This window comes from Centroberyx gerrardi, chromosome 9 (genome assembly GCF_048128805.1).
Source record: "Centroberyx gerrardi isolate f3 chromosome 9, fCenGer3.hap1.cur.20231027, whole genome shotgun sequence".
NCBI classification, from domain to species: domain Eukaryota; kingdom Metazoa; phylum Chordata; class Actinopteri; order Beryciformes; family Berycidae; genus Centroberyx; species Centroberyx gerrardi.
This window is the reverse complement of record NC_136005.1, coordinates 3140996-3269505: the sequence shown is the minus strand read 5'-3', so window position 1 is coordinate 3269505 and position 128510 is coordinate 3140996. Positions and strand designations below refer to the sequence as shown.

General features: G+C 41.7%; 6 protein-coding genes across 6 annotated transcripts; 4 read left to right on the top strand and 2 right to left on the bottom strand.

The window, feature by feature from the left end:
• Positions 1-925: 925 nt before the first annotated feature.
• ndufa7 (NADH:ubiquinone oxidoreductase subunit A7) lies at positions 926-3480 on the bottom strand. The gene is made up of 4 exons (XM_071911768.2): positions 3410-3480; positions 3094-3143; positions 2177-2314; positions 926-1128 (listed from the first exon to the last, which is right to left on the bottom strand). Exons 1-4 carry the CDS (start codon positions 3458-3460, stop codon positions 1038-1040), a joined length of 330 nt encoding a protein of 109 aa, XP_071767869.1. The 5' UTR covers positions 3461-3480; the 3' UTR covers positions 926-1037.
• A 4276-nt stretch (positions 3481-7756) lies between these two features.
• mast3b (microtubule associated serine/threonine kinase 3b) lies at positions 7757-54568 on the bottom strand. Its single transcript, XM_071911736.2, has 28 exons — positions 54522-54568; positions 51305-51394; positions 42955-43043; positions 41472-41544; positions 39374-39394; positions 38623-38701; positions 35679-35836; positions 32182-32257; positions 30925-31134; positions 24165-24266; positions 23259-23391; positions 22027-22094; positions 21269-21360; positions 20729-20937; positions 19843-19981; positions 18657-18789; positions 17949-18114; positions 17372-17473; positions 16635-16757; positions 15820-15932; positions 15558-15724; positions 14868-14989; positions 13695-13895; positions 12442-12668; positions 11617-11739; positions 10611-10747; positions 9712-9896; positions 7757-8829 (listed from the first exon to the last, which is right to left on the bottom strand). Exons 1-28 carry the CDS (start codon positions 54566-54568, stop codon positions 7757-7759), a joined length of 4458 nt encoding a protein of 1485 aa, XP_071767837.2.
• An 11339-nt stretch (positions 54569-65907) lies between these two features.
• On the top strand, positions 65908-71318 carry LOC144539799 (uncharacterized). The gene is made up of 5 exons (XM_078285759.1): positions 65908-66197; positions 67171-67497; positions 68467-68625; positions 70517-70551; positions 70664-71318. Exons 1-5 carry the CDS (start codon positions 66128-66130, stop codon positions 70850-70852), a joined length of 780 nt encoding a protein of 259 aa, XP_078141885.1. The 5' UTR covers positions 65908-66127; the 3' UTR covers positions 70853-71318.
• Positions 71319-85932: 14614 nt separating this feature from the next.
• Positions 85933-100322, top strand: il12rb1 (interleukin 12 receptor subunit beta 1). The gene is made up of 15 exons (XM_071911737.2): positions 85933-86056; positions 86980-87103; positions 88791-88966; positions 89380-89519; positions 89708-89711; positions 90707-90829; positions 91640-91719; positions 92421-92661; positions 92824-92949; positions 94209-94319; positions 95729-95884; positions 96912-97067; positions 97540-97609; positions 97918-97990; positions 98268-100322. The coding sequence occupies exons 1-15, from the start codon at positions 85948-85950 to the stop codon at positions 98601-98603; spliced, it is 2025 nt and encodes a 674-aa protein (XP_071767838.2). The 5' UTR covers positions 85933-85947; the 3' UTR covers positions 98604-100322.
• A 4967-nt stretch (positions 100323-105289) lies between these two features.
• On the top strand, positions 105290-107445 carry klhl26 (kelch-like family member 26). The gene has a single exon (XM_071911761.2). The coding sequence runs from the start codon at positions 105447-105449 to the stop codon at positions 107022-107024; it is 1578 nt and encodes a 525-aa protein (XP_071767862.1). The 5' UTR covers positions 105290-105446; the 3' UTR covers positions 107025-107445.
• A 2820-nt stretch (positions 107446-110265) lies between these two features.
• crtc1b (CREB regulated transcription coactivator 1b) lies at positions 110266-122488 on the top strand. The gene is made up of 14 exons (XM_078285667.1): positions 110266-110391; positions 111827-111943; positions 112473-112598; positions 113080-113141; positions 113426-113520; positions 114060-114145; positions 114243-114286; positions 115206-115429; positions 116559-116710; positions 117456-117695; positions 119047-119133; positions 120932-121018; positions 121121-121295; positions 121902-122488. The coding sequence occupies exons 1-14, from the start codon at positions 110266-110268 to the stop codon at positions 122111-122113; spliced, it is 1833 nt and encodes a 610-aa protein (XP_078141793.1). The 3' UTR covers positions 122114-122488.
• Positions 122489-128510: the final 6022 nt, after the last annotated feature.

Genomic DNA, 128510 nt, shown 5'->3' with positions numbered 1-128510 from the left:
CCAAAAAATAAATCAATAAAATAAAACATACCTCCCTGTTTAACCTAAAGTATAGGAGAGGTCCATGAAAATGGTTTCTGGTTAAAATGCAAAGGTGGAACTTACACTCACTGACAAAGACCTAAGTTAACACTGAATAACCAAAAGATACTTGTGGTTATTTAATTTTTGAGGATCAGTAATTTTTTTGACTTGGCCACAGAGGAGAGAAATCAGGCTCTATATACAATTTACCTACAGTATATACATTGCTAGTTTTGCTTATGCACTTATTGCATTTATTATACAGTATGAGGATGAGGATGAGGATGATTATGTATTATTTGTTGTGACTTGATGTGTCCCTATGCTAAATGTTGCTCAATGTCTTTAATATTTTGAATGTTGCTCATTCGCGTGCAAGACAAATTCCCTCTGGGGCAACAAAGGTTTCATCCATTCATTCAACAGGAGCAGAGGTGCAACTACACACCACTCTCCTAACCTCCACTCTGTAATGTTTTTCTTCACTAGAGAATATTAAAAGCATGATGTTTAAGGCAGGAAGACCTTCAGACCGTCTTCTAAAAAGCTGAAAAGATTATTATAAACCCAACTCTGCTTTATCCCCAACCTCACTGAACAAGTCCTGACTTAACCACGGACTGACAAAAAACACTTCTGGTCATTGATTCTTGAAGAAATAATAATTTTTAACTTTGCAGCTTGGCCAGAAGGTGAAAATGCCCCTTGTACTGATGTCATTCAGTCTTCCCAGCTATCCCACAATGCACCTTGCACCCAGTATTTCCAAACTACAATCTGTTCTTTCATGTACAAATCCATCAGTACAGGTGACACCTAACATTCAAAATCCATTTCACAACTGTTTTACATGGTACAAAACACGACCGGGGAATAAGAAAACCATGAGTAGAAGAAGAAATTCATACATAAGACATTTTATTAACACTTTTATACAGGATTTAACCCAGACGCCCTGCAGCCTGGCGGTCAGACCTCTGCTGCAGCTTTGGGGAGGAAGTGAAGCGGTTTGTTCAGAGGTACGGCTGGTCGGTGGACAGCGGCAGCTCCTGATACGCGGCTCCGGGAGTCACCGCAAGCTTCGCCGGGACTTCAGGAGCTTGGCTGGGAGAGAGCAGAGAAATAAGATACTCCAATACTCAAGTGAAACACACACACACATAAAATTGCTGTTAACCATTATACTCAAAAACAAGGGCAGGAGCAGCACTCCCATTCAAAATATTCCCATCACATCACATGCATTTCCTACCAGTAACATTTACTATATACACAGCTCATTGGCTGTAACCGTCATTTGATAATAATCACCTGTTAAATTTAGGGCTGCAACTAACGGTTATTTTCATTATCGATTATTCTAGCGATTATTTTTTTTGATGAATCGATTCCCCATTTTGTCTATAAAATATCAAAAATAATGACAAACACCCATCACAAGTTCCCAGAGACCAAAGTGATTCTTAAAATTGTTTATTTATTTGTTGACCAGCAGCCAAAAAACCCAAAGTATTCATTTTATGGTGGAGAAAAGCAGCGAATCTTAGACTTTGTGAAGCTGTAACCAGCAAATGTTTGGTATTTTTACTTGATAAATGACTAAAATTATTGTTTATTAAAATTATAATCGATTAATTTTCTGTCAATCAACTAATAAACTAATCGAATAATCATTTCAACACTAGTTAAATCATTACAGTCACCTGTTATTTTCCCACCAAGATAGCTGAGTGGTGATGGAACAGAATACTATGAATAGTTAAACATTTTTTTACTGGTTTCTTTCATTTCTTTTTTGGTTTTTGTGGAATAAGACCCAGTCTGGAGAGCATGCTGATGTGTTTCAGCTTAGCAAGGAGCCTTTATCAGAGTTCATCAGTATTTATTATGAAATGTTTGAGCTACATGGTTTGTAGTCATTGGCATCGATGCCTTTTTCATCTCCCTCTAGTGACTGAAAAGTTAGTTCAGTCTTTGCACAGATGTTGATGATCACCACTGACTGCACTCTTTGATAAAGGACTGACTCTACTCTTGAGACACATGGGGTGCGTTCCATTTGACCAAACTGCGTCTCATCCCTCATCCCCCGTCCTCCCGGCTTCGACTCTGCATCTAAAAAGTTGGATGTTGCTGTTGAGTGTTTTTTTACCTGCCAGCAGTGAGCGCCTTCTGTGAAGACATGATGACTGTGGCTGGGACTGACTCTCTGCGTCCGTCTCTAGTGTGGTAGTAGTTGTCGGCGTACTTGTGGCTCGGGCCCACGGCCAGTTTGGGTGCTGGCTGGGTCCTGCAGAAAAAAACAAAACCAGAAAAATCTGAATTAGTCTATATGATATGTCTTATCTTGCAGCAAAACTTCAGTGGTAATCTTCTTTGTTTTTGTTTTTTTGACATCTTTGGTGCTAAGCGCTCATTGCAGATGAAAATGCTGCTGCTTTGAGTGATTCTGCAAAGATGATCCCCATCAGCCAACAGTAAGCTTACAAATGAGGCACATCAAAGAAAAGCAGACTTGCCACAGCAAATTCATTGTGCTTTGCAAGCAAGCTACAACGTCAACTAAATTTTCAATGGAACTCATAAAAAGTAATGTCTAATGCTAAAACACATTTCCCAACTAAACCTGATTCAGACTGGTGTGTTAAAGCCAAGTCTAGCTTTAGGGTAGGTACTACAGAAATCATACGTCAAACCAACTGTGGACAGCAGCACACATATTTTCTGCAACATCATGACCAGTGAAAACAAAATATACCTTCTAACCAACTGTTGTTGTTCAGCTGCCATTCAACTATCCTGGAAACTCCTGTTAAGTTGCAAAGTGATGCAAATTCAAGCTACCTCAAAACAGGTGTGCTAAAACCTCGTCTGGACTGTGTGAACTAGGAATAAGACACATCTGAATGAGGTAAATATCACTCGGGACGCCACCAGGTATTTAAACACAACATTAACTGAGCTGTATGTGCTACCAACAAGATGATTCTAACTACATTAGCATGTACAATAACGTTTTGGGAAAGCTAAGTTTACAGTTTAATAACCAGGCAGTGGATAACGTCTTACCTCTTTGCTATCTCGTCATAACGCAGCTGAAGCTTGGCTTGCAGGTCGTGCTGAAAAGAAACACCAATTAATTAATTAATTACCCAATTTCTATGTTACTGTAATCTTGTCCAAACACTTGACTGACACAGCTCTCTCGTTTCACATGACAGTTAACTAACAGCTAGCATAACTGGCTAGCTTTAATAGGCTAATGTTAGCTAAGTTAGCTCGTTTACACTAGCGCCATTCGACCGTTTATCACCAGCAGATAAACTCATAACATTCACAGTTTCATGCCTCCAGTTTAAAGTTTGTCCATGGTTGCATGGCTTACCCCTGATAAAAAATTCCGGAGCCTCTGGATGATTCTGGTAGCAGTAGCCATGTTTGCTGTTGTGAAGGACACGGCGCTTCTCCCGTGACGGAAAACCCGTTTCTGTCCGCACGGTGCTGCCACCTGGCGGCCTGGAGGCAAGCCGCCGCTCCTTAACTTCTGCATTACAAAGCCAGTAACCTGCAGGTTTTTGACTGCTGTTTTGAAACTCTTCACGTATATATGCTGAAAGCTGAGCTGGCTTCCAGTTTGTCAAATAATTTACTTTGAAATCCTGTTGGTCGTTGGACTAAAATACATCTCTGACTCTGACTCTTCCCATATGAACCTCTGGACCCCTCAGGTCATCTGGGACCGGTCTGCTAACTGGGACCAGTCTGCTAACTATTCCCAGAGTCAAAACTAAGCCTGGTGAGGCAGCGATTAGTTATTCTGCTACACAGAGCTGGAACAAACTTCCAGAAGATCTCAGAAGAACTCAGAAAACTAGACTCAAAAGTCAATCTACACTGCTTATGCAACTTGATCTTTATTCACTTTTTATGCATTTACTTTTTATTTGTCTTATCCTGTATTTCTTATCTAATGTCTTGTATACATTTATCTTAAAGCACTTTGAATTGCCTTTGTGTACAAAATGTGGTATATAAGTAAACTTGCCTTACCTATATAACAGCCCACAGCTCTTTGATAGTCTCTGTTTTTATATAGTGTAGTCTAAAATCCTTTTAAAATGACAATACCTTCATAGTATCATTGAATCTGATCAAAATGTTGCATTACAATCAATTCAGTTTGATAGCTGCCATAGACAACCAACTACTCTGTATGTAGTATTTTTATGTGCATTTATTTTTAGCCTGTCTCAGGCAAAAAAGTGGTCCTCAACCCCTTTATTCCTGTCATTACTGGGGTAATGTGTTTACTGTAAATGCATTTTACTCTGTATGATCTGTACGTTGAGGAGTGACACACACATAAAAATTATCTATCTGCCTACCACTGTAGTATTCTACAGGCAACTGCCTCAAACACACTGTTGCTCTGTATGTGACCCACTGAATATGATTTGTGAATAAATATAAATATATTACTAACTCTGCAATATCACTCTATAGATGTAGATTATTCTTTACAGTGACAAATATCAGAATATGTAAGATGACATGGGTCTAAAAACAAAAGGAAATGTGTAGTTATATGTATGTTAGGACAGCACAAACACATTTTTCCTTTCTTTTCTAAACTTTTTGTGTGATTTCCCAACTAAATCAAGATCTGGAAATGACCCAATTCTTTTTCCGTACATTTCCAGACACCACACACACGACAGGCCTGTAAAACTCAATAAACACCAGCGCAGTCCGAGTTCAGATGAGTCAAAGAGAAAATACAAATTTTACTTGGTGCACAAGAAAACACAGTACAGGGCGACAGCGCCAGTATACCATGCGATCAAGTATTACAGCTGTGTGCTTGTGTCATGCAGCATGCACTGAACAGGAAGTGGACAGGAGAACACGTGCACAGGTACAACAGTTCAGTCTGCCAGGCTGCTCTGAGGGACAAGTCCCCCAAAAAACTAAACAAAAAACCCTCAAAAAAAAAAAAGATATGTAATTTCTACGAGTGTAGCTTTCTTCCATGGTATCAAAGAGTAGTTTCATCATATAGAGACACAGGATATAAAAAGGGTTTGTACATAGCATGTTTGTTCATTGTAAACAATTCTGACAGACTGCAAAGATAAAACAGCCATTCAGTGATTCCACCTTTTTCTCGTGCCGTTTCAGTGATTCTGGCTTTCCACTATCAGCAGCTCATCGTCGTGAGATTTGAAGACATTTTTTTTTTTTTGGGAGGGATTGCAATGACAAAATCAGAACATGTCAAATACCATATGAAGAAAAAGGCTCAGAGGAAGCCGGTGCGACAGCCACGGGCGATCAGGACGGACGATCGGCCTCAAAATCGATCTGCAGCGGGGAAAAATCTGAAGCGCGTCCCGATCCGTACTGGAGCCTGAAACACTGTTCTGAATCCCCCCCAAAAAAAGATGTTTTGTGTAATATTCTTCAAATCACACTTCCCGCAATCTTGGCACCACACATTTCTCTGTGCGTATAATGTCCTTCAATAATATTAATAATAATGCATTTGGAATTATGAATACAGCCTCGTTATCAAAATATACATCAATATTTGTACGATACAAAGACATAAAACTAACATTTGTTCAAATAAGCCCTGGGTTTGGATTGAATGTAAGGGGCGTCCCTCCGCTGTTTTACCTTTCCACCTTTAGTCATGTTAAAAAAATCCATGTCAAAATACATTAGTGCACTTTTACCCCCCGATGTAAACATCACTACACAGTAAATTTAAGTAGGAATAGGTATTTTTAGGCATGGTGTCTCTCACATGCTCATATGAATGAACAAAGACAAAAAGCTACAGTTTCAGGAAAAAAAACACTCCAGAATATGCGAGAGGATCCAACACACGAGCTGTAACTGTGTTCCTGCTGTAAGGAAGGGAAGCATAAAAACATAAATAACCAAACGTTATAAACAAAACAAAAAGCTATTCCTATGCGACTCCCTCCTGTATCCGAAGAAGACTTTGACCTCGATTTGGCTGCGCAGCGATTATCCTGTAAGATCCATGCTTTGAAAACAGAACGAGTTACAGCAAGTCACACCGCCATGCTGCATCCGTGTTTAAAGATGCTGTAAAGTGAGCAGGAAAAAACAAAAAAAAGTAGAACACAGTCGATGACCAGAGCTTCACAAATTACAAGCTCTGGAGCCCCGAATAACACGAGAGTCACGTCAAGTCGAGCATCGAGCGCTTCGTGTTCTGCAGCGTCCGGAGCTCAAAACCCGACTTCAATACAACCGGTTTCATTTTGAGATGACGTCAAGTTGTGGAGTGATAACATTTATCGATATACTGTAAACAAGAGTTGAGATTACAAACGATACAAAAGCTTTCAACTGACGATATCTTAAAAGATATGGCTTAGAGGACGATATCATGGCACATACAGAACACCGTCAGGTTGTACTCTGAAGTCAAACCCTGGTAGTGCATCAGCGTGGTTTGAGATGTGTCACCCTGCACGGACTGGTTCCACATGGAGGAAATAACAAAGCTTTTACTGTGTGTTCACACTGCGAGCAACACAACCAACAAGTCACAGCAAGTCTGTTCATTTCCTACACAGCTGCCAGCGACCAGGGGAACTGTGCAGATGTTTGCCGGCCTAGAAAAGCTGGCCATGACTGAACTTTTCAGCATCATCAGCCATCTACAGCCAATCAGATCTCCGTGCTTTCTTGTTTCCCCGACTGATGCGATTTAATTTCATGAACAGTAAGCTCTGCCTGGCGAGTGCAAAATGGACGAGAAGCTGATTCCTGCCATTCAAAACTTCTCAGTCCTCTACAACTTTTATCTGAAAGACCTGAGTCTCAAAAACGATGCTTGGAGAACAGTTGCATCCATCGCTGGGATCGACCGTAAACTCTTGAGTTCTCAGTTTATTTCTGATTAATGCTACCTAATTAGCGCTTGTTAGCTATGGTAACTCATCAGAACGATGTAACGTTATGCCAGGTAAAAACAAAGCAGCAATAAATACATGATTTGTCTGTTCAAAACGTTGTAGCTGCAGATCATTACATCGATGCGATCAGAGCCTCTGGCCCCGCCCACAATCTGTCAGAATAGAGCAACACATCAACCAAGCTGCTCACAGTGTGAACAAGTAGTCATTCCTATCTTTCTGAAGATCAAGCTCGTAGCACTTTTACACTGTTGGAAGCTGCACTGTTCAGTTCTAAATTGACACTGAGAAAAATAAAATAAAAATAAAACAAAAATCAACTAACACCTCAGTCTCCAAAAACGACTTTTGTGCCTTTTGGTCCTGCGACAATTACGCCCATCATTATCAAACTAGTCTGTACCCTGACAATATATTTAAAAAATAGACATTTATAGAAAAATCCAGTCAAAAGACGTAAAACCACATTTTATGAATACAAAACATGTTTTAGCCTTGGCTAGTCGACCAATGAGAACTTCCCTCTTTGTACCGTTACTGATTCATCATAGCTTGCAAATGTAATAAATAAGACCCGAGAAAGTCTGCAACGCCTGGAGTCAAACACTCACAATAAAAAAAAAAGTTTCAAGTAAAATCTCCCAACACCCAGTCAAGTCTGATGATGAGTTTCGGCCTCCGGTTCCTCTGGCTCAGACTGAAACACTTTTGGCCGCCGAGTTTTCCTTCAGCAGTAAAGTTTGTTTCCGTTGAAAGACACGAAAGAAAGAAATGAGCTGTCACTTTCTCGGCTGGCCTTTCTGTGGGCTTTCCCCTCTCCGCCCGGCCTCGTCCTGAGGAGCGGCGGAAGTGGTTTCTGTCTTGCTGGAGGGGTTTTCGGCGAGAGGACGTCCCGCCTGTAGCTGCTGAGACAAAGTGGCGTCGGTCCCGGGTTCGGGCTTCTCGCTGGTGTCCTCCTCTCCGTCCGAACACGGCTCCCACTCGTCCTGCTCCTCGCTCTCCGTCGAGCCCTGCACGGCGATCTGGGGCACGAGGGTGAACCTCCGCACCGCCGGCACCTCCGGCTCCACCTCCTCGCTCGACCGCAGCTGGGTGACGATCCAGGCCGCCCGGTGCTGCTGCTGCTGGGGTTTGGCTCCGGCGGCCGGGCCGGTCACCGTCACCGTGGGACCGGTTTTCTCCTCCGGCTCGTCGAAGCTCACCTCCTGCACCGCCTCCTGCTTCTTGAAGGAATCGCGGCGCTCCGACAGGTTGAGCTTCCGCATCACGACCAGCTGCTCCGACCGCTCCATCCCGGAGTCCCTCAGCCTCTGGCCGCCGATGTAGCCGCCCAGCCTGCCGTGGTCGACCCCGATGTAGGAGCCTCCGCAGGCGCCCTCCGCCTCGCCGTCGCCCAGCAGCTCCGCCTCGCCGTAAAACGGCACTTCCAGCGTGTGCCTGCGGGGGGCGTAGGGCTTCTTGTCGGCGTGATACCCGCCGGACAGCTTCTCGGCCGACTGCACCCTCTTGAGCAGCGGGGACCGGGGCGGCTCGGCGCTGCGGGGGCGGACCATGTGCCTGACGATGGTGGGCGGCGACAGGGTCTTGCCGTGGTAGGCGTGAAGGGTTTTGGCGATGCCCGGGAGCGGGGAGGGCGAGCGCTGCGGGGACAGGGGCTGGGCGGAGGAGGAGGAGGAGGTGCAGGCCAGAGGCGAGGGGGGGATGCTGCTGGTGGACTTGCGGCGGCCCACCTTGGTGTAGCGCTGGGTGCTGAGCTTGGAGCCCAGGCCGTGCAGCGAGCTGGGCCGGATGTGGGCCGCCGGGGAGCTGGGGGAGCTGGAGCAAGGAGACGTGCTCTGAGGGGAGTTGGTGTCTGGGAGGCAGAGATCAAACAGTTTTGAAAATCACATATCAAAAGAAAGAAAAATGACAGAACCCAAATCAAACAATGCAGACACTGTTTCATGCTCGCCCTCCCCGCTCCCTGTACCTTTGCTTGTCATACTGACTTTTTTTTTTTTTTTTTTTTTTGTGGTGAGATGATTTTATACACCTCTTGAGGTTTTTTGTTATTTAACCTGCACAAAAGTTGTACATTTCTTCTTCTTTCTGTGTTGTATTATTTATGTATGCAAATAAATAGACTTAATTTTTAAGTTAGATATTAACCTCCACTTCAACCAAGTCAGATATAGAGGGCTTTCAGGTGACGTAACACACCCTCTGGCGGCCATATTGGAGGTCTCCAGCTGTTGAGCAACAGGTGATTTTGTTGCTAAACGTATCACTTCGTTGTCTCAACAGATTTGAACAGATGGTTCATTTCTGTCTGTTTTTGACTGGGAACTGATCATTTCATCACTGATCCATCTGATTGATTTTGTGTTTAGATAATGTCAGCTTGTTAGCTAGTTAACCATAGTATCTGGTCAGCTAATCATATTAAACTTATACATAAACTTATTGTTAATACATCTGTTTTGCACACTAGCTAACATATCTAGTAGAAGCTAGCATTAGCAGTGGCTAATAGTCACGTGTCGAATTAACAGCAGTTACTTTGCTAAATGGCTGAATATGGAGGGCTTTCAGGTGACGTAACGCATCCTCTGGCGGCCATATTGGAGGTCCTCAATCTCTTGGGCAACTGTCAACAGCCAATTGCATTTCTAAAAGTGCGTCTTTGTTGTAGAATTGAACAGACATGGTTAATCATTTCATCGGCGACACATCTGCTGCGTCACGCCCAGCTCACCGGCGGCCTGGTGGTCGGGCGCGGGGCTGCGGCAGGGCGTGGACGGGCCGGGGGACAGGCTGTGTGTCGGCGAGCCCGGGAGACTCTCGCTGGAGGAGACGGAGTGGTGCAGCCCGGAGGAGAAGCTCCGGCTGCTGTGCATCACGGTGCTCTGCTTGGACAGCTTCTTCAGGATGCTGCGCCGCCTGGAGGAGGAGGAGGAGCAGAAGAAGAAGAAGAGCACCATGTGTGATGCTGTGTGGGTCAGTGGGTAGAGCAACGGCACCAACAACTCCAGTGTTAGGGGTTTATTCATCAGGATGTTTTTTATTTTCATTAACATAACACAGAATACATATTTCAATCATACATATATCCCCCCTCACCCTGTGTGTGTAGCCTCTGTTCATCAGTATTATGTGTAGGTAATTAGTAATATACAGACAAATGGATAACTAACATAACTAACATTACTATTCGGTTCAATGGGATGAGCCATATTGTGATATATATCGATATTGAAAAAAATCCTTATGATTTGAACCTTATCGGCCAGCCCTAGTGTCTGCTAAATCACATTTGTTATGTTATGATTTGGAATAGGTAAGTAGTCAGATAACAAAGAGTGGATTGCTGGGTCAAAATCATTAATGCATCCTGCCTGACGTACATTTTGAGGAAAATATTCACCAGTATAATATGAAAAATGTCCATACTTGACTCTGACTGCTTTAATCAGTGTGCAGCGATACCTCACCGACACCAGGGGGAGACGGAGGACTGAGTTTTGCCGGTTGGTATTTCTGACAACATCCATCGGTTACCAGCCTCACCGAGTAAACACAAGATGACTAACACAGAGATGACTAACGGAGCGAGATGACTAACGCTGCAGCGATGAGAACAAACTAAACTCTCACCTGTCGTAAGTGTCTCTCCTCTTGCTCTTCTTGCTGCGGCGAGCCATCTTGCCTTTGTGTTTGGTCTTTCGAGCCGGACCGACTTTGATCGACGTGTTCTCAAGCGCCGTGGTCTGCAGCGCCACCTTGTTGCCGCTCTACGCAGTTCAGAAAAATCAAAGAGCGATTAGTTCCTTCAAAAGACACTCTCTGTTGTGACACTGAGCTTGAATAAGGCTCTGAAGGCAGAGATACACTGGGCAACTTTTAGGGTCAATGTTTCACATTTCCAACATAAGATCCAGGGTCAAGAATCAATTTCTGTTTCCTTACAGCAACAGGTTTCTGTGTAATCAGTACAAAAACAGTGAAGTACGTTCCTAGGTGATGTTGCCCATCAGCATATAGAGGTTATAGTTTATTTATCTGCATATAAAGCATGATAAAAATACAGATTGAGGTAAAACACCTCAACAAAACACCTCACCTCAACAGAAAAAAACAACAAAAATGCTCTAAGAAACTAAATGACAACTAAACCCAATAGTACTGAAACAAAAAACGAATCAATTATAATTTTGATAATCGATTAAAAGCTTCAGTCATTTATCAAGTAAAAATATCAAACATTTGCTGGTTGCAGCTTCACAAGATTTGCTGCTTTTCTCTGTTTGATATCATAACATGAATACTTTATGGTTTTTTGGCTGCTGGTCAGACTAAGTAAGCAAAGTTGCAGCATTTGTCATTATTTTTTGACATTTTATAGACTAAATGATTAATCGATGATTTAAAAAAAGAATCAATAGATTAATCGATAATGAAAATAATCGTTAGTTGCAGCCCTAAAACCCAATAAGCTGTCCATAAAGTTGCCCTGGGCATCACTGCTATAACACAGGACAGCAGTAGGAGTCACAGCAGGTTTTTTGATGTTATTTATGTAATGCTGAGGTAACTGTTGCCCGTCAGCTGCTCTGTGCCTCGCTGCCTTAATAAGGAACAGCAGGAGTGAGGTGAGTCGTACCTTCAGCAGCAGCTCTATCATCTCGGGGTGAACCAGGCCTTGGACCGACTCCCCGTTCACGTGGGTGATGAGGTCACCGGCCCGGAGCCCCGCCTCCTGGGCCGGGCTGCCCTCCTCCACGCTCTGTCACAGCAGGGACATGATAAGGGTTTCATTTGAAAATTACATATCCAGCTTTTAATAAAACTGACACCTCCTTGCTGTTTGATGTCAAAGTAAAGCTCATTATGGGTGAGTCATCTCAAGACCTTTGCTCACAAAAAAGTGTTTTTAAAGGTGTAATCTGTGACATCTTTAGTGCTAAGTGCTTATTGCTATGGGGTTTCTGTTATATCAATCAGTGAGTAGCAAAATGGACATTAATTTTCATGAAAATGTTGCAGACTGTCACTTTAAGCATAGAGGCATTTTTGTTTTGTTGTTCTGAAATACTGACTGATGAATTTCAAAACTTTTCCAAAATGAATGAAGCCCTGTAATATCAGCCCCCAAAAACATATCAAAGCTGGAAACTTTGCTTTATACAAATATCAACTTGTCCAAAATGATACAGGAATTTCAGATCAACTGACAAATTACCTCACAAAACACTGACCCACAAAACCAAAGAGCAGTAACTGCGTAAATAATACAAATGAGAAAAATGACCTCAAATTTACATCTACAAAACGCCCTGCTGGATGCTGCATCATTTATTTCCTAGCAGGTTACTTTCAGTTGATATGAAATCCAAACTTGTCGTGACCTTTGACATTTGAAACACCCAAACAGTAGTTTCTGCCGTTTGTCTTAGCGGGGCAGATCGGAGCGTCGGACGGCACTCACCGACACCATGTGATGCACGGTGTAGACGTCGCTGTCGCCCATGTAGACCCGGATGGCCTGCAGCGTGAAGCCGAACTTCTTCCCGGAGGTGTGGACGACGATGGGCGGCCTGAGGCTGCCGAGGCTGAGCGACAGGTCCCGGCTGGGGGAGGAGTCCCGGGACGAGGGGTTAGAGGACAGCGAGCGGGGGGAGATGGGACTGGGCTGCAGGCCGCCGGGCGCGTCGTCTGAAACAAACACACAAACACATCCGTCTGAATATGTCGTTTGTGGTATTGATACCAGAGCACAAACAGACAGGAGTCGATCTGATCAATTAGTAGTAATCAGTCTCTCTGTGGCAGCCCTGTGACCTAAATAGTGTCCAGTTACAGAAATAACAGAGCAAACAGACATGAGCCTGAGACGGGACATCTTGTGAACAGTTATCTGTCACTAAGGCTTAGCCCAGGTCAGCCAACACATATTCACTGTTTCTTACAACTTATTCTAACAACTCAGTGATTTAGTGCTAAATAAAAAGATGAGTAACCTCTGAGATTCGGATGGTGATCAGCGTAAAAGAAAAAAAACACCAATATAAACAAAATCAATAACATTTTTCATGAAAGTATTTATTTGTTTTTTCCCTTAAAAGAGCCAATCTTCATGTAACATATCTGTTTGATGCTACTTATGTGCTATGAATTTATTTAATGAAGATTTATGGCAGCCCAAAAATGACGGTAAACTCTGTTCCATGAATAAAAAAAAAGGTAAATTGAGTTAAGGTGAGTTGACCTCCTCTACATCCCTGCTTATGTCTCATTTACCCATTTTTATTGTTTTTATTTTCTTAGTGTTTTCTATCATTTGCTACCAAAATCATGGGCGGCCAATACTCAAATATTACAGTTAAGAAATCAAAGCAAAGCGACATAAAAAGATGTTTGAACTTTCTAATAAGAATGATATATTCCAATTGTTTTATGCCCAATGTAAAAATGGTTCAGTAAAAATTATAGATGGGTAGATGTTATCGGCTCATAATACAAGTTTAAAGAGCAACTGAACCCCAAACCCAAATTTGTGGCGAAGCCTGACACCTAATGGTGAAAAGTAGGGTACTGAACTGGCCATCTGCTATTGGCTGGTCTTTGTGCCAGGTGATGTCACCGCCTGTTGTACTGTATAGAAGGTAATAAGTAATAAATAATAAATGCAGTGTAAGCCTCCTGCTGAGCGGTGAGGCGGTGATGATGATGACGACCTACCGGTGGTGATGATGAGGGACAGCGCTGAGACGGAGGCGGACTTGGGAACCTTCCCCCCGCAGGGAAGCCTCTGCCTGTCCGGAGTCTCCAGCTGGTTGCCGAAGCGCCGCGGCCCGCCGGGGTCTTTGGGGGACGAGTGTTTGGCTCCGGTGCTGTTGCTGCGAATCCTGATCCTCCGCAGGTTGGACACAACCACCTCAGCTGAACACAGGGTACAGGTGAACAAAAAGTCAATAAAGTGTGGTAGACAAAACATTTTTCAAGTATTCATTAAGACTAGACAGATCAGAAAAAGGGCTCTTCAAGGGTTTGTTAGTTAGGTAAGTGGTTTTATATAGAACCGAAATGACTCAAAGTCCCTCTGCTGTGTTAAAATATTTAAAAAAAATATTAAAAACTGGCAAACCAGTGGGAGGAACGGGAATTGGGGGATTATATATTGATCTCTATCATGTCCGATGTTAAAAAATGCCTGATTTGATTTGAATGAGATTAATAAATACAACTGATCACAAAAAAACATGAATAAAGAACCCAGAGTGGTTCTTATTAAGTCTTTTTTAATTCTTTTAATACTGCTGAATTGGAATTTCATCCAATTTCATCCATTCTTAAAGGTTCTTCAAAGCAATCGTTCTGCAATCGTACAAGCCTGCTAAAACTAGAGCTGCAACGATTAATCAATTAGTTGTCAACTATTAAATTAATCGCCAACTATTTTGATAATCGATTAATCGGTTTGAGTAATTTTTTAAGAAAAATAAGTCAAAATTCTCTGATTCCAGCTTCTTAAATGTGAATATTTTCTGGTTTCTTTACTCCTCTATGACAGTAAAGTGAATATCTTTGGGTTGTGGACAAAACAAGACATTTGAGGACGTCATCTTGGGCTTTGGGAAACACTGATCGACATTTTTCACCATTTTCTGACATTTTATAGACCAAACAACTAATCGAGAAAATAATCGACAGATTAATCGACAATGAAAATAATCGTTAGTTGCAGCCCTAACTAAAACCATTTTGATACTATATAGAACCCTGTTTGTTAGGAGTGTAGGGATGCATAACATGAGATTACTCCCAGCATGTGCATGTAAACACACTCATGGTGAACCGCTCTGGACAGGAGCATCAGCTAAGTGTTAACAGGAAGAGTCCGTGTGGCTTCACCTTCGTCGTCGGTGGAGAAGGCGAAGCGGGGCATGGTCTCCAGGCTGTGGGTGCTGCTCATCACCAGCGGACTGGTGCTGCGCTCCGACTGGGAGGAGCTGGACGACGCCCGCGGGCGAAGGCTGCAGGCGGAGAGACACCGGTCAGAACGGCACAGCGACAGGCAAGACTGTCCAAACTGTCACACCAACACACCCAAACAACGCTTACATGTGTTCTGCTTCTACACAGCTACATGAGCATGCTGTGGTTGGAGCCACTATTATTATCCCAGTTTTCAATGGAGAGTTTTAGTGTCCGATAGTCTAGATTTGTTTTTGTTTTTATGAAAATGGTCAAATTTTAAGATAGTGAATATTGGCAAAAAACATTGTTTATATTAGCAGTTTCAATGCAAAATATCTACCATGGCCTTCAAAACCCATACTGCTTGAACCCTAATGCATAACATCATAATTATCAACATCATCACTATTATAGACATCAGACAGATTGACAACAGATCAATAATAATGTAACAGTTTCTATGCAAAAAAGTATTAGAAGAAGAAGCATTATTAACATAGCTACAAAGTGCTTCACAAGCAAGAAAACAACAGTAAAACCAGGAACTCCACAATCAAAACAAGTTTAAAGAAGAATAAAACAAGCTAATAAAACAATAAAGACATGTCTTCTTCCTGCGTCTACCTGGCCATGCGTCCCGGGTGCCTGCGCTCCACGCTGCCCTCTGCTGGGCCGGGGGAGGGGCTGAGCCGCCCCCCCTCCCACCGCTCCTCCTTGTCCTCGCTGTGGCTGCGGTCGGAGGAGAAGCTGAGGTTGGACGGCGTGGCCAGATGCTCCGTGCTGCTGTACACCTGAAGGGCCAGAGGAACACCAGAGGAGTGTTACAGAGGGTCTGGGTCTCCCGGCTCTCCCCAGGCCCCGGTCCCTCAGCAGATGTGGTTCTCACCTTGCTGAAGCGATGCGACCAGGAAGAAAACTGACGGATTTCCAGGGAAGACTCTTCGTCGTTGGTTTCCTCGTCCTCGTCGGACGCCAGGTGGTGGTAACGCTCCGAACGAGCTGGAGACAGAGACAAGAGACGACACTCAGGATATCAGAGAAAGGTTTAATCCCAAACGCTATCCATTATCCAAAAAACATTACCTGAAGTTGATCTTTTATACAAAATATAGAAAACCCAGTCTGTAAAGATGTTATCCATTTATCAATCAAGGACTTAACCTACTATCCTTCCATTTGTTTGAATCTGTTAATAATCTTTTTGCAAATTGTGGCTATCATGCGTTAGGAGAAAATTCTTCATAATGTTATCCTGGGCACCAAAACTTAAGTAGAATACCCAAATATATATGTCTATAACAAGGACACACTCTTCAATTTATATTATTACCTGGCCTTCTAAGCTTCCTTTTTTCATTTCTCAGAATTTATATACATTTCAAGCTTAAGGACCTTGTTATTCTTAGTTTAAAGCAGTTGCAAGTTAACTGTGAAATCTACTGGAAACCCTCCTTTTTTGATTTCTCTGACCAAGTTGAATGCCACTGTTTGTCCTCTTTCTCTCATCCTCCAATCCCTCTCTTCCTCTCACCTTTTCTGGGTTTATCTGACAGTATGAAATGTTTATGTCGTCTCTCTGTGTAACTAAATGTGCTGCCGCCATCTTGGCCCAAACTCCCTTGTTAAACTAAATATCCTGACCTGGAGGAATAAAGGTTAGACGGAAATAAAAATGAAAACATCATCCAGACTGTGACGTACTGTCGAAGTAGCTGGTGTCGTCCTCCGCCTCCAGCTGGGGGATGAACTCAGCTTTCTGCCGCAGGAGTCCGTTCCAGTCCAGCCCCAGGAAGAAGGGGTGCAGTTTGACCTCCGAGGCTCCGCCTACAGAGAGAGAGGTTTCACATCCGGTCAAATACTGGATCAAGATTTAAAACAGTCACCTAAAAAGTTCAGTAAAAGTCAAGAGGCAGAACCCATACCATTACTGTTCTCTCACAGCCTGTACTAATTCAGAGTTAAAAATATAAGCAAGATAGTTTCATGAAATCATTTTGGATCACTGAACAAGAATGAGATGTGAGACATTTTTTCTCCATTACAGAAATCTAGAAATCCTTCTATGTCGGCCCTCAACTGTGAGGGTCTTAATCTTGTGCTGTTTTTTTCTCATTTTGTTTTATGTATTAATTTGTTTCTTTTTAACCCATTTCCTCTTGAACGCATTTCCAATTTTTATTTCCTACTTAGTTATTTCTCAAATTTATTTTATTTCTAGACTCTGCTTTTAGGTAAGCGCTTTAGAAATACAGTTTATTAATATTATTATTATGTGAGGATAAAGTCGCTGTTTTGATTTCTGTCATGCTACCAGTGGCTTGTGGTTTTAAATTTTAGGATTGGGGAAAATGTTTTCTACTGACACCCTACTTCAGTCTGGTATCAAGCCGATATCAGACAGCATTATTGACACATCCCCATGTTTTTATCATCAGTACCGGTTCCCAGCCGGTCCAGAGGGCTCTGCCTCAGCAGGCGGGTGATCATGTCCTGGGCGTCGGCAGGTAGGGCATCGTCTCCGTCTGGCCAAATGATGTCATCTGCAAATCACAGAAAGTCAGAGGATCATGAACACAAACACCAAATAATGAAAAACTAGCTTCTTGTCCACAATCACACTCGAGGCAAATCAGAATTTATTTTTTTCCAGTGCTTCAGTGGAGTTTACTTTGGACTTTTAACTTTGACTTGTCAGTTCACACCTTCCTCTCTACCTGCTGACCCCAAACCAAAATCTGCGTAACTCTAACATCCAAATGTGAAAAGCATGTTACTGAAAATGCCATCTGCTGTTGGCTGATCTTTTGTACCAGGTGATGTCACCTTCTATACAGTACAGCAGGTGGTGACATCACCTGGCACCAAAGACCAGCCAATAGCAGATGGCAATTAGCAGCAAAGATGAAGAAAAAATTTGAAAAAAGAAAAACATGAATCTCATTTTAATAATTTGTAATTTTTAGCAATCACTTTCTAAGAAAAAGGTATCGTTTTATATTTTTTTTTGGTACTTACCACTGACAACTTGCCCAAAAAGCTCTTCGGGTGTGTCTCCAAAGAACGGCACACAGCCGACCAGGAACTCGTACAGGATGACCCCCATGGCCCACCAGTCCACCGGCTTGCCGTAGCCCTGCCGCAGGATCACCTCCGGGGCGATGTACTCCGGGGTGCCGCACACCTAACAACCAACCAGGACAGATTCATTTGGATTACACCAGCGGCTGCTTTCATGATCGCTGCTGTCACACACACACACACACACACACACACACACACACACACACACACAATAAAAGCTATAACGTTCTTTGTCTTTCTTTGGTTCAAGATCCTTGAAATGAAACCCCATGTATAATTTAAAAAATACATGCGTGTGAATAAGAGAGTAAGCATTCTCCATTATTACTATATTCCATATTCAATATTGATATACAGTATATTACAATAGGACTCACTTATGCAAAATCTTTAATTAAATGTTAAATGATCAAATGAATGTTCATCCTGCTGAACCGAATGGTAACGTTAGGTGTGATGTCAAATAAAACTGACATTTTTAAACAGCAGCACTGTGTGTCACGATCACCACATCATCATAATATGATTCTAGGTGATAAACAATAATATTAAATTATCACCCATTCATTTAGTGGTTTATTCATTCATTCATTTGATTGGTTTATTCATTTGCTGGTCGCTCACATCAGAGCCGAGTCTCACCTGCTTGTCGATGAACTCCCTGGTGTCTTTCTCCATGTGGCCCTCGTACAGGTTGGTGGTCATGTTCATCAGGCCGATCTTAGACAGGCCGAAGTCGGTCAGCTTGATGTGGCCCATGGACGTAATCAACAAACTGTTGGGTGGAAGGAGACCATCGTGAGACTGAAACTCCATCATCAACAGAATATTTTTTCCCCTCATTGCATAAGTGTACCATGCTGAGCACATTACTGGTACAGTGGTTTTCTATTATGTTTTGTTCACAGTAAGGCCCAAAATATATGTGATACTGGCCCAGTTTCAAAGGCTGCTGGTAGGGTTACATGTTGGTTTCTAACAGCGTTGTCATGATAACCAAAATTTCAGTACTTCTTCAATACCGTGGCAAAAGATTGAATTCAATTTTTTGTTTAATAAATGTTTGATACTTTCACCAAATTCTGCAAGCAAAAATTCCATTTCATCATCACCTCCAGAGGATGTAAACGTGTGGATAGGAGTAATTAAAAGAAGAAGAAGAAGAAGAAGAAGGAGGACTGGAATAGACAGAGCGTCAGAAACCATTCAACAGCGTCCAACTTGTCATGAACTGGATCCCAGTTCACCTGGACTGGTTGACAAACTGGTGCCAGGAACAAAACACAGACCTATTTCTCTTACAAAGCCGACAAAGACAAACATCCAACCAACATCAAAACCCTGTGAAAAAGTTTGTATAAAGCTGTTCAAGTGGCTTAGCAAAGCATCTCTTGGCATCACATGGTATCACAGCAGTATCGATTGTTTTAGATATTAAAGGTCCTTCCATATGAAAGCATTTCGTCATTATATCTAACAGTTGAGAAATTGAGAAATCTGAAACTCCTCCTGTTTTGCTGCAGTTTCCTTATTTAAAAACCATGTGACTCTACAAGCTGTTTAGTAAAATATGGAACCTTTAAACCTAGTATTGTTATTAAAAACGTGCGTATCGTGACAACACTAGCTTCTACATGCTGCTCTCCTACACAAACCGCACCACGACTTCTCAGTTTTCCAACGATAAACCAAAGGATGCTGGGCCAGGACTCGCTGGCACTGAACCAGCACCGTTCCCACAGAGAGACCAGTATCGGTACAGAATGGTACCAGTCCAGCGGGAAAACCCTAGAAGAGGAGCGAAGTGGGCGTCGGTTTGTGTACTCACTTGTCGGGTTTGAGATCCCTGTGCACGATGCCGTAGTTGTGAAGATACTCGAGGGCCAGGACCGTTTCTGCAAAGTACAGCCTGGTCATCTCCACAGGCAGCGGACCCATGTTCTTCAGCAGGTTGGCGCAGTCTCCACCTGGAAAAAACACCAAACCATAAAACTACAGGCTGATGCTGATTTTTATTAACCGTTTCCCTTAATGGCTTTCATTGCCTCCTTGTGGCCAACTGACTTTCCAAGCAACAGGAATATTTGTTATCAATTGTCAAGGCTTTGACCCTTGCACTCCTCGTTACTGGTTGCTTGTAAAGGCCAATTTATAGTTGAGAGACTTGTTTCTTATATATCGGCAGAATCTGCTTTGTCAAAGTCCTGTCTCCCACCTTTTTTCGCCTATTTACAATTATTAGTAAACGTATTATTTTCTTCGTTCCATCAGTTTCCTCCGATTGGATTTCAGTGTTACACTTGTTCAAACTTAAAAGGTTTAATAAACATAAAGAAAGTGATTCATTTAACCACAATTCAGCAGCATGACTAGTTTTTTTTATATATTGTCAGAATCTGCTTTGTCGGCGTTCCTTTATGTGCTAGAAGTGATTTTCAGACTGTTCCTCCATACAATGGCAGTGAGTGGAGAGAGAAAAAAAACACAATTCTCCAGTCTGCTCTACCGGAGCAACAGATCACAGAATCACTGATTTTGGGGGTTTTATCATGGAGGAAGAGACACAACTCAAGATACTACCAAAGTTCAACATCACCTTAATGTTGATGATCTAGGAATTTAAACTTATTCTCCTGCTGCACTCACCGTAAGCTGCTCTGGATAAGACTGTCAGCTAAATGCCTAAAGTGTAAACGTCCATCAGTCTCGGTTACCTTCCACATACTCCATCACCATGCAGAGGTGACGCCGCGTCTCGAAGGAGCAGAACATGGAGACGACGAAGGGGTTCTCGGCGAAGGTGAGGATGTCTCGCTCCACGAACGCCTGCTGGATCTGGTTCCTCAGGACCAGGTTCTGCCGGTTGATCTTCTTCATGGCGAAGCGCTGGCGAGTCTCCTTGTGGCGGACCAGGTAGACGGCACTGACAGAAACCACAGGAGCCACGTTAAGACCTTTGAACCCTGACGGTGCCTCCATTAAACCTCTAGCATTATGGGAGTTCTTCGAGGAACCCTTGAGTGATTTTTTTTTTCTGGTGAGGAACCCTAAGGTTGGCTCCCTTTCAATTTTGGAGGAACTTTTTAAGGATTTTTTCTGACAGTCGGTAAAAGACAAAGAATAACGGAATGATGGCAGATGGCAAAGAGTAATTTGGAGAATGAATAAATAATATTCTACATCAAAAACAGTTTGAATTGACTACAAAATGCTTTCAAGCAAAAAAAAAAAAAAAAAAAGACTTGTCTCCTTACCCATAAGCCCCATTGCTGATGAGCTTGATGGTTTCGAAGTCACTCTCGAGAGGTTTCCTTCGAGTCGGGGTCAGCGTCTGAGGACACTTACTCTATTCAGTGGAAAATAGTAGAAATAGTAGAAGTGTTAGAGGCTGAAACACACGGGGAGCAGTAAGCGATGATCATTTGATGCTCCGAACTCGATGCTTCTGGCAAAAAAGTGCAGGTGGCAGATTTGAAGTGTCAGCAGCACCAGTGCCAGCATCCCCACACTGTGATAAGCAACGTTATCATATTTTCTGTTCTGCAGTCTGCTTCATACATTTGGAGACCAGATGCACTATATTATACGGTTCATATTTCTCCCATATATCTGAGCATTTGTGTGTTACTAGACATATTACACGCTTAGTTTGCAGTCGTGGATTACAGGGCAATTACATTTTCCTCATCCATGTCTTGGCTTCCTGTAGCCTACTTCACAAAAAGAACACGGCGATTTAAAATATTCATGATATCCTTTTTTGCGTTAAAATAGGTCACTGTGGTTCCAGAAACCACACAGAACAACCGTCCTGATCCTCTGTTGACACGCTCAGCACCGACGCTTCGAGACGCTTCAACACCGATTTAAAACAACTGACACATTTGAAAATATGTGTGATGTTTGTAGTACATCTCTTCCTTTAATCCTGTGTAAAAACCATCACCACTCCTGATATCAGTGACTGTGTGGATCCACAGGTACAGGTCAGTAATAACAGCGAATGTTTTACCTCCACTGTGGCATCCGGTTCCACAGACACCGAGGGACTGGGGTCGTACTGTTCAAGATGAACCATGTCTAAGAAAAACCAGGGACAGAGAGAATATTAGACATTATGGCAAGGAACCCTGAAGTCTCGTCCATGTTTAGGCATTTTGTCCTGCGACCTTTAATGTATTTTACAAGCAGGGCTGGGCGATACTGCCAAAATCAAATATCACAATATTTTAGAATTTTTGAATACCTTGATATCGATAATGAGAGAATATTTTGGGGATGAGTATTCAATATTTAGACACAAGAACATTTTGAAACTTAGTAATGATCATTAGTAATAAGTAATGTGTGATCAGTAATAAGTAATGTGGATATGATGAGCAGGTAAAGCCAATTATTGTTGCCAGAACAGGCTGATAAGTTCAGAAAGTTGTGTCACTTTACTGTAACGCAGCCTTTACGACTAGGAAGAAGTGACATTTAAGTTATTTCACGATATTAAGAAAACAAAATCCCAGATGATATCTAGTCTCATATCACTTTCCTGCTCATATCTGATTTTTTGGGATGACTGTTCATTTCTGTTCTAGGATGTAACCCCAAATCTACGGTGGCCCTGAAGTACAAGCGACAACTGCATTTCACAAAACAAATTAACAAATCACAAAACAAATGTATTTTTCATGTATTTTGAGATTTGTTAATTTCTTTTGTGAAATGTCGTTGTTTTGCACATCAGGGCCACCGTACATATCCCATACCAATATGAACTGACAGCAAAGTCGATAAGTCACGCACGCAGAGTAACAATAACAGAGGTATTTTTGGTTATGGTATGAGCCTCTTTCTATGCAAATCAATCTGTTCCATCAAAGTGAAAACAGATGTGTAGAAATGGGATTTTTTTTAGGGTGTCGGATGGACTGTCCACCAGAATACTTCAACACAGAGTCTAGTTCTTGACGTTTCAAGAGAAAACATAAATCATCACCCTCCCATCAGAGTTCGGAAAAAGACAGAATTTGAAATAATTTAGAGTTTTCCCTGTCCGATTTCTCTGGAAACCCCCACTGAAACTGCACCTTCTGGATTTTCAATTATAGTGACTGGAAAGGGATGCTTTATATTTTCACACCGATTAGAAAACATCAGATCTGAGTCACATGAGAAATCAGAACTGGGACACTTTCTGCTGCAGTGTGAACGGAGCCCTGAGTTTCTAGTTCAGACGAATCAGGCCTTTACCTTCCAGAGGGTCCCGGGTCAGACCCAGCTGGTTGATGATGTAGCGCGGGATGTCCGTCTTGATTCCCTGGCCGACTTTGGCGTGGCCCTCCGCCGCCTCCAGCAAGTGGTAAAACTCCTCCGGGTCAAACTCCTGTCAACGGCAGCCGGGTCTCATTAGTGTCGAACCGGCTGAGACTAATCTGATCATGACAGATTTTCACTTTGTGCCCAGTTTCAAATCTCCCTCCTAATCTTCTGCCAGACTGACTTCAAAACAGGAAAATATTATTATTCAAAAAGGAAACCAACAATTTCACTATAAGTATATAAGTTACATTTTCAGATTCATCTATGAACTGTCACTCAATATTTGAAAAGTGCAACCCCTTTCTATAGGCAAGGGAAGTTTATTTATATAGCATATTTCATATTCAAAGTGTTTCATATAAGACATTACATAAGAAATACAGGATAAGATAAATAAAACTAATGAAAAGAGATAATAAAGTGTATAAGAAGAGAGAATAAATAATATAATGTGAGGAGCAAGTGTATAATCTCTATCCTCCTGTCATTGATTTAACATTACGCCACATCAATTAAATTAAAGTGTTAATCATTACTTTTAAAGTGCTAAGCAAATCGAATCACTGTTAAGACTTCTTGTCATGAATATATCTGTAAGAAGAGATCACTCCCTTCCAAACTAAAGAGGCAGAGTGTGAAGGGAAAACAAAAGCATCTATATATATAATCTCTTCAAAAATGATTCATATTCTAGTGACAAATATCTACGCTCGAAGCGAGAATAAAGGTCATCAGAATCTCATTTCAGTCCTACTTTAACGTGAAGCGACATCTGTCCGTTTCCATCGAACTAATCTCATTTTCAATCAGGGAGAGATTTGCCGCTCCTGGACTCACCAGGCACTCGAGGAGGCGAGCCGGCCGGGAGATGATGATGAGGATCTTCTTCACCAGCTGGGTGATGACGGTCACCTCCTCGCTCTCTGAGCGCTCGTACGCCTGCAACACAGAGGAAAAACAAGTCAAATTTATTTATAATATGCTTTTAACCGGCAGCTTCATCACAAACCATTTATCAGAGAGCAAAGGACATCGATACAGATACAGAAACAAGAGATGAAAACAAGAAAGAACAAGTCTTCACAGATGTCGACAGTATGGGTCCAGAGCTTGTGTTTCAATGTGTGTATAGACGTCAGTGTCAAGTCAACTTTATTTATATAACACAAAACACTACCAGAGAAAGCACTTCATAAGGTTAAAATATAAGATACCATAACAGGAAACAATATAAACAGACAAAAAGCACATTTCAGAGTAGCAGGCGCTCGGTTCAGTACAAACCTCGCCAACGCTGAACGATTCTCAAATTTGCAGAGCTGCAGCCTCCGTAACAGCTTTATGTTTGTTTACTGTTTGTCTTCTGGGTTTGATTTTCTGACAAAACAGCACATGAATGCGACGCTGTTCAGCAGCCAACTTGGAAATCCCAGATGTCGGATTTTCCCATCAGCACATCAACGCAACGTAATAGTTTTGGCTAAAATACGCTAAATCGCCAAATGGCGGAAATCCCAGATCTCAATCGTCACCAAAATCTAATCAACTGATCCTTGGGCCAAAGTCCAACTGTCCACCAAACTTCAGTCAAATCTGTTCATCATGTCTTGAGATATCTTGCTAACAAACAGACGGACAGACAGAGCTCAAAACAAACCTCCTTCCAACCTCCTCGGCGAAGGTAAAAAAGCAAGTAAAACACTGAAAGGCCTTAGAGTGAAAGTGGATAATACAAAACAGTTGATAGTGCTGGGCGATACGGTTGAAATCAGTATCCCAATATCAATATATATCATGATATGGCTCACATATGCAAAATCACATATTAAATGATCAAATTAATGTTCATCCCCATTGAACCGAATGGTAATGTTAGGTGTGATGTCAAACAAAACTGAAATTTGCAAATAATATTCCTTAAAATGTTTCATACCGAATTTCTTAAATACAATTTGTTGTCATCAGTTTAGACATCAGAATTGTGAGTCAGGATATCACAAAATCATCATGATACGATTCCACTGAAAGACGATAAGCAATATTGAAATATCGCCCAGCCCTAGCGATCGATAACATAAAATGAATAAATGAAAAACTAAAGAAAAAGCCAAGGCAAGAGGTTTTTCAGACGGACTTCCTGCACAGCAGCAGAGAGCGCTCCAGGTCTGACGGACGTCTCCGGTCTGCATCTACCTACAGGAACTCTGTGCATTTGCCTTGGTAATTTCAGCGAGGACAGCTACACCGCCGACTCAGTCTGCGCCGACGGAGCCGACGCTCGCATAATGAGATGAGGACTTAACGGCAGAGAGCTGCGGGGGGAGCTGTGCCCCGGAGGCAGACCGGAGAGACCGGAGAGGAGGGAACATCCCTGCAGACCGGAGAGACCGGAGAGGAGGGAACATCCCTGCAGACCGGAGAGACCGGAGAGGAGGGAACATCCCTGCAGACCGGAGAGACCGGAGAGGAGGGAACATCACTGCTGGGCCGCCCGGCTTTAAACTTTACATTCCAGGTTTTCAGCTGACACCTTTTCCACGGTGACTGAGAGTTAGTGAGGAGGCGGGGGTTCGGCGTCCTGCTCAAGGACACTTCAACAGGACATACTGGCATTCTGCGGGACAGAGCCGGTGAGTTTCCAGTTACAGGACAATCTCTCTAACCACTAAACCCCCCCCACTAAATTTTTTTGAATATCTGTATTTTTCCATAGCAGTGTTTTCCAAACCTCTCTTCCTGACCAGGGGCCAGGAGGGATGCCATTTCATTCCTCTATTTACTCTCCTTTGTATACTGATGGGATGACAATAAAGTTTATCTTATCTTATCTTAACTTATCTTATCTTCTTAAACCAGGAGTGGGACACAAACTCAGCCAGAAAGAGTGTGAGGGACTGAAGAGACGCATCAAAGCTGTGATAAAGAATCAATTACTCTACAATCTTTATTATTATTATTAGTATTGTTTATTAGTATTATTATTAGTAAGTTGCATTTTAAACAGACACATACCCATAAACTGTGAAATTGAAAATTGTGATGTGGTCTCTTGCTGCGTCTGTCTCTCATCCTGAGTGTAAATGCTAAATCTCCCATTTGGCTGAAACTGGCTTTTCAATTATGTTGGGGATCTTTTTTTTCGGGGCGTAAACCATTTCCTGTGGGCGTGTCTTGTGGGCGGGGCCAGCGGTGAGCCGGGGTGTGTCCATCAAGGTGAGGCTGGCGGCCGCAGAGCAGGAAGTCACAGCAACAACAACAACAGAGGAAAGCAGGAAGAAGAGAAAGAAGAGCCAAGCTAAACGTTCAGATGGTCTGTGAAGACTTTACACTTTAAATCAAGAAAACAGGCTTAAAAAATAACATACGAGATTCAGTCCTGCAGTGACGTCTGAGGAGGAAACGCTGACTCATCAAACATAAGCCGAGATAAAAAGAATTAAAAAGACTTTGTACTGAAAAATGGAAAATAAATATATAAGAAGACAATGTGTTCCCAGCAGATGGGCTCGGCGCGAAGAGAAATATGATGCAGCCGTCGCCCAACTAGTGCGTCAGAGAACGCATGACATCAAACCAGCAGCAATTATTAGAATTATCTTTGAGTGTATCCGGGATTGTGTGTGTGTGTGTGTGTGTGTGTGTGCGTGTGTGTGTGTGTGTGTGTGGGGGGGGGTCCAACTGGTCTGCTCACACAGCCTGGCCCGCTAGCAGGAGCACCCAAACACACCGACCTCCCCGTCGACGTCTTAAAGGAAGCTCATTTTAAGAGCCGGTGATGACGACAACAACCAAAAGATCTCAAAGACTGCTGATGCCAGGTGGGGAAAACTCTTATCATGGACTTTCAAAAAAAAAAAGTCCACCTTAACAAGTCACTTATTCTTGTATTCAGTCTTGAAGCAAATATGAAAAGTCTGTAAATGGGGAGAAGTAATTTCACTTCAAATGCAGTTTCACGTATTTTGAGAATTTTCTTTAACCACTTCTACCCCTTTCTATCGTTATAAAAACATGTTTCGCAGCCAAGCTTTGTTCAAACTCACAGAACTGTTTAAATTCTTAAGTTTTAAATTCTAGTCAAGATCCCAAGGTTTCCACAGATACCAAACATGTCAGGCTGAATTACAGGGAAATGTAGATGGGGCAGCCATAAAAAATGGTGCCTTGGGTTTGAATACTTCACTCAGTATAAGAGTGATGTAGCTTCAATGAAGCGTTGGAATGAGCAGATACAGAATATGGATGACACATTTTCGTACAGTATGTAAAAAAAGTTTTTCTAACTTTGAAGCTACTAAAGGGGTTAAACATATGACAATATTGTGAAAAAAGCAGGAAAAAAACACATTGAGTTGCACTGGAAAAAGGGGAAATTATCTCAGTTAACCGAGTACAAATCACACGTGTTCAGATGGACATTTCCACAACGCAAAGATTTAAAATGATCTCATTAAAACAGAAGGATTTTACTGACTGTGCATCTTGAATTTCAGCGGCGTGGCAGTCATGGTGAATTACCATTCTGCCTGGGTTAATTTTCTATTCCGTTTCCACTGATGTCAAGTACTGAACAAACTGAATCCACCCAGAGACTCGTAACTTCTCTAACCTCCAACACTAAGACTGAATCAGGCTGAATAAATCCCAAGATCTGCTCGACCCACGTGGGTTTAAGCAGGTTTTCATAATCCGGCCGTCTACCCAGATCACCAAATTCCATTTTGAAAGGGGCAGAGGTGAAAAGTGAGGCTGGCAGAGTGACCTAGTGGTTTGAAAGACTATCCCGTAACTGAAAAGTCACAGGTTTGATTCCTGCAACAACAGCCGTGTTGTCTTGAGGTCCATTCAAAGCTGTGTGTGTGGTGTCATGCACCAAAAACACTCTCAATCCATTTCTCCACGTTCATTTTCCAGCATCTCTCTGAGCCTTACCAAGAACAGGCTGTTTCTGTCGCCGTGTCTTTAAGGCTCATTAATATTAACGACCCCTCTGTTCCGATTGGCTAACCGTTTCGAGAGTGAAACGTGAGACGCCGCGGCCCGGCGGCTACAGGTAGGGAAAACTCTCCGGTAATAAACGATGACGACCGCTCGACCGCTTTGAAAAAAACACTTTGTTAGTCTATTATTTCTTACAGAAATGATAATGAGCGAACCTTTGTGACGCCACAAAGTTACGGAAGTCCAAACGGCTCGTTTAGAGGCTCGCTTTTCTAATATGGATTGTGTGGATTTAGTTGGCGACCGTGCGTTTTGATACTTTCACCATGTTTAGATAGACCATCCAACTCCTTTATCATCACAGAGGCAAGGGGAGTCCTGCTTTACATGATATGGGACCTTTAAATGCCTGAAATGTTTAATGTAACACACACAGCAACTTTAGCAATCCATGAAAGTCCAAAACGAGTATCTTTGGGTGAACAGTGTGTGTTTGGGTGATCAGTGAGTGTGTGGGTGAACAGTGTGTGTGTGGGTAAAGAGAGTGTGTGTGTGTGTGTGTGTGTGTGTGTTCACTCGTTCCCCTGTATGGGAACAGACTTATCAGTTCAGCTGGAGGCTCGGCGAGTCGGCCATGCCTTCTGCCTGACAGCATGCAGAGGAGAAGGGGAAGAGGTTGCCATAGAAACTAACATTTTATCATAACAGAGATAAGACCTGTGACAAAAAAAAAAGAAAAGAAAAAAAAAAAAAAAAGCACGTTGTCTGTGATCAGTGCCTCTCACCATCACTGATGAATTCCACTACCAAACCCGTGGTGTGCCTCTGGGTGTCAGGCGGGTTATTGATCGGTGAGGCTGTGGCTGATTGCGAGCTTCACCCGGCTCGATCAATTCTCTTGATTTAACTCATCTGAGCGTCCGCTGATGAGCACACATGTAGGCGTTCACCAGCTGGTGCTTAAAGCTGCAGTACGCAACTTTTTCCACATTAAAATTACAATAAATGAACACATTACAGACATATTTTACATGATCAGTCTGTCTGTGACTGTGTGTTCAGGTCTAAATCCCCCATTCGTCTGTCATTTGCTTTTCAATAATTTTGGGGACGTAAACAATTTCCTGTGGGCGTGTCTTGTGGGCGGGGCCAGCGGTGAGCCGGGTGTGTCTGTCAAGGTGAGGCGAGAGGCCGCAGAGCAGGAAGTCACAACAACAACAACAACGGAGGAAAGCAGGAAGAAAAGAAAGAAGAGCGAAGGGAAAAACGTTCAGAAACACGGTGAACATCAGCGTCAGATCGGCTGTGGAGGCTTTACGCTGCCGGCGACCTCAGCCTCAGGAGAGATGACATCATCAAGATGACTGACAGGTGTCGGGGCGGGAACCTGACCGACTGAGGGGGAGGAGGGCGGGGCTAACAATACACTTCCTGCCTCAAGGAGCAAAGCTGCAGATTGTCGTTTTAAATGTTAGGGGTCGTGCATAAAGCAATGTGTGGGATCATAATGAAAAATCTACATTTGTATAGGTGTTTTCGTGAAGTTTCCGAATATTATATGTGAATATTAACAAACAATCAGGATTTATACAGCGAAGACGTGTGCTGCTGACTCCATTAAGGCTCAAAGCTCATTAAGTCACACTCAGAAACCAGGCTGGTCAACCGATAAATATTCCCAACCAATAAATTAACAACACGAGCAACAGATGAAGCTCGCACCAAGCGGAAACTAAATCTGATTCGATCAGTGAGGTTATAGAGCGGTCTGTAATCAATACCACTGCAAAGCACCGTCTGCCATTACCCATGATGCCATGACTTCATTTAGAATCGCTTTCTGCAACCATCACAGCTGCTCTGACAGCTAATACTCAGTCTGATAATCCAGATCCATGTACCCAGATCAATACATTATAAAGCATCAGCATGTTTATTTGCAGGACAGTGTAGATGTTTGACCCACAGGACAGCTTCATAACAAAACACAAAAAGAAAAAGATGGGTTTTGTTTTTCTGTGAGGCCAGAGAATAAATGAAGAACTGAAGGAGATATTCACCATTTGAAAAACACCTTTTTTCAAATGACTGACTGTACAAAATGATGCTACTGTTTAAAGGACAGTAGTTAACTGAAGTCCTTGGTTGACAAAATACCGTTTAAAGTCTGGATCTTCTACATTTTAGAAATTCTGAAAGATGATTTAATGATTTTTTTTTCTTCCAAAATAGATCATTATTATCAGAAAAGTGAAGGTTCTTCAGGCATTCTGTTGTTATGGCGGCACTTCAATATACATAGAACCATAATGACTCAAAGAACACTCTTTATTTGTTAAGATAAAAAAACTTGCAAATCAGAAAAAAAAACCAAGTGTGGTTTTTTAAATACTGTTGATTTGGAACATTTCACATATTCTTAAAGGGTTGTTTGCCGCACCATTAAGGTTGTATGCAGAACCAGTGGAGCACGGTGCAATAGAGAACCGTTCTAGCTCTTTGTACTGCAGCAACAAAAAGGGTTCTGCTCTGGTACAAGCCCAGAGAACCATTTTCTGGTACTACACAGAACCCCTTTAGTTAAGCAGTGCAGTTCTGCCTGTCGGACCAAACCGGTCAGCTGAACCAGACTCTGGGGGTCTGTCGGCCTCCTCACCTCGTGCAGCAGCTTCTCCAGTTTCTCCTGCAGCTCTGCGAAGTAGCGGGAGGTGACCAGGCCTTTCTGGGACTTGTCCAGGCAGTCCCGGCCCAGCTCCGCCAGCTGGTGCTGGATGAAGCCCAGGACGCCGTCCGCCAGCGGGAGGGAGCGGTCCGGAGAGCAGTGGGTGACGATGTCCAACAAGCGCTCCTCCATCTGGGCTGTGGCCTGCAGGGAGGCAGGCGCACACACACACACACACACACACACACACACACACGCACACACACACACACACACACACAGACACAGTTAACACATTTAAAAGAGCAATAACTAAGATTTTTGCTGCTCTGTAGCACCTGTAGAAAGATCGCCGCACACTCCACTACTATACTACTATATACTATAAATACATCAAAGTGGAGGAAATTTATCTAACTCAGCTGTCAGTCTAGCTGACCTTGCTTGGTTAAATAGAAACTTGCATGGACCTGGAAGTGTGCAGAAGTTTTGTTCCTCCACTGCTCCGTAGCACAAAATGACCACAACATACAGTATCTGCGGGGGGTTGATAGTGTTGCTGATCAGTACCAATCACTCAGTGATTACTTGGCCAGCTGCTGATTTCTGTCTTTCAAAACTCACTTTCTATCCTTTACTCTGTTGTGGAACAAAAACATTTTTAACTGCTCAACAGTGGAGGATACAAGACATTTCAGCTGATAGATTACTTAATGCCCTGTTAGGCTGACACCTTCATCCATAGTGACATACAATAAGTGCAACTGTAGATTAAGAAGGACTGCAACTAACAACTATTTTCATTATTGATTAATGTATCGATAATTTCTTGGATTAATCGTTTAGTCGTGATCATTTAGTCTATAAAATGTAAAAAATAAATGCCCAGAGCCCAAAGTCATTCTTCAAATTGCTGACTCTGACCAGCAGCCAAAAAAACCCCAAAGTATTGATTTTATAATGATATGAAACAGAGAAAAGCAGCAAATCTTAGCATTTGTGAAGTTGCAAATGTTTGGTATTTTTACTTGATAAAAAAACAATTAATCCATAATGCAAATTGTAATCAATTTCATTTTCTATATACATGTAAATGTGCCCATGCTGCACATTTGTATAATAAGGAAAGGCTCACTAGGCTCGCTTATGCTTAAGTATACTAAGGCTGTGTGTTTCAGATGGATTATCAATTTAAGGAAAACCATATTGGTGTACAAATTCTCAAAGTGAGTCTAAGTGGCCGGTACGTACCTTGGGGAAGCGTTCCCGGTAAACGTGGTTCATCATGACTATCTCGTTATCAAAGGAGGTGCTGGCTCGCCCGGGGCTGCGGCGGAGACGAAGAACCGGTTAGTATGTTCTGATTGACAATCATTTGACATTTATCAAAACACAGGGTCTGATGCAACTCTTGTGCTATTAATCTAAAGTCTAAAGTAATCTAAAGTCATCATGTTATCAAGTGTTTTCCTCCCACCACAGATGTTTGGCCACAACACCTCCGGTCTCTACAGCCGCTCTAATCACCTGCTCTACACTTACAATCAAGGCTTGACTGATATGGGTTTTTGAAGGTAGATATAGCAATACTGATATTTTTGGTTGGAACCTGCCAATGGCCAATATTTTGTGTCAATATTCAATATCTTTAAATTTGACCATTGTCATGAGTTTCAGCTCACGGTGAATATTTATGCAAAGTTATCTCCTGTAACTTAAACTGTTCTGGATTTAAGAAAATTCTAATATTGGCCGCTCGGTGCCGTTTAGGAGACAGTTTTTTTCTCTTTGATTTTTCTGTTAAGTTTTGATTCATATCTTCCTGTAACGGAGAAGTGACCGTACGCGACACTCAATTAGTGGGGATGGGACGGGATGGGAGATTCTCTACTGTGGCCCCACTTCCTGATTTACTTTATTGTCCCCATGGGCTACAAAAGTGCTGTTTCTCAGCCAAGTCTAACAGATTAAAAATAAAAATAAAAACAAAAAACTCACAGCATAAACACACACACAACTATACCACTGATCATACAACCATCATACACACCTTGTGTCACATACAGCTTACTATTACACATCTAGTGAAGGTGACAAAACAACTCATAACACCACAGCATGCCGGGCAGCTGAGAACAAGTAAACACATCTGATAAAAGTGAGTATGGAGGTAAACACCTACTGCACATAATTTATGGCTTTCTGGCTCTGTCTGTTTCTCTGAGTGTTAAGTAATCCTTACAGATTCAAGCACAAATGAATGTTTATATCGGCTCAGCCTCTCTAAGGGAAACCCTGAACCGTCTGCCAGACAGAAGAATCTGGACCTCGCAGAGCAGAATGTGAGATGGATCAGACAATATTTTTTGAGCCTGTCTAAACACAGACTGCTCATAGATTTTCTGGACAGACGGATAGTTTTAAACACCCATGGCTGTCTGCACTAGACAATCAATCTTTGCTTTTAGCTGTATGGACAGTAGCAGGTTTTTGCTCAACTCAACAATTCATCAATTCATTTTCAATGGGAGCTGTCTGCTGTCGGGACTGGTGACGCTGCGTCTGTCAGATTTCCCTCCGTTCTGACGGACAGAAAGTTCAAACCAATTTAACTTTTTCCGGACGAACAGATGTGTCAGCGTCCGTTCAGCCAATCAGAGGCGTTCCTACGTTCGTTTTGGGGAAAACTAGCAAACACAGAGACAACAGTCCGACCAAAACAAAGATAAAACAGAGAAAGCCTGGGGTAATGTTGGGATGACTGCAGGTTTTCCAGCTCAGTTTCTTATTGAATTTATATTGACGCTCCAAAACAAACCAACAGACAGAAATGTATCCATCAGTAATTCTGTCTGTTTTCTGATGGACCAGTGTGGCCGCTGCCTAAGTCTATGTAAAAGATACATCCAGAACTTGTGTATTATCAATATAAAGCCCTATAGGTATTTATACGAGCTCAGGAGCTGTAATCTTGCTTTCGGAGCTGAGCGAAGTTCATGCTGTTGTTTCATCACGCAGGCCCGGAGAGCATCATAAGACATGGACTTCAGGGCGAGAAGAAGACGGGTGTATTTTTACATAGAAATCTTGCCTGGTGCAGCTTCAAGCAGAACGGATGGAGGGGAAACCTATCATAATGCACACAGCCTCCCTCGGCCATTTTTTGTCATGAAAGACGCCTCTGTTGGAGCGGATGGCAGGCTGCCCAGCACACACTGCTGCAGCTCCTCGTGGCTCTCTGCACCCCCGATCCACCCCCCTCCCTCCACCCCCCACCCTCGTCTCCAGCTCAGTAGCTAGATCCCCGAGGCGCTCCGCTAGCTACAACGCCCACGCGCGGCACGCCGTGGCGGCAGAACAGAGAGCGCTCAGGCTTCGCTCTAACGGAGCAGAGCCAACAGAAAGAAACAAAGTTGTCAAAACCACACAGATCCCCGCTGCCTGCCAGCCGGCCCGGGTGTGTAATCAATCAGAATCGCTTTGGCCGCCAACTGCTATGGATGCACATGAATTTGTCTCGGTCACACTGATGCAGAGACATCTTGACATCTCACAGAGTCTCACAGTACATACTGACACCCAGGGAACGAGGACAACAGGACCTCATGCACGCTGAAAAACAGGCCGACTCTGCCCAAATGTCAAGCCTCCAAAATGGTACTTTTGAGGATGATAATTTACGAGGATAAATAAAAGACTTCCCACTGAAATGAAGATTATCATTTCACTGCAAAATCAAGGGAGGGACTACGGATCTTCCCCACTGTCCGTCACGCACAGTCTCTCGGACGCCACTGACTGAATTTTGACTAAACTTTGGGGAATGATGCGTCTCATTGCTCCGTTACGGCATTTTCAAAATTACCTGACTGGCCTTAGGGGGGCGCTACAACGTTTGTTTACTTGTTGCTGATACATGCATCATTCATGGGGGATGACATGTTTACTTGTTACATGTATATTGTTAAATGCAATTTTGTTCTGCTCAGTCTCACCTGTCTGAGTGATAGGCAGGTGAAATTCAGTGCCATTTTTCTTTTACAGTTAAGAGGGCTAGTTAAATACGAACAGAGACTTTTGAATCCAAAGAAAGCAGGTCTGTCGAAGGTTAAGGACGATAATAAAATACACGGCCTTCCTCGCCAGCTGCTGTGCAAACTCTCCACTGACTCCTGTCTGATTCATCTTCCTATCTCCAAAACAGGTGGAGAGAAAGATTTACCGTGGACGATCTGGTATAGACTGTTTTCATGTGTTTTTTTTCTTTCACCCATTGCACACTGACTATTTCAAAGCGGGGTATCTTTGTAAATTGATAATTTAACGTTTTTCCATGGGTTTCCAAAAAAGTGAAAACCGTTCTAAAGTTGCCTGAGGCTGGCCAATCAGAACATAGTCGTTTTGTGACTTTAATTGAGTTGAGAAATCATCTTACGTTTGAGACAGGGAAAGGGGGCGGACCCTCTAGTAATACCAGCCAATCAATCTTTCTGGCTGCTTGTAACGCCCCCAAAACAGTAAAACCTACTCTGACAAAATAATTACTGACTACAAAATATGGAAAATCATTTCATTTATTAGCTATTTTAAGTCCCTTGCTTAGGAAACACTGACATTTGAGAGGATGTAATCATCTGCATCTTTCATATATTGAGTAATAGCTGGATATTTAGCATTGTGGAATGAAAACAATCCTGATTTTGCCTAAAAGACTCATTCTAAAGCGAGTCAGAGTCAGGAATATCTACCTGAGGCTCCGGGAGCGGGGCCGTATGAAGGTGGAGGGCCGCCCATCCTCGTCCGTCACGCTCTCCGAGCTGCGGAAGTGTTTGAAGAGGAAGTGCAGCTCGTCCTGAGTGGGCTGGTAGGGAAGCTGGTGAAGACGCTCCTGGGAGGACGAGGACGACTGCAGGCGAGACGGATTCATCAGTAGAGACAGGATTTAGTTTACATTCACCAATTTGTCTACAGGAAACAATTCACCAGCCACTTTCACCATCTTACCAGCCAACTTGGTTTCTGAAAGAGAACTGGACCTCCAAATGATGGTTGGATACCAAAGTGGCTGATAGAGCGGATTACTTAGCAGCCGGAGTCAAATTTAAAATGGTGCAAGGTTCAGCATTTTGTGTTTCTCAAGACCACATTTCAAATAAACCCTGTTGCTTCATGTTGCAAAGAGGATGTTGCTTCTTCTTTCCACCTTTCCATGCATCACTCTGTTTGTTTTGAATTGCAAGATGAAGGATAAGAGCTCAAACCAGCCTTGACAACAGCCGATATGCATCGTGATCAGATAGGCTAATGTGAGGTTGAAACTATGCAGTTCGAATAGTGCAACTGGAATTAAGTTGTGTATTACTTGAGAGAAAGTAAAACTTCCTGTTCTGTGCCGTAAAGCAATCCAGCAGATTTACCACCAAATCCAAATATACTAATGTCTCAAAATGTATGTGGTAATGATTTATTGATGTTAAAATGCTACATGTTGCACCTTTAACCAGCACTTGGCTGGTGGCAATATCCCACCCTGATATTTATGTTCACATTTTGGCCCTTGTCATCGGCCGCACAGCGCAGCACGTGCCAACCATCAGAGGCCAACACTAAAGCTCAAACTACTGACACTACACCTGATGACGGTTTAAATGGAGCACACACACCTAGCTAGTAGGGATGGGACAATATATGGAAATTCAATATATCGCAATGCAAAAATGTGGCAAAACGTATCATGGGGCAGAAAAATGACTCACGATATTAGCTCCATTTTATTCTGCTGTAGTAATCACAAATGAGACGCTTGACCATCACAGTTTCACAAGCTCTCCATCCAAATTATATTATTTGCACTTTGTAATGACATTTTTAAATTGTTGTTTACATTCTAGCAGCCAATGCCATCGCTAGAAAGATTTGTGTCTCAGAAATAAACAGAATTCTGCACAGTCAGACTTTGTCGTCACTGACCTTTTATTTATTACATCGTACTGTGGTTGTATTGGATCATGAACCCCATATCTCTCTATACTGAATCACTACTAGCTAGCGGATTAATTTAGAATAGTGGTCAAGGAGTTCAGTCAGAGCTGCTACATGAACTTAACGGACATCTCTCCAGCCAATCAGAGTCGTGCGTTTCGCCAGGCGATGGTGTAATCAACAATCTGGGTAAGGGAGGACGTCATGATTCACACAAATAACTTATTTTTCCTGTCTACTGAGGCAGCGAGTGCACTCTCGTCTAGCTGAGCGGGACAGCGTGTACGATGCCGGCAGTCTGTTCCATTTTTTTTCCAACAGAAGTGAGGGCCGGCATCTGTGAAGTCCTGTTTAATGCCTCGGTATAAAGAGGCACTGAGGGCCAATAAAAGGGCCTATTGTCCCCGCTGACCTCCCAGCCCGGCTTTCATCACAGACTCCCAGCATCCGACGCCCCCCCCCCCATCCCCTCCCCACCTCCCCTCACTGGGAACTTTCACTTTATCGCTTTGTTTCCCCTAGATCTTTCTAGAAACATTCATCCTCTGAACCGCCTGTATGAGAGTTTGCCATCATTTCAAAACCAGGAGAGTGCTTGAGAGTTTTATGCCAACATCTGTTTAGTCGCTGTCAGGTGAAAACCCCCCCATCTCCAAAATGTCAGCTTTTCAGAAACTAAGAAAAACAGCCGGGTTTTAGCTTGACCACAATGCATTTTTGACTTTATCCTGTGGATTTTATTTTGGTTTCAGAGGGTTGAGCATGTCATCCTTCATCTGAAGTGAAAACATGAAAACAACATTTTTCTATAGGCTTTATTCGGATGGTATATTGTTTAATTTATTGTCTGTTACTATTGTCATTATTGATACATTTTATGTTTAACTGTTTTTTGTGTTTTGTTTTAACTTGTGTTTTTTCTTTCTCACCATCTATGTCATTCAACTGCTGTCTACTGCAACTGAAGTTCCCTTCTATTCTATTCTATTCTATTCTAATCTACTCTATTCTAATACTACTGAAGGTGGAATACATTAAAGAGTTTTGTTCCAAAGTGAGATTGTCAATATTTGAAAAATATCATACCCTTCTCTTATAAAATGATTAATAAAAAAAAAAAAAACACAAAAATTAAAACCAATTCTGGTCTTTCTGAAAGGATTGTAGAAAACCCAAGTTCTGATTAATATAATATATATATATATAACTTTTGAAACAAACTCCTCAAATAATCAACAATGAGCATCAGAAGTTAAACAGAATCAGCACATCCAATGTCAGTAACAGAAAACGAGGCCAAAGTACATCATTAGTGAGAAAAATATGTCGCTGAGGTTTTGTTGAAAAGCTGGCCGGAGAATAACGTCATATGGAGCATTTAATCGAGTCATCACCCCAACACACACTCCTCCTTTCATCCTTACATGGAACACACACACACACACTCACACACACACACATAGACTGTGTGTATTACCCCAGACATCCAGTTCCACAGACTGAGAGAATGACTCATTCAAGCAGATGATGGAGGAAAACAATTAGCGGTTTGTCATCTCGGTCTTGGCATTCACTGCCCCTTATTGCATAAACGAATGTCCCGTTTGGGCTGAGTGAGGTGTTATAATTGCCTCGCCGCTATGTGTGGACCAGGGAGGATGGGTGCCATGTTGGTGGGGGGAGGGGGGGTGGGGGGGGGACTCGACTCACCGAGACTGTGGAGCTCGGCGGATTGGTGCCATAGCCAGACGAAGGGAGAGACGCCAGGGACCATCTTCGGCCCTCCGCTCTGAGAAAAAAAGGACGCGCTCGTTACATAAGCTTCAGTATTGAGCATTTCATATGAAAAAGCCCCTTACATAACAGACGAGAGAGTCGCCCCACGACAAGGAGAGCATGAAATTCAATTACTCCTCATATCCCCAAATCATACAAATATGGGTTCTCTGTGTTATCACTTGACTCACAGTAGTTCAGTAGCCTTCAGGGCAGTGATTCTCAACCTTTTACGCATCAAGAACCCCTAATTTAGTCCACATTAGAGCCACAAACCCCCGTTTGATGAGATTTTGCCTCTCGGACCCAAATCTGAGAGTATTTTTATTGTTAGATATGATTTTGTCCAGATTTCCATGACTGTAGGTAGAGAGATAACAGAGAAACTATGATAAAAACAGTCATTCTTCTACATTCTCTAATTGTGTTAACTTCTTTTAAATGGAAAAAATGGTAAAGATTAACAATTCATCAATTTGCTGGGGACCCCCTGGAACCCTCTCAAGGACCCCTGGTGGTCCCCGGACCCCATGTTGAGAACCACTGCTTTAGACATATCAAGATGCAATATCTTCATGACAAGGGGGTGATGATGCATTTTTGTTTGTGAAAATCAAACATGAAACACAAGCTTTTAATAAAAGGAAGGACATGATGATGGAAGAGAAGAAAAAGCAGCAGCTACCTGTCGGCGCGGGCCAAGTGGCTGAGGTCAGACAGCAGGGAGAGGAAGAGGAAGAGGAAGAGAAAAAGAGTTTCGGTGAGTTTTTCGGGGGGAATCTCAGTTTGTGTTACGCACTACGTGGGTGCGCATGTGATCCTGTGACCCGTGGCATTCAGCTGAGCGATTAATCCTGACACTGTTGCCTTCCCTGTCAGTCTCCATTTATCCAGACACAAGTAGCCGCACACGCAAAATTAATTTGAGGATACTTCCCCTTACATAACAGAGACGATTCTTCACTTTGAGCAACAGCCAGTGAAAGGATCTCGCTACTGCGCCGGCCGCAGACGGTTCGGGGTTTTGCAAAAGCAGAAAATATCTCAGACGGACGCATCAAAACTCGTGTGAATAAATCGCAGGTGTTGTTGCGGAGTTAGAGCGTGGCATGTTGTGTATTCACATGACGAAAATCAACGAGAAACTCTCAGGACGAGTCCGACGCCGACGCGGTCCGACAGCTGCGGAGCTCAGAATGAAGCTCCTGTCAGACAGACCGGATCAGCAGGGTCTTGAAACGGGGATGTGGGGCTGATCAGCAAATTGGTTTTAAAGCAGATCAAAAATTAAAGTCCACTTAAAATAAATGACATGGGATTTATTAAAGTCTGAACTGCTGCGATTATATAACAAACTCTTTTATAATGAGCAACGGAAGAATAGCAGGATTCAATTCAATTAACCTGGTCTAGTCTATTTCTATTTGTGTTCATATGAGTTCGGCTGATCGCGAGTTTCAATTGAAGAGTTTCATTTAAATATTAACTGCCATATACACAACCAGTCAAAAGTCTGGACACACCTGATTTGAATGTACTTTGTTCTTCATTCTCTTAAAGCCAATTTGATCTAAAGGCTTCTGCTTAAACGCTTGAAATATGTTTCTTAGACAAATATAAATAGTGAAGTTGTGTGTATGAATTTCTTTCCAAAGCCTTTGTCTTTCCATCAAGGCAAAGGGCGGCTACTTTAAAGAATCTAAAATATAAGATAGTTTGGATTTGTTTAACACTATATTGGTCGTTACTATTATTCTAAAATGTGAAAAAAAAAAAAAAAATACAGATTCTTGCCTCAAAAAAGAAGTAGAAACTTGTAAGCAAAGGTCTACAGATGACTTTTAACTCCAACAGTGAACCATCTTTACTTTGATGCCAGCAAGCATTTTCTCGGAGTAACTGTCAGTTTTTCTTCCTCGTTCTCCCATCTCGTTTTAGAATGAAACTCTCAAACCGCTCCCGGGTTCATGACTGCTGCCGCCTCGCCTCGTAGGCTAGCCGAGCCTGGAGCGAGACCGCCGTATTGCCATGGGAACGGGGATGAGTGATGTGCGAGCGGGGCTTCGGGGGTCCCCCTCCACCTCGCTCCGCTCATCCTGACGAAGAGGAGTCCGCCGCACGAAGACCCGAGCTCCTCCGTCCCAATACACACCCAACTTCATAGGAAGCTCTTAATCATTCACAGCTGAAGATTTAGGCTGCGATTATGCTTGTTCTTTTTGTCTTTTTTTTGTATTTGCTTCGTTTAGTTTCACACTGCCCGGTTCCCCACAAGGGAACCAGGGCTTTTAAACAAAAGTCACACGACTCACAAGCAGCTTGTTTATTGGACAGTTTTGGTAACGTGTCATCCTGCCAGGTTAGAGATGTCAGTGGCGGGGAATGTAAAGATCGTTCTCAAAATGCATTCTTGTCTGTTTCTGCGTCCTCCATGATGCGTTAGATGTCATATTTAATTGGCTACGTACGATTCCAAAACAAAAGAACGGTGGGAACGGAGGATGGATAAAGATCATATCACAAGCAGACAAATTAGTAACTGAAAGTCATTAAATCTAAATACTATTAATTAGCACATCTTTTCAAATTGTTCAAATGGAATAAAAGACCAGTTTGGCTCAGAATAACAGCTCATGTTACTGAACTGTAGACACACTTGCAGTTTTCAAGTCAGGAATACCTGTCAGGTGGTAATAAATGGCATTTTGATGAAATTCTATTGAGACACAGTGAAACAAATAAACCTCAGGATCATTACAGGAGATAAAGGAGTGTTGGCGTACCTTCGGGCGAACGGGAAGTTGAGCGAGGCGCTGGTCGACACATTTCGGGGGCTGTCCAGAGGGCTGCTGGCAGCTGGAGGAGGAAACACACCATGACTACCGTTACTATTCACAACTGCAGTACTCAACTCATGAAAATAGAAAGCAGACAATCACACCGTCAAGTCTATGTTGGAACCATTATCACTTACTGCAAAACCCAGCGGGATTACCCAGCGCACCAAAAAGGTCCCACATATTATCTTGGACTTCACACGATTCCCTTCTACAAACAGTCTTAATTGGGAGGAAGCCTCGCTCGGCCCGGCCCGCCGCTGTCTGGAGGTTTGTGTACACTAGAGATTGCGGTTCGTTTACATGCGAGTGGTTGAGTAGCAATTACGACGCAACCGAGAGACCCAATTAGAGCGTGATTGCGCTCCGTGATTAGATAATCCTCAGCATGATTGAGCTCAAAAGAGAGTGTGTCTACACGCTGCTGGCATGAGGGGCTCTTGAGCAAAACTCTATTCATAGAGCGCACCTGCTTGACAACATTAAGAGACGAGCTGTACACACTGCGGCTGACTCAGAAAGCAGAAGGAGCGCCAAACACTTTCAATTTCCTGCTCCTTGCTCCCTTTTCACCTTCTGCGGTTTTCCCTCCATCTGCAATAGATGACTTCTGAACTGGACCAAGTCAAAATTAATAGTTTTAAACACTATTTCTTATAGTAAAGTGAGGCGAGGACCCACGTTTGATCCAGACACCCAGCACAGGCTGAAGTAAGGCTGCATCTTTATGCCAAAAGTAATCTTGATTATATTCATAGTATTCCCATGATGCCACATGCATTTCCTACCAATATGGTGCTTTATCATACACACAGCTCATTGGCTGTGGCTGTCATCTGTGATTGTAATTACCTGTTAATTTATTACAGTCACCTGTTATTCTCCTACCAAGATGGCCGTGTGGTGATGGAAGAGAATACTATGAATTAGAAATTGTGTGCTTAATATTTTGATCACAATTATTAGTCTAAATAATTTGGGAAACTATTTTATTACATTTTTTGCACCATAATTCACCATGACTGTTTTCAACTGCATCGGGTGTTCTAAATCGAACACGATGAAATTAAAAGTTTCAATATTCTTTGGTCAGTTTGTTTGCCCAGGTGAGAACGATGACCTTTGAACTCTGGTGGCACCAAATAACGGCACCGAGAGTCCCAGTTCTCTAACAACAGAACTGCGGTGCGGTTCGTTAATCCAATCAACTACAGGAAAACCACAAGGGATTATGGGTAGGAGGAGACAGATGTGGTTCCTCATGCTTGGAAAGCCTAGCAGAACAAAATGAAGTCTGGACTGATGCTCATACTCTACGCTATTTCTTCATGTGTTTTTCAACTGGTATGAACACCACAGAAGAAGTGAACCAACTGCAGGTGTGGTCGCACCCTGCACCGTATCAAAGGTGTCCGGCGGAGCGTCTTACCAGTGTGGGCGGAGAGGGGCGAGAGCGGCCGGGACAGCGTGGGCGACGGCGTCCCGATTCCGAGGCTCTTCCTGTTGCTGCTGCGACAACTGGGACACAAACAGGAAGAGAGAGAAGTCAACGGGCTGCCGGCTTTTGGTGTTTTTCTTACTTCAATGTTTCCATGGTGATTTATCTGCCGTCATTCCCTTTGAGCAACACAGGACTCATCACTGGCCTCTCAAACACTTTGAAAGAATATAAATTTTTGGACATAAACACCAAAATCATCAGCTGCAACATGCTTACAGGTTTCAACCCACAGAGAGCAGTGCAGCAACAATTTTCTGCTTAACGTAATTTAGTGTAGATTTAATTTAATATAGCTGATGTAGTCAGGTCATTTTTGGAACTATTTCCGGTGAGTGATCACATATTCATCCACTGCGCAGTGATTTTTAGCTGCACACAGTCTCCAATCTCCCACGACATTCACTTCCGAAGGAAACGGGGAAAATAGTCCCTAGGTAGTTCAAAACAGTACGTTGTTTTTATATCATATTTTGTGTAAATTTTAACAATCTCCTCCACAAACTACCAGACTACCAAACTACCATTTAAAATGACTTACCATTTAGTTTTTGAGCTGCTACAAGTTCTCATTTTCTCACTTTTGAGTTAATGCTAATGTCGTCTACTGTCACTCAACATAGTTACAAGTGTTAGCATGGGGCCTACTATCACTCAACATAGTTACAAGTGTTAGCATGGGGCCTACTATCACTCAACATAGTTACAAGTGTTAGCATGGGGCCTACTATCACTCAACATAGTTACAAGTGTTAGCATGGGGCCTACTATCACTCAACATAGTTACAAGTGTTAGCATGGGGCCTGCCATCGCTCAACATAGTTACAAGTGTTAGCATGGGGCCTACTATCACTCAACATAGTTTATGTTAAAGTGTTAGCGTGGAGCACCAGAGGAAACAATTTCCTGGGGACGCGTGGATGATTTTGGTGTCTGTGTTCTTACAGATACGTTGACCAACAGGCCAAACTACAAAAAAAACATACTTTTTAAACTTTTGGCCAAGTCACATTGCCGGCCAAAATATTTGATATATGATAATATTTGAAGGGATTACTAATTCTATTGATACATGCCAAATATTCTAGCGACAATCTTGGGCCTTATCCATCCATCATTACACATTTGAGTCACGCAATGCTGTGTGTGTGTGTGTGTGTGTGTGTGTGTGTGTGTTGACCTGCACCTTGAAGGCTAAGACGACTTACAGAGACCTCTCAGTGTCCCAGATAAGGCGAGGAGGTAATGACAGTGTGACACTGGGCAGATTAAGGAGAGACCTGACATCGGTGATCCACTAAGCCGGGAACACTGTAATACACCGAGTCAGGAGAATAAAGGCCTTTGTAACACACTACAAGATAGGCGATATTCTGCCGGAAAACTGTAGAATATACAAAGAGGAGGAGAGTTTGTGATATATTATAAATATTCTGCAACTTTTGGCATCTTTTTGAGTGTGGAAGCCCTTTGATGTGAATGCTGTATTGCTGCTCTTGGTGATACAGACCAGTTTGAGTCTAAAGTACAGTGAGCAGGAATATAAACCCTTCACACACTCTGTCTCTGAAAAACAAGTTAAGTCAGATATTTCACACGCAGCAAAGGGGCCGTCAACAGCGCCTGGAGCGGCTCAGACAGACAGCTCAGACAGTTCAACATAATAAAAATAAAATAGCTGCAGGCTGTGAGCAGATACTCCTGAGCTGTGCCTCTGATCTGCGACCAAATCAAACAGATCAGAGTTTTAGCTGCACAAACATTACTCTGTGGCAGAAATAATCTCATTGGTTGAGTTAAACCTCAGTGGGCGGAGCCAAAAACCACAGAGCGCAAAATTAGCTAACTGGGAAACTTGAATGATAAAGGAACTCTGGTCAAAATATAAATAGAGATGGCAATGACTTCTTCTTCTTCTTCCATTCATTCATGGCATCATGATGTTGAAGGTCAGCAGCTAGCTAACTAGTTTACCTAGATAGCTATAGGCTAGTATGGCTAGTTTGAACTTGGAAGGTCAATTAGGCTAACTAGTTAACCTAGATAATATGGGTCCACTGCATTTTTTTTTCCAGTCAGTAGCAGAGCGCTAGGCTTCATAATATCAGCTTCCTCCTCTCTTACCTCTTGTCTTTTTCACTGGGCTTCAGTCCAATGTTACTTTGCCAGAAAAACTGTGGTTCTTTGGCCTTGCCATTGAGTTTTAACTCAGATTATTTCTGCCTCCAGAGCAGCTCTGCCTCCAATGTTTATATAACTAAAACTCCAGTCTGCAAGCAAATATGACACACCAGTGTGGCCATGGCAGTGAAGCAGTGACAAGGAAAACATTGAAAGCCAAAACACAAAAAAACACCTCCTGTCAACAGACTTAACGCTGAAGTGAAGTGAGTGTGTGCAACAACAACAACAACAACAACAACAACAACAGGCCAGTGTGAGCCACAGATGTCCAGCCAGCGAGTTGAAAGACTGGGGGACAACAGAGTAATCCCCCGGGCCGGAGAGGGGGACAGGTTTCAGCGTGACACAGCGAACGGGCCACACTTCAGTTCATTCAGTGTAACGGCCTGCAGCCGGCCTGTGGTGGTAATAGCTGTAGATTATCTTTGGTGATGTAACGGTAAATAAAAAGGACAGTAAAGTGTGACCTCCAGTCTGTGATCATCATGGGGCCAACCGCCTCCAATATAAACAAAGTCAATTATACTGTCAGAGAAGCGTAAACGCATGCAAATAACATCAGTGGCTTACTATGTCTACTATGAATTTACATAATACAGATTCATGTCTGCCTCAAAAGTGAGTTTACAGTTAGGCTATCTGTATTTTGTCCAGTGAGACCTTACAGGCCTGCAGCGCATCCAGTTCACAAGGGAAAAGATGCATTAACAGTACGTGTGTCTGCGTTTCCTTTAAGAACACTCATTTTGGAGCAAATTATACACAGTAAACTGAATTAGTGGGTTTGAATTGTGATATTTCTGGACAAAGGCTGTGCATCAGTGTGAACACATGCACTCCCTGGAACAAAAACACAGGATTACAGCCACCAGCTTTCAGAGAGGAGGAGCCAGCGGGCTTCAGGCTTTATGTTGGGAATACTTTAACACATTTAGACACAATGCTGCTGTGAAAGTACATCAGAGAGACATCAAAAGCAACGTGTGCGCGCGTGTAAGCCGGTGTGACCATTTGCATAAAGTCGTGTTGAGACCCTGGCAATAAAAACACAATGTTAAGACATGATAAAAAAGCCACAAAACTGACTGGAGCCTTTACCCTCCACATCACAGCTCTGCATGTCTACCTTTTGGAGCGCTTCAGCAACGCTCCCGGAACAAAACGAGACTTGTTCTGGCTTGGCAGCGCAGACCAGTGACTTGGATCCGACATGCTGCTGGGCTTTCTTGCATAACAACGCTGGCAGAAGAATAGAAGAGTCCTCGTTTCAAAACAATACTGGTGATTTCACACAGCAGAAACACAGCAGGCTGATGTGAGGAGCCCCTGCTGGCCGTCGTCCCTCCATCGTCTCGGCGGTTCCTTTTGTGCTCAAACCCGGTCAGTGTGCGTCTGCGGTCTGCGGCTCCTCCGGTCCGACCCGCACCGGACCGACATCTTCTTCCAGTCCGCAGATCTGACTTCCGAGTCCCGACTAGACGCCGCGGTCCTGCTGCCTAAACCTGAACTCCATAGCGGGGTGTTTGGTGTGTTTGGTGTGTAACCGCGCACACGGCAGCGCGCTACTTTGTCCAAACAGCCGCTGCTGGCTGCGAGTCGGTGTGAGGAAGCTGGAGTTTGATGCTGCGTTCAGGTACCGCTCGTGACCTCCGACTTCCCAGCTCTCAAGTCAGAGGCGCCGTTGCTAACCCTCTTCCAAGAAAAGTAGCTATTGGCTGCTCTAAAAGAGTGGCCAGATGACGTCACGTCTAATTTGTATATGAATGCCGTTTTTTTTTTACCCCCCCCCCCATCACGTTTATTTGCATACAAAGCGGGAATTTGAGAGACAGGCTCCTGCTCTGCCCCAGCGCTGTGATCAGACCTGTTTGGATTAGACAAGCAATTAGTGCGAATTTACAGCTGTACCAATTTATCAGCAATTGGTTTAGGATTCAACACATGAGCATTTTTCCTGATGGTCCAAAAAAGTTGCCTGATTTGTCGCTAGTCGCTTTGAAATAAAGTTGCCAGGGGGTTCTAAAAAGTTGCTAAATCTGACAACAAAGTTGCCGAGTTGGCAACAATGTCAGGCCTCAGGGTACGCTTGTTTAGGGGCAGCCAGGTCACCTGAGTGCAGTGGTGTAACTGAGTGTATAAACAGCCTGAGGCAGCTGCAAAACAAACCTGCTCACACACACATAGAGAAGAGAAGCATCACTGCCACTGAATGTCATTTAGTTGAACCTACTGCAGTTAAACTAGCTTCGATAGCCTGAACTTAAACCCATTCAAAGAATTCATGCAATATACATGTTATGCACCCCATAGCAACATCAGTCGTGAATATGTAAGTGGTTTTCTTATGAGCTGTTCAGTCAAGAAATAAGGAAATCTACACAGACTTTGAATGTTTCTTTTGATTCCTTTGAATTGATTGTGGAGCACTTATATTTCAATTATTATTATTATGCAATTCTGTTTTGATTGTCAGCTGCTTGTCGCTCTTGTTTCAGAGCAGGCAGGCTGGCAACCTGTCGCCAGGAACTGTGCGCTCAAACTGTAAAGTCGATATTCCCGGCAGCACTTGAAAGCAGCATAAATCGTTGTTGGGTCGTACCATAATCCTCTCAGAGGGAGGCTCCTGTCCCAAACATTTTATCAGTGGTACATTCCAGTGCTAATAATGCCTTCAGTGTTTGCATGTATTTAGGTTTAGTATGTATGTATTTTCATTTCATTTGATTTTACTGCAGAACATATGCAGATTATAACAGGAGTTTAACATTAAGAAGGGAAAAGAGAACATTGTTACCATAAATTGAAATTTTGACATATGGATAGACTTAATAGGCTTGGAGTGTTTTAAGTGTTGGACAGTTTTACAGTAAGAACTGTTTTTGAGTTACAATTAATTTAGGCTTGGCTTAGAGATGATTTATATCAGATTTAACCAAACACACATAAAGTAGCCTATTTAAAGTCTGTCAAAAAATGGCACCATAAAAGTTTGATTGACTTCTAAAAGTTCACAGTTCATTCAAATATCATTTCATTCCTTGAGCAGATGCTAAAAAAAAGAAATGTGATCCACACTCAGTAAGGTTTCTCAGTCCAAGCTTCAATCCACTTTGTTGCACAGCTGAGCCAAAGCTGCAAACCTGTTCATCGTGTTTGAGGTTAATATGGCTGTAAATTGTGCAGCGACACCATGTTGTGCCTGTCTGGGAAGTGGAGCGATGCTTTAAGTTCCTGGTGGGACACAGCGGGGAAAACTGAATCTATCAAGTGTTGTCCAAGTGCCGTGAAGAGCAGACATCCTTTTTCCCTGTTTGTAAGCCTTGTAACACACTAATTAACAACCTTTCTCATTATGTTATTATTTCTGGTTATAAAATAAGATCTGCTCTACCAGCCGCTATGGCAGGTAACCAGCTGTCATCTGGAGCTTCTTTTCTTTTCTAAAAATCATATTTGGCTGGTTAAATGAAGTTATTTTCTTGTCCTGCCCTTAGATCTGTTTCAAATTTCTGTCGTTTTTTAATAATTACAACAAAACTGCAATTTTGACAAGCCTGGTGGCTCAGTGGTCTAAGGCGTGTACCATGTGACTGTGTACCAGTCTTGGGTTCAAATCCGGCCCAGTATCTTTGGCACGTCTTCCCCCTCTCTCTTTCCCAATGTTTCCTGTCTCTCTCCACTTTCACCTCTCAAATAAAGGCAAAAATGCCCCCCAAAAAAAACTTTAAAAAATGTATTCTTAAAGTGGTGATGCAATTGAGTTTAGTAAAAAAAAAAATCGCAAGTCAAGGAAAAATGGCACTAAAGAGAGACCATAAAAGAGGATTTCTATAACAACCTTGCATTAAGAATAGTCATATACAGTATAATCAATTTCTGTCATAATAAGCATATAGGATTTTGCTGCTGATCCTTTTTTATTCATATTCAACACAGTAAGCACCATATAAAATCAGCCCGTTCGATTATATTTCATGATTATAAAACGGTATAGTTTCATTTAAAAATTTCCCATTTGTGTTTGAGGTAGATTCGTGTTGTGATGACTAACAGTATCGTAAGTAACATGTTTGTTGACTAACTAATCATATGTAAAACCCACATATTACTTTTTAAGTATTATTTTGACAGCTTCTTATGTATTTGTGCTGTAGATGGTTGGTTTCTACTTTTATAGTTTGCTAATATTTGATCAAATCTAATATTTACAGTCACAGTTGGACCTTTAAGTTGCAAAGAGGTTTATTTTTCGTTATCAAATCCTGCCCTTTATGAGTCTATGTACATTTACCAATCATTTATATACTCAAAATATTTCTGATTGGGGTTTTAACTTATGTATTTGTACTTTCCATGTTATTACAGTATGCCAAGTAAATAATGTTATGATAGTATTGTACCTTTGTATATACTGTATGTAGCATGTATAGTGGACTATCTGTTGCAGTGTTGCAGTGTGAGCTCCTGTTGCTCCTGCACTGTGTGACAGCAGCTTCTTGTGTTATTAGTTGTCAACATGCCTCAGCATCAATCCACCAAGACTGATTCCTGCACAGTTAGTGTGTCAGAATCAGAGACAGTGATGTAGGAATGCGATTTACTTGCATAAGAAGACAGAATCTGATGCAAGAGAATGAATGTGTTTCTGAATGGTGAGACGACACAGGTCTCTAAAGCAAAATGCTGTGAAGGATGATGCCAGGAGATGCAGTGTGCTGACAGATAGCATACTGTAGCAGTCAGACTGTAGTATCAATTTGTGCCTGTGTGAAAACGGTGTCAAGTAAAGGAGTTCGTGTTCATCACATCTGCTAAGAAATCTGAGAGCTTCTGCATCCTTCCAGTGAATTTTGCAGTTTTGCGACGGAGCCAAATGTGATTCGTTACTGTACCATATGCGGTGTGACAACCTAGCGCTGCTCACACATCCAGTAACATGCTGGATGCAGCTGCCTCTGTTTGCAGTATCGCCTTCCTCCTCGGCACCCAGCGCCGTTGCCAAGCAACCCACATAGACTGAGAGAGACAACTAATAAATGATATGTCTTCCACTGGGAAAATGAAAGCATCTTAACATATTAAAAAACAACTAATAGTTTTTATTTTTTCAGTGTAGGTTTTGGCATTTCACGCTATTTCATCATGTTAAATATATCGTAATTGGTTGGATTAATGTGAAAAATATGAAAACCGCTCAAGAAAACTGATGTAAGTTTTTCTTCAATCAGGATTTCTCCAAATGGTTGAAACAAGAGAACTAAAGGTCTGTGATGTCATACTGATCTGGTCTGTGATGTCATACTGATCTGGTCTATATGATGTCATACTGATCTGGTCTGTTATGTCATATTAATCTGGTCTGTGATATCATGCTGATCTGGTCTATATGATGTCATACTAATCTGGTCTGTAATGTTATACTGATTTGGTCTGTGATGTCATACTGATCTGGTCTGTGATATCATGCCGATCTGGTCTATATGATGTCATACTGATCTAGTCTGTGATGTCATACCAATGTGGTCTATATGATGTCATACTGATCTGGTCTGTAATGTTATACTGATCTGGTCTGTGATGTTATACTGATCTGGTCTGTGATGTCATACTGATCTGGTCTGTGATATACTGATCTGATCTGTGATGTCATACTGATCTGGTCTGTGATATACTGATCTGATCTGTGATGTCATACTGATCTGATCTGTGATGTCATACTGATCACTGGATGACTTCTGTCTCTGTGGATTCTAATGTTCATGTTTTTCTAATCGTTTCAATCCAAATGAGCTTCATACTTTGTGTTATCATAGAGGAACATGGAGTTTACCATTCACATGTTCGTATCAGTTCATTACAGTTGTATGACATCACAGATTAGGGGGAAAACTCTACTTCCTTGTGACAGTAGATGTTCTCCAGCGCAGAGCGATCTTTCCTACAGCTAACAGTGTGACAGATATGATGCTGAACTACAGAAACGTTTCTCTGTGGTGTGTTGATTGTTGTAAGAGAAGGTTTGGAACAAGGCACTGTGCATGTTGAGGCCACAGAAGAGAAGGAGTCTCTGGTGACGGTGTGAGCTGGCTGTCTTACCTCCAGGGATGAAGGGTTTGTAAGGGGCTGCAGGGGCTGCAGGGGCTGCAGGGGCTCAGGAGGGTGGGGCTCTGGCATGTGGGTGACAAACTGCAAGGCAAGACATGGTCACATGGATCAGTGTGCTGACTCAGCAGCTCGGCACGCCGCCGCCTGTCGTCAGACCCGGGTTAGAGGCCGGCCGCTCTGCCGCTCGACGCCCGCCTCCCATTGGCCGGCGGTGATAGACACGCGCCGACTGTTTGCACGCTGACGGCGCAGCCTCTCCGCTGCCACTGTTTTCTGGGGGATTGTGTGGATCAGCTGGCTTCTACACTCACTTACACCACAGGAAGTTGCAGCTGTTGGTCAACATACCAGGCAGGAAGTTACTTCAGCCAAAAGATGTTCAGTAGACATCTGTTTGGAGCAGTGGTTTAAAGACTGCAGCCGGTTTAACAACGTCAGGGAGTGTGTCTGAAGTATGGCATCATATTAAAAGTCTATGCTAGCCTTCAGATGAAAATAAACAATGTGTTTTTGCTGCAAAAGTCCACTGTCATATTTTAAACACTCCAGAAGAACAACAATACATTTTGGGCTACTGTGTCTTATACACAAGATCCTCAAACTGTATTCATATCTTAAACAGATACTGTCCACAGCTTCACACTCTAACACACACATTTCTGCATCAGAATATGCCTGCTCAGCCGTCCTGAGGCCTATACAGTATGTGGTTGATGGTGAGAGGATGCTGACCCAGCGCTAAAGCTATTTTCTATTGATTTCCCTGCTCAGATCTCAGCTTCGCCTCGTGGCTCCGCTCTGCTGCTATTGTCTCTGTGCTGCAGAGGCTTCTCACAGCAAAACACAGCACCGGCTAAAGCACTAATGAACGTGTTGTCATAGTAATGCAGGGAGGATGGCAGCAAAAACAACTCCTTGCACAAAGACTCTGCACTCTATCCTGTCGGCTCATAATTACCCAACACATGCAACTCATTATTCTCCTCCGCTCTATACGTTTTCTCCCTCAGATCTCCAAAACACAGACCTGAACACAGCTTTAGAGAGCCTTCATCTGCCATTTACATTTCACTTTTATACTGCAGGCATTTAGCTGACACTCCCATCCAGAGTGACTTGTAAACTGATCATCGGTGTCATTCCCAACGAGCTTCTGATTGGCTCAGATGTTTGGGTTGCTATATGGTTCTTTAATCTTCTAGCATTTTACCAAAACATGGCAGAACACAACCTGGGTTTCAGTTTCAGATGGCTCTATGAAAAAAAACGTGCCGTGACTCCCACAACCCTGCAGCTCAATAGCAAGATGGCAGCAGGATTGCCCTCACTGCAAAAAATGACAATCCTGGCAAGGGATTTTATTCCTGTATTCAGATTTATATTTTAGGATGTCAAATTATCTCCCTGCACAGGCAAATAACCTTGCTAATTTCAGTAAATTTTACTTGATTCATGTCAATATGACGTCTTTCAAGAAATAATCATGAAACAAGGACTTAAACCTTGAAACAAGAAACTTGTTTTAAGACAGTTTCCCTCATTTCAAGACAGCATGTTGACACATTATCTGTGCTGCTTTTCTTGAAATCAGCAAAATGATTTGCCAGTGCAGTGAGATAACTTGACTGAAAATATCCTGGAATAAGTTTAATAAGTCTGGACACAAGATAAAATTCAATGCCAAGCTTGTCATTGATGCAGTGCCGGTGGTTAGAGAGACCGTCCTGAAACCTGAACGCCGCAGGTCCGGCTCCCACAGCAGCATCACCAAGACCCTGAAGCCTTCCTGCTCCCTCCTCGGTGTAAAGCCTTCCTCTCCGTGCAGCAGCAGCAGCAGCTAAGTGGCTAAAAATGAAAATGAAATGGAATAGCGCATGCTCCGCCGCTGATCCACCGGGGGAAGCAGATGGATCAGAGAATGGGGCTGTGAAGAGGAAGCTCCTACGCCTTATGGATCAGCATCTAGTGGGCAACAGGCAGCACCCCCCCTCCCCCCCCCCCCCCCTCACCCCACCCCTCCCTTCCCACAGCTACATTCACTCTGGAGGAAGGAGAGTGGGCGGCTATAGGACTGCAGCACTGCCAAAATCCTTTTGATGGAGACAGGAATCACGGCTTAGCAATTAAAAGAAAAAGAAGAAAATAAATAAATCTCTTCCCAAGAAAACAAAAAAAAAAAACGTGCTGTGTTGTGTTGTGAGGGGGAGGATGTGATTCATGCAGGAATCTTGGAGAGAGAATTTCATGTGATCAGACATTTATGTGAGGTTGAAGACAAACCGAGGCGACAGGTAGAGACTGCACAAAGGAAAAAACATCATGAAGACATAATTCTCATAAGGCATGTGCTAAACTTGTGTCTTTGAAAATAAATGATTTGGACTGATTGAGGTAAAAAGGTGCGTAACACTGAATCAAGGAATGGAAAGGAATTTATCCCTCAGGTATTACAAGGAAATGAATCAAACCCAAAATATACCCTCGTCTTCTGTTGTTGGGCACCAACTGAATGGTGATCAGATGGTTCAGTTTTATATGTTTTAACCAAATGAAATAACACTAAGTGCCTTCTGGATTCCTTAGAGGAAAAACCACACATGAATTTTGCAGCTGTGGCTTCAGTTCAAGGTTAGACAGCAGGTTTGTTCTGCGTTCAGCTTAAAAATTAATAGGCAGTTTGGCAGGAAAATGGCAAATACTGAGTTTTATTGATAATACTGAGAAGGCTGATAGTGTTCTTTCTAGGAAATACTGAAAACACCTGTAACTTTACAGGTTATCTAGGAAAGTTTGACTTTACTTTTGAGCAAAATAAGGCTGTAAGATTTGTTTTTTAATAAATAAAGAAGCGTCAGCAAAGTCCCTGAACAATGTTGATCAGCCTGGGAGAAAAACTTGGGAATTTTATACATTTCTAACAGGCTCTGACTGGCTCTATAGGCACATTAACCGGTGTGAGTGTAAAATCCAGTGTCCAATGCAGATTGGCATCAACAGATAGTGTGATATTTGATCTACAGCCACTTTGTATGAGGTCGAGAAAGTCTGCGTGTTGACGCTGGATGAAAACAAGCCAGCACAACACGAGCACTTATTTATTCTCACTCTGTTATTACAACTTCAACCCGATTCAACCCGACAGTTTCACTGAGCCGGCAGACCCGCACATGCATGCAGAGGAAGATAAAAGATGAAAAGCAGAACTTACTCCAGAGTCAGAGAGGGGATCTTCAGCTTATCTCGCCTTGACTTCATCTCTCTGTGAACACCAAGCGGGGACTTCACTCACCACAGCGCAGCGCCAGTGATCTCACAGCCAGCAAACCAGTCATCGCTGCGGTCGGCGACTAAAAATAACTGTTTTAAGAGAGTATCGTTTACCGGCGGCTTCAGCAGATTCCCGGAAATGTTCCAAAGCACCGTGTGCGGTAGATAAAATAATAATGATACACCCCCCTCCCCCCCAAAAAAAGACGCTCCGACACTTTGCGCGTCTCGGTTCCCGTCCGTCTCCAAGGCGCACCGGAGAGCGACTGAGCGACGGAGCCGAGGGAGCGACGGGTCACCGCTAACCTCCATGTGACTGGCGGGGAGGGAGGGGAGGAAGGAGGAGGGGAGGTGTGGGTTTGGAGGGGGTAAATCAATTTGGGTGGGGGGGTGGGGGGGGTGAGAGCCAACAGGGCGGAGGAAGGGTGGGAAAAAAAAAAGTTGGCGCTGGAGCTGAAACCAAATGTGCTGCCGCTCATTGATCCTGAGCGTGATTTCGGTTTCCATGGGAGAGAAGAACGGGAAGATCCGTCACACTGGGGGATTTGCCTGATTCACACAGCAGTAAACTGTCTGTTCCCACCACAAATGTCTCCAATGTGTTTCTGCCAGCCGCTCGCTGCTCTGCTTTTTCGTCTCACATCACTTCTCGTGGTCTCCAAACGCGGTGGTGCGTAATTTCTGTTGTTCTGTTGATTCGTTTTGGTGCCAAAACAATAAAGTCACATCCCCGTCAGTGTCCTTTACACCTGGAGAGACTGGACCTTGGCACAGTCTCTCTCAAAACCGCACTTGTGAGACGCGATAATAAAAGTTCAAGTTGGAATTTTAAAGGTTATTCATGTTGTAACTGGATCTTTCAGAGCGGCCGTCCTGTTTGGGATTCTCTGCGGTGAAAACTCTCCATCTGGGAATCCGGTTTAGTGTTTGTGTTTGCGTCATTGTTTCTCAGGACTTGTCACGGAGTAGAAACAGGAAGCAGCAGATCTGGGAACAGCCATCAGCGGGTTCTACTGAACAGGCTGCTGGTCATGATGAGGCTGGGGAATACCTCAGCTGGGAACATGACAGCTGTGTGTGTGTGTGTGTGTGTGTGTGTGTGTGAGAGAGAGATAGAGAGAGAGAGAGAGAGAGAGAGAGACCGTCTTGGGAAGGGGGGGCGGGGGTGTGGTGGTGGTGGGGGGTCTCGTGCACATGCATTCATTTGACGCTCGTCAATTTTCCAAGCATGTGTAGGCAGAGGAGTGTGTATATGTATGCACGTGCACGTGCACGTGTGTGCTCGGTGATTGGATGCTTGCATGCATTACAGTAAGTCAAATTTCTGAGCATCTATCAGGCTATGTAGGCCTCTTTGTGTGTGTGTGTGTGTGTGTGCGTGTGTGCGTGTGTGTGTGTGTGTGTGTGTGCAAGTGCGTGTGCGCATGCGTTAATTGCATACTTGAAAGTCAATTTTCCTAGAATGTGTAGGGGTGTTTGTGTGTGTGTGAGTGTGTGTGTGTGTGTGTGTGTGTGTGTGTGTGTGTGTGTGTATGTGTCAGTGTGTGTGTGTGTGTGTGTGCTTGTAAGTGCATGCTTGAAAGTCAATTTTTTGAACATCTATTATGTAGGCGTTTGAGTGTGTGTGTGTGTGTGTGTGTGTGTGTGTGTGTGTAAGGGGGGGTGTTTGTCACTGTGCGCCTCAGTCTGGTTTCTTTGCCTGCATCTCCAACGGCAACCAGTAATTGCGATGACACCGCTGTAGTCCTGGTTGCTAGGCAGCTCCTGATGGTTTGCCTGGTTGCTAGGATCTGGACTGACCCCAGTTCACCAGCAGAGACTCCAGTAAACCAGACTGGACCCACTGGGAGGCTGGACTCGCCTCAACACATCTATAGATACATATACAAATTTATAGATACACATTTATAGATACAGATATAAATGTTTCTGATGTAAATTTATAAACTCACATCATCAGACTGATAGATCAGATCTGGTCCATTAACAGTCGTCCAGCTCCAATATGATGGAAACCATGCAGTTTGATCGATTACATATATTTATTTAGTTATTTAGCTATTTATTTAGTTATTGAGTTGTATATTATCTATTTGTTTGCAATAGATGAATACTAGTTTTCTATGGGAAAGTGTACATTGTGTGTACATTAAATTAAACATTTGTTATTATTATTATTATTAGTAGTAGTAGTAGTAGTAGTAGAACTATTATTACTATTATTTTTATTGTCAGTCTGGGTTTCAGTGGAGAGTTTTAGTGTCTCATGATGGTCTGAATGTTGTTTCAGAGGCTTTTCCACCCTGATGAGAAGAAAATTCTGGGGGGAAACACTGAATACTTGGAATTATTTTGCATTTTTTGGTAGTTTTTCAGTATCGACTATCGGCAGCATCAATCCAAAATTAGCAGTATTGGTATCGGTATCGTATTGGCCTTCGAAAACCCAAATTTGTCAGACTGTATGAGTCACAGTAGGGAAATATCAAACTGGTGTAAGCGCATCTTTAAAAAACAGAAAGCATTTGATTCTGAAATCATCATCAGCAACTGGAGGTCACAGTTTCCCTACTGTGTTATTTATCATTACATCACTCACAGTGTGTCTGAATGTGCCTGAAGAGTCCTGTGTTTCCAGGTTAAGTCAGAACAGAGCATTGTCTGTGTGTGTGTGTGTGTGTGTGTATGTGGGGGGGGGGGGGGTATTCCCATTTGCTTGGTAATTGTTTTGATAGAGCAGCGTTTCAGCAGGAGGAGAGCCGGTTCCTCTGTTACCATGGCGATAAGGGCTTTCCTCCTCTTCCCGTCAGCCTGTGTGCATCCCCCTGTCTCTGCTGTCGGCGCTGCAGCTCGGCTGAACGCTGATTCAACACGTGTGCCTCCGCAGATGGCAGCCCAACACACAGGCTGGCTAAAATTTACTTAGATTCACCATCGATGAGCTGGACTGTTCAACACTACACCGTATTTTGTCTGTTCTGCTAAACCGACCATGTAAAAATGTATGGAATATTGTTATATACTAGTACAAACTGTAGGCATTATAGTAAATGATGCTATACTACAAACTAGTACAGTATATTAGCTTACATATTTATGATACTGTAGGAAATAGGAATTAGTACAGTACACTTCACATTGCTATACTATACATTTACTACACCAATGACTACAGGGTGAAGCTAGTATTCCTCACATTACTGTAGTAAACATTTCCCTCTCTGCAGTAGGGGAGACCGGGGTCAGTGGTCACACTCCTTATCTCGCCCTCTAGAGGGCGCCGTCAAAATATCCATCCATCTTCTTTCATTTCAAGTGCTAGACACAAAACACTGAAATGACAGGAATTTAATGTTCTTATGTTCTTACAAAATTTTTAGTTGTTTGTCTTTTATTACATGAATTTAGATATATGCTATAACTACTAGTAAGCCGTGAAAAGTAACACAAAGGCGTGTGGTAAGGGCAAAGCATCAGTCACTATAAAATGTCACCATACTGATTTTTAAGTCAAAGGCATTTGCGTTGTACTAAAACTTTCTATCCACAAGATGGCGCTGCAGCTGAAGACAAATGCAGTCAGTTCTAACCAGAATCAAGCAGAAAGGGCATGAACTGTAAATGAAACTGAGGGCTTTCCTTGCAAAATGATGATTATGATTCCCCACCAGGTGAAAAAGTGAAACCTACTCTCTTTGAAACAAATGACTGTACTTTTTTAAAGGCTAGTAGGTAAATTAAGTCTTTGATTGATAAGGTAAAAACCTTTTTACGGAATGGATTCTCTGTATTTTAGAGATATTGAATGATGAACTTCAGGTAAACATATTTTTTTCCAAACTGGAAATATAGCATTTTGGAATAAAAGTCTTTAGTTACTTTGAGGCTCCTCATTCTGCTTGATTTATTCAAATTAGCTGTCTGTTGCTTTGTGTGGTGTGAATGATTCATACCTTATGTCACCACCGCTGTTACAAACCCACTGAAATCCAAAGTGTTGTGCGTTCAGTTTCCTTGTTGAAAGTGTAAATGTGGTGTGAATAATTTAGTTTCATTTATTTGCAAAGTGATAAAACACAGAAGCGAACAGAGTAACGCTTTCCTCTGCTATGGCCTTATTCCAGTATATTAACCTGTTTATTAACCTGTGGAAAAGCATTGTCAGTACCACAATATTACTGAGTAGGTACTACTTACAACAGTATAACACACCATTCAAATGGCTTCATTAAAACAGTTCATAAGTTACTTGTAAGTACATTAAGTATTAGGGAGATTTTCAACCAGTACCTGCACAGTAATATTGTTAATATACTTACAATACTTTTCCATACGTTAATACACAGGTTAATACACTGGAATAAGGCCATTGTAAAGTGTCACCGCAAACAGTGATAAAATACAATGATAAAAACCACAGAAAGAGGACATGGTAAGATTAAAAAAATGGACAAAAGGGATTTGAACAGACATCTCACCTCAAACTAACAAACACTAATATAAACAAACAAAATGGAAATAGAATAAAGCAAAGCCATAACTTTTATTAAGAAAAAACTGCATCGAAAATTCATACTCAACAGCAAGAAGTGAAAACAGTTCAACACAGTAATAAACAAAGAGTAACTGCAGGAATATGAATAAAACACAAAAACTAAAAACAAAATATATTTCTGCTTCTCTCAATGAATGTTGCATCATAGGATTTCAAGGTAGGTTCCGTTCTTCTTATTATCAGATAATAGAAACTTACAAGTGAAACTGACAAACTGAACGTGACAACAGAAAACAACATGGTGGAAACTGCAGAACAACAAGACGCATGAAACGACAATGGAAATAAATATGAATTAAATTAGCCGTGATGCAGGAAATGAAATCGCAGGGAAAGTGAGTGTGACAACAAGTGGGAGGGTGTGTGTGTGTGTGTGTGTGTGTGTAGGAAGTTTATGTAAGTGTGTTAAAGGCTGCATGGGGCAATACAATAATTAAACAATAAAGTCCACAAGATGGCATAGCAGATAGAAAAACATAATAATAACAGTAGAATAACCATGAATGCAGATTAACTGAAGCTGAAACTGCATTAAGGTCTCTTTCCACAATTTGACATTTCTATTTATACAATGTGTGAGCAGTCATGAATCATCATCAGACAGACAGCCACCGATACCAAGAAAAAAATCTTTCAACCTAAAACGGCTATTAACCCCTGTTACTGAAAATAAAAAGGGGGTGTAAACTGAGTTTCGACTTTAAAATTCCATTGCGTAACACATGAGCATCAATGAGAATATACTTCCTTTTCCACATTCCTGGAAAACGTAGATTTTGTACATGTGTGTGTTTCTGTTGTCCAACTATTGGTGCTTGGTTCAGTGATTGCTTAAAAATGTTAATATTCTCAGCCATCAAACAAACACCAAACTGCAAACTGTCACCTTCCCATCACTGTACCAAGGCATTATTCAATTCAATTCAGCTCAATTCAATTCAAATTCAGAAAAAACAACAAAAAAACAACAATAACAAACAATACAGTATAAGACCTTGTCACAAGCCTCCTCACAGGTGCCACTGTACAATAAAGAGAAACACTACGAAACCAAACCCCTTAATTTTATCAAAATGTCCTTAATTTCTCATTAACATAAACATTAATTATCCATTAAAAATAACATAGCTTTAAAAAAGTAAGGTTAGTATCATGGGTTTATAAGGGATTTATTCATGGGTTGGTTTGTGGAGACACTAGAAATTAAGGGATTTTTTTTTTTTATGCGTTTTAGGCATGGTTTACAGGGTTATTAATGAGTTATTAATAGAAAGTTCCTCTCTCCCTGAATTTTACATTAAATTAGAAAGTAAGGAGTCAAACATTAAGGGGTGTTTAAGGTGGTTTTGATGGGGTCTCCTCCATTAATAACTCCCTTAACTCATTTTAAGGGGATTTTTTTGCATGAACCAAGAGGTGAATTAATGTAATGTAAGGTTATTTTAAGGGATTACTGGTTTGTAGACAATAGATTAGGCCAGTGTTGAGGGAATCTCCATATAGTCATAGTCCATATAGTTCAGATGGAGTTCAGCAGACCAGTGGCTACAGAAACAAAATATGCCTTAATTATCTTAGTCCTTCCACCCTAATACGGCGGCTCGAGGGCAACGACACAAATATGCACAAATACACAGAATGTTGTGCGTGCGAGTTCACCGTGAAACCTAATCAGTTAATTTGGCTGGGGGAACACACTGAATCATAAACTAGGATGATAAACTGTACAGAGGAAACTGATCAAAACTGAATTTGAATATGTTGATAAATATCTTGTTTTTAACCTTTTATTTTTCCAGTGTAGGTTTCAGCCACCTGTTCTTTCACATGCGTACAGTTCTGTAGAATCACACGTGTTGATAGCAGCGTCTCTCTAACCGCCCACTGACTTCACTCACCGACACAAACCAGACCCATGTACACAAGCAACGTTTCATTATGCTTTAGTAGTATAGCCCAGTTTTACACCCAGTAGTATATGCATTATTACATATTTAAACAATGCATAAACAGTTGTAAATATAAAAAATATCCACCAGATAAGTCCACATGTACAAGATAATGTTTTGTTTTTGTCGTTTACCCTAGCAAACGCAGCTAATACATAGATGTTTACTTAACTTTCACTTCATTCCTCATTTTAGCCAAGACGGCCATCGCTCCATTGTGTCTAAAACTGCTCAGTACGCACCAACAGATTCAGAGGTTGAGATGTAGATAACTCATTTATACAAAGGGCGATTTGGTCAAATTTATCAAGGGGATTTTCCCTAAAATCAGTTGTTAACAAGGGGTATGAACTTAATGACATTTGGCTCCAGTGAGCCTATAGCTACATATCAAATCCAAGAATAGCAAGTCGAACTTGTGACCTTAACCCCTAAGAACCCACACACACTTTTCCTTGCAGGAAAATTAAGTGGAGTACATAACTGACCAAAAGGAGCCTAAATAACACATTTTTATTTTTATTTTTTTATTTTGACCCCCAACCTAAAGATACACAAGCGTGACTTATGTGTCACATTGGGCCTTAAAGACATAAAAACACTCATTATGAAATATGTGTTACAATGCTGGATTTTTGACTAAAAACCCAACAAGAGTAAGGTAACAATGCTTAAATATAGCCGCAAGCGGCAATTGGCGGGGTACGAGCACCTGATGACCTCTGAGGTGAATGCGTGATGTGGACCGCTCTCTGTGGTCTCTATGACCCTGATACATTTAGGAGAGAAACATTTAGGGAGCTCCATTGACTAATGTATTCATCATTATGAGCTTAGGGATAGTGTATCAGTATGCCATACTGAGCATTTTGAAATTTGAATGGAGTTTGTACTGTATACAATGACTGAAATATAAATACAATGAATGTGTATGGCTATTTAAAGCTATAATGTTTCTATAGAACCACCTATGGGCCAAAACACTCAAAATTGTGTTGCCTAACCAGGGGTCAATACCTGATGATGTGTGTTGAATTTCATGAGTGTTGGACTTTGCGTTCCTGAGTTATGGCTCATGTTGTCAAATATGTGCCACTCCATAAACGTGATTGGCCTATAGTGGCCAAACGATATGGAGTAGCAAAAATTTTGGGATGATTGCCTCAACAGTCTAGGAGGAGTTCGCAAAAATAGATTTTTGAGAAAATTCAAAATGGTGGCAAATCTAATATGGCCGTACTGGGTGGGGCCTATAAAAACGATGCGGCTTCACCCAAGGAATACAGGAAAAAACGTTTTGTTTCTGTGATGAGTTATGGGCATTTAAAATTTGAAATGTTGCTGTAGCACCCCCTATGGGCGAAATGACAGCGAATTTTGCATCATACTTCAGAGTAGATACCTGCATAAGTGTACTAAATGTGGTGAAAATAGCACAATGCATTCATGAATTATGGTGATTTTTGTAAAATAGACCCCGCCCACAACATTTGACAACACTTTGGAAGCCAATTATATCAAAACGGTATGGAATATCAAAAATCTTTTGATAACTTTTAATCATGGCCGTCCAGAGATTATGCACACCAAATTTGGAGATGATTGCCTCAACGGTCTAGGAGGAGTTATCAAAACAAATTTTTTGGAGAAAATTAAAAATGGCAAAAAATTATGGCTTTAAAGGCATGTGTCACATGAAATTTCAATCGACTGGTACAAAGCCAATATTTTAGAAAAATCATTGAAAACTGACTACATTACTTCTAACACATCTCATGAACATAACTAGTTTGATTTAAATATATGCACTTTGTGAGCAGCAGAATCTGTGTGGCGGTCAATTCAACATCCCGCCATTTTGTGTGGATGAATGATGCGTAATATGACCACTAGATTCTGCTAAACATGGACTGTTAGGACTGTTGTTGAAGGTTATGAAGAAAAATCATGAGTGGGTGCCATGTTAGCATTTTGCTAAGCAAGTGAAGTGTGTGTGACATATGTGTCACGTTGGGCTCTTAGGATATTATGGAGGAAGTTCTTCCCACATTGTCTTGGAGAGATGAAAGTGAACAGAAACACTTCCTGACAGGTTCAGATGGGCTGCGTGCTTCAAATCATAATGAAGACACACATCTGTTCATGTTCTCAACTGCATCTCCAGTACAGACTACAGCATCGCTCAGACGTGATGCGTTGTTCTTGCAGTGAATCTTAGGGCTTCAAATTCATTCAAGTAAACTCAACTAAATTCAAGTAAACTTCTGGGATGTTTGTCTGCTCTCCTTCCTTGTCTTCTTCTGTTTTGGAATCGTGCCTCGGTGGTGTTACGTAAAATGCGTCTTTGTCGTCCTCCTTCATCTCCGTTACATTCGTCACCTGCTCTTACCTGCATTACTTAGCAGCTGCTTTTCTGAGTTGTAGCTTGAGAAGAGTCCGCTCCTGAACAAACGGCTGGTTTTTGGTTTTGTTAGCTAGCTGTTTCTACCGCTAGCTTCTACAACATATGTTAGCTAGTACATAAATCAGATGCCTTTACAACAGTACAGCTGGTTAGATATATCAGTGGCAGCACAACACAAACAGCACAGAAATTATCCATGTCTGTTGAACTCTGTTGAGACGGACAAGTCGTACTTTTAGAAATGCAATCAGCTGTTCACGGCCACTGTTGCCCGAAAGCTGAGGACCTCCAATATGGCCGCCAGATGGTGTGTTATGTCACCTGAAAGCCCTCTACTGTATATCCAGCTGAGTAATCTGCGCACCAACACAGCTGTAGTCAGATCAGGGTCTTCCTCTGCACTGGCACAGCGTCTCTTTGAGTTTGAAGTGGTGACATGTGGGATGGTTCAGAGTAGGAGCTGCTGTCTGAACTGAAAACAGACGACCACCTCCAGCAAACCACTGAAACCAACCAAATCCAAACACCCCCCACCCCCCCGTGCATAAGCTGACGACTTAAGGGAATCAAAGTCATCAGACTCTCTCTTCAAAGCCCCCAACTTCCTCTCGTCTGGTTAAAGTGTGTGTGTGTGTGTGTGTGTGTGTTAGGGTTATACCAATATGGGTTTTTGAAGGCTGATACCAATATTGATATTTTTAGACTGAGGTTGCCAATAGCTGATGTTTTATGCCGATATCCAATATCTTTAAATTTGAACATTTTCATGCCAAAAAATGACAAGTAGCCTATTTATTGTTTTTCCACAGAATTTCTTTCTTGTGCAGGTGGAAAAGCCTCTGAAACATCATTTAGACCATTATGGGACACTAAAACTCTCCACTGAAAACCAAACTAATGAAAATTCTTTAGACATTGAATCCCAACCTGCTCAACTGTCGCATTCTGAGGGTTTAAATCGCTCTTAAACTCGATTTAAACCCTCAGAATCCATTCATCAGCCAGTCAGAACTGAGTATTCAACAAAGCTGTGTAATAAACTAATGTAAAAAATGAATAATGACCCCTTGGTATGATTAATTAATAATTACCGTAAACAAATGTTGGAGAAGATTGGGTTCCTCTATCCCACACCAGTAGTATTGTAAGTTCTAGTGTTTCTCCACATTAAGACTACATTTCCCATAAGCCCCGTTGCTTCCTGCCCCCCCCCCCCCCCCTCCCTGAAGAGGATCAACATGTTGGAAGTGATTTCTCCATCTTCCTTTCCCTCCTTCCACCATCTGCTGCCAGAAACTCTTTCAGCTTTAGCTCCGTTTGCTCTGGAAGAACAGAACCTCTTCCTGTTTTGTGCCGTAAAGCGATCCAGCAGATTTCCCTCCAGATCCACCAGGTGGAGAAACTATGGAGGATGCAGAGTAGAGGCTGATAGAGGCTGATAATCTTCTGGGCAATGGTCTCATTTGTTTACAGCAATTATAATAATATCTCAAAATGATTGTGGTAATGATTTATTGACATCAAAAGACTACAAGTGTCCTTTAGATACACTTCAGTCACACGGGAAGATGGAGATCAATGAGAGGAGGCAGGTTAAAGAATGAATTTTAAGCCGATACAACTGAGACATGGATTAAAGGATAAGTTTGGTGATTTTTGACCGATATATCTCTTCATCCCTGTAGTTCTTGGACCCACAGACAATATTGTCTCCAGAGTCAGCTGTCAGTTGAAACAGCGAGCTCTGCTGCCTCTTGCTGCAACAATGAGTCCAAACTGTTCGTCAAAATATACGGAGAGCGACCGACGTGTTTCTACCGAACTCTACTGTTTACAATCTGACCTGACCGTCCAGAACTAGATCACTCCGCCAGGAACCGCCTTTCACCCCACAGAAAAATAGTTCTGTGATTTCCTGATTCGTGAAAGTTGCATAATGGAGGAACTGAGTCGTGTTTCCTCTCATCTCCCTGTGGAGCCACAAACGACTTTTTTTGGAGATATTTTGACAAACAATTTGGACTCACTGCTAGAAACAGCTCGCTGTTTCTACCGACAGCTGACTCTGGAGACAATATTGTCTGTGGGTCCAAGAACTACAGGTATGTCAGAGACGAATTATATACAGGTCCAGAATCACCAAGCTTATCCTTTAAGAAAAAGGGGGTTCAACTCAATATTGGGAAGGTAGACCTAACAATTACAAAGGTTTACTATTAACTTATATTCCACTGTAACTCCACTGTAAATCTTGACACCATGGTGAGCTTGTAGATTGTGCAGTGTAAAAAACGCCTGGCTTGTTGTTCCTTTTTCCTCTCAGATCATGAAACGAGCACACACACCACTCGAGTGAAACCGTTTTGAGCTGAGTTCATCACAGACTGCACCACATGTCCATGAGCCTCTTTGAAGCCTTCGCTAACAGGAGGTGCTTATCACTCTGTAGGTAGATGAAGCGGGTTTTCACGCAAGTTCCTGCCTACAGTTTCCTTCTGTCAGACAGATAAAACTGTTGTTTGATAAAGAGAAATCAAACCAAAGGATTCAACAAACCGAGGCAGCAGACAGAAATCAGTCAGGTCAGAGACGCGGACCTGCCGTCCCTCCAGGCCTGCAAGCCCCGGTTCTCGTCTACCATGGTTCACTACACCGCCTCAAAGCCTCTTGGGTTAGTTTTGATCGTCACAGCTCGCATGGTGTTCAGTGGTAAGCTGTCTATCTTTGGTGGTTGATATTTTACAGGGTTGATACATACAGTACATATATGAATGATTTTGAGGGTTTCCACCTGCCAGAGTTTCATGTTTTATTGCTTCTTTATACTTTTTTAGGATTCTTACTATCTCTGTTTTTACAACACTTCTATTTCATGCCGCTGATGTCGCCCCGATTTCCCCCTGGAGATTCGTCAAGTATCTTTTATATCTGAATGGTTTTGAGATGTTTCACAGTGGTCATGTAAAATTTTATCCCCTGAAAATTGTGTTTCTCTGGCGGTGTGTCGTCATTTTGTCTTTGGTGTGTGTTGTTGTTTAGACTAATTGTTTAGCCTGACAACTTCCTTGTAGAATCAATGGACGCTCGTGGTTTGAGATAATACAATCACAAACAAGCGTGATCTCCGTACATTATGAGGCAAATACATGGCTACTTTCATTCTTTGTAATCCCATTAAATGTTTAAAACATTTTTTGTACCATTTGAAAAGCCAGTGCTGGGAAAACAATCCACAAAAATAGAAACAATTTTTCCATTTTTGTGAAACTATGTTTCCATTTTTGTGGATGGAAATGGAAACTATTTATTTGTTATTTTCTTCCCTGGTGTGAAATCGAGGCGAAGACACACCGCCAAGGGAAACACTTTTTTTTTTAACATGTGTACTTTGTTAACAGTTAAGATTGTGTAACACCTATTAAAGCTCAATAGGGACACATGGTTATTTAGAGTGCTGCCTTATAAATATGTAAGATATCCTTAAGTAACAGTCATGATGGCATGGTAAATTGATGTTCTGCTTATATTCAGAATCAGAAGAGTACAGGATATAATACCTAAACAGCACACAGTGCAATGGGACAGTGGAATACCTTCTATGGCCAATAAACTGTAATATTTGCATCCCCATATAAAACATATCTATCTTTTGTTTCATCTCTCTATACTCTACTGTCTCCAGGCCCTAGCCGAACAGAAGTCACCGGATTCCTCGGCGACAGAATCTTCCTTCAGTTCAAAGTTGAGAACATGCCCAACACATCCATCATTTCTGTTGGACTTTACAAAAATACCGTCAAGATCCATGAATGTCCATCGCACAGAAATTGCTCAGGAAGCCATGTTTGTGCCTTCCACAAAACAACTGTATCCGCATTTTACTGCATTGGAAATCTGACACTAGGGGACAGTGGAAATTACTTGGCTACTTTTTTCAATAGGAGAGGAATCCCGACCGCCAGTAATGAGATATCCTTAATCGTCCGGGTGCCGAGCACAAACAGCACAGGTAAGTTTAGCCTCTGCTTCACACCGTCCGGCAAATCATTTGCTCGGTGTCCAGCTGCCCTGAATCTCAGTCTTTAGCACTTTTTGAATTTACTTGGTGATTCATAGCATTCTGAACGCAAGCCTATCTATGTAATTTCTCGCCCCAACCGATTGGCCGGTGTTAGTTGTCAGTTATCTTTGACCGATCACAGCAGCAAAGCAGATTGACGTTATCTGGAAACGCCTCAGAATGAACAACAATCATGGCTGCGTTCACTTCCGAGCTTTTAAACTGCAAAGTCTTTTAAGGACTGACTCGAAATCGCTAAATCTAGATTGCTATCATCCAATTCCTTTGCCGGCTGCCATTTTGGCAGTTGTTGTCGCTCTGTAACGCTCGTCATAAAGCTCGTAGGTTTGTCCCGCCTACATCGACCGTCCAATCAGGTTTGTTGGACAGAATCTGACCGAAATAACTGCCAGACCCCTATGAATCGCCATGCAAATTCAAAAAGTGCCAAAAAGTCTGTGATTCATGGCAAAGAAATCATGCTGTTCCAGATCAATATTAAAGGAACACACAAAAGTTTTGGGAGCCTGTTGGTCAAAATACTTTTTACCTGAAACTGATGAGAAACTCTGCTAAAAGAGTGAATGTGTGTGTGCATCTCTTAATTTATTGTCTACTCAGTTTTCAATTATGTAATTATGTAATTATAATAGTCTCTGATTGTATTAATGTTCAACTACACAAAGTGTACTCAGAAAATAATTAATTCTGCTGTCGACCCGGTATCCAAAATGACAATTTAAGTGTAATAATTTCCAAATCTATTATTGTATAACTCCCACAGTTTCTTGGGATGTAATTTTAGGTCCTGATGAACTATAATTGCCATGACACCATATTGTAGAAACTGAGAAAATGAATATTTATTTTGCAGAGAGAGGAGTGTATTTTTTCATCGTTTCCTTTTAACTCCTACAGTTCCTCCAACGGCAGCCAACAGCACAGACACCACTGCCGAAGAAATACTCAGTCCAACGGATTTCTCTTCCCTCTTCTTCTCGGTTCTTGGGCTTTCAGCTGCAGTTCTGATGGTTGCCTTGCTGTCTTGGCTCATCTGGAGCTTCAAGAGAACCAAAGGTAAACTCTCGTCAGCTTTTATTTCTTTACCTAGCATGTTTCTATCACATGAGAGTCTGACCTTTGACTTCCTGACTATTGGTTGTATGTAATGTTGTTGATCTAGAAATTGAAGCTGATTCTACTGCTGCACTCATTTGTAAGTGACTCTGGAAGTGTCAGCTAAATGCCTAAAATGTAAAATATCATGTAAATAGCATTTCTAATCCCAATGTTAAACCTAACTTTACCCCAAAACAATGGTGACTCATTTAAACCCGGATCCAATCTAATGTTACACATCAAAAGGTGTCATTTTGAGTTCATTTTAATGTATTTCAGTCTTTCTACTGTGTCAAGCTAACAAAGTCAAGATGAGAGAATAATTGTTATTCTGTGGAAAAAATGTGTAGTGGTGTGGTTAGATGCTCAAAATGCAAGCCAGGTTGCAGTTTCACATCCTTTTTGATACTTGTGATGATTCACAGTCTTTGATAAGAAGTCCTCCTTTCACTAGGTGAAAATGCACATCATGTGCCTACTATCACTGAGGGATGGGTGGAAAAAAAAGAGCTATAGCTTTATTTGTTCATTTACACAGATGCTCTTTCACTTCACAGTAAACCCCCTCGACCTACTTTGAATCCGAACATAGCCTCTTTGAAATATTCTGACAGCCCCCGTCACCTCAGAAACCACAGCTGCTGATTTCCCGTATTCGTACACAAATGCAGGGTTTTGCTGACTGTGCACTCCTGTATCATTTTGTGCTAACTTGGTCCACACTCGGTCCACAGAGGGCTTTCCCTATGAAGGCTGAGGCTCACTGTTACAGAGGAGACATCACAACTCAGCAAAGTGACAATTCATAGACACAAACCTTTTTACACCTCCACTAGCTTTTCAGCACTGCTAGATCTTAAAGGATAATAATAAATTAAGTTAATGCTAATGGTCCAGTCAGCATAGTTGCAGATATCAGCTCTTGTTTTCTATTTGCTGCCATTCATTCTTGTCCAGTATGAAAAACAACTTGGAGCGAACCCACTGAGCACTAGAAGTCATTTCAACGTCGCATGTCTGCTTTAGCTCTCCTAAAGCCCTGGATCTTTTTGGCTATATATAGCCCAGTTTGAGACCAAGCAGTAAATACATTATTACATATTTAAACAACGCATAAACAGCTGTAAATATAAAAAATATGCACCAGAGAAGTCCATATGTTCAAGATAAAGCTTTATTTTTGTCGTTTACCCCAGAAGACGCAGTCTAACGTTGCTAAATTTCACTTTTAGCTGAATTTACACGTCTATAACCATTTAGATGTGTTTTAAATGGCTAATCAACGTAAAAATGCCCAGTGGGAAATTACCCTTCTCTAAACATGAAGCCTTTGTTTGGTTTGGTCAAGCTTTCTGTTTTATTGTTAATTTATTGCTCAAGTTTTCATAGTGTTTTGATCGCAGCGTCGATCAGCTGACACCCACAGCAAGAAATGGAAGACTCCTCCAGGGAATAATCCTCAAAAACACTTTATTGTCACATCCATGGCTTTTTATTTAGGCCTAGTCTTTGTTAGCCGGGACTGCAACTCACTTCAAGCTTTAGGTTTGACACCATTGAGTTTGGATTTTAAACACGACGACAAAAGAGTTAAAATGTTAAAAAATCGAACTACATACCTACATACATACATTGCAAAATGGTTGGGGGAAATGTAAACTAGATGTAGACACAAGTAAACGGGCTTTAACTCTAATTGACACGGTATTCTCCTTAAAATCCACAACAAACCTTCAAATAAATAAATAAATGTCCTGCTGCTTCCTGCATGTTTACATGACTTGTAAGGAAAGATGATTATTTGCCTGAGATTGACTCAAAACTTTGCCTTTTTTTACCTTCTGTACAGAGCAGCAACAACAAGACCCTAACCCCACAGTGCAGGTGAGGCTAAACTATCACCTTTTCCCTACTTTTAAAGATGTAAATGTGTGTGTAAAGTGAATATCAAAACATCTGTAGCAACCCTCCAGCTTCACCTCCATCCTATCTGCAGGGAACAGCGGAGGCGTCCAGTCGTGTGCCTGCAGCTCCTCTGGTCTACAGCGTGCTGGATTTTCCCAAAAGAGGCCAGGCAGGAGTGGAGATCCAGCCGAGAGACACAGAGTACGCCGCCATCAGCTATCCAACACACAGCCAAGTGAGGTGTTCAGCTGAATGTAAACCAGTGGGACTCCACCTCTAGCTCCGAATTCCTACGGGGTTTCAAGATGAATTACAGAGTCTAACAAATAGATTTCTAGTAAACAAATTCATGTGATAAATACCCCTTTCTTATGAAATCATGTATATGCATAGCCTGTAGGATTCTTACAATAATTAATCAGTAAAATGGCCTGTAAAGGTAAAATTTAAATCATGATTTGAAGTCACAGTTCAGTGTTCTTCATGTTTCCCTGTGCAGCGGGGGCTCACAGGCAGGCGCTGGTTTGTTTTGGGTGGTCGAGAAAAAGAAAAGGCTGAGAACTGCTGTGGTAAACCACAGCCAGCAAACTGGCAAACCAACCTTTTGATTTAGTTTGGTCTCGCTTGGTCGCTTGGCTTGATTTTTGTGTTTGTGTGTGTGTGTGTGTGTGTGTGTGTGTGTGTGTGTGTGTGTGCTCTTTATTTGTTTCAGGGAAATCCAGTCATTAAAGGTCCCATATTTTACACTTCCCAGTGTTTTATTTTGTGTCTTGAGGTCCATTCAAAGCTGTGTGTGTGGTGTCATGAACCAAAAATACTCTCAATCCATTTCTCCACGTTCATTTTCCAGCATCTCTCTGAGCCTTACCAAGAACAGGCCGTTTCTGTCGCCGTGTCTTTAAGGCTCGTTAATATTAACGACCCCTCTGTTCCGATTGGCTAACCGTTTCGAGAGTGAAACGTGAGACGCCGCGGCCCGGCGGCTACAGGTAGGGAAAACTCTCCGGTAATAAACGATGACGACCGCTCAACCGCTTTGAAAAAAACACTTTGTTAGTCTATTATTTCTTACAGAAATGATAATGAGCGAACCTTTGTGCCGCCACAAAGTTACAGAAGTCCAAACGGCTCGTTTAGAGGCTCGCTTTTCTAATATGGATTGTGTGGATTTAGTTTTGATACTTTCACCATGTTTAGATACACATCCAACTCCTTTATCATCACAGAGGCGAGGGGAGTCCTGCTTTACACGATGTGGGACCTTTACACCCTAAGCTGCAGCAAACTCCCTGCAGCTAACATCGTTTGCCAGTGGGTCACCAAACAATCAACATAGAGGGTTTTTTTTTTTTTCAGATATGGCCTCCAAATAGATTTCTGAGATTTTTTGCTTCATGTTTGCTCTCCATCAAAAGAATAAAATCTTTTAAAAAAATGTACATTGGACTCGAGTGCCACACCTTGCCAGATTGACACCCATGATTTCTTTGTTTTGTTTTGTTTGTTTTGTTTTCTCTGCTTTGTTAGCAGGGAGGTGAGATTTCTTTATAAGCCCCTTGCGTTTCTCTCTTATCTCACCTGCACAAATTGATCGTTTACAACTTTTGTTTGTGTTGTTTTTTTTAATCGTTGCATTTTTATCACTGTTTTTGTTATCACTTTGCCTCTATGTTTTATCAGTGTGCAAATAAACTAAACTAAACTAAGTCCCATTGTTGAACTTAAGGCCCATTCACATCCAGAACAATAACTATAAAGATAGCTATAACTATAAATAGATTTAAATTGTTCTAAGTAAATAGAACGTCTGTGTTCCCACTACAACTGCAACTATAAGAACATTCAAAACGATAACTATAACTATATTTTTGGTTTGATCTCAGAGTGGTTTTTTGGATGCAGAGACAACGATGAAACATTTTCAACCAATCAAATTCAAGTTGTAAGAAAGAAGGGTGCGGAGCGTTTGCAACGATGCTTCATCTGCTGAGGAACCGATCACAGATATCCTATATATCCTATATATACTGTAGTGTGAATGACCGAGCAACAATGTGTCTTTATAGTTTATTTATAGTTACCGTTCTAGATGTGAATGGGCTTTTAGAATGTGGTGCCATTTTGTTCGCTGATAGCAAATAAATGAAACTGCTGAAGTGTGTGATGCATTATCAATTCATCAGCGTATTCACAGGCCAGTTTTACACACAACGGCTCTGTCACTACTGTCCCACAGCAGGTTTCCATGACACGGCTCAGAAACAGAGGTCTGTTTTGGCAGATGCTCAATAGTCCGACGTCTCATCGACGTTTTAACTAGTAACAGATGACAGTGTGACCGGACACCGTATTGATGATTTTTTTCTGTGCCACAATTCATGTAGTTCACACCTCACCGGCACATCTGCTCACCAGCGGCGGGCGAGAAGCTTCACTTCTTCATTTCTTCACTTCTTCGCTTCTTCATTTCTTCACTTCTTCGCTTCTTCATTTCTTCACTTCTTCGCTTCTTCATTTCTTCACTTCTTCACTTCTTCATTTCTTAATTTTCCATCCCGGATGTTGGGTGTCAGTCAGGAAGGAAAGGAGCCACCAGCCAGCAGACTGTGGTTTGTTAGACAGTCTGCTGCACCAGCCATGATGGCACCAAACCAAACTGACTGGAGGTTTGTTTCTTGTCTAAAAACCTCATTTGGCTTGTTAAACAGTAAAAGTGACCAGTAAACTTTGAAATCCACCAGCCTCTGTGGCTACTGGATAAAAAGGTTTGTTTCTTGCCTGAAGAAAACTGAACTGTATCATTTTTGCATGTGAAACACACATGTACTTAGGGGTGAATGTCAACACATTATGCTTTATTTTTTTATTAGTCCAACTAATGTTCCTATCTGTCCAAATAAAGAGCATTCCTTCTATTCTTGCAGGACAGTTTCCTTTCACTGATCACAGAAATGTAAACTGAATTGACTTTCACTCACTTTTCTATGATTGTCTAAACATTGTCATTCCACAATTTTTCATTTATTTACATGAAAAATTAAATGAAATAGATTGTACAATACATCTGGCACATAAGTAGACTAAAACAAACTACAAAACAGCAACTCTGAATCCTATTTGACCCAGATCTGATCTATTTTTAGCTTGGTGGACAGAAAGTGTAAGTAACAGTGTATGGTTTTGGTGTTTGGTGCCCGTTTCACTGAGTAGAATGAAACTCACTGGATTTTATTTGATGCCTCAGCTCTGTATTTTTAGGAGCGTAGGTATCTCAGCTGATAAAAATACAGAGCGTGGTACTGCCATGCACTGGAGATAATCGCTCCCAACCGACATTTTGCTGCGCTGCGCCTCCCTCTCACTTCTTTGTAACACAACGGACTTCATCGTATTTGGATAGTGTGCAGTTTTGCCACCGCTCCCTTTACGTGTTAGCGCCTTTGCAAACAGTCACACGCGCTTAACGTGTCTGCACTTTGCACTGCATAACACCCACCTCTGAACAGGCTGTTTGAGCAGGTAGATTCACAAACACAAGCACACTTATCTATAGCTGTAATGTTGTAACTTCCTGTTTATCTAGTAAACCATTAATGTAATAATTTGCAAAAATATAGTGTAAAAATCCTGTTGTCATAAATTTCCTGTTAATGTAATAAATGTTATAAATAACTTTTTTCCATGTACATTATCAGTTTTATTACATAAACGCTGATTTTCTTTCTTTTTTTTTTTAGATGTAATCCATTCTCTATGATCACCAAAGAGCTCCATACATTTCCATCCCTTTTTCAGATGTAGCACCATAGTAAACCAAATTAGTGAATTAGTGACAGTTGAATTTTGTCTATTATTATTATATTATCAGCTCAGTTTTTATGTTTTTGAAACAGATTTCAGCCCTTTCCATAATGTGATATTTTATGTTAACAGAATGCAAGCTATTCCGTTAATGGCAGATAACTTTTATTACGTTACATTAATGGCGCATTTGTTACATTAACAGGACTATAACCCCATTAACACCATTAACTGCATATTATTAAAACTAAACTAAACACTAACATTTGAAACAAGCCACCTTTCCCCACGTATATATCTAGTGGAAAATGTAGTGTTCTGTAAAGCGATGGCTTTCATGCCTAACCTTAATAACCACATGGCAGTGTTGTGGTCGGCCTGTAGGTGTGAGGTTGACACAGATCCTGTTTTCCACTTGACATCAGCAGAAAAGCAGCGAGCCGAGCTGAACGGCCTGAAGGTGGAAAGGTTTCAGAAGTCAGCGAAGGGAAATTCATGCAATTTATACAAAGCCAATTTCCCCCCCCAACTGTCCCTAATACTGCTGAAGCTGCAGAATGAGCTCAGAGAGGACACCTGAGCTGTGAAGGTATGACTGATTCATCTTCATATTGTACTGGTCAAGTTCAATAAACATGCAGGAAGCAACAACTGTCTCACAGCACAACATGACTGTAATATATCTGCAGGGGTTTGATAGGGTTGATGATCAATATATGGCTATGCCCTATGACTCAATGACTACTTGGCCAGCTAATGAGATTTCTGGCATTCAAAACTCACTTTCTGTCACGAAACATTTCAGCTATGAAGGCTGAAAAGCCTCGTTCTAAAGCCAAAAAAGCAAATGACAAAGTATTAATATTCCAGTATTTACCTCTTCGCTAGACATTTCTGAAGGATGTTTGGTCGACTTTGCTAGCTTATTTTGTGTTCTTGTGTTCATGTGTTATCGGATATATCAGATAAACGACTTTCGTACTTGGAAGTTTCACATGAACGTCCCTCAAAGTCGGATGATTAAGGCGGAAACTGAGACGTTTCTGAGAGATGGCACAGGCGTGACCTTTAACCCTTTCAAACAAGGCAAGAAAATCAAGTTTTGTGTCAGTCAACGGTAAGAAAACACATGCACATGCCCCTTGTTGTTAGCCAGACTAACAAAACATTTGTTTGATCATCAAATTAGTTTGTTGAGCTGCAGGACGTTTGTTTGTTGTTTGTCTACCAGGTTTGGGTTAGGGTTAGGCAATGCTGTTTAGCAGCCGACTTGCAAGTCCCGGCTGTCGGCGCCTCCCACCAGGACATGAACGTACAGTTAATCATTCTATTGTGAAAATGTGGCTTTATTGTTTGTGTTAATTTTCAGGCCACCAGAGACCTGTGGATGTTGCAATTGATGCCCCTTTAATTGTTGAAATTGTATTTAAAAAATGCTGCTTGGTGGACTGGATGCATGAGAGTGAACCCTGACCCAGTTCAGGGAAGTTTACGAGGCAGGTGGTTACTGTAATATAAAATGGCAATGCCATACAAATAGAGAATGACGTGTATCAGAGTCAGTGTTCTTCCTGTAAACTCGTTTCATACAGTCATCAGATACCAGGTCTTGAACTGGCAGGCTATTCATCGCCTTTTCACCTCAGCCGGTCCAGGGATTCAACAAGTTACCAAAGTGAATCCTGATGGCAGCTCTTCTCCCTCCTTTCACTTCCCCGTCCCGGTTGTGTTCCTCTCTCTGCCCGGTTCAGACGGAGGTCAGTCTGCCGGAGACGAACGGCTCAAACACCATGATACCTTCCTGTCGTCCCCTGCAGGTTCCTGTCTGTCTGTCTAGAAACCGTCTGTCTGTCTAGAAACCAGGGACTGTGACGACTTAGGCACCCAAACTCAGCTGGAGTGATCATTTCTGAGAAAACTGCTATTTCAGCTTAAAGAGGCATTAAGTAATCTGTGATCTCTGTCGATCTCTGTGGATGAGCAGAACCAGCAGAGCGGCTCTGCTTCAGCTCTCCTAAAGCCCTGGATCCTTTTTGTCTATGTACAGCCCAGTTTTAGACCAAGCAGTAAATACATTATTTACTGTTATCAGTTCAAACAAATTATCCACAGTCTTATGCAAGATGTGTGCTCCTGTTTCTGATCTAAAAAATTTTTTATTGTACATGTTTTAGTATTTTTCTGTTTCTGCACTGTTTTTGTATGTTTCATTATGTAACCCCTGCTGCCATTTCTTGGCCAGGTCTCCCTTGGAAAAGAGATTTTGAATCTTAATGGGACTTCCTGGTAAAATAAAGGCTAAATAAAATAATTACATATATAAACAATACATAAACAGGTGTAAATATCAAAAATATGTACCAGAGAAGTCAATATGTAGAAGATAATGCTTTATTTTTGTCATATACCCCAGAAGACATCGTCCACGCTGTAGACATTACTAAACTTTCACTTTTAAACCCATGTAGCCTCATTTTAGCCTTAACTTCTATAACCATTTAAATGTGTTTTAAACAGCTAATCAGTGTAAAAATTGCTAGGGTAGGAATATCTGATATTGCTCCAACTTTCCTAATGGAAACTGAAATAATCACAATTTGTTTTTCCTGGAAAATCACTGTTTTTAGTCTGTTTTATATTATGTTTATTATGTTAAGTTATGTTCATTTTTTAGTCCAAAATAGAATTGTGACCTTGGAATTATAAGGTTCTATCTGACTTTTTTGTCAACTGCGTTAGTCACATAAACCTATTGTATGAGTGCTTATTTACATCTATGTGGTGTTATTTTTTTAAAATAATGATTTTTGAGTCTGTAATTTCTAAAACCAAAGGACCCATCTCCATTTAACTCAATGGATGCTGACAACTTTGAAGCTCAATATCTCAGAACTATCCTGAAGGCAGATAGAACCTCATAATTCTAAGATCACGCAATGCCGGCGTCAAGTTAGTAGTGAAAAAGAAGCTGTAAGTGCCTGATGTGTAGTAATACTGCGTCAGTAATGTGTGTTGCAGCAGCATCTCCAGGTCTCGCTGAACCTCCATCCTCCTCCATCCTCCTCCATCCCTCCATCCTCCTCCATCCCTCCAACCTCTTCCATCCCTCCATCCTCCTCCATCCTCCTCCATCCCTCCATCCTCCTCCATCCCTCCAACCTCCTCTATCCCTCCATTCTCCTCCATCCCTCCATCCTCCTCCATCCCTCCATCCTCTTCCATCCCTCCATCCTCCTCCATCCCTCCATCCCTCCATCCTCCTCCATCCCTCCATCCTATCCGATACTTTGTGCTATTTTTCCCCTATTACTCTGCCTGAACTTGTAGAAATCATGTCTCATATGAGAGTATCCTCCAGCCCTCTTGACATAATTCCAACTAAGTTCTTATTTGAAATAATGGAATGTATTCGGCCCCACTTGCTTTCTATTTTGAACAGCTCGCTGTCTACCGGCCGTGTCCCAGATTATTTTAAAACTGCTCGTGTCCAACCGGTCCTGAAAAAACCTGGGCTTGATCCTACTCTCCTAGATAATTATCGCCCCAATTTCTAAGCTGCCTTTTATTTCTAAGATTCTTGAAAAAATTGTTTCAAAGCAGCTTCTCGCTGCTGTGGAAAATAATAGTATCTTTGAAAAGTTTCGATCTGGTTTCCGTCGGTATCACAGCACTGAGACCGCCCTTCTAAAAGTCACTAACGACCTTTTATTGAACGCTGACGCAGGCATGTGTTCAATTCTTGTGCTGCTTGACTTAAGTGCAGCTTTCGACACTATTGATCATGGCATTCTTTTAGATAGACTGAGACACTGGGTGGGCGTATCTGGTACTGCATTAGACTGGTTATCTTCTTATTTGTCTAATAGGACGTTTTGTGTCTCTGTTAACAACTTCTCATCATCTTTTTCCCATATCAAGTATGGTGTGCCTCAAGGGTCAATTCTAGGACCAATTTTGTTCTCCCTATATATGCTCCCTTTGGGTGATGTGACACACAGTTGTACCTCCCTGTTAAGCCCACTGACCTCAGTATGCTGAGTTCACTACAGGACTGCCTGAGTGATATAAAAAACTGGATGTTGATAAATTTTCTAATAAAACAGAAATCCTTGTTATTGGGTCCCAGCATATCACAAAACAAATACTGCCATCGACTGGTTACCTGTCACAACATATCAAGCCTGTTGCAAGAAATCTTGGTGTCCTGTTTGATAGCAATTTATGCTTTGAGCAACACATCACAAAGCTTGTCCAATCATGTTTTTATCACCTCAGAAATATTGCAAAAATAAGATCTATTTTAAATTTTAGAGATGCAGAAACTGTTGTACATGCTTTTATTCTCCTGTCTTAATCAAAAAACTTTAAACGACTACAGACTGTACAGAACTCCGCTGCCAGGCTCCTAACCAGAACTAAGAGGCACGATCACATCACACCTGTCTTAGCCTCTTTACATTGGCTCCCAGGATTGATTTTAAGATCTTATTGATTACCTTTAAGGCTCTTCATGACCCGGCTCCAGATTATATTTTAGACCTTTTAATCCCTTATGAACCTTTGCGTAGTTTGAGATCCTCGGGCCGAGGTCTTCTGTCCCTTCCAGCGTCCAGGCTGAAAACTAAAGGGGGCAGAGCCTTTACCATCAGGGCCCCGAGGCTCTGGGACGTCCTGCCAGAGGAAATAAGGCTGAGTCAGCGTCTTCTTTCAAGTCTTTTCTTAAAACGTACTTTTATCGGAAAGCATTTCCTGATTTTACCTGAGCTGCCTCCTTATTTTACTTGATTTTTATTTGTTTTTAATTTCATGTCTATTATTTGAATTTTTTAATTTTGTGTTGTGTTTTTACTCCCTTTGTGTTTATGTGTCTATTTTTATGGCTTTTAGTTCATTCTAATCTCTCTGTGCTTCTAATGTGTTCTGTTTTTATTGTAAAGCACTTTGTAACCGTGTTTTGAAAGGTGCTATATAAATAAAGTTTATTATTATTATTATTATTATCCTCCTCCATCCTCCTCCATCGCTGACTAGATGAAGATGCCAGTGGGATGAGGTGACTAGGAGAGTCCTAAACAAAACCGTCCAGCTGCAGATTGGCAGGACGCGCTCCTGGCCGGACGGGCCTGTGATTGGGCAGGATACTCTCTGACTGGACAGAAGTTAAAACTGGCTGTGCTTGTGTGTGTCATTAAGGCTCAGTTCTACTCACAGCTGGTTTGAATCTGGCCTGTATTGCTGTGTGTCATCCCTCTGCCCGGTCTGTCCTGTCTCTCTCTACTCTGACTGTCCAATAAAGCAGAAATCTAAAAAAAATACCCAAAACCAAACATGGAGCAGTTTCACTTCATGTTGTTGAAACAATGCTGCTGAAGAAGCTGTTTCTATCGATATTTCTTCTAATTTTAGCATCAAACTAACTTCCGCTTCAGCGAACAACTTCTCAATATGGTCTGTGTTCTGTCACTTTTTAAAAAAAATCAAGAAACCGTTCCTCAGTTTAAAAAGAGCATGATGTCACTTCCTCCCTGCCGGAGCCGTTGTCCAGCCGGGGCCGGGTCTTGAAAGTCCAGTGGTTTTTGTTCTAAAATGGAGAACAGACCAGAAAGTGAGTTTTGAAAGCCAGAAATTATTTTGCATCCCGGTCCTGGAGCAATCTCCAGTCAGAGCTCAGGCTTGACCATTTCATTCCCCTAAATCAGCTCAAATTATTCACAGTCTTACGCAAGATGTGTGTTCCTGTTTCTGATATAAATTGTGATCTTTTTTTATTGTACATATTTTACTATTTTTGTATTTTCTACTGTATTGTATGTTTGTGTAACACCTGCTGCCATTTCATGGTCAGCTCTCCCTTGGAAAAGAGATTTTGAATCTCAGTGGGACTTCCTGGTAAAATAAAGGCTAAATAAAAAATAAATAAATGAAAGAAATCTCAGCACCTGGTGAAGTAATCATTGAGTCATTGGTATTGAATAACCAAATCAACCCCTGCAGATATATTATGGTCATTTTGTGCTGTAGGGCAGTAGAAATTGTACTTATTGCCTTACTTACTTTGCCATGTGGATAATTTTACCCTCAGATCATAATACTGTATATTAGTTCTCTGTGCTCAAGAATGAGATCACGCTTCCCCATTCTCACCGAAACAGTAGAAGAAGACTGTCCTCTAGTGGCAGAGGATCACAGTGCTGATGGGAATCCTCCATCCATCCTGAAGAGATGTTTCTCCTCAGGTACCTGAGGGTTTTATCCCTGAAATGTCCTTCATTTCTCCATTACATAAACATTAAGAATCCATTAAAAATTACATAGCTTTAAAAAAAAAAAAAAATTAAAAAAAAGTAAGGTTAGTATCATGGGTTTTTAAGGGATTTATTCATGGAGACACCAGTAATTAAGGGACTTTTCATGCCTTTTGTGCAGGTTTACAGGTTATTAATGAGTTATTAATGGAAAGTTCCTGTCTCCCTGAATTTTAGAGTAAAAGTAAGCAGTCAAACATTAAGGGGTGTTTAAGGTGGTTTTGATGGGGTCTCCTCCATTAAGAACTCCCTTAATTAATTTTAAGCGGATTTTGCATGAATTGATGGGTGAATTAATGACAATGTAAGGTTATTTTAAGGGATTACTGGTTCGTAGAGTTTTCTAACTTTTTTGTTCTTGCAAGCCCGGAGAAAGTCAAAGTCTCTGTGTTACTTTGAGTAAGATTAGATCAGATGAAACTTTATTAGGTTCCTGTGAGGAAATTGGGTTCTTACTGTAGCAGAATAGAAATAGGATAGAGCAATTTAAACAAGAGTAGTGCAAATGGAGGATATTAGTTTCATTCATTAAAGTGCTATCTTATCTTATCTTATCTTATCTTATCTTATCTTATCTTATCTTATTAAACATAATGCAACTGACAATTCCAACGTGTTACGAACGTATTGAGTGGAAATATATCAATGAAAGGTATGAAGAAATATGAGTTACAGCATTATGTGTGCAAAGTGACAGCAGCAGAACACACTGAGACAGAGAAGAAATTAATGAAAAATATGTATGAAAATATACAAAGAATTGCATTATAGATGGTCTCTATTATTGTCATTGTTGTCATCAGATGTAACTCAAGGTGGTTTTTGGCAGAGAGGGGGATTTTTTTTTTTTTTTTTAGCTTTCAGGTGTTCATGTGATGATAAACCTCACGACTGTACAAAGATTTTTTTTTGGCTCCATTTCTTGTGAAGTTTCCACCATGTACACCACAGAAACACGCTGAAGATAGCAGAGATTTCGTTCCTGCCCTATGCAAATACCTAGTGGGTATTTTCGGAAATTAACCCAGGAGAGAAGAGAGAGGAGGTAAATCCCCTGTTTAGCAATCCGAGACCAGACTGATCTTTTCAGTTTTTCAAAACATTATCAGACAGCATCATTCTGAATCCAGATTTGCAGCCTTTAAATAGATCTATCCTGCCACCTGTTGGACAAAAAGTGTTACAACATGTTGTTAGGCCAAAAAGACCAAGAAAGTGAGTGGACCAGGTGAAAAAGTGCAAAAGACAATGTGGATGTTACTTTTATGCAAATTCAAAGTCTCATTGGATGGCAAAAACAATTCAAAACAAAACTTCCCAATTCTCTTTCCATTTTTATTCATTAATTCAAGGATCCCAGAGCAGCTGGTTGATCCCGGTGGCAGCTGGTACGAGACTTTGTTTAGAAAGGTTTTGTTCATTTAATAAAATGTTAACATCAAATACTATTTTACATTAATATTCAAGCTGTACAGGCTGTATTTTCCCCACATCCTCACATTCACATCACAATTTCTCGGTTCTATATGAAGCCCTTCCATCCTGAATCCTGCCTTTCAGTGGAATCAAGATTATTCTGATTTTTGGCATCAAAACTATCCTAATCTCTGCCTTTTGAGTTTTGAAAAATGCAGAAACAGCATTCAAACCTTGACTAAAAGTAGGACTGGCCGATCCAAATCCCAATATGAATGATCAGAACCTCACTTATCAGTTTTGAAATACACAATTTTCTGATTTAATCCAATCCAATTACTAAAATCCAACCAGAAAATATTTTGACACGCTGGGCCCTGGTTACTAATAAATATCCACAGTCAGTTTTGTATTGAGACTCATTTCCCTGTTCCTCCTAAACAGATGAAGGTCGCTCTCTAGTGGCTGTTGAGAGAAATTATGTTGATAAAGCATTAGAAGTGAAGGTGTGAATGAATTTTAGATATGAAGCTGAAGTTCATATCCACAGTGGTCCACAGTCTTCTTGTCAACAGGCTGATGATGGACACACTGGCCTGCTGTGGGGCTTGAACCTGTGACCTTTTGGTTACGGGACAGTCTGTGCAAACATGAGACCTGCTGCCCCATAACAGGTCTGGCTTACTGGAAAAAAACTGTTAAAGTTTTAAAAGTACACTATATAAGAGTTAAGTAAAATAGCCCCCTCTGCAAGAGCAAAGATGAATAACCTAAATTTGCTGTGTCACATCAAAATAGACCAATATTGACCAATTACTGATGGCCATGGATTTTGTTTAGTTTTTTTGCCTTTATTCGATAGTCTATTCTAAGTATCTGTTCCATCAACACATGACCATCTTGGTAGGAAAATAACAGGTGACTGTAATAAATGAACAGGTGATTATAACCATAGTTGTCAAAAATGCATGTGACATCATGGGAATACTATGAATAGTGAAAGGAAAAGAGAGAGGGGGGTGACATGTGACAAACGTCCCAGGTCGGTTTCAAACCTCGGACGTTGTTGTTACATGGTATGAACCTTTTACACACTGATCCACCAGGACGCCCCCAAAATCTTTTCACAAATTACTAATTAATACTTGCTCATCATACGTGTCACATTAGCTTGACAAACAGCTTATAACATTAGTAGCATCCAGCCAGTGGAGTGGGGGCAGCATAGCAACAAACATAATGTTAGCCTGGTTAGCTCTATTTCTAATGGAAACACAAAATGAACCAATTTTGCCTTTCTCAGCCTCAGGCCTTCTGGTTCTGAGTCATGGAAATGAGTTATTAGATCTAGGTAGTTAGTGGGCTAGACTAGTTTCTCATAGCAAAAGCCCAGGTAACAAATAATTGTAATCTGTCTCAGGTTCCTCCTTCTTTCAGTAGCAGTAAATGTTTACCTCCATCATGTTTGTCTGTTAGCAGGATGTCTCAAAAAGTTATGAATGGATTTGCACAAAACTTTGTGGAAAGATTAGTCATGGGGCGAGGAAGAACTGAAGAATCTTTCACACTGATTGACCAAAGGGGGGCGTGGCTTCTCACAGAAAGGCATGTAACTGCTGAACAGATTCACATAACACCATCAAACTTTGTGGCCAATCAGCAGACAGAAGAAGAGGCAAACCCTCCATTATCCAATCAAACAACATGGAGGCCCTGGAGAGCTCATTTCCTGTTTAGACAGAACCGCCCTGCCGATTTTTCTAAACTTGGTCCAGTGGTAGAAGGGCAGCACTGATGGAAACTGAACAGATAGAGAGCTGATTGGTCATGTTGTGTTGAGATAATCGACTAAAATGATTAAAAGTGGCAGGAATGTGAAGAGGCAGATCTCAGGTCCCATTTCAGGGCCAGTCAGGAAAATGTGAAACAAGTTTGCATGGAAGAAATTATTAACTTTGTTCCAACTTAAATCCAACATGTGGAACTGGCATATACTGACAGTTGCATAGTGTTGGTGGAGGTATGCGCTCTACTGATTCTTTTTTTCACCTTGCTCTATCAAACACAGTTTGGGAGGCAGACTGGGGTTCTTTGGCTTCTTCTTCTCCTCTATATTTTGTTGCGCCTGGACGGTTATAAGGGGTGGGAGGGGCTCCGGCTAAAGGGGAGGAGCTTTTTTACGTCCCATAAAAAAATACATTGAGCTGAATACAGACAAAAACAAACCAAATGGGGAATGAGTAGATTAGAAGTTCATCCCTCCACCACATATTTAGACCTACTGACTGTATTAAAGTGAAAATCTTACATAGACTGCCTCTAATTAAAACTCTGACAGTGAAACGACGTCAACGGTGATGAACATAAACAAAGACAGTAGTGGGTTAATACTTCAGTCAGATTCTGTATTGGGCCTTTAACATGTTAGTTTTATGGCAGCTATCTTCGTGTGAGCGCCAACAGGAGTCATCGTTCTTCAAATGAAAGTTCAACTGTTCTGGAATGAAACTGTAACTCGTATAAATGGGAAACGGGAACAGAATGAGGATGTAAGATGAGTAGGAGGAGCGTGAGAATCTCTGTCTCCGTGTCCAAAACCAAAACTATTCACTTGTATATATGTATACACTAAATCTTAATTTATAGTGTTATTACCTGAGAAGAGACAGAGAACTGCAACTTCCTGTACCTCCTATTAACTCGACCTCCACCCTCCCTTCTTCCCTTTTGTTTGAATATATCATGATAAATTAAATGAATAAATGAATTGGTAACACTTTACAATAAGGGTACACTGTTAAGGGTTAGTTAATGCTTAATAAGGGTTAGTTAATGCTTTTTAAGCATTAACTAACCCTTAATTAACAGTTAACTAATGTGTAATTTACTAATGGTGTTCATGTTAACTAAGGTATTAATTTATACATTATTTAATAGTTTATAAAGATGACTATTAAATAATGTATAAATTAATACCTTAGTTAACATGAACACCATTAGTAAATGATTACCAGACACATTAGTTAACTGTTAATTAAGGGTTAGTTAATGCTTATTAAGCATTAACTAACTCTTAATTAATGTACCCTTATTGTAAAGTGTTACCATTGAAGGTTTGGCCTTAAATGACACTCTTATGGGCTGGAAAGTGAGTTTTAAAAGACAGAAATCACAGCATCTGGATAAGTATTGATCAACAACAACAGATATATTATTTGTTATTATTATTTGTGCATCATCGGGACAGAAAAATCATACTTATTGCACCTTTAAAAGGGTATTTTTTCAGTGAACTATGACCAAAAAGAGAACCTTTAAAAAAAAGTGGTTTCTAACAATCATATTAAAGCTGTATGTCAGGTTCATCTAGTAAAAATGCCTCTTTTTTGTCTTGACCAAAATTGAATCAATCAACAAAATTCTGGAAAGTCCAAGTGGAAGTTAAAGAGACAGGAATATGTACAGTGTATCTCTCACTTAGTGGTGGACAGATAAACATCAGACACTGGACAGATGTCATCGCTCTCCAGCTGTTATCTTATTTAAGTCGTATTAAATTATCTTTTGTTTTCGTTTCACAGGAAAACACAGGAGAACAAAAACAGTGGTAGTGAATGAACATGTGAAAACTGAGAAAATGACTTTCAAAGAGTCATCGCTTTGAGTTACGGTTGTTGTGTCTGCCTGCCAATGCATACACACACACACACACACACCCCCCCCCCCAACAGTTGTGGTTAGCTGCAGCTCATACAACTTGAGAGACATGAAACTCCCCTGACATTTCTAAGCAAGCTCATTGAGTTACAAGAAGGCAGGTCGCATATATGGACTCACAGATACTGAGGACGACATGATGATCCTTCGAGACTTTCCACAGCACCTCATGGACCAGCTGAAGGGCTGGAGTTCACTACAGGGATTTACTGCCATGTTCATGTTGCTCACTGTGGTCAGCAAAGGTAAACGAATACAAAAACCCTGTAGCTTTGTTTTTAAATTCACTATGTGGCTTTAAACTAGCTCTACTATTTACCTCTCTCCAAGCAACTCATTCTGAATGCTGAGTACAAATCAAACCTGTATGAAGACAGATAAGCCTCTGCAATGAAAGTGTAACATCAGCCACAAAGTCTTGGTTATCTTATCAGCACCATGTGGTTTCCACTGGCAGGAAGCCACCCGCTTCTCACTGCTGGAGCACTTTGCAGCTTCATCAAGAGGCCGACTGTTCTGTTTCGATTTAGATCTCTACTGATATTTTTGTTTTATATGTTTATGGGTTACTTTTTCCACAAACAGGGCATCTGTTGATTGAAATGAGATTGCTTAATGTCATGGAACAGAGAGGTTCAGGTTCATTTTGCTTTTTAAACTGGCTGACTGAACTCTAAACTTCAGAGAAACGCTTGTCAACACAGCACATTTAATACAATTCAGTGCATTGTAATGTGCTTCGCTTCACAGTAAAAGCAAAATTAAAATGAGAAATTAAAACAATAAAGAGATAAAAATAAAAGAGGACTAGCGATATAAAAGGGGAAAATAAATAAAATAAAAATACTAAAAGTAGGAAAATGTACGCTCAATAAAACCGTTCCGCAGTTAAAAGCAAGGTTCAAAAGGAATGAGTCAAACTTTATTTATATAGCACATTTCATACACAATGCACTACACTTTTGACTGCAGCTACTTTTCAAGTGATTTTGATCGTATTTTTGCTTATGCAGTGTGTTATATGTTATTTGTCTGCTTACTATGCTTTAGGTTTGTTGCTGACGCTGCTTTCTTTGCCAAAGCTGTCTTGTAAAAGAGATCTTCATTCTTCATGAAGGTTAAATCCAATGAATAAATGAAGTGATCCTCAGGTGTCTTTTTCCCCAAGGCTCGGCTTGCGAAGCTCCTTCAGGTCCTCAGTGCTTCAGGAGGAACTTTAGTGAGTCTGTTTACAGGTGTGAGTGGAGCATGAACACATCTGCGAGCGACGTGACATATGACCTTTACTTCAAGTGAGTTGGACCTATCAGCTGAGGAGTTTGGTTCTAAAATGAGAGATCCACCATTTTGATGATTTTGATTGATAGCACAAAATTAACACAAATTAGAGTGACTCTTGAAGGACATGTGTAACCTAAGTTCTTGGTTGACAAATTTGCTGGATCGATATTTTAAAGATATTCAGGCCCAGATTCACTAAAGGTTTGCACAGGGAAGAGTGTGTGACATCACCAAAATGACCAAATCAGAGCTGGTGAAAAAATAAATCCTCTTTGTACCATATTTAAATATTCATATTCAAATTCATATTCAAAGCCATATTTAAATTATATGTAAATCTCATTATTTTGCCCACCTTTATTTGTATGTAAGGCCATGCAAATTAGTGCATATAAGATCCTTCAGGAGATGTAAACACTTTCACACAGTTTGTCCATTCAGACCGGCTGCTGAGGAGACGCAGCAGGCAGAGGGTTTCCATCCTGAACTCAGATCAGATCAGAGACGCTGCTGTTATAAAGAGGATGCAGCCTGGTGGATTAGTCCAGACCTGTCAACTCTCCCATTTTTCCCGGGTTTCTCCCATATTTTCACCCCCTCTCCCGCTGTGCTCCCGTTTGGTAATTTTCCCCGTAAATCTCCCGTATTTCCCTTTTTTATTTTTTACAGTTATACAGAATCCTAATTGGCCCAATCAAGTTGTTTCGGTTACATCCATAGACTATTTAACTTGGGAGACTATTTTCCCATTCCTGACCAGAAGTATGTTGGGAAACATTTGTTGAACTAGTTAACCCAATCCTTTCTGCTCTGAGATTACAGCAGGGCAGGCAGTAAAGGCACCTGGTCATTAGATCTCTGGAACCGAGAGATGAAACCACTTTCATAATGTAAAAATTATGGTCGGGTGGGGGTCCCAGAAAATCTCCCTTATTTTCAAAGCCCAACGTTGACAGGTATGGATTAGTCTTCAACATGAAACACACAATTTGTGCTTGGTTGGTGATAAATGGGTTTATTTGCTGTGTTTCTTTAGAGGTCTTGTAACCGGATTTGCTTAAATTTATTAGTGAATAACACAAAAGCTGCTCTCTCTCAAGCAACCAAAATGCACAAATTGCCTGTGCAACTCAATATTAGTGAATCTGGACCTTAGTGATGAACTTTGAGTGATGATTTCTTCTGAAATGGACATATAATAATAATAATAATAATAACTTTGATTTATATAGCGCCTTTCAAGAGACCCAAGGACGCTTTACACAGTGAGGCAGACAAAACAAATAAAACAAGAACAGAAAATAATAATAGCAATATGATGTTTTGGAAATGAACTCTTTACATGTATGAGCTCTTCATGAATCAAGCAGATTGTGTCTTTATAAAGTAAAACTCAGAGTGGAATCTTTGTAAAATATGCTTGATAATGACAGACGAATATGCTCTTTAATCAACTTAAAATTGTGCCATCCAGTATTTATGTACTAAATGTATGTAATAAATGTATGTACTAAATGTATTTAAAAGTTATGTAATAGCATTAATGGTTTAGTACACTGTAGATATGTAGCTGGTACAAGTTTGTTTTGCGTCATCTCAAAAGCACAAAGAGAAAAACCATGTTCCCATCCTCCCACGCTGACGTACACCTTTAATCTAGAAGGCCAGGGACTTCTAAGATGTTTTATTTGCACTCAGCACTACAGGTTCGCCCTTTAAAGAAAAGGAATTTGAGGGCATTGACAAGAACTGGAAATCCCAGCTGAATGAGGAGGCACTAATCAAAGACCGGCCTGTTTACATATGGGTGACAGCTCACACAGGAAACTCCAGCTGCACGTCACCCAGGACCTCTGTCGTCCTGAGGAACACAGGTACTTGATGCTCTGCTCATTTCACCCAACAACATAACACACTAAAGCACATTATTGTCCTTTTTGTAGCGATGAGTCCACAACTTGCTATCAGGGCAGGAAACTACATTTTTCATCCACAGGCCACAGTGGAGAATTAATTCCAAAAATACTGCAGCCACTTCCACAATTTGACTAATTAAATCTATTTTTTAGAATGAAACGGAGCCCCAGGTAATGGTTGGTGACCTGCTAAAGTGGCTGGTTTTAATTTTCCAGGCTACTTACTATGCTCAATGGGTTATACAACGATGTCAGAAGTGATCGTTTTATTGCAGATAAACATATTTTATAGGAACTGTTATGAAACTTAAAAATAGATATATTTAAATAACACAAACAACGTCAAAAACTGTTTTGCTTTTTTTCAACAGTTAAGTATGAAGCACCACAAACTATATCAGTGTCCTGGTTAAAAAACAACCTCAGTTTAAGTTGGAAAGCTGCAGAGAAGCAACCGGCTTTAGCAGAGGTGCGGTTCCGAAGAGAAGACACCACAGAATCATGGGAAAATGTGAGGCATATTTCTAATGTGAACTCTATTCACCTGCTTTACTGGATATACTGTACGTGAAGTTGATTTCCATTTTTTGCTGCCTTGATTAACCTATTTGACCTTTTCCCTCATTGTTGATATAGAGAATAACCAAGACAAATACAGCAACAGAGCCTTTAATGTGTAAGTACTCTCATGTGTTATAGAGCTGTAATCAGAGAGAAGAAAAGTACATGCAGCATTTATTTGATGTGGATCTGTAGCTTCCTTCTATGCTTGTTGCGGATCTACTTCTAAGAGTAGACACATTAAAGGATAAGTATGGCAATTTTGGACCTATATATAATTTGTCTCTTTCATACCTAGTTATTGGACTCTTGCTGCTAACAATGAGTCCAAACTGTTTATCAAAATATCTCCAAAAAATCCAGTCTGTGAAAACGACCTGGAGAGCGACCGATGTGTTTCTCTCCACGGCCCGGAAAGCAGCAGCACCGCACCATTTCCACTCAGCGGATCGTCTTCTACCGAACTCTACTGTTTACAATCTGACCTGACCGTCCAGAACTAGATCACTCCACCAGGAACCGCCTCTCACCCCACAGCGGTCTGTCCTGCGGCAGAGAAAAATAGTTCTGTGATTTCCTGATTAGTGAAAGTGAGTGTAATTGTCGTGAAATCAGAGCAAATTTTAATTTATGTACTTTTTTGTTTCCTCTCAACTCCCTCTGGAGCCTACAAATGGCTTTTTTGGAGATATTTTGCTAAACCCCATTTGGACTCATTGTTAGCAGCAAGAAGCAATGGAGCTCGCTGCTTCAACTGACAGCTGACTCTGGGGCCAATATTCTCTGTGGGTCCAAGTACTGCAGATATGGAAGAGACTAATTATATATAGGTCCAAAATCGCTGAACTTCGTGATCAGATAGGAGGCTTTTTTCTCCTGCTTAAATGCAAAGTGCTGCTGTGAGCGTCATTAGTAACAGAGAAGGGCGCACGTGTGTTGAATTTCATTTATTTTTTGTCAGTAAACAGTTGACACATTATGTGAAATAAAGGTTTACATTTCTTCAGTGTCCATAAAATGTCTGGTTAGCAGTGTTACCATTCTTCATTTTAACCAGGTGTCACAGGTCTAGATTAGAATTCAAAATACCGAGGTTTTCCTTTACGAATCTGCCTGTTTTTCTGTTTATCTGCACAGACCAGGTCAGTGTTGTGAATCTCCAGAAACGTTCATCTTACCAGGTTCAGGTCAGACAGAGGTCCACCCAGGCCAAGAACCCGCTGTGGAGCGACTGGTCCGCAGTTCAGACCGTTCCTGCAGGTGAGTCGTGTTCTGTGTCTGCAGCAGACAGTTACCTGAACGCCCGGCTCAGAGGTTTCCTGGTGTAATGGTTAGCACTCTGGACTTTGAATCTAGCAATCTGAGTTTAAATCTCAGTGGGACCTTGTTAATGTCATTGGACACAAGGCAGAGGCAATCTTTAATTTAAGTAAAACTGCACTAGATAAAATTGTATTCATTCATTTTATCAGTCTAAATCACAAAGGGTTGCTGCAACAGAGAAGACAATCCCATCCCCACTAATTGAGACACCGTAGATGTATTAAAATTTAATCAAATAAATTAAATAATGCAATTTCATTCCAAAAACCCTCCAAATGAAAACACTGACACTGACACTTAGAAAATGGTGGCTGGCATGAAAAAATCACATTATTGGCTATAAAAGAAACTATTAGTTTGTTGATGAAGTTCACAAAGTCATTTTGTTCTTGAGACTAGAATCATTTATGTTTTTGAAATATTGACTAATGAATTTCACCTTGAAATTTCCCAAATTTCAATGAAACCCTTCAAATGTTTTGCCCTTTTTAATAATATTACCAATCAAGATTAACATCAGTGGACTCTCAATCAATCAATTAAAAATGTAAACAGAGAAAGCAATTAATTTTCTAACCCTTGCTTAAAAACATCTATCTCCATTATGGATTTTTTGATAGCCTACAGTTTGGATCGGGGGTCCAATTAATTAACATTTTGAAGGATATTCACTTAATTAATGAACTGAAAGGATGTGGACCTGCTGTCTGCTCACCAACACTATAAATATCTGTGTTTTCATTGCAGAACTTGAACATCAGCCTGAAGTTAACCTGACCACCAGGGAGTTTAACAATGGCACTCGAATGCTAATACTAACTTGGAAGGTAAGCTAGTGAAGGGAAACTACACTCTCATTTTCAACACACCTGTGTGTGTAGTTTGGGGCAACACACATGTTCTGTCTTGCTGTCTTGGTGTATCGGTGTCTTCTGTCTTGGAGAGCAAACACAGAGACTAGTTTTCATGTTTGACATCTACTGATTAAAAAAGCATGTTATTGCAACAAGAACAAATCTACTAGTTTTAACTAATTTAACTTGCTTTCAATACAGTTTCACTTCATTCATTTATTTTTTGGTCCATCTATTCATTTGTTGGTCTGTTTGTTTATTCATTCTTTCGTCCGTCTTTCACACACTTTGAAAATTACACTGATTGACCAGGGGTAGTGCTACAAGTCAAAAAATATAATTTAATTTCATATCTCCCACACTGCAAGTTCAAATAACTTTTTTTTGTACATTTATCCAGCTATCCTTGCTCTCCAACATGCCTTCAGAACGCCATATTGGGCTTTCCACCACTTTGTGTTTCTTGAATAACAGTTTCCCCCCCTAAAGGCTTTTTCATTGATTTCCTGATTGGCCCAGAGGGGGGCTGCACCATTTGTGGTGGATGATATGTTAACTTTGTTTAATGTGTTTTAAGAAAAAATAGATTATGAAGATGCAATAGCGGAGCAAAAGATTTGTTAGGATGGACCTTGTATGTGTATTTCTGAACTGAGCTCCATCCTGTTTCTCAGGCTGTGCCACATGCAGCAGCAGTGGGAGGAGTGAATTACAGCGTGACAGACACCCAGTCTTCTCGTGGATGTCCTTGTCCGAAGAAGAAGAAGAAGAAGAAGAAACAAGTCAAGACCACTGAATACAGCACTTATGTGACCGACTCTTTCGTCAACATCTCCGTTATCGCCATAAATGCAGCAGGGGCGTCTCCTGCTGCAAATATACCGGTTCCAGCCAAACCAGCCAAAGATTTGAAAAGTAAGTGTGCGCACGCCTAAACACATGCACACTTGACACATGCATCCTTGAAAATGGTCTTCGAGTCTTATGCATTCTAAAGTGTATTACTTAGCATGTATATTTATCCTTCAGCAGACCCAGTGCTTAACAGCCATGTTGTTCCTTTTCCACCCCCTACAGCTTGTGACAAACCATTACCAAAAGTAAAAGTTCCCCAAGGAACTTGCCTAGAGTGGTACGAGCTTCAAGATGGGAAAACAATGCCAGAAACAGTGAAAACTTTAAAAGCAAGGGATAATATAAGAAGTAAGTCATACATGCAGTTCTGTTAGCAAGCAGGTTCATCGCAAAGTGCTCTACACACAGCAAAGGACAACAAACAACAACAATCAACTGCACTAAATGTGTCTTGAGTCTGGACACTGTGACCTGAAGTTATGTACTGATTCATTCAATTGCGGATAAAATAGATCACATTGTTGGCTATATAGAACTAATTCCACTGATTGCAACAGAGCCTACTGTAAATCTTCTTTTGTACAGAACCTGGCCATTAACACTGTAATTGAAGTCTCACCCATTTCTATGCTGCACTCACTGTGCTGTCTCTACATCAACAACAGCTTTCAAAGGTCTTAGAGAAAGTAGCCGCAAATCTACTAACTTCCTTCCTCAGCCAAAATAACTTATTTGACAAGTTTCAATCAGGTTTCAGATCGTTACACAACACAGTCTGTAGCTGCAGGTGATCTAGTTTTAACTGCTGATGTCTGGGACTGCTTCATCTTAAAACAATAGTTCACCCCAAAATGAAAATTCAGCCATTATCTACTCACCCCCAACTCTGCTGAAGTTCACAGGATCACCAAACACACACAGAGTTAGCACCCCAGTTCCTCCTCAGTCTTCTAACGAACTGCTGCAGTTAGTGTATGCATCTGTTTTCAGCTCCAAAAAAGCATTAAATGTCACCCAGCAGTAGCAAGCAGAGTCATAAATCAGCAGAATCCACTGCCATGTTTAAAACATTTAAAGACCCACTTTTTACTCTACAGCCTCTCAGTGTCACTGATGTGTTTTATCTGCTTTTTGAAAATAATTTGCTCTTTTTTTTGGATTTGGATTGTTTACTGTTATGTTATCTTTTTCTTTTAAAGAGTAACTAAACCCCCAAACCCAAAACTGTATACGATGCTATGTAAAGCCCTTTGAGACATGCTTGTGATAAGAGGCTATATAAATAAACAAGACTAGACTAGACTGTCTGTGTAAAGTCTCACATCTAAAGGTAAAAAGCATGCTGCTGAAATTGCCATCTGCAATTGGCTTATCTTTGGTGCCAGGTGATGTCACCTACCTTTAGAGAACAACAGGTAGTGACATCACCTGGCACCAAAGATCAGCCAGTAGCAGATGGCAATATACAGATTTAGGTTTTGGGCTTAGTTACTCTTTAACCTTGTGAAGCGCTTTGTAACAGAAGTATTTTGTGTGTTTAAGGCGCAATATAAATAAAGTTGACTTGACTTGAAAAGCACGTAAAATCAAATCTGGTTTTGTTACAGAAATGAAGGCAGAGATGAAGGACTATGTTCGCTACTTTTACTTCGAACACAAATGCGTCCGTGGGATACCACGGACAGCTGAGATGTGTCTCTTTTATAAAAAGGAAGGTGGTAAGCATCATTAAAATGGAATTTCTCTACATGCTGTGACCATTAAAGATGCACAGGGTCACACAGGAATGATGGATGATGTCATTTAAAGCTGCACTGGGTAATATTTTTCTAACTGAGATGCTGTAGATTCACCCAATTCGTGCAAAGTTGGTACGGGCGCTGGCTGAATCTTCTCCACACAGGATGTGGTGAATCCAAACTTAAAGGCATACTGAGTAGGATTTTGCTGCCTGTGGCTTGTAAACACATCTTTCAAAGTTGGCCCCGCCTCCCGGCGGTTGCCAGAATGGTAAAAAATGGTAAAAATCTGTAAAAAAAAAAAAGGAAAGAAAAGTAGGCTTGTTCCAAAACGAGAGTGAATCTGGGGTTTGCTTTCACCCGTTGGAGAATGTGATTGGAGAGGATGGTTGAAGAGCGACGCAGAGTTGGCCTGTTTCCTGTTGGAAAGGTAAGCTTAGCTATCAGCTTTTCTACTACAATAAAACTACGCTAACGGTAGCTAGCTGGCAGTTCACGATACACATTAGCTCTGACCAGTTGCTCTGTTTTAGAGTTTGAAACGGCTACCGCAGCCAGCGAGGCTTTTAGATAGAAAACAATTTAGCAGTGGTTTTTGTTGCTGCCGCACACACCTGCTGCCAAAAGGTCGACGCCCAGAAACGTCCCGAACATTAAGAAATTAAAAAATCCAGGCAGAAGGCAGCAGGCTCTCTGCAAACACTGTCACAGACTACCATAAGTAATGATTGAGTAGGATCATTTTTGGATGAGTTTATGCTATTTCAAGGGGGAAATCCTGCTCAGTACGCCTTTAAGAGTGAAATCCAGCAATAGCTGAACCTCTCCACAATCTCCACCCCAACAAACCCTGCATTCAAGTGGTGTCGGGTTTACGGTCTGAACGAGTTTCTGACCAGGAAGCGCCACATTAACACCTTATTATGATCAAGTCGGAGAAATCGGGATTGTAGATGCAGCGCAAATTGTCCGAGTTGTGACGCAATCGCTCTTTCCAACATGGCTGAATCGTATGTAAACATAAGAAATTTCATAAAATAAAGCCGAAAATGAACCACACGTATTTAAAAGACATGGATATTCCCTGATAACTACAGTGCTGCGGCATTCAATTTCCTGTGGTATTTACATTCATAATGCTAGCTAGGCTATCGCTAGCTTGATTGCTAAGGTAAGAAATGAAAAGTGGAAATTCTAGTGCAGCTTTAATTTCATAACGTAACATCCTTTCTGTCTATATCTCTCTTCTTCTGACTGTTTGTCTCTCTCTTTTCTTTTCTTCCTCCACTGCTGCCCAGTAAAGCAGAAACCGAACGAAAATAATCTAAAAAAAAATATATATATATGCATATTTTTGTTAGACACTAAACTTTTCTTTCCCTTTTCAGCTCCCCGCATCAAACCTCAGGGTTTCACTGCTTTAAGCGAAACATGCAATTCTGCTGAGCTGTCCTGGAAAGCCATTCCCTCTGAAGAGCAGCAAGGTTTCCTCACACACTACGCTGTGTGCAGCATGAGAACCAGTCCGCAAGACGGGGCTGAAGGTGCAAAATTCACTCCTACTACTCCTACTTAAAGGATAAGGCTGGTGTCTCGTCCATGTAGCCGATGCCCAATATGTCCCAGCAGCCATAGAACTCCATTGTATTAAATAAAAACTATTAAAAACACATGAAAGAGCCATGCCGTTGCTCTGGGCAACATATTTCATCATCACGATGCACCGGGCCGGCCGACTTTTTCCTCAAACAACTTAATAAGCCGACCGTAATCATGTTTTCGAACTCAGGAAAGTAGTTCCGTAGCACCGAAAATAGTCCCCGGCGTAATGAAGAATTTGTTCCCATTTGGATTTGATTTGGTAATAACTACAACAGCCTGACTTTTCGTGGTAACAGTTAGCGATTTTTAAAATTGAAATCATGTCTTTGTAAGCTGTATTTCAAGGTTTTTAGCTTACAATTGGAGCCAATGACTTCCAGTTTGAAGGCTAAAAAGGGAACGTGGGATGTCGGAAAGTAACGGGAGTACACATTGTTGATTTTATTATTTTCATAGGATTTGTTGACGGTAAGAAATGCATTAAAAAACACCAGCGTTATCCTTTAACATATAATCTGCCATTTAGTGGATTTTTTTTATCGAAAGCATACTTTGTAACATGGATTATGGATGAACAATTCTGAAAAGTGTGATTTTTTTTCAGTGTAAAAATGTTAATTTTTAGGATCCCAGGAATTAATTTGGCAGCTAATGGGGATCCTAATAAAACAAAACAAAACAATATAAATACAAACAGTACACTTCTGTCAATAACACTTCATTCATCAGTCGCTGCTTTTGTTCACTCTGTAAAATGTTATTTTTGCTGTTGGTGGACAAAAAAATTATCTACAAAACGTTTTACAGGATTGAAGAAAAGAATGCATATTTTGTCAATGATTTGTTTTTGTAATTATACAATATTCCAACTGCCTGTGAAACTCACTCAACATATAAATGGCCATGTAATGATTATTTCTGTGACAATGTGCGACATACTGCATGTTTTTCCATCGCTCATTTCATTAGAGTGCCATAATGTATCAGCATCAAGCACAGAATATCGTCTGGAAAACTTGACGCCGGGATCCAGATACAACATCAGCCTGGCCGGAGTAACCAGAGTGGGAGCCGGACCCAAAGCCTTTACATCTATCGCCACACATCCGGAGAATCCTGTGAACGGTACGAGACAAGTCACAATTTTAATTCCTTGAGACTTGACTTGATGCATGAAGAGAAGACTTGAGACTTGACTTGAGTTGGGTTCTGGTGACTTGGGACTTAACTTTGATGACTTGAAAAGGTTTCTAAAGTCTTGACAAAAAATCTAAAGTTGAAACTAATTATAGAAATCAAACCCATGATGCAGGTTTTTATCCTAAAACCATATTGCATTGAAAAGACCTAGATATTTAGTTTTCTTTAAGATATTGAAGATATATAGATAAGATATTTAAGACACTTGATTTGTTCTGACTTGACTTGGTAATCTACATTTGGACTTGGGACTTGACTTGAGACTTGTGCCTCAAGACTTGAGACTGACTTGGGACTCGAGCAAAGTTGACTCAGTCACACCACTGGTAAACTGCAAGTATTTCCATATGCGACTACTAATTTATCATATCCTATCTTACGTTCTTTCCCAAATTAGTGTGGCTGAGTCTTGGCTTGCTGTTTGTGTTCTTTTTAGCCTCAATACTGTGCACCTTCATCTTAAAGAGGTGAGCGGCTTTAACTGTTTTTCATATGACCGTTGCTTTTTGACAAAATGTTGTAAATATTCTACATTTTAGGATAGAAATATAATTAACAAACTGTGTGTGAGGGCTAATAACTCTGCCCCATCTGAGTCACATGCAGACTAACAATTGTTGGATAAAATAAACACGTTTCAGAGAGATGTGTTGAGTTTAATATATTCTGCCTTACTTTTAGGAATACGACTTAGTTGATTAACTGTTTTGTCTTTGCTCTTTAATTCATCCTGGTTGGTCCTGTTTGACAGTTTATATTCTGTTCTAATACTTAGAATCAAAAACAGGATCTTCCCTCCTGTGCCGATACCTGTCATTCTAATAGACACCTTTCGACCGGGGAATCAGGTAACTCTTACCCAAATCATGCAGATTTTGGGTTTTTTTTTGTTTTCTAATGCTTTTAAATATGCACTTTTAGTCATTTATTCACTATAGAGATTCGCTGTAGACTCAGTAGTGCCACTAGGGTGTAAAACCTTCTTTATCCAGAAAACATGCAGAAGTAACAAACCTCAGAATGCCTTCACTGACCAATCAGAGCTGAGTTTTCAACAAAGCCGTGTAATAAACTTAATTATTCAGTTGAGACTGATACCATCCTCTGCCAATGTGATCTCAACAGGAGATGCTGGAGATGAAAGAGGAGGTACATGAGCTGACGCTGCAACCGGAGGACAAGTCCGTGCCGACGCCTGAGGACCTGGAGGAGACCACTGTCCTGGGGGAGGTGTGGGAAACCGATGACGCCGCTGAAGAAGACATGGAGCATGAGAGGATTCTGGGAGATTCCACAACCTCAGAGGGAGCCAGCGATGAGTGTTTGAGTCCCGGCTATAAGAGTCAGGCAGTGAGGCGGTCCAGAGACTCGGCAGTGATGGACCTCGGACAGGGAGACGAGATCACCATGCTGATATACAAGAATGGCTCGGTCTTCGATGTGAAGGCAGACTCCTCTTAAAGGGGATTTGAGTAAGGGTTTTACTGCCCCAAAGCACAAAATGACCATAATATATCTAATACCAATGACTCAATGATTATGTATCCAGGTGCTGAGATTTCCGGCTTTAAAACTCAATTTCTGTCCTGTACTCTGTTTTGGAACAAAAACTTTCAACTGCTCAGTGATGGAGGACGGTGCTACGAAGAGGCAACACATCTCAACACATTTCAGGCTGAAAAGCCTCGTTCTCAAGACAAAAAAGCAAATGTTACTTTGTTTACTATTGCAGTACTTAGCATGGTGATATATTACATTTTCACCAGACATTTCTGTTTTGGAACCCTGCACTAATATCAATTACAGGCTACTGTAATTCAAGGGGACGGGAGGAGTAGGTGGGGGCAGAGACTTGTGTGGGAGGAGACTATCGATGTTGTTGCAATTCCTACTGGTCACCCACAGAGGTTGTTAAAGGACAAAGGTTACTTACAGGATAAGTTTGGTGATTTTGGACCTATATATAATTTGTTTCTTCCATCCCTGTAGTTCTTGGACCCACAGACAATATTGGCTCCATAGTCAGCTGTTGGTAGAAACAGCGAGCTCCGTTGCCTCTTGCTGCAACAATGAGTCCAAACTGTTTGCCAAAATATCTCCAAAAAAGCCGTCTGTGAAAAGGATACGGAGACCGACCGACATGTTTCTATCCACGGCTGGAAAGTGGATCTCAGTGGATAGTAGGGCTGTGACATTGATCAAAAATTACAAATCGAATATTTGTAATTTATATATACTGGGTATGCCCACTAGAGGGCAATATAGTGAAGGTTTTGACAGAAAGACACACTGATCCATCAGAAAACAGAATTTTACTGACGGATAGATTTCTGTCCGTTGGGCTGTTTTGGAACGTCAACGTGTTCGCCGCTATTTAACGTAGGAACGTCTCGTATTTCTCGTCCAGTCTGTCCGTCAAAACGGACGGAAATCTGACGGAGACGGACGCGTAACATTGAAAATGAATTGAAATGAACGGAGACGGACAGACACAACGGATCAGTGTGGCCGCGCTACTTCAATGGCAAGATTCTCCGGTGTGCTAATAATCTTTTATTTTGCTCCTGCAGCCGCGGGACGAGTGTTAGTAGCCATTTTTCAACTTATTTAAGTTTTGTTTCCTGTTTAAAACTATCCTGATCACGTGAAACTGAGTGATAAAAATAGGCAATACAATTGGATAGCCAATATCGAACGTTCCCTTTGATGTTTGAATATGGCAATTAATTAATGCATTCGATAATTTATTGATTATCGAATGAAATGTCACAACCCTAGTGGATCGTCTTCTACCAAACTCACCCCACAGCAGTCATAGTGAAAGTGTGAATAATGGAGGAACTGAGTCATGTTTCCTCTCATCTCCATGTGGAGCCACCAACGGCTTTTTGGAGATATTTTGGCAAACAGTTTGGACTCGTTGTTGCAGCATGAGGCAACAGAGCTCGCTGCTTCAACTGACAGCTGCCTGACTCTGGAGACAATATTGTCTGTGCGGCCCCGCTCAGCGTTAATTTCAGGCCACCGGCGATTATCACACTTTATGGTCGACATGTTGGTTATACTTTGAGTGATGGTCGTTGCGGCCATCGCTGGTACTTACATTGAACTGAACTTTGAACCCATCACTGGCTCTGTTGTCATGTCTTCTTTGCAAAAAAGGCTGCTGTTAAACTCACAAATGCACAAAAGAGAGTACATTTACCTCTTGATTTTCTGCTTCTGCATGTCTTGAGAGCAAATGATGACTGAACCTCTGCGATGCGTTCTGTAATCACTCTAGTATTTATACTTCTTATGAGCGTCAGCGTCCAAAATCAAAGTCGAGCGATGATGTAATGTTGGTGACATTGCAGCGATGTCCATCAGGCATCGATCAATATACTGGCCTTAAGTTGAGAGAAACACCGCAATTGCAGTTAACATGATTTTTCTGCAACAACAGCAAAGTGCAGATGGAATATGAAGTGCAGAGTGTTGCAGATTTGGTCAGTGTAAAATGAAATCTGAACGATGTAGAAGAAGAAAGGAGTGAAAATGATGGCTTAGCAGCTTAGAGGCTGAAAAAACAGTAAAAGAAATGTGTGAATGTCAAGACAAGAGGTGAACATGTGGCAGGAAGTGGTCAACAAAAAAAAAACAATGACCTAAAAAAACAGTACATGTGCAAGGTGAAAACGTTTGCTTACTCATAACCAGACAGGACTTAGTTGCTGCTTCTGTGGCATTTCAACCTAACCTTTGACGGTTTAATATGCCATGTTGATTTGCCAAAAGTGATGACAGATTTGAAGTATTTTCCATCACTCTGCGTTTTAATTTCTCCTCAAAGAAGCCTTTTTTTTTCTTCCTGTGTTATTTGGTTTGCGGCATGCTGGAGGAGCGTGATAATCTGACAGCCAATCCATTATCTGTCCCCACATCAAGATGAGGATAATCTGTCCAGACCACAGACAGCAGCCTGACTGATAAACGCTGTGTGCGGTTAGATTCAGGATGATAACATTAACAACAGATACTGTCATGGCTTCACGGTCACCAGATATTCTTTTTAGACCAGCGCACAGTCCTGCTATGATTCAGTCTAAATCTGTCTTCCTAGTGTGGATGTTGCAAATAGGATAATCATTACTTTATTACATTATTATTACTGACGATAATATAGTCAAACGTATCCTGTCTTTCTGCCAAAGAGGTAAAAAACAAAACAAAAAGGTAGCAGTGACTTGTATTTGGCTGTCCTGGCTACTGGTCCTTCTCTAGTTCAGGTAAATCTGATTACATGAACCTGTTATACCCCTTTTATACCTCCCTATTGCCATGAATAAACCAGTTAACAGAATATTCGCCCTCCCTCTTTGAATTAGCAATAGTAGCCTAAAAGCAATGTACATCAATATGTAAATCAAAATGTACTCATAAGGCTAAGTAGTAGCAGCAGCAGTACAGGAGCAATAGTAGCAGCAGCAGTAGTAGTAGTCATAGTAATAGTAGTAGTGCAGTAGTAGCAGTGTAGTAATAGCCGTAGTAGAGTAGTAATAGTAGTAGTAGCAATAGTCAGCTATAGCATAGTAGCAGCAGCAGTAGTAGTAGTAGTGGTAGTAATAGTTGCAGCACTACAGCTATTGCTACTATTGCAATAGTTGTAGTAGTAGTAGTAGTAGTAGTAGTAGTAGTAGTACTATTGTCCCTGTGTAGCTGAGGACCCACTGGAACCCTCTGAAGGACCGCTGAGGGTTCCTGGACCCCAGGTTGGGAACCACTGCAGTAGTCTAATATGGGCCTATGACTGTGGCGCCGCCTAGTGGCCAGAAAGTGTCCGTACAGGCAGAGGAGGTGTAGTACAGCTGGCAGACAGACAGGTCATCATCATCTTCAGCAGCACAGGACAGCAGCCAGGCGGCAGCTCTCTGTGTGTCTGTCTGTCTGCAGGCTGGATGCCTTCAATAAATCATGAACGGGCCAATTACGCCGTTGACCTTCTGGTAATGCGTCTGAAAATGCCCTATGCGTATTGCACTGTGCTAGAAGATGGCGGAGTCGGATGGTGGGGATTTTGCTTCGAAACATCCGCAGAACAGGTGAGAGAGAGCCGGGGAACCGGTGTGTGTAGATGATGCTGAACTGGTTTCTCGGTGTTTCCCGGTCCGGAAGCTCCGCGGCTCCGGGTCCGCGGCCCGGCGGCCGCAGGAGCGACCCGGCGCGGCAGCGGCGGGCCAGGAAACACCGAGGATGTCCGGCCTCCTGGCGTCCAGCTGTTCGGGTTTGTATCGATAGTAGAAAACAGTGGAAATAAAGTAAAGATGCAGTCCAGCCTGTTCACCGTTAGAGGAGGACACCCACCGAGTCTGCTGTGTGGCAGGTGAAGCTGTAACACTGGCGGTATTTTATATGACCAAGGCTATCAGACCAGTTAGTAAATGGGAGGTAAAGCATTGCATTTTCCCATTTTCATACGTGTCATAATTTGTGCACGAGGTGGATGCTGTCTCCTATAATTGATAACTACAGTATCTAATCTAAAGCAATTAACACTGCTGCTATTGATGTCATCGTCATGATTAATTGATAGCCTAAAATGCAACATGAAACCGACAAAACACTGGTCAGTAACCCATCTGGTATTAGGTGTGCAACAACAAAACAATAATAATATTGTGCAGGACTTTTCTTAACAAACTTACAAAGTGCTGTGTAATGAAAGTGACACTCTATCAGTCACCTAATGAATGAACTGTTTAACTTTGCACAGATGTCATTTTGATTAAAAGTTTAAATATTAGTGCTATATATATTTAGCATCTTATCCTTGACTTCGGTCAGTCCTGTCCATATTGTCAAGATCAGCCCAGACTTTGTAAACAAAGTTAATTTCCTCATTCAGATCAGCTGAAGCAAGCTGCAATAAATTCCTGTATGCTTTTTTGTACTTGGCAATTAAAACAATTCAGATTGTTGATGAAAAAATGTATAATTTTCATCTTAAAATTTGTGAATTGCACAGAAAATTTGGAAACCATGGAATATATTGTTGTCTAGTCCCTCTACACATACCTGTAGACTCTCTTTAAATTAATATCTTGTGACCTTTGGACCTCATTTACACCTGGAATTCAAATGTGATCTGCATCTGAAAATCTGACAATCTGATCATGCCCTTGCATTTACACCCGGTGCTTATATGAGTTCTCGTTATCTGTATCCTGTCTTGTGTCGTGACTGGATGTCATTTTCGGCTTTCATTACACAAAGCAGGCCGGTAGGTGTGGAGGCGGCAACAAAACCTAACATGGCTGCTGTTACTGTACAGCCTGGACTCACTTTTCCTTTGATGATGAATGATAGTCTTCTACGAATCTCTAGTAGGAAGCGAGGTGATGACGCTTCTACCCACGCCGATGACGTTTCTACCCGCCATAATGATGTTCCTATGTGACTTGATGACGTTTCTACCTGCTGTGATGAGGTTTCTACCCACGGTGATGTCATTTCTACCTGCATCAATGTCGTTTCTAACAGTGGTGATGTCATTTCTACCTGCATCTGTGGTTTCTACCCACGGTGATGTCGTTTCTACCTGCCTCGATGTCGTTTCTACCTGTGGTGATGACGTTTCTACCTGTGGTGATGACGTTTCTACCTGTGGTGATGACGTTTCTACCTGTGGTGATGACGTTTCTACCTGTGGTGATGACGTTTCTACCCGCGTCAATGTCGTTTCTACCTGCATCTATGTCGTTTCTACCTGTGATGATGTCGTTTCTACCTGCCGCGATGTCGTTTCTACTCGCGCCAATGTCGTTTCTACCCCCCGGCGATGTCGTTTTTACCCTGTGGGCATACTGTATACTGTCTCACTAATGTGAACACACTCTATGAATTGCATTTCCACCTGGCTGGCTTTGGCAGATCCAATCACATTCCGATCGCAGTGCAGCTGTGCACATCTATACCTTACATATGTGTTTTTCCTCATCCAGATACCAGGATATCCAGATACAGATCACACTTTAATAGTGGGTGGAAATGGGAGCTTCAACCTGCTTGACAGTCATATTACCCATCCACTATCAGAATATATAATATTGAAAAATGAACAAAATGTGTGTTTTCAGCCGAGAAATTAAGGTCTGGAAAAAGCGTTGATATTTTAAATGGCAGAACAAAAGCTCCATGCAACACTGCTATGCAAAAAACACCAGTTTATTGCTTAAGCTTTTGGTACAAGACCTTCATTATCAAGGGGTTTTTGCATGGAGCTTTTGTTCTGACATTTTGAGATTTTTTCGTCTATTGCACCCACGCTACATTTTGTGGTGTGCAGATTCCCCCTTTTTGTTATTGATGTATTAAATGGAAAACGTGTAGGAGTCACTGAATTCACTGAACATGACAGGGCCTTTTCTCTTCCAGTATGGCTAACAAGAATAGCACCCTGCGCTGCACATTCTCAGCCCCGAGCCACAGCGCCACCCTCCTGCAGGGCCTGTCGGTCCTGCGAGCCCAGGGCCAGCTGCTAGACGTGGTGCTGGCCATCAACGAGGAGCGCTTCCAGGTCCACAAGGCAGTGCTGGCCGCCTGCAGTGACTACTTCAGGTTAGTCTGTCTCATAAGACTTCTCATTTAAAGTGTTAGGCACTCAGCTGATGCTCTCGCCCAGAGCAACTTAACACCGAGTGCAGCAGTAGAATAAGCTTGAATTCCTAGATCGACAACTTCACAAGCAATATGGATGGGAGAGGAAGATAGGGGGGAGGGAAACGTGAAGTGCACTCCAAAATGATTCATTCTCTCTCTCTCTCTCTCTCTCTCTCTATCGCTCTCTCTTTCCCTCTCTCTTTTGTGTCTCATTTGACTCATCAACTCCACCGAATTCATGTTTACAGGGTTCCCACTAGTCATTGAATTTCTTGAATATCTTGATGTATTCCAGACAGGGAAAGTCAGGGAATTTGATAAATTCCCTAGGGAAGTCAAGGAATATTAGGACATTTTACAAATTGGTCACTTTACAGAAATATAGCAGACTGTGTTTTACAACTTGTTTCACACATTTTTCTCATTAGATGGTGGTTTTCAGTCCAGCTGTAGTGGAAACCAAACAGCTCACCTCTTCAGAAAAACACCAAACCAGGAAGGAAGAACAATTTTTAGCTCATGGAAGTGCTCTGATTTAGTTATGGAAAGTCATGGAAAATTCTTGGAAGTTTACATCAGGGCCATGATGGGAACCCTGTGTTTAGATGATATGGAGTTCTAAAGGGTCAATCAACTCACCAGCTTTCGTTCTTGCGTTGCAGAGCAATGTTTACCGGAGGTATGAGGGAGTCAAACCAGGATACAATTGAGCTGAAGGGTTTGTCCGCCCGAGGCCTGAAACATATCATTGACTTTGCCTATAGTGCAGAAGTCACTCTCGACCTGGACTGCATTCAGGACGTCCTCGGGGCGGCTGTCTTCCTCCAGATGGTCCCGGTCGTGGAGCTCTGCGAGGAGTTCCTCAAGTCGGCGATGAGCGTGGAGACCTGCCTGAACATCGGCCAGATGGCCACCACCTTCAACCTGTCTTCCCTCAAGGAGTCGGTGGACGCCTTCACCTTTCGCCACTTCCTCCAAATTGCAGAGGAGGAGGACTTCCTGCACATCCCCATGGAGCGCCTGGTCTTCTTCCTGCAGAGCAACAAGCTGAAGAACTGTAGTGAGATCGATCTCTTTCACGCCGCCATCCGATGGCTCCAGTACGACGAGTCCCGCCGGGCTCAAGCCAACGGGGTGCTCTGCCACGTGCGCTTCCCGCTCATGCGCTCGTCGGAGCTGGTGGACAGCGTCCAGACGGTGGACATCATGGTGGAGGACGTGCTGTGCCGGCAGTATCTCCTCGAGGCCTTCAACTACCAGATCCTGCCGTTCCGACAGCATGAGATGCAGTCCCCGCGGACGGTGATCCGGTCCGACGTCATGTCCCTCATCACCTTCGGCGGGACGCCCTACACCGATAATGACCGCACCGTGAGCACCAAGGTGTACTATCTCCCCGACATTGCTTCTCGCCAGTTCAAAGAGCTGACGGAGATGGAGACGGGCTGCAGCCACGCTTGTGTCGCTGTACTCGATAACTTTGTCTATGTGGTCGGCGGACAGCACTTACAGTACCGAAGCGGCGAGGGGGCGGTGGACAGCTGCTTTCGATATGACCCGCACCTGAGCCAATGGCTGCGCATCCAACCCATGCAGGAGGGACGTATCCAGTTTCAGCTAAACATGCTGCATGGACGTCTGTACGCCACCGGTGGGCGCGATCGATCCGGCAGCCTGTCGTCTGTGGAGTGCTACTGCCCAAAGAAGAACGAGTGGACTTACGTGGAACCGTTAAAACGCAGGATCTGGGGTCACGCTGGGACGACCTGCGGAGACAAGCTGTACATCTCTGGGGGTTACGGCGTCTCGCTGGACGACAAGAAAACTCTTCACTGCTACGACCCGGTGTCCGACCAGTGGGACTTCAGAGCTCCCATGAACGAACCCAGAGTTCTCCACGCCATGATCAGCTCCAAGGAGCGAGTCTACGCCCTGGGCGGTCGCATGGACCATGTGGACCGATGTTTTGACGTGCTGGCGGTGGAGTATTACGTTCCAGAGAACGACCAGTGGACCACCGTCAGTCCCATGCGGGCGGGGCAGTCGGAGGCAGGCTGCTGCTTACTGGACAGAAAGATCTACATCGTCGGGGGCTACAACTGGCACCTGAACAATGTCACGAGCATCGTGCAGGTGTACAACACAGAGACAGATGAGTGGGAGAGGGATTTGCACTTCCCAGAGTCCTTTGCTGGCATTGCGTGTACACCAATCATACTTCCACAAACCACAACACAACGCTAATGTGTTCTGACCTGCTGACTGTGACGACTTGATTCCATGTGCTCTTGCTGCTAACTGTTGAGTCAATACAAGGTGTGAACACTGTATAAGCTACTGTAGTCTTAGTTGTGTGTGTGTGGGTGTGTGTGTGTTCATTTGCGGGAATGACTGAAAAGCAATTGAACAACATTACTCTATACAATGTATTATTTCCCTGTCCTTCCTATGGTTGAGGTTTGTATAATGAATGCTACAGCATCATAATGTTTAATTTGTGGTCAGAACTGTATAAAACCGAGCTAATTTGGATTTTAAATTAGTTTTTTATGTGAAAATGAACTCTTAACAGTCTTTATGTTGAGACACATTTATGTTAGAGAAATAAGGTTATAATTCAGCAAAGAACGGTGGTTTGTATTTGGATAAGTTCAGGGCATAAGGCTTGTGCAATATGATAATTTTCTGGTTGTTGAGTTAAAGAATGGATTGATTGGCATATTGATTGGTATGCAATTTCCAAACTTCATAAGCCCGCTTTCATATTATGGCCAATGGGAATTATCTTACACTTGCCTAGTAGGAAAATTTCTAGCTATGGGCGAATGAGCCAGTAAAACTTAAAGAGTTCTCTTCCAAAATGTCATTACCTGAAGTTCATCATTTTATATTTGTGAAACATAAAGGATCCGGTCCGTAAAAGTGTTACAATTTTGCCAATGAAGGGCTTACGTTGCCTGCTAATCATTAAACAGTAATAATCAGAGTAGGTTCACAACATTCGTTCATTTACAAGTGGTGGAAATCTTGTATAGGAATGAAACTTATAAATTTAAAATTTTTAAATTTCTCACAATGTTGTCTTTAAATGTTGGACATTTTGATTGTACTGAATTTTAACAGTTGGAATCTTTTTTCTGTTTGTTAGTTTGCTTCTTGTAATATTTTGTTTCATGTTAGAGTTTTACCAGTCAAGGAACCAAGAACACGATACCTGAAAATCTTAAAGTTGTACTTAAGTCTATTTATCCACAAGTCACATATCAATTTATAGTAATGATTGCACAAATGGACACAAAGCTTGTTGTGTTTCAACATGGAATATGTTAATTATTCCACACTTTCTCTTTGTATCTCTTTGGGTGGCTCAGTTTCTTTTTTACTTTAGTTTTGTTCCTTGACACGGCCCTTGTGCTCCCTCACTGAAACACAAATCTCTAATCTCTTTAAAAGTACAATCTGCACCTCTTTCGGCAGCTATGTAAATGATTAGTGTGTGCGTCCGTTGGGATGTCGGTGTCTGCTGCTGTTTATTTGAACCAGGTGTTAGGTCTTGTGTATCACACATGTGTTTGTCCCTTGACTGACAATATTACATGCAACCTTGCAGGGGATATTTGTCAATTTTTTGAAAGAAGTGTAGATTTGAGTTCTGACAAATTGATCATTTACCTGGCGAAAGTAATCGACCCATCCATTCGTCATGGTTAGTACGGGCTTAGCACAGTAAGGGCGTTTTTATTTTGACTGCATTGCTGCACTTTTCGAAGCAGTATTGATGAGACGTACAGTTTGTATTTGCCTACCGATTCTGCTGCTGAAGTCTTCGTGGTACTTGGTATGTCTGTAGGGTAGAGGCAAGCTTCAAATTCCTATTTTTCCTCTAAATAATGAAGAGGAGTGCCCATTTTAAACTGTTTCCTATTTGCCTTAGTGTGTCTTTTGTCATGTTTTATCTGTACCAGTAAAAAGCACATCATGAATAAGTGCATTATAAAGTAAACCACTGTAATCAAAGGGGAATGTAGACTTTTGTGTAGCTTTATGTGCATCCTTTATTAAAGGTGTTTCATGTATTAAAAATACCCTGCAGGTGTCATTGTCTTGATGGGATGAGGTATTTCCACAGCAAATTAACAGAAGACACTTATTGCTTTCCACAGACACTTAAAGGACAATAGCACCATTTTTGACATTATTATCATGTATGGCTTATATGTCTTGTCTTGATAGGAGGACTTTAGACCGATGTTCAATTTGATAAATTATTAAGTGATTTCGTATCCATTTTTCATGCTGCATGTGTTGCAGCACACAAAAGAAACTAGTAGTGACACTGCTGAGGCTAACATGAGTCTTGCATCAAATTTAGTGATTTTTAAGGCTTTTTGAGTTGTACTTTTCATAAACACTTTTGGCCTTGTGCCTGTGTTCAGTCAGCACACACTGTGTCCTAAATAACTCAATGGAAAACACACTAGACATTGTCCAAAGTAACAAGACTATACTCTCCGTTTTTACCTCCCAAATGAGCATGTTTAGTTTACAATCTCCCAAAACTAATCCGTTTGTATGGTGATTCTGTTGAAAAGAAACCATGTTAAGGTTGTGCATGGGAGCATCACATTTAGGAGGGTTGGTGAATGGAGGAATATGTTTTCCGGTAAACTCTGTCCAATAAATATTCATTTGTCTTTTAGTTATAAACATGCACTATATTATTTAGAAATGAGCCTTTAATATTCCACCTCTAATAAAAGTTAACATAGGATGCATGTTAAGATTCAACTGCATAAATTAGTAGGATAAATTTGGGAAATGTTTTTAGGCAGTGTAGCTGGCAGTTTTCACATCATTTGGACCAACAGGATAATGTTTTTTACACCTTTGGTCCCTGTAGCACATCTACATAGATTTTTGTCCCATTTGCCAATCACCATCCCTACTGACAGCAATATTGCCTACAAGTGTCCATATATCATCACCTTGATTCTTGAATGAATTGTCAAATGATTTGTTCTGGTAGGATAATGCTTATATACTATATATTTGACTACTAAAACATGAAGCAGTTAAACATGTTGAAGAATTTGTATGTCTTTCTCATCCTTAAACAAACAAACAAACAAAAAATTACGAGTGGCAATACAGTGTATTTCACTAGGCAACATACTGTATTCATTAGGGTGTGTGACACATTCTCCAGATCGTTGTTGTTTTCTGTTGACAAAAAAAATGAAAAGTAGTAGGAGGCAAATTTACCGCCTTCAAACTCATCCTGCCTCAAACCCTGGAGCCTCGTCATGACTCAACAGGTTCATATAGACTACAGTAAAAGCCAGAGTTATTGATTATTTCCTGGGACAAATTTAGCTGCCTGCAGCCCAAACACACACACACACAACACCTGTGCCGCCGTACGCGGTGACGACGGCAGCAGAGCCTAGCGTCGTGCGTAACGTTTCATTGAGAAGAAGAGGGAAAGATGGCGTCCTCAAACAATCCTCGCAAATTTAGCGAAAAAATCGCTTTGCATAATCAGAAACAGGCAGAAGAGACGGCTGCCTTTGAAGAAGTGATGAAAGACTTAAATATTACCAGAGCTGCACGGGTAAGACCTTCACATCCCCGCTGTTTAAATTTCCTAGCATCGCTGTTTAGCTAGCGAACGTTACGGAGCATTATTGCTAATCTTGACTAGGTAACGTTAACGTCGTTAGCTGCAGCAGTGAAACACCTTCAAATGACAACTTGTTTTCAGACAGCTGGTAGAAAACAGATACTGAAGTTGTTTAATCGTGATGTGCAGGTGTAGCGCGCTAGTCGTGCACAGCGTTAACCAGCTGGTCCCAAACTAGTTAACGTTAGCTAGCTTGCTGCTGGAGCTGTGAATAATTGGCACCTGTGCTCCATCCGTATGTGTGGCTGGTTTCAGCAGCGTGTTTACTGACATTTTCATGAGGCCAACTAACAGTCTGACACAGCTGTGCTAGGTAGCTGCTAGGAACTAAACCGGAGCAACACAGGGGTTCCAGACATGGCAAACACTAGCTAGCTAATGTAATGTCTACTGTGATTTTCTAATAACCATCCACTACGTAACGTTAGCTCGGTAGCCAGTTAGCATTCAGCAGCACATCAACATCAGCATCATTTGTGTCTTGGGAAAATAAAACCAGCGCAAAACAATCCCAGTGCCGCTGTTTTACTTGCGGGGGTCTGCACCAGAAGTGTCTGACTTTGCCACGTTAGATAACGTTACTGTAACGTCGGGTTAAGCAGGGTGTTGAAGGATGCTCTGCTGTCAGTCACAACACTGGACACGCGGGGCAACTTTTGGGCAACAGCGGCGAGGAGTTGCCGCAGCACAGTTGCTTTAATCACATAAGAAGGACCACCTTGTTGCCAGGAAACATTTGGACTGATTCTTGGCCGTGTGGTTCAGGTTGTTGCCTGTTGCTGGGAGCGTTGCCCATCTACTGTATATTCCTTGATGTAAAAAAAAAAAAAAAATCAGACGTGTATTTTGCCAGTTATTGCATAAAAGTTAATTAGAAGTAGTGAGTTGTTTGGTCTGCCAGATTTCTTTGTCTTGCCATTCAAACATCCATCCATTGCATTCGTTCAGAACCTCATTCACGCTGCAAGTCATTGTTGGTAGAAAGAGGACTCTCATCACATGTAGTGTTTTTTTGATAGCATGCATGGTTATTTTTTGTGACAGATGTTTGTTTAGGACAGCAGACATGTGGCTAACAGCCAGTGTGCTACATGTAAAATCTGACTGTAAACCTGATTGCTCCCAGTTGTCAGGTGTCACTCACATCTGCTGAAGATTTATTTGCTGTCAGGGATGTTGTCTGCCTTTTTGATTGTTCATGAAACAGCCACACCCACCCATATCATCACTTGTCATCTGTCAGTTAATACATTCATTTTTCATTGTAACACTGTGAACTGACAGGCCTCATTCATTTTTAGCATCACTTTTTCATGTATCAGATCAATCATTCACTCATGCTTTCATGCAATTTTACTTTGCACAGTTGCAGTTACAGAAGACCCAGTATTTGCAACTAGGGCAGAATCGTGGACAGTACTATGGAGGCTCACTGCCCAATGTCAATCAGATTGGAAATGGCAACATTGACCTGCCTTTTCAGGTGAGCCCTTAGCTTCTCTCAGCCGGTGAATCGTTGTTTTATTCTCGACCAGTGGAACTTTGTCAGCTGTTGGCGATCATCTCAGACATATATAGGCTACAGTTTTCTTTCGTATTGGTGAATAATTGGCCTAAACATTAGAATGACTAATTTAGGAAAGTAGGCTTACCTCAGTGAACGATGGCAGTAACCTGTTTAGAAATGACCTGCTGGTCACAGCTGTACAGGCTTACTAAGGTTTATCATGGTCCAGGAGCAAAAGGAAGCCAGAACTGTAGGCTATACACGGCATACCAATTCTACCCTGAAATGTGAATTTGGATCCTAAATTTAAAAATATATCATTGCTTGTCATGGCTTTCCATCTTTAAATACATTTGCCAACTCGAGCATCAGTATGGGGGCCCATAGCTTGACTCATTTTGAAATGAACACATTTGCACCATTGATACCAAGACATTTTGGGTGTAATTTTGCTGCGCAAGTAAGCTGGTTTGCTCACCTCATTGACTTGGTGTGTTCACTTCAGAACTCGGTGCTGGATACCAGTCGGACAACCAGGCACCACGGGCTGGTGGAGCGTGTTTACCGCGACCGCAACCGCATCACCTCTCCCCACCGCCGGCCGCTATCGGTCGACAAACATGGACGCCAGATATCCTTCTTCTGAAAGACACAGTGTTGAGGATATGCTAACTCTGGTTCTCGATCCTGGTCCTCGAGTTCCACAGCCCTGCTGGTTTTCTATTTTACCTGGTAGTTGATTACATTCACCTGCTGTCCCAGGACTCATTCAGCCCCTGATTACACCAGGTGAAGGTAATTAACTAGCTGGTAGGACAGAAAACCAGCAGGACTCTGCTGCTCGAGGACCACTGCGCTAACTTTATCGCAGATGTGTTTGCCTAGATTATTTGGATTGTATTTGACAGTGTTTCTCTTTAAAGTTTATTCCACCGTTACAATAGAATAACAGTCTGAAAGAAGTGTTTTTTAAAAGTAATTAGATCAAAATAACATTTGTTTGTGGTCGTCTGTTGTTATGTGGTATCTCCTCAGCCAAGGAACATAAAAATATGAATAGCACCGATCCATATCTCATCCTCACAACATTATTACCCTTAACTGAGATTCACATTGACAGCTGTCCCTACGGCTCGGTTTACCTCTCCCCCCCGCCGGACACCAGCTGGAGAAGGTAAGCCATCTCCTCTTGTCCAGTTGCCAAAATGAAAACTAGGCTACAACATGGGTACAATTCAATTTCAAAAATAGAATTTACATGACACTCCGCAGCCTTGCAGCTGTAAAATGTCCAAACTCAACCGCCACAAAAAAGGCTGTACCGTGGCAAATAACAGCCTGTAGCGGAGTGTGATTTAATTCTTGACAGATATGATGCTGGAGAACAGGCACAAGGCCAGCATTTGGGGGGGGTGGCAGGGTTATTTTGCTGACGTCTCCTCTTTCTAACACGCACAGGACAAATTCAGACTCGGCCTTACACCAGAGCACCATGAATCCTAAGCCCCAGGAGGTGTTTGCAGGGGGATCACAGGAGCTCCAGCCTAAACGAGGTAATGGGAGATCCGGTTACATAGACACAGAGTGGCCTTTATTTATTCATGCACAATGTCCTCATGCGAGCGGCAAGCCTTAAATGCCATAAAGGGCTTGGTGTCACAAAGAAAGTTGCGCTCTGGGTTCGAAAATCTAGATCTACACTCTTTGTGAAATATTTATGTGCTAAGTGGATACTGATGGCTGGCAGAGAACTGGTTGACAGGCTCCAGGCAGCTAACCCGTCCCACGGGGGCTCGTCTCCGAATGAACCTTACTCAAGATAACTCAGAAAGGAGGATCAATAATTCACTGATTACCCATGGATTATGTCTGTTAATGCCCGAGGCTGTGATGTAATCAAACTAAGAATGGGTAGCATCCACTCTGTCTGTCTGGTCACCTTGCTATTTTTAGGCCCGGTTGAATCTAGCACACAGAACTATACTCTGCTTGGCTGGCTGGGATATTGATGACTCATTTCCTCAACCAGTTTGATGAATTGTTATGTATTTTGTCACGGCAAGCAACTGTCTCTTGCTGTTTCACTAATTAGTACTGCTGCTAACAGTGCCTGGGACGGAGGATTCTGAGTCAAACGCAGACAAGGACGCGCAGAAACAGATGTGGGATGACAAGAAGGTACCGACGGGAAAGGGAAGGGCTACAAGGCGAACACGTGTTACTATACATGTCTGCCACTGGAGAAGGTTGGCTCATTATTGTGTTTTCTCCTCAGGATGATTCATCAAAGCCCAAGGCGTGTGACGTCCCTGGAATCAAGTGAGTAGATTTAGTGTATCTGTTTGTTTTGTTAGTTCTGCTGGACGGAGCATCCTCTCACTCACACACCCTGCCATCTATTTTAACAAGAGACAGTTGTGTTTTTTCCACTGCACAAATTCATACTGTATCCACGCTGATACAGGATGGTGTGATTTTTTTTTTTTACATGTTGTGTCGATAGTTTGGTCTAGTACAGGTACATTAGAAGTGTGTTGGAAAGGCAGCTAAACATGTGATGGCATTATGTGATGCACATTTCAGTGAAAAACCAAATGCTGCTGATTAAGGTTCGACTGATGTATCGTGCCAGTATCGGCTTTTTTTATTAAATGTCGGATATTGTCCAGTCATGTCCACCTCTGATCTGATGGAGGTTCCTCCTGCCACAGCTACAGAAAAACAGTCCGGAAAAACTGACATGAAATTTTATCTTTTTTGCATGCTTTGTTTATTCACGTAATTGTTCAGTATTGTTTTTTGTAGATTGATTTTTCATTTTATAGTCAGTAATGTCTCCCAGAGTTTCTCTACCATTGAATAGATGTGGTGGGTCACTCTGCCTTAAAGAGCTGCTGACACTAAAATAATTTCATCAGTCTGGTTTCAGTGGAGAGTTTTAGTGTCCCATGATGCTCTGAATGCTGTTTCAGAGCATTTTCCACCCTGATGGACTGAATACTTGATATTGAATAAATGGTCAAATTTAAAGATGATGAATATCAGCACAAAATAACATCTATCAGCGGCTTCAGTCTAAAAGTATTAGTATCCGTGTCAGCCTTCAGAAACTCTAACCCTAACCTATCTGTATCGTACCCATAGTTTGCCCAGTAGCGGTATGGCACAATACAAACTCAGTAGTAGGGTAAAAAGGTAAAAACTTTTCTCATGTTTTGATTCAACTTTTGTCTTCTAGTATATTCCCATCACCAGACCAGGAAGTGAACCCGTCGGTGCTCCCGGCCGCGCACAACACCGGCGGCTCGCTGCCCGACCTGACCAACATCCAGTTCCCTCCGCCGCTCTCCACCCCTCTGGACCCCGAGGACACCGTGGCCTTCCCCGCCCTCAGCTCGTCCAACAGCACCGGCAGCCTGACCACCAACCTCACCCACCTGGGCATCAGCGCCGCCAGCCATGGTAACAACCACCGTGTAAAAAGCAGAGATGTGTACACACATCCAATGTTGGTGTGGAGTGTGGATCAGCAGGAAAACTGATAAAACTTGTAAGCTACTGGCTGCCTTCTCACCCTTTAGTATGACGACAACGCCAGTGTACTGACGACGAAGGTTTCCTTCTGAGTTCATGGTGGGTCTGTTTCAACAGCGTCATTCAGTCACTGCCTGTCAGTGGAGTTAGGATTTTAGTGCTTTTTTTTAGTTTTTTTAGTGAAAAACCCTGAGCACCAAGCAAGATCAAGGTCTTAGTCACATTTACATCATTATGCAATCAAGCTAAATCTTGGATAGACATACAGTAAGTATCCATAAGTTTAGACTGCACATCCATAAGTTTGGACTGCACAATTAATCGTGTGAAATTGTGTATTATGATTTTTAAGTTCCACAATTGATAATCATAGAATATCATCAATGTTGATTTCATTTAGAATGGCCACTGTAGTTGAAAATGGTCAAAATGTTGATAGAAGATGCATAGAGTGCAATAAAATAGTAGATGGTGAAATAATAATAACTTTATATAGAACCTTTCTGAACAAGATTTACAAGAGTGCTTCATGTTGAAATAAAAAAATATATATATTCAGAACAAGAAGTAAAATGTTAAGTATAATACTGAATTAAAACACAACAGTAAGATAAAACAGCAGGAAGAAGTAAAAGTAATTATAGAAACGCCAGAGTAACCGAACAAAAAACTGTATGTAACATTTGTATCAAACTGATTTAAAACACAACAGTAAGATTTTAAAAAAGCAATTATAATAATTACAATTATAAAGTAATCAGTTTTATCATTTTATCCATAATCTAGCAGCCCTAAGCTAGCTCATGTTATCTTAAAATCTCTGAAGACACAACTGAAAACTTGAGTGCAACTTGCTGTTGTGTTGTTTTGTTTGTTGAGAAGCTAATATTGAGTTTTGCCGAGTCGGCCTTAAGTTCTTGCCTTAAATGGAGTCAGTAGTTCAGGTGTTCCCTTGGTTATAGCTGACTGTTGCTATGTTTGTTTTGCCTTTTCATTTTACAGCATTTTTAAAAAGTGCAATGCAGACAAAGTTATTAGTGTTTTCTTTCCTTCCCAGGGATCCCCACCTCCTCCCAGCCCACCATGACAGTAACAGCGCAGCGCCGGCAGCCGTCTGTGGTGCCGCTCACCCTCAGCGCCGACCTTCACCTCCAGCAGTCCCCGCAGCAGCTCTCCCCCACCCTGACCTCACCCGTCAACATCACCCAGGTGAGGCTCCGCTGCCAGAGAGCTGAGATCCAGAGGGGGGGGGGGACTCGAGTCACATGACTGGACTCGAGTCACATGACTTGGACTCGAGTCAGACTTGAGTCACAATTGCTTGAGACTTGACTTGATGCATGAAGAGAAGACTTGAGACTTGACTTGACTTGGGTTCTGGTGACTTGGGACTTGACTCTGACTTGTACTTTGATGACTTGAAAAGGTTTCTAAAGTCTTGACTTGAGATCTTGTGTTTGTGTAAATGACTTAGATTGAAAGTGATGAGATTTGTTCCAGCGGACGACTGAATTTAAATTCTGTTTTCTGAATTTGTATGGAATGATTGAATTTATTGAAGTTGAAACTGATTATAGAAATCAAACTCATGATGCTCTTACCAAGTCTTTATCCTATTAAAACCATATTGCATTGAAAAGTCCTAGATATTTAGTTTTCTTTAAGATATTAAATTGATACTGGACTCTCGATTTGTTCTGACTTGACTTGCTGTTCTACATTTAGACTTGAGACTCAAGCAAAGTTGACTTGGTCACACCTCTGATGGCACATGATTGATTTCCATTTGAACTCAATCTGCTTTATTGAAGCGACTGCAGGCGTTGACCAGGCAGTTGGGTCCTTCCTCTCAGGCAGGACTTGACTTGACTTAGTGTTGTACATTTAGACTTGGGACTTGACTTGAGACTTGTGCCACCACGGGACTGTACAGAACCTGTGTGTCTCTCCCCAGGCGGTGCCGATGGAGGCGCTGACCCTGGAGCAGCAGCTCTCTCAGTACCCGCTGTTCAACCAGCTGACGGCTCAGGCCCAGGCTCAGCTGCTCAGCGACCTGCAGAAGCAGCAGCAGGCTCTGCCTCAGGGCATCCGGCTCATCACCTTGCCCACCGCCGCCACCACCGGCACCGCCACCGCCACCAACCCCTCCCCCGACAGCCAGAACCAGACCACCGCCGGCATCAACATCAGCTCGGTAAGGCGACGAGAAGCCGGGTCAAAAACTGAAGGGGGGGGGGGCGGGGAAGGAAAAAGAAGGAGATTACGAATGATCTGACGAAATGGCTGGGCCCATTTTGCTTAAACTTAAGTTGTTATTCATTTATTTTTTCCCCATGTGCACTGCGTAAATTCCTCCATAGGTTCTTAGACTATCCAGTATGCAGCCTAATGACTTCACCTGTCCTTTTTATGACTGACTTAATTACTAGAAATATGTCTTTGATGGCTGCCAGGAAATTATTTCATATATATACATAAGGTTTAAAAGTCCAACACTCTTCAAACATAGGTGTGTAGGAACATATCAATTCAACCAGCATGGAGAGAATCCGCACACTGCTTAACAAGTGGGGAAAAAAGTCCTTCTCAATGAGGTTTCCAACAATATATTATATTTTATTGCATGGTGCTGATAACAAAGTAAAGTGGAAGATGTGATCGAAAGGTTTGACACAGTTTTGTCTATTTATTTTGTTATGAGCATCATGTAATAAAATATATTTTTGGAAACCTCCAGTGAGAAGGACTTTTTTCCTCTTGTTAAGCTGTGTGCAGATTCTCTCCATGCTGGTTGAAAGGAAATTATTTCAGTCATGAAAATTATTTTGGCTGCCATGTTTTTTTTTTTGTTGCCTTCAAAACAAAGGATTTCATTAGTCTGTGTGATGTTAATTATTCGGATAAGGAAGATCTTTGTAGGTCCTGTAAGGTGAAGGCTCTAAACATTTGGCACCAGGAGTTTTACTGAGCATCTTCTAACCTTTTGTTTGGGTTATTAAGACATTTTGAGATGTAGTCGGTCCAAGGTGCAGATTGTTAAAGCAAAAATTGTCAGACATGAGCCTCAAAACTGACATTCAAGGATGGGACCATGGCAGATTTTGTTTTGTCCACCTTCCAAAAAACACCAGTTTTACACATTTGCTATTTTGCCATTCAACTAGATTTTTAGAAGAGAACAGGACCGCCAGATAAACTGATCAGCCACAGCCAGAGTTTTCCCACATTTTGTTTGGTAACTAGTGTTAATTTCCCACCCTTAACCTTGGACATACTTCACATGACTAGTAATAATAACAACAATAATGCATTTTATTTGTACTGCACTTTCATTCACTGTGAATCTCAAAGTGCTACAGAGTTAAAAACAAAGAAAGTAATCACTAAACGAAAGTTAACATGAAAAAAAAGGTAAGGAATAAAAAGGTTTTTAGGCCTGTCTTCAGGTAGTAGTAGACCCTTGGCCCATCTCACATCCCTTCCTATGAGATCTGTGTGTGACTGTCATGGAGCTCGGTGCTAGCTAACCCTCTTCCCTCCAACAGTACCGCAATCAGACTGGCTCACCAGCCAATCAGTCTCCAACCTCCCCAGTCTCCAATCAAGGCTTCTCCCCCGGCGGCTCGCCTCAAGTAAGGGCCCACCCACCGAGCTAGCTGCTTTCCGGGGAAGGGCTTTGCGTCTGGGGAAAAGCTAATTCTAGATCAGTCAGACTGCTTCTCATTCTTTTATCGGCAGTTAACCATTCATGGTGTCAACGGCTGCATAACCCATTTCCTCTTCACCGCTGTCACTGTTCACTGTGTGCATGATAACATGGCGGGAGTTCGGGGATGGAGGCCCTTAGCGTTTGTTGCTCTAAAAAAGATCTTCATCTTTTGAGCTTGCAAAATTCAAGTCTCCTCAGTACTTGCTACACCTTCATGAAACAAAAGCTCTCATTTGTTTGAGTTGCAGTATGATTACGAGAGCTGTGACGTTGTTTTCCCTGGTTTTGTTGGGTACACGACAGAAAATACAGCAATAACATCCGAGAGGGCGTTTTTTACTCTGATGATGGTGATGCAGTAGGTACGAGGCACAGCCAAGCTTTAATTCAGTTCTTTAAGCAACTGGCGTGCTGTCTGAGGAGTTTCTTCAAAATAATATATTTGCATAATGATGAAAAAGGAGAAAACAAGATATCTTACTACTATCTTACCACCAGAGTTTGTATAGCAACCAATGAAGCATGGCTACCTGTACTTTATGGAAATTGTCAGCACAGTTGGAACATTTCTTAGAAGAGAAACGTAGTAGAAGTAGAAACGACCTGTTGTATATTCCTTGTATAATAGTCTGAGTATCGAGTCGGACATCATAGTCACATTTGCTGGGTTATAGCGAGTCAAGTGCTTTCTAGCAGCTAGCTGGCAGTTTGTATCTGCTGTTCACTTGCACACAGTCACAAAGATATCACTCCTTCTGTTGGGGAAAAGTCATCAAATACTCAAACCTTTATCCCAGCTTCAGTAAAAGGTGTATCAAGAGGAAAGGCAAATACAGCTGTTTGTGTGATTGTTTTTTTAATAGTAAATAATACATTTATTTGTATCACGCTTTTCAAAGACGCCTCACAGCAAAAGAAAATGTCAAAAAAAGGATTGCATTAAGTTGAAAGCAGTGTAGAAACAATAAGAGCCAGGAGATAAAAAAAAAATCAACCAAACAAATATTTAAAATAGCAAACTTAAAGAATGGAGGAGAACAAGGGAGAAAATTATATATTAAAGGCTATTGTGAACACATGAGTTTTGAGAGCTTTTTTCAAAGGTGGATCGTAAAGGAAAGTCTCTGATATGTAGATGATTATGCAGATGATTGCCATTATTAAATTAATCAATCTCATAAGACATGCCCCGAGCCACCTTTTAGCTTTAAAAAGTCTAGAATTGAAAAGGAACCAGAAGCCTCAGGTGTAAGCGCCACAAAAACACAAATATAAACCCCAGTGAAGCCTGGGCTTGCATGTTGGCCCGTGATTAGCACTAATTTCCCTCATTAAATCCTCGGGCGCCTCCTTGTGTAAGAAGTTAATGTCCAAAACGGTTTGGCCAAACAGGGACTCCACCGCTAAGAGAAAGCATATCAAACAGTGTTGAATCTTCATGTTCAGTGGTGCTTTCCTCATTGCAAGTGTATTTTAACAAGTCGATTTGTGTTTGTGCCGTCATGAAAACCATTTGCTTTGGTCAATGCTCAGTCTGACCGCTCTTTGACTTTGCGTCCAGCTTGTGTTTTCTGTCATTGCATCGCTGCAGCGTCTGCTTGTGGGACCGGACAACTCGCCTCCTCGCTACTTCTTCTGTTTCAGTGTTTTTCATTTCAGATGCTGTCGTGACAGTTTGTGTTAATTTAGAACATTTTATGGCTCAATTGTTTTTCTTGCAGCACATCCCTGTGGTGGGCAGCATATTCGGCGACTCCTTCTACGATCAGCAGTTGGCATCAAGACAGACCAACGCTCTCTCTCACCAGGTGACGCAAGCCGCACAAACGATAAGCAACAATCACAAAAATATGTTTTCTTTTAGTAATGGCACCTGACTCTCCGCTCTCCGCCCGTTTCCTCCCGTCCAGCTGGAGCAGTTCAACATGATCGAGAACCCCATCAGCTCCACCAGCCTTTACAACCAGTGCTCCACCCTCAACTACACACAGGCGGCCATGATGGGCCTTACTGGGAGCAGCCTGCAAGACTCTCAGCAGCTCGGCTACAGTAGCCATGGCAACATCCCCAACATCATCCTCACAGGTACCAGCAGCTCCAGTCCACCGGATACTTTCATCTTATTTCACTTAAGCGGCATTACATTTTATATTTTAAGCGTTGAGCTTAAATCCTTATCCAGATTGACTGAGCAGGTGGGGGTTCGGGGGCTTTTTGCCTTTATTATGATAGTTTACAGTAGAGATAGACAGGATCAGCTGAGAGAGAGAGGTGGGGGGGAAGGCACGCGACTAAGGTCCTGGGCCGGGTTCGAACCCAGGACGTCACGGTTACATGGTACGCGCCTTAAAGGCTACTAAAAAGAAAAAATGATGACCAAGACAAAAAAATGTATCCTTTGTATAAGTGAGCAAGTTTTAAATTAAAACTCTGAATCTGCTTTTGTCTCTCAGTACCTGGTTCTATGCATGAAATACTGAAATACCATTGAAAACAGGTAGGGTGATATAAAATATATGTGCTTGTCTCAGCCAGTAAAAATTATTGTTGGCAGATTAATTTATCTTGTTGACCAGCCACTCGTAAGTGAGCCAGAAAGTTAAGTTCGGACACTGGTTGCAGCTCTATTTAACTGCATGTTTGAACCTGTATAAAGAAGTTGACAGAGTCTGACTCTGATGTCACATCCAGTCACAGGTGAATCTCCGCCCAGCCTGTCCAAAGAGCTGACCAACTCGCTGGCGGGCGTCGGTGACGTCAGCTTCGACGCAGACTCTCAGTTCCCGCTGGACGAGCTGAAGATTGACCCGCTCACCCTGGACGGGCTGCACATGCTGAACGACCCCGACATGGTGCTCACCGACCCCGCCACCGAGGACACCTTCAGGATGGACAGGCTGTGAGGGGTGGGGGGGTGGGGGGCGCTGACCGTGGCCAAGAAAAACAAGAAGTTATATTCAAAAAAAAAAAAAACGCTCTTAACTCGGGAATGGAGAGAAACAAAGGGCGGGGCGAAACCTCTCCCTCGTTGCATGGCCGTCCAGCTGTCCGACCTCGCCCTCGACTCCGTGAAGCCCTTGGAAACGAAGCGCCGCCAAAAGACAACGGGGACAAGAGACTTCCAGCGGCTTGCCGGGGAACGGCCTCGCTGTCGTTTTGAATGAGATCGGTCGCTCAGCGCTTTCGCTAGCCTGCTGTGTTTACAGTGTAACATTACATGCCACATATATTCCAACGACGCACATTTGACTATTTATTTATTTTTTTCTTTTCATATCCACTTTAAAATTTCCTTTTTATTTATATTTGCTCGTAGCAGGAAGCTGCTAGGACAGTGGGCTAAACCGTTCCCATTATGAATGCTGTGTTTAAAAAAAAAAAAAAAAAAAAGAAAAAAGTCCAAATCACCGCAGCCGAGTCGCTTCTACCCTGCAGTCAGATGAATCGGTTTTCCCATCATGCCATACCGGCTTTCTATTTCACACTCAAAGCTTTATTTTTGACAACCAAATGTTGATATTTTCATCATGTACTGTATGTTTTGATGCTTTATGTATTTATACGTTTTATTTATCTATTTATTTGGTTGAAGATTTTATATTCCATTTCATAATTTAAGTTTGATGCCAAAATGCTCTCTGTAGTCATAGTGTGAAATTGCACTGATGTAATTTGTGTCTATTTATTAATTACTGACATATTTATATATGTGTTTGTTAAGCTACTTGGTTAATGAAGGAGTGCAAAACCTCCCCATAGTTGCTCTTAGGCGTTCAATGTGCCATTCTCCGATGTAGGACTTGGTAGATGTTGCCGTGTTGCAGCCCGGTACAAACCGTCAAAATCCACAGATATTAGCTTTTAGCACCAGTCCAGAAAATGCTATGTGCTCCAGAAATGGGTTGGTTGTACGCCACTTTAATTCACTTTTTCTGAGAAAATCATCAGGTATTTCTATTTACCTAGCGAAGCAAGAAAAAAAAAATCCAAATTTCCTCTTCTGCCAGTGAAAAGCCAATATATCCAGACTGACCCTTCTTTTCAAGGAAGGCAGCTGGCTATTTTTAAACCAGAGAACACTAAAATCTTAAATCTTTTCAAGTCGTCACTGTGAAATCACCTGATTTTGCCTTACATGAGTATTCTACTGTTCTACTTTAGTGTCTAATGTGACAATGTATTTTCGTAACTTATCGTAACATTTCCTTGTATTTGAAAGGAACTTAACTTTTGGTCAGTGATATTTGTGGTTCTGTAGTGTAAGGTTTGACAAATCAATGTACTGTATTTTGTACCGGTACAGTTTATAGCCAAATTATTGATGTTTTATAAGCAGGGGGAAAAAAAAAATCTCCAAATGTCGGGTTCAGAGTATTTGAGAAGGGAGTGCAAATATGGGGAGGCTTTTTGCTCCTGGTCAGGGAAGCTCTAACAAAAACGCGATTGAAAAGATTTTTTTGACCTTTGCCACAGGGGGCTGAGTATCAAAAATCCAAAACGTTCAGTACCTTACAGAGTATAGGTATTGATAATCGATTTTTAGGTATTGAACGGCGTCGACGCTTCAGAACGTTGGTTTCATACGAGGGGAACTCAAATTTTCTTCTAGTTTATGGATATTTTTATTGTGGGAAATTATGTGCAATCTGATTCCATTGTTGGAAAATAATTTACTCTTTAACATTAAAAGGAAGGTATCAGTGAGGGGAAAAAGTTTCATTTTTAAAATCAGTACTGAGAAATGTCCATCAATACTCAGCCCTGATTGCTACAGACTATTCTCCAAATTTCTATATACAAAGTTTTTATATTTTCAAAGTATTGCTGACTGTTGTATTGACGGCATCAGCAGCCGCCCCCCCCCCTTCCATTCCATGTTGTAAACAGCGAAAACGGTCACAAAAACTTTGCTGTTACACTATCAGGGATGTAGTAGAGTCTCAAATCGTTTACGCCACCTTTTTCAACGGTGATTAGTGTTTACACGTGTTTTACCTGCAAGATTTCTATCTCGATATCATCTCGCGTTACATCCACGACACAAATTCAATTCAAATTCAACTGTCATCTTAACAGTTTTGCCAAAACGTCGAGCAAATCGTGCGTTAAAGTCCGTAAAACCGACACGATGCGTAGTCACTTCAGATTTGGTCCAAAACAATCTGCCTTGGCCTTTTGTCAGAGTTTCCCTGGGACCTGTTCCTCGCTCTGTGGGATCATGTTTGGTATATTGTGATGTTCATGTACAGACGAATCATTTACTTAACCTGAAGCCCTGTTGGGAAGACTTCCCCAACAACGCCCGCCCCCCTGAAAAAGGAATCACGGTTGGTTTACTACAAAAACCTCTAAGAGTTCTCCAACGTTTTGAGTTTACATGTTCACCGTCTACTGTACACGTCCATCAAAGGTTTTGTTTGCCTTCAACAGATTTGTGATTCCTATGCAAATGAGATTTAAAAAAAAAAAAAAAAGTCTGACCCTTAAAGGAAAAATCCACCCTGGAATCCTCTGACACTGTTAAATATCATCAGTCTGTGACGTTCAACACATTCCAGGTTATTTTGTGATAAAAGTGTTGTAATTTACTTTTTTGGTGAACCCGCTTTCCCCTCAACCTGCCTCGTCTACTTCAGTCAGTTTATTTCCGACATTTCCCAGAATGCAGCTGAGCCCCTTAACTCTGTCTCCTGCTCCTGTGGGTGGAGAAACTGGTCTCTCTCCTCTTCTCCGATGGATTTCTCCCTGTATGATTGTTGAACGTCTCTCGGTGCAAAATGGCGGCTCTAGAAAGAAGCCCTCGCTCTTTGATTCTGAGGGACTGACACCAAAACCTGACGTTTACCGCTGAGGTTTTAGATCGCTGAAACATTTTCTGATATCAAACTCCAAGAAAAACACACCAAACAACAGAATGGGCCCCGAAATGCAAAGTACATCCTCAACAGATGTGTTTTAGGGTGGATTTTTCCTTTAAGTCACTGACACAAATGTATAGAATGCATTCTATAGATTATCATATAACTGTATCCAACTGTTTTTTTTTTTTACTCCTAAACGAGTATCTTGTTTGAGCCGGACTTCAGCGGCACACGGTTGTGGTTTGCTCTTCTCCTGTTCGTTTCCTCCTTCCTTTTCTTTGGTCACATGAAGAAGAAAAGTCATCCAGATTTTACCTTGTACATAACGCTATAGCTGAAACAAAATGCATGACTAAACGGACAGTCCAGACCTCTGAATGAAGGCCTTCTATAGCTCCGCAGGTTTGACTCGTGTAAGATAACGCTATCACCAAGTCTAAAAGGGGATGCATGTATGGGTTTCTCCTGTGCGACAATTAACTCGGTTTCTCGTTAAGTGACTCTGTTACCTCCATCTCTGCATAATGCTAATTCACGGATGATAAAAGAATGTATTTTGCGTGGCGTTGGTGTTCCTGGGTTTTCGCCTGTTTATGCCAAACGACCTGACGTTCTGAGTTTTTTTTTTTGGTGCGCCGGACTCGTCTCTCTCCGCTCCGCTCCGCAGTCGTCCCACCTCAGACTTGTTTGTTCCACTCTCTCTTCCTACTGTAGCATCTCATTGTAAACGGTCGTTTCCTCCCACCCCTCCTTCCCTCCCTCCTGTTACGTTAGCACAACCCTCTCGCTTTTCTTTACACCTGAGAAAATGGAAACAAGTTCTCTCTCGCATTGATTGAAGATTGGCACTTGCACTGATCGTTTGCATACGTGGACTTGAACCGAATCTTCTGTAACGCCGACGTTACGCAGTCAACTGCATGACATGATAGACACGCCCAGCAGGCTCTGACCCCGCGCCGTGTGTAGGACTTTGACCTAGCTATGCTCAAGTGGAGTGTTTTTACAGTCATCGGATATGATTGTTTTTTTGTTGTTGTTGCCTATCATGTCAGGTTTTGGACTGGGTAAAGTGTAATTCTGTTTGTTTTTTTTATCGTGCAATGTTTAGTCTGCTAGTTGCTTCGCACTTTATTTGTGACTTCCTGTTTTTTGGAGCAGGGACTGTTCTGCCCTATGTGAATGCTGACTGTTTCACACCAGATGTATACTCCGGAGATATTTTCATGTCAAAGAAAAGAAAATGTATTCTCTATTTTCCTTTGTAAACTATATTTTGGCTTGTCTTGTTTTTTATCTGTGAAGATTTTGGGGGATGCAAAACCAGAAAGGGCTTACTCCAGTGCAGCTTGCGCTCTCGTGTTGGAAAGGAACGGCGCTCCGAATGTATTTCTTTGTTGGTCATTTTCCCCCCCCCCCGTAGAGATCGCATTGAATTTCAAACACGCCGACCTCATGGTTGACGTGTACCCAAGAAAAAACAGTAGATTTGCAGTTGTAATTAGTTGCGGTGTCAAAATGTCCTCGCTTGGAACGAAGCGGCGAGCATCTTGACTTAAATTCCACATACTGCCGCTAACAGAACGCTGCAGCAGGCTCACGAAATTTCATGAAATGAGCGCAAACTCTGAAAAGCGGATTACTTTGTGGACAGGAGTAGTGTCCTGGAGGTCTGAGGCTCGCACCATGTAAACGCAACGTCCTGTAATCAAGTCTGTCCCAGGACCTTTGTCGCATGACGTTCCTCTCTTTCCCAGTCTCTCCTGTCTCAGCTGTCAATTGTCTAATTAAGATGAAAATGCCAAAACAATAATCTTACTGTGATGTGAAGTTTGCGTTCCTCCACTATGAAAGGATTATGTGACGACAGCTTGAATTTGACACGACATTTTCCACACGTTTGTCACATGAAAATGTTCGCTAACAATTAAGTTTAGGCAAGTAAAACAACTTCAGTAAAGGTCAGGGTGAGGCAGCTAAAACAACTTTGGTTAAGGTTCGGTTGAGGTTTTGCTCATGGTTAATAAATGAAAACTTCCCTCCCAGTAGAAAACTTGTCATTAGTTGGGAATTAAACCGTCGTCCAGCCACCCCTAAACTACTTTCTGTTTCTAGTCCTGTCTCCTCCTCCTGGTTCTGTCCTGCTGGGGAAACATTTCTCTCACTTTTCGCTCATTTCGCAAAATTTTGTGAGACCGGGCTGAACACTGACTAGGGAAGACACCAGGTATCGGCTTTTCACGCTCCTGAATGGAAGCTGGATGTCCATTTTCCAGGTAGATTAAAGGGACAGATCACCTCAAAATAGATTTTCAGTCCTTAAGACAGACTGCAGGTCTTGTGACTTGTTAACTTGCAACTCGGCACACTCTTGTAAAGGATTTTATTCTTGGCATCTGTTATGTCGAGTTTGAGACAGCACTCGTTACTTTTCAACACAGCGTAATAATAATATGTTGTGTTGAAAAGTAAAAAACAGGTGGGGACTCGACTCACATGACTTGGACTCGAGTCAGACTCAAGTCACAATTTTAGTTGCTTGAGACTTGACTTGATGCATGAAGAGAAGACTTGAGACTTGACTTGGGTTCTGGTGACTTGGGACTCGACTCTGACTTGTACTTTGATGACTTGAAAAGGTTTCTAAAGTCTTGACTTGAGATCTTGTGTTTGTGTAAATGACTTAGATTGAAAGTGATGAGATTTGTTCCAGCGGACGACTGAATTTAAATTCTGTTTTCTGAATTTGTATGGAATGATTGAATTTATTGAAGTTGAAACTGATTATAGAAATCAAACTCATGATGCTTTTCATCCTATTAAAACCACAAAAAACGACTGACTTGACTTGGTAATCTACATTTAGACTTGGGACTTGACTTGAGACTTGCACCTCAAGACTTGAGACTGACTTGGGACTCGAGCAGAGTTGACTTGGTCACACCTCTGGTAAAAAAGCAAAGTGTTGTCCCAAACCAAATGAACAGATGTGTTGAGAATAGGAATACTGTATTCCTCAGTCCCAAATGAAATGGAAAGAGTTCCTGATTGGTTGTTCCTCAGTGCTGCTTGTTCCCTGAGGGTTTTCGGTCTGAATAAAATGTCCCTTTAATAACATGGGGTTTTCTAAATGACTCTACAATCCATTGAAGTATGTAAAAGGCCCTGGAAAACACTTTGTTTAAGTTACACTTAAAGCTTATAGTGAGAATAGCATTATATCACTGTTGTCCTGTAAGTCCTAGTAAAAGATCTGTAGTATTTATTTGTTGCCGTGTGATTCTCCTTATGTGAACCATTTGTTTATAAGATAAAAGAAAATGTCAATTAAATCGAATGTGGAAGACAGATTTTTCTCTGTACATAGTCTTGATTGGCAGAATATGATTAAAACTGTCCGGTGTGGTTTTACAGCATCGCGGTGTGCTGGATGTGGACA

What these genes read in the sequence shown, in the direction of transcription:
- ndufa7 (XM_071911768.2), bottom strand. Translation starts at nt 3,460, where the DNA reads ATGGCTACTGCTACCAGAATCATCCAGAGGCTCCGGAATTTTTTATCA. An exon ending in TCCGGAATTTTTTATCAGGG is followed by an intron (nt 3,144 to 3,409) that starts GTAAGCCATGCA and finishes GTTTCTTTTCAG; the next exon opens with CACGACCTGCAAGCCAAGCT. An exon ending in TATGACGAGATAGCAAAGAG is followed by an intron (nt 2,315 to 3,093) that starts GTAAGACGTTAT and finishes TTTTTTCTGCAG; the next exon opens with GACCCAGCCAGCACCCAAAC.
- mast3b (XM_071911736.2), bottom strand. Translation starts at nt 54,568, where the DNA reads ATGAAGTCAAGGCGAGATAAGCTGAAGATCCCCTCTCTGACTCTGGA. An exon ending in CTCGCCTCCTCGAGTGCCTG is followed by an intron (nt 23,392 to 24,164) that starts GTGAGTCCAGGA and finishes TGCCGTTGACAG; the next exon opens with GAGTTTGACCCGGAGGAGTT. An exon ending in CCGTGCATCACATGGTGTCG is followed by an intron (nt 11,740 to 12,441) that starts GTGAGTGCCGTC and finishes CTGCTGTGACAG; the next exon opens with AGCGTGGAGGAGGGCAGCCC.
- LOC144539799 (XM_078285759.1), top strand. Translation starts at nt 66,128, where the DNA reads ATGGTTCACTACACCGCCTCAAAGCCTCTTGGGTTAGTTTTGATCGTC. An exon ending in GAGCTTCAAGAGAACCAAAG is followed by an intron (nt 68,626 to 70,516) that starts GTAAACTCTCGT and finishes CCTTCTGTACAG; the next exon opens with AGCAGCAACAACAAGACCCT. An exon ending in ACCCTAACCCCACAGTGCAG is followed by an intron (nt 70,552 to 70,663) that starts GTGAGGCTAAAC and finishes TCCTATCTGCAG; the next exon opens with GGAACAGCGGAGGCGTCCAG.
- il12rb1 (XM_071911737.2), top strand. Translation starts at nt 85,948, where the DNA reads ATGATGATCCTTCGAGACTTTCCACAGCACCTCATGGACCAGCTGAAG. An exon ending in TGTCGTCCTGAGGAACACAG is followed by an intron (nt 88,967 to 89,379) that starts GTACTTGATGCT and finishes TTTTTTCAACAG; the next exon opens with TTAAGTATGAAGCACCACAA. An exon ending in TGCTAATACTAACTTGGAAG is followed by an intron (nt 91,720 to 92,420) that starts GTAAGCTAGTGA and finishes CCTGTTTCTCAG; the next exon opens with GCTGTGCCACATGCAGCAGC.
- klhl26 (XM_071911761.2), top strand. Translation starts at nt 105,447, where the DNA reads ATGTTTACCGGAGGTATGAGGGAGTCAAACCAGGATACAATTGAGCTG.
- crtc1b (XM_078285667.1), top strand. Translation starts at nt 110,266, where the DNA reads ATGGCGTCCTCAAACAATCCTCGCAAATTTAGCGAAAAAATCGCTTTG. An exon ending in AGATGTGGGATGACAAGAAG is followed by an intron (nt 114,146 to 114,242) that starts GTACCGACGGGA and finishes TTTTCTCCTCAG; the next exon opens with GATGATTCATCAAAGCCCAA. An exon ending in CACCCGTCAACATCACCCAG is followed by an intron (nt 116,711 to 117,455) that starts GTGAGGCTCCGC and finishes GTCTCTCCCCAG; the next exon opens with GCGGTGCCGATGGAGGCGCT.